General features: G+C 38.9%; 7 protein-coding genes across 13 annotated transcripts; 4 read left to right on the top strand and 3 right to left on the bottom strand.

Moving 5' to 3' along the window:
* Positions 1 to 3,773: 3,773 nt before the first annotated feature.
* LOC133993516 (serine/threonine-protein kinase PAK 3) lies at positions 3,774 to 43,178 on the bottom strand. The gene is made up of 18 exons (XM_062432506.1): positions 43,063 to 43,178; positions 42,154 to 42,212; positions 41,935 to 42,027; positions 17,516 to 17,709; positions 17,287 to 17,387; positions 15,240 to 15,393; positions 15,095 to 15,132; positions 12,005 to 12,067; positions 10,510 to 10,665; positions 10,256 to 10,430; positions 9,359 to 9,422; positions 7,969 to 8,017; positions 7,733 to 7,845; positions 5,520 to 5,637; positions 5,220 to 5,319; positions 4,804 to 5,000; positions 4,590 to 4,727; positions 3,774 to 4,059 (listed from the first exon to the last, which is right to left on the bottom strand). Exons 4-18 carry the CDS (start codon positions 17,685 to 17,687, stop codon positions 3,970 to 3,972), a joined length of 1,728 nt encoding a protein of 575 aa, XP_062288490.1. The 5' UTR covers positions 17,688 to 17,709; positions 41,935 to 42,027; positions 42,154 to 42,212; positions 43,063 to 43,178; the 3' UTR covers positions 3,774 to 3,969.
* Positions 43,179 to 43,242: 64 nt separating this feature from the next.
* mepcea (methylphosphate capping enzyme a) lies at positions 43,243 to 52,704 on the top strand. 7 transcript variants are annotated; one of them, XM_062432504.1, is made up of 5 exons: positions 43,408 to 43,472; positions 44,195 to 46,053; positions 48,086 to 48,304; positions 48,447 to 48,570; positions 48,667 to 52,704. In XM_062432504.1, the coding sequence occupies exons 2-5, from the start codon at positions 44,242 to 44,244 to the stop codon at positions 48,699 to 48,701; spliced, it is 2,190 nt and encodes a 729-aa protein (XP_062288488.1). In that variant the 5' UTR covers positions 43,408 to 43,472; positions 44,195 to 44,241; the 3' UTR covers positions 48,702 to 52,704. The 7 variants fall into 7 exon arrangements, with proteins under 7 accessions (XP_062288484.1, XP_062288487.1, XP_062288488.1 ...); XM_062432499.1 differs by lacking the exons at positions 43,408 to 43,472; positions 48,667 to 52,704 and adding exons at positions 43,645 to 43,747; positions 43,971 to 44,096 and having other exon boundaries at positions 48,447 to 48,644; XM_062432500.1 differs by lacking the exons at positions 43,408 to 43,472; positions 48,667 to 52,704 and adding an exon at positions 43,243 to 43,356 and having other exon boundaries at positions 48,447 to 48,644.
* Positions 52,705 to 58,436: 5,732 nt separating this feature from the next.
* Positions 58,437 to 62,790, top strand: spag7 (sperm associated antigen 7). Its single transcript, XM_062433129.1, has 7 exons — positions 58,437 to 58,561; positions 59,911 to 59,978; positions 60,088 to 60,176; positions 60,275 to 60,359; positions 60,477 to 60,566; positions 61,332 to 61,488; positions 61,589 to 62,790. Exons 1-7 carry the CDS (start codon positions 58,477 to 58,479, stop codon positions 61,702 to 61,704), a joined length of 690 nt encoding a protein of 229 aa, XP_062289113.1. The 5' UTR covers positions 58,437 to 58,476; the 3' UTR covers positions 61,705 to 62,790.
* A 367-nt stretch (positions 62,791 to 63,157) lies between these two features.
* chrdl2 (chordin-like 2) lies at positions 63,158 to 68,287 on the top strand. Its single transcript, XM_062433449.1, has 11 exons — positions 63,158 to 63,246; positions 63,685 to 63,797; positions 63,944 to 64,037; positions 64,147 to 64,292; positions 65,738 to 65,831; positions 66,223 to 66,284; positions 66,423 to 66,591; positions 66,714 to 66,902; positions 67,002 to 67,175; positions 67,673 to 67,765; positions 67,924 to 68,287. The coding sequence occupies exons 1-11, from the start codon at positions 63,180 to 63,182 to the stop codon at positions 68,055 to 68,057; spliced, it is 1,335 nt and encodes a 444-aa protein (XP_062289433.1). The 5' UTR covers positions 63,158 to 63,179; the 3' UTR covers positions 68,058 to 68,287.
* An 8,212-nt stretch (positions 68,288 to 76,499) lies between these two features.
* xrra1 (X-ray radiation resistance associated 1) lies at positions 76,500 to 83,052 on the bottom strand. Its single transcript, XM_062433652.1, has 17 exons — positions 82,652 to 83,052; positions 81,513 to 81,661; positions 81,355 to 81,426; positions 81,189 to 81,261; positions 80,981 to 81,078; positions 80,618 to 80,766; positions 79,457 to 79,561; positions 79,218 to 79,336; positions 79,050 to 79,102; positions 78,812 to 78,901; positions 78,264 to 78,357; positions 78,059 to 78,177; positions 77,601 to 77,777; positions 77,297 to 77,456; positions 77,060 to 77,175; positions 76,850 to 76,955; positions 76,500 to 76,766 (listed from the first exon to the last, which is right to left on the bottom strand). Exons 1-17 carry the CDS (start codon positions 82,740 to 82,742, stop codon positions 76,591 to 76,593), a joined length of 1,947 nt encoding a protein of 648 aa, XP_062289636.1. The 5' UTR covers positions 82,743 to 83,052; the 3' UTR covers positions 76,500 to 76,590.
* A 391-nt stretch (positions 83,053 to 83,443) lies between these two features.
* neu3.1 (sialidase 3 (membrane sialidase), tandem duplicate 1) lies at positions 83,444 to 86,268 on the top strand. The gene is made up of 3 exons (XM_062432928.1): positions 83,444 to 83,580; positions 83,749 to 83,988; positions 84,106 to 86,268. Exons 2-3 carry the CDS (start codon positions 83,764 to 83,766, stop codon positions 85,111 to 85,113), a joined length of 1,233 nt encoding a protein of 410 aa, XP_062288912.1. The 5' UTR covers positions 83,444 to 83,580; positions 83,749 to 83,763; the 3' UTR covers positions 85,114 to 86,268.
* A 5,259-nt stretch (positions 86,269 to 91,527) lies between these two features.
* Positions 91,528 to 105,616, bottom strand: LOC133993915 (voltage-gated potassium channel subunit beta-2-like). The gene is made up of 14 exons (XM_062433048.1): positions 105,303 to 105,616; positions 96,501 to 96,544; positions 96,366 to 96,403; positions 96,028 to 96,107; positions 95,750 to 95,794; positions 95,080 to 95,124; positions 94,936 to 94,979; positions 93,266 to 93,352; positions 93,043 to 93,128; positions 92,824 to 92,944; positions 92,623 to 92,717; positions 92,346 to 92,466; positions 91,787 to 91,875; positions 91,528 to 91,617 (listed from the first exon to the last, which is right to left on the bottom strand). Exons 1-14 carry the CDS (start codon positions 105,614 to 105,616, stop codon positions 91,528 to 91,530), a joined length of 1,299 nt encoding a protein of 432 aa, XP_062289032.1.
* Between the last annotated feature and the right edge of the window lie 10,840 nt (positions 105,617 to 116,456).

Genomic DNA, 116,456 nt, shown 5'->3' on the forward strand with positions numbered 1-116,456 from the left:
GTGGCTAGAAATGTTTACTATCATTGTACTATCCATGTTTGTAGCTACACCAAGTATGATGACTTATTTGCAAAGATGAGAGATGAATAGGGCACTGTTTTGGACAGTCTGAATGTCAATTGTTTGTTAGTTATTTTTATCCAAATGTACGATATTTTGAATGATCTTTTTTACTTTTTAAATCATTTTTGTATAACTTAAACAGTATTTTTATAGTTACATTTTACAAGTTTCTTGCTAAGATTACATTCCTTTGTTTAGCTGTTACACTATAGATACTGTGAGTGATATGGCAATTATTTGTCATTCAAATCTTACCATACATTCATTATAACTATGACCTATATTATCACCTCTATGCAGAAATCTGTACTTCATGAATGACACACATGTATTTCTTTAATGCATCCTCTTTATAACGTCATGTGTTATTCTCGTGATCATCAAGAAAATGCAAAACCCTGAATGATTATTCAACTGTAAAATCACGGTAGCACTACAAGCATTGCCACGACTCTGGTTTTCTTCCTCTTTTTATTTCAGTCCAGTTCCCAAACTGCAATATTTTGTCTTTTTTTTTTTTTTTTTACACTCAAGACACAGCCATGCACAATTCAAAGTTCAAAAGGTCTATTGCTTCAACCACAATTAAAAATAGTGTATCCAAAACCTCATTTCCCCGTCGCTCATTTGTCCTTTTTCAAAGATGGGGAAAAGCCTGCTGAGGTATGCCAGATGGATCAGCAGTTTTACAAAGCTAGACAATAATAAGAGTAATAATAATAATAATGATAATAATTTAAAAAGTAACATTTTTTGTCTTTGTTCCATTCTCTTGATACACATTAATAGAGGAATTTTCACACCACGTGTACAGGTTTACACATTCAGAAGATAGGAATGTACAGGAGCAACCACAGAAAAGGGGCATGTCAGCGGTGTCTCTTGTCCCAAAATTCACCTTTGTGCTCATAGTTCAGACCTGTACATGGGGCAGAGGCCCAAACGTCCAAAGGCCGGCGAATTTTTGCACGAAGCTTCCTGACAGGCCACCTACACCTACCGCACACATACATACATGAACTAACACTCAGCAGTGGTACTCAGGACAGACTGTGTGGGCCCGCACACAGAGTGCTGCATTCATCGGCTCTCTGTCCATATGAAGGAGTGTCCAATAAAGCCCAAACAGGAGAGTTGGATCCAGGAGTGCAGAGACAGCGGTGTGTGTTTGTTTTTCTCTTTTTCAATTTCCAGGGTGCAAAACACTTATTGATACATACCGTAGAGCAACCTGAATATTGTCATTTTAAGTTACATAATTCTGAAAAAGAAGGGGGGGTTTCCCATCATATTTACATACATACATACATATCCTAACAATCTTAACCTATTTGAAGATGAGATACAGTGTATAGTGTGTTTTACATGCATGAAATCGGTTGCATCCTCCTGTCTAACGTCACTCCTTCATCTTCTGTACATCCGCTGTACAATGGAGGTACAATATGACTAAGCAGCTACCCTGCACCTCAAAGTCAAGGTGGACAACATGAGTGAGGCATCTTCTAGCGCAGACTGAGGTAGCCCCCTAACATACACAAACATACACACTCTCACACACACACAGACACACACACACTCACACACACACACACACACACACACAGAGGGATGCTACGTGGGAAATACCTGACGAAGCTACCAAATACCTAGACACAGTGGTTCATAGATAACTTCTGTACAGGAGTGAGTTTTAACGCTAACCAGGTATGGAAGGAATGTTAGTGAACAATGTGAGCCTCTACTATAGTTTCTGTTTCGGTGCTCATTAGGACAAGGTACAATCATAAAATGGCACTCACTATATTGTTCAGGGATAACACTCCCTCTGTAATCTGCCACACGTTCCCAAAACTCCAAAATGAAAACTGAAACATACAGATCATATGAAAAAAATTCACATAAGACACAATTAGAAGACAAAAGGACACTGAAGCAAGAATGAGCAGCATCTCAAAGACAGGAAGGCGAGCAGGGGGAAGGGCGGGAGGAGACAGTTGGTGGTAGTGCCTCGTTTGACATGAATGTTTTGTATAATCTGTATTTCTACCTGGAAAGGTAAAGCAAGATTTCTTGGTACTGACACAAAAAATGAACAGTCACAGTCAAATAATGTATTCTTCAATATAAGCTAAAATAGTGGCTCAAAATCCCCTTTTTTTGGGTCAACAGGAATCTTGGTATTTCCTGCTTAAGGTCTAAGGACATATGGTTGTTTGGGGCACTGGATTTCCAAATCACTATAGGTAAATAATTACATGACCTTCTGTTTGCTAGTATGAAAGCTGATTGACAAGAGGTCATTAAAACATATGAATTCTTTAGATTCAAGATTAGTTGCTTTCAACTGTGTTCCAGCACCTTAATCAATCGAAACACACAGTACCAATCAAACCTTTGACACACTTTACCATTCACTTGAATGAGAACATGTGTCCAAACTTTTGATTTGCACCATATATACTGTATATTTAATTGAAAACATTTATATTCCTATGGAATTATCAATAAAACATATAAGTCTTAAAAAAATGGGCTTGACATTAATTAACAGAGCTGTTGAATGTTGCTGAAAGAAAAAAAAATCCAAACATATTGAATATGTATGCATCATCCAATGTGAGATGCTTGTACACAATGACACAATGAATAAACACTTGCATTTGTGATGGAGCTGACTATGAATGTGCACTATTTCGATCCAAAAATTTCTCTCACATGGAATATGGGGTTTTTGGTGCCAAATGTTTATATACAATTTTGGGATTTAATTATTTATATAATATATTTTAAATTTGCAAGTGTGATCTGCAATTGATTTAAATTAGAGACTTAGATGCTGTATTACAATTCTGCCAAAATAAATGCAGGTAACATCATGGCATAAGACTGATAACCTGAAAGAAGTTGACTCACATGAAAAATGAGAGGAGAAGGATATCTTTTCACTGAAATGATGCGGATGAATGAAGGATGTTTAAAGCTGGCTTAGATCATGTGAAATGATTCCTTTTTCCCCTGCAGCTGCGCCCCTACACACATTCACACGTTCACACGCTCACATTCACACGTTCACACGCTCACATACACACGCTCTCTCTCACACACAAACACACACACACACACACACACACACACACACACACACACACACACACACACACACACACACACACACACACACACACACACACACACACACACACACACACACACACACACACACAAAAGGACGTCACCACAGAGCCATAGTCATGCAGGCAAAGTTTGGGTCCTAGAGGCTCAGAGTCACTCTCTCACATCAGCTGGTCACTGCAGGTGCAGATGTGGCCTGATGGTGCTCCACGGAGGGACGAGAGGAAAGAAAACCAAGCCTAAAGCCGGGCAGGGAAGGAATCATGGGCTCTTTAGTTTTGTCCGTTTCTCTTCTTTATTCCTTAAGTTCCTTCTTGAAAAAGAGCACAGTTTCTTTTCGATTTTTTAACCCTACTTTTTTGGTTTGGGAGCAATTGCCCCACCAAACAAGACATATGACACAAAGAGATGTGCAGAGTTCGCACACACACACACACACACACACACACACACACACACACACACACACACACACACACACACACACACACACACAGCCACACACTCACACACACATGTGATGGACTGCTCTACATGTACAGAGTGCTGCAGAAGTAAACGAGGAGGCAAGGTCTGGGCTGAAGGCTGCAAGGCCAGATGTCCGTCCTACATATGAGGCCTGGGGGTCTTTTGTCCTTGTGCTGTCACTGCAAGTCACATAAGCCCCCCCAACTTGTGCTGTCACTGTAATGTCACCCACCCCCCCAACATACCCAATCCCCTGCCAGCATGAACACACAATACAGGCAGGGCTTTAGTCTTGGGTACACCCTAGCGACTGCTGTTCTTTATGGCTTCCTTCGCAGCTACAATCAGAGGCGTCAGGCTGGATAGAGGCTTCGCCAGCTTGAGGAAAGAATGCTGCAGAGGACAAAAACAATTAAACAAAAAAAAAAAATTAGATATGGAGCCAAAGAGAGCTGCAGGTTTAGAATAATTAAAAGTTTTCATTTAGTGATGGCGTGCTGGCATCTGCAGAACATGAAGTATCCAATATCATATAGCAAGAAGCCAGGTTAATATTATTCAACAATGTTTGCGCATTTACACACTTTTAAATTCTAAACATTAACAAAAATTGCATTAACTAAGATTACGTATTTCTACAAGACGGAAGAAAGATCCAGAAGAAGAAGAAGGCCACAGAATTGAAAATAAAAATATTACAGCTATGAGTGTGTTTTTTTCCCTTCTTCCTTTAATATCTGTCTGCAAATACAGGTGTAGCAGGTGTCCATTTCTTCACTACATTTAGTTTAAAGTCACAATACTGCCAGGTTGATGCAACCTTGTGGTTGTAACATATTTCTACATGTAGATGTATAATATATTAAATGTTGCAAAGTATGTATATGAATGTATGTTTATGGAGGACTGAAACTCAGTACTACCTGAAGCAGCTCCTTGGCAGAGCCTCTGCGGTCCACATCCATCTCCAGACAGCGGTTGAGGAAGTCTCTGAACACAGATGACAGTCTCTCTGGGTTCTGTAGCTCTGGAGTCCCGTTGGTAGCTATCAAGTACAGTGCCTGGAAACATGGAAACACGGTCAAACAGACTGTCAAACAAGGACAACTTGTGCTGTGGTTGTACTTTGTGTCTTACCCTGAGTGGATTCTCATTCAGGTAGGGCGGTTCTCCCTCCACCATTTCTATCGCCATGATTCCCAGAGACCAGATGTCCACTTTTGGGCCATAAGCCTTCCGAGTCACCACCTCTGGTGCCATCCAGTAGGGTGTTCCCACCATTGTGCTGCGCTTGTTTTGCTCTGGAGTGATCTGGGCACAGAAGCCAAAGTCGGCTACAGAGGGAGACGGAGGGAGAGAGGTGCAGCGGTGTGTTATGGATCTTTTGTTTGCATTCTGCTCCATCACTTAAAACATACATTTTAATTTTCATTTAGACCATATTTCATTCAATTGATCTTTCATTTATCACATTACCATGTCTCTTAATCTGACTCTCTTTTTACCTAACTGTATCAAACTAGAGTTAAAGGAAAATTTCATGATGGACTTACTGAGCTTGACAGATCCATCCATACCCAAGAGGATGTTGTCACTTTTTATATCTCTATGGATCACCTGGTTGGAGTGTAGGAAGTCCAGAGCTTGAAGACACTAAACAGAAAACCCATAAAAATAAATCCCATTGAATCCACACGTACATAGGGAAGTCTGCAAATTTAGACAGTTATTTTCTCTTAGATTGGTAAAGTATTCAAACGGGTTTCCATTTGCCAACCTAAATATAAGGGTCACTTTGACATGGCTACAGAAGGAGTGGGTGGTATTACTTATGTCTAAACTTGGCTTCTTACCTCTCTGCAGACTGCAGCAATCTGGCCCTCATCCATGCAGGTCTCAGTCACTACATCTGTCAACGAGCCACCGGCTAAATACTCCATCACCACCCATAACTCATCTCCAACCAAGTAACTAAAAAAAAAAAAGGGAAGAAAGAAAAAAAAAAAATCAATAATCGAGGCATGTTGGTTGACACTTGAACATATGCAGACATGAAAACTCATGAAAAGTGTTTAATGACGCAGAGTCAATTGTGACACATAGTAGGTGGCCGTGCATGATACGGCCAAATGTGAAAAATAGCAGAAAGACAGTTGAAATGAAATCAGAGCTGAGTGGAACAGATGCTAAACATTTAATAGGCGCAGCATTTCACACTTGTTTGATTTTTTTCATTTTATGAAAGTGAATAATTGTTGTGTAGTTAAATTCTTCTCTATGTTTACAACAGCAGGTGGCAGTAATGCACCTTATAAAAAAATGCTGACCACCATTCAAAAGGAACATGAAGAAGAATAAGGAGCTGAAGAAGAAGAAAAAGGCTGCTTTTCATTCTTCTCGCTTCCCTCCTGGCGAGGATTAAATTCATGGTTAGGACGTCCTCACTAACTCAAGCGTCATTTTGAGGACACAACATCTATTCATGATGCACAGCACCTCAACTGTCAAGTACATGGAAGTCATTGGGGGTGCAAAAACTGCCATGAAAGGTTAAGACCGACTCTATTGGCCAGGATGGTTTAAAGATTTCAAGGCATGTGTAAATTGTTCTTCCTGCAAGACCCTGGGGAGACAGCTATGTTCACCTTTGCAGCCATCAGTTGCATCTCGGCCTTTTGAACAGGTGGCACTTGATATTCTTGGCCCTCTTCCGGAGACCCCGGGAAAGAACGAGTGTATTCTGGCTGCTGGCTACTGTTCAAAGTGACAGACTCTTTTCCACTACCTAATCAGGAAAGGACACACCATTGCTAAAGTTTTGACTGAGGATTATGTGTCGATTTGGGGCAACACGCAGTATCCACTCCGACCAAGGCCGCAACTTTGAGTGAACTCTATTTAAAGAATTATGTAGGCTTCTGAATATTCATAAATCTTGAAATCCCCTTACCACCCTGAGTCAGATGGGCTGATTCAGCATTTCAATCTACCCGTTTGTCCATGCTGTCTCTTTTTGTGGAGGATAATCAGTTGATTAGTAGACACTCGAAGACAACCAGGCGTCATTTTCCTCAGTTGACAATTATGTGTCTGGGCTGAGGGACACATTTTCTACTGTGATAATGTCAACGGGTACAGGCCCGGGCCTCAGAACAACAGAAAAATATGCTGTGATTTTAGGGCTAATTTCTTAAATTATTTTGACGGAGATCTAGACTGGGTTCAGAATAAGGCCAGGAAGCGTGGGGTGTGTCCTAAAGTGTAGAGGCGTTATAAAGGTCCCTTTAGAGTGATGGACAGGGTGACAAATGTGCTTTATAGGCTAGTGCCAGTGGAGGGGGTCTAACAGAGACTTAAACACTTCACTTTTTCTTTGGCAGTGTCACAAAATCTAGTGTTGACATCCAGAGGAAGTGAACAGATGAATCATTCAACTCAATCCAGCCGACATCAGCGCCCTTGGGTCCACCGTGGTCATCCCTGCCAGGATGCCCTTCTAGAAGTGAAGACACCACCAGCAAGTCAGACTGACTGGAATCCTGCCTCAGCGGATGCTAGAGGATCACAGAGGGCCCTGTCGGGAGACCCATCAGCCTTTAAATCTGAATTTGGGTTGGAGCATCTTGCTCGGCATTCTTTTGGGAGTGAGGGTTTCATTCACAGTTATCCAGGACTGCCAGCAATGAAGACAGACAGAGTACGGGTTAGCTGTTCCTGTTTTAAGAGAGGAGGTCTGCTGCCTCCTGTACAAAGGCAGGACCAGGACTGTACTTCCTACTGTCATATTTTCTTGAATGAGCTGAGATGTGCTCGAAATGGAAAGAAGAAAAAGGCTTTTGGCTTATGAAGAAAAAAGTCATTATAAGAGTGTTTTTATGATTGATTTGTGATTCAGTAATCTTTTTTTATGAATAAATATGAAAAGCTGCTGTTGGTGCTGACATTGTTGCTCTACAGGTAGTGTTCCTGATTTGCTTTAATATAATAACAGCCCGACTGTTTACTGTCCCATCAGAACAGTAACAGTAAACAGGTTTTGACCTCCATGTTTTTTGTGAAAACTGACCTGTCCAGGTAGTTCACTATATTTGTATTTTTGTTTTCCCTCATCACCAAGATCTCGTTGATGATCAGTTCTTTCTTGGGCTGCTGCTGCAGGTTCATCTGCTTTATGGCCACCTGAGGGAACAGACAAGGAATGTATGATTCAGAATAAAAGTGAGTAATGGTGGCTAAAAAAAGGAAAAGGAAACAGTGTATAGTATGTGAATGTTGTATAGTCTGTATTACAATCTGACTAACCTCTTGGCCAGTTGCTATGTCGATGGCGGTATACACAGTGCCAGACGCTCTGGTGAAACACAAGATCAAAATCACATCAGTGATACACAAAGTGCTTTTAAAAAATGCCTGAAGTCAGAAAAATTCACAGTTCAACAGCTCTTTTTTTAACCTAAATGATCATATGATTACTATTTTGTATATACAGCATAAAGTAGATCTGAGAAGATTTGAGTAATTTATTGAAACGTTTCAAGAAACTTACCACTAATACTTGAATAAAATTATGTTCATTATGTTCATTTTGTGCAACAAGACCAGAATTACTCAGACAGCCAGACAAGCACAGTTTAAAAAGGATTATCCATCCATTATTTTTTGCATTAATCTGCTGAAGAATAAATGTAAGTTACATTTGCTGATATGATGACAATCGTCAATAATTCAGCATCAGATATTAGTTAACATTCACATATTAGAACTTCATATATTTTTTACAATGAAAATGTAACTCTGCTGGGATATGAGGACATGGTTATATTGAGTGGATGACTTAATGTGTTTGATTTGCACAAAATAGTTTATACCTGTGATTAAAATATGTGTTTATTTAGGTAAAATGAAGTTGTAATGGTATCATGAACTATTAAATTACAACATTACCACAAGTTTACACTTGATGCCAGAGGCTTCAACACCCAAATCATTACACTGTATGTGCTCATTCTACCACATAACCTTAACTGATATTGATTAACTTTGGCAATGATACAAAGTATGTATACTGAATCCACAAAACATTTATGGTTTCTAAAGGAATGTCATGGAGAAATTCTGTCCTTCTTTGGAGGTGTAACTCATGATACTAAAAACCTTTAGATTTGCTTCTAGTTTTTCCCCCTTTCTCTCTTTCTCTTGCTGTCAGCTACACCTGTGTACTGTCAGAGGCTATGAATAATGAACCACACTTCCTGGTACTAATAAGTTAAAGATAACCCTGCAGAGAGTACATAGACTGTTATCTGCTGTTAAATATAGGAGCTTCCTGATCAAATATGGAAATAGTGAGTAAGTCAGAAGCGATAACAAGCACACAGTTTTTATCTGCTCAGATGAGTTGTGAACTGGAGAGAGTGACTAAAAAGCGGCTGCCTTACAAAACAAAAAGACAAGCAGGGAGGGAGAGGGAGAGAGAGAGATGAGCTAATCTGGCCCTCGGCCATTTCAGGATACAGTTCTCATTTCCTTTCGACTTATTTTTCTCCCAGTCCTTCAGCCTAACCCTGCCTCTGCTTCCATCTCACTAAAGTGGTCACTACAGCTCCATCTCTACTGGCGAGACTGACTGCTCCTGAAATTGCTCTATTTCAATAACTGTGACGACTGGTTCATGATCACGGCACAGACTTACCCTTGTCCTATTTTCTCGAAGCGTGTGTACTTCTTTTTGGGATCCCCCACGCTCACAATACTCCCTGAGTCAGAGAGAAAACAGATATTTAACTATTGAGTGTGTGTGGATGCACACAGTGATGATGGCATTCTGAAGACATCACTGGAGAGCTTTTTCAGTCTTCGTCTATTTCAGTCTTCTAATCCAGAGATGCCCTGCTTCATAGTACAGGCATCTCTGCTTCACATTGCATCCTGGTAATTTGGGCTGAAGGTCTGTAATGTTACATTGCAGTGAAAGGAGCGGTCCAGGACAAGCCACAATCAATAAATGATGTACTGTGCATCTGTGCGTCCAAATTTTATCACATTAGTGCTCTTTGTTCTTTTGCATCATTCTTCTTAAAACACAATTGGTGAACTAATATGGAAAACAGCCACTGCAAACCAGATATTCAAACTGTCATCTGAACAACCACAAACACACACACACACACACACACACACACACACACACACACAAGCACACACATCCACAAATTGACAAACTTACAAAGACACACATCAGGGCATTAGCTATCATTGAGGACACTGAGGTCATGTCGTCAATACTGTTTTCTCCACCAACACATTACACAAGGATGTTTTTAGGCTGATTCCTATCACTTTTAGACTCCGAATCTTTCAATTTGATGAAATTATTAAAATAAAATTGATTTGTTGAATTATTTCCCTGCAAGTGACGTGTGGATAAAACCTTGAAACAATATTTGGAACACTATTGGAGATAACATTTAGTTGTACAGATAAATAAAATTGAAAAAAATCAGAAGATTATATGCACTGTCAGCATTTCAATAATTATGGGTGCCGACTTGATAGACATAAAATCAAGTTTTGCGCTATGGACACATACTGAGTCTCTCCAGAATCTCCTCATCTGTCATTTTGGACTTCTTCCTCTGCCGGTCAGTGTGGCGATACATTGTGTTGGATGTGTTCTCCGGCTGGACCTGTGACTCTGGTGGTGTCACCACCTCTTTTACAGGAGTGGGAGGCTTTGGTGGGTCCATGACCGAGCGTGTATAGATCTGCAAGAGGATAGCAGTCAAAGATATGCAGATGGGAACTGCAGCAGAATGAGTTCTTTAGTCATGCCATAAAACTCACAGATTTGGTGTGCTCAGGCCGAGGTGCAATGACCGGGGGCAGTTCATCGTCATCGTCCTCCTCTTCCTCCTCCTCCTCCTCTTCCTCTTCCTCCTCATCCTCCTCCTCTGACACAGGTGGAGCGATTGGGGGCTCTGACGATGATGTTTTGGCACCCTGTAAGGTAAATATGAAAATAAGTCTGGGTAGATGTGCCATGTAGCAGCATGGAATGGAAAGAGTGGGTGCAGATCCTCAAAATGTTCTACAAATTAAACAAAAATATTATTTTCAGCCTGCAAACATCAAATTAGCAATGTACACAATTTGAGTTTTGGCAAGTTAGTGCTATAGAGATAGGGAATCAAATGTTTAATCCACTGTCACAGATACAGATTACTGGAGAGTAAAAATGCACCATCTTATTAAACACGTAATTCCAAAAGTGGTTACAAAAATGTGCACATATGTTCAATGTAAACAAAATACAGTTCATCTGTTGTGATACTGTGCAAAAAAGAGGTTAAATTGTCAGGAGCAGTTTTGTTAATTGCAGAGGAAAGCATTATGAGTCAAGTGAGAGCTAAAGAGACAAGTGTTAAAAGAAAGAGTGAGGTGCCATTCAGTGAAGTTCATCTGAGGGATTTTGAGTTGAGGGGTCATGTCAGGTGTGCCATGAACCACTGGTGAGAATGAATTTTTAAGTGAGAACAAACTGTTCTATATTAAACTGTGCTATAGGAGAAAACATGCTGCAACATTGCAGTAATGTGCAATATGGTGATGAACTGTAGATATCCCCTCGATATGCAAAGATACCTTTTACAAGTGTGATTAATATGCTGCAGACATATTTGTTATGTCTAATACTTGGCCTTTATTTCCCCCATTAAAAACTATGCTTGCCTTGGATCATCTTCCTCTTATGGAATGGAAACATTTCGTCCATTTCCAGCCTTGTCATGCATAAATGAAGCAGTGCAGCTTAGCTCTAGTGATTAAAGGGAAAAGGTCTGGCTGAAGAAAGTCCCAGTCCTTCATTCAGACATACAGGGCCCCTGACCTGCTCCAAGATGGGCCTGGCCAAGACTGCAGTGCAGAAATGAGTGTCTGGCTATCTGTAAGCAAAGCCATGTGTTTTTGTTTTACAGAGCCATGCGGTAATGTCTACAATGGTGATGATGTTACAGGCACATTATTGGCAATGTGGATCAAATTGTAAGGAATATGAGCTCATACATGCAGTTTGACAGTCATCACAACCCTCTGTGGCATGCGCCCCTGTCCTGCCATGTCAGAGACGGTCTAATCCTTGTGGAAGATAATAAATACATCTGTAACATCAGATCAGACCCCCCGTGAAATTTCAATACAGAGAATGATGATGCCGCGAAAATCAAGTATTTGTATGCATTTTGCATTAGCCATTTGGCATGATCAAAAACTCAAATAGTTGAATTTAGCGTGAAAGCCAATGCAGAGATACATTATGTGGAAAGTAATATGGAGGAGTTACCTTGTCAAATAATGCGCTGCAGGTTCTAAGGCTGACAGGAGGCCCAGATGACAGCAGTCGGTTCTAAATGTGAAGGTTGAAAATGGGAGGATTTACTCAAAACAAACCCATACAATGTTTAAGAGTAACTGGACTTCAGGGGGAGGGGGGAGGGCAGGGGTACGCTACTGAGGGATGGACATGAGGTCCGTAAATTGTCCCCTGAACACACAGCATGAAGAGACTAATCATGCTGCCTTCATAACCATTACATCATCACATGGCAAGCAAGGCCTTTTTTTTTTTGGTTTATGTATTTTAGTGATAATTTGGATATTTGCTGGCTCTACTAATGATCATAATAGATTCATGTTACATTATACTATAAAACCTTTCAAATGACCATGTTATGAATAAACGTTACAGCTTGCATGTCTTTTCTTGAGTTGTAGCTTAGATATGTCCTTGAAACTGTTGTCAACTTTTGTGCATCAAGCCATTGCAATGAATTGTGAATGTAGGAATTAAACTGATGCAACAAATACACAAACCTGATTGTTTTAGAACTAAAAGTATCAGAGCCTTGAGGCTTTTAGACCTGAGTGAACTAACATCAATTGAATTAAACATCAAACAGAGGTTCTACTGTATATAGACATCAATGATAATCCTCAGATTATTACATTTATATACATACTAGATATTTCATACAATTATTCCACTGTTTTCCTTACTAACCAAGTATGACAGGATGTCATGTATTGTGTGAGTACACCAGACCTGTATGAAATAAACATCAGGTGTCTTCAAATCCACCACAATTAATAATAAATCTACCACATTAAAGCAGAATTGTAAAACACCCTGTCATCCATGCACCAACCATGATGGATCCTGTAACAGCACACAAAAGATGAAATGTCAAGCTCTGCTGATAATCAAATAAGCTGTTAATGCTGTGACTGTAACGGCCGAGCTGGGTGACAAATGACTCCTGTGGTATAACTCAGGAATTCCCAGGACCTCCTACAGAGAGCTGATATCAAATGAGATGTTACTTATCTTAGGTGTCTTATCTAGTGACTTAATGGGGAAACTCACATTACAACAGGATGGAAAAACTAACACCACATTATCTACCACTTAAAGCAGAGGGACCAAAGCTGTAACACAACAGGTCCCAAGACATCGTCCTTGTCTTTTAATGTGATGTTTTAACAACATCTAAACATAGAAACAAAATGCAATATTCATGATAAAAAAGAAATCTATTGAAGATTTTTTTAACTGTTTCGTCTTCATTCTGTTTATGGTAAAAAAAACAATCTGGAAAGTATTTCCTGCTGAAAAAAAAACATGTGAATCTATAATCTTGACATTCAGCACAGGAAGAAAAGCATTTCTTACCAAGAATTTAAAATAATTGGGTTTTTAATTGGGATGCAACACAGTGTCTGTAGTGCTAATATCAACAGTAATAAATGCACACTGACTTGAGGTCAAGGTACAAGGCTATGTACATGATTGCTTGACCTAAAATGTGAACCACTGGCACAAATGGATCCTTAAAGACGGAAATTAATGACCAAAGATCTCAAAATAATGGCCAGTGGATAATCATCTCTTTTTCATCTTACTTATGGGAAAATGGCTTAAAAGAGTTGTATTTCTTAATCCTTGATGACAAGGCAAGATAACAGCAGCATTGACATGGACTGTAGCAGGTGACAAAGCATAGACGAGGAAGTTTAAGAAAATGATATCACCAATTCTCAAATATTTACCTGCATTGCAGGGCAGTAGAAGTTGGTGTTCAAAATAATCTAGCAGAGAGAGCCGGGAAGCTAATGGTGGGTTACTGCCTCTCAGAAATTAGACAGTTTTCATTTATAGACTAATTTTTGGCACATTCCCTGCAGTTTTCCTTTTCTTGACAGTGCACCCCAATCTGTGGCACTGTAGCTAATAGCTGTGTCACCTTTGCAGGCCTTGGACCATTGTGACAGTTCAAGTGAGATGCTTTCAAATACCCTCACTGAACATGAACAACCTTTTAGCCTAACAGCCACACCCGCTTGCCCTTCACTGGGCAAAGAGCTCTTTCAAGTAACAGCCCTGCATGAAGAGATCCCAGTGTAGTTTGCCTGGGGGCAGTGAATCCCACTGAACAGACTTGAGATTCCACTTCTTCACCCGGCTGAGCTTGTACAGGCCAAGGCATTCAAAGCATAGATTACTCTGGTCAAAGCCAGGAATGAGGTCAGCACAGCAGGAGCCCTCCTAGATGCAGTTGAGCCTCCAGTGAAGCTTGTCAATGGGTATTTCAAAATCTGGTTTAGTAGATTGGGAACATAAACAATGAGCAGCAGTGACTCTCAGCAGTAACAGTTTCTATGCAAACTGATTGGCGTATATGCAGAAATCAGGGCATGATTATGCCGCATAGTGAGGACAGTGAATCTCTAGAGGGGAACACACACATTTTGCCCATTAGAGGGAAAGGTCTGTGTGAAACGAACATGCCTGAAAGAGACTCAGTCTATCCCAGAAAGTCCCCGGCAGAGCAAGTGGGAGTAAAGTGAGAAAGATTTACTGTGGTGTAGTCAGAGAGGCGTAATTGCTATCAGGTTCAAGTTGATGAAAAACGCCACATAATGTTGCTTACCTGTTCAGTTATTACACAGCTACATAAATCATGAAGAAATATATTTCACTCCATATATTAGTTGGGGTTGAGAGATTTTCCCCAGCGGTGAAATATAACAGATATAGTGCATGGCTAAGGACCAGAGGTTGGGTTGATTTGTAATTGTAAAGTTCTTTACGATAATTACCAGTCAAGGGAGGTCAAGATATACGGTGCAGCAATAAAATTCTTAATAAAACAGACAGAGGTGCCACCTTTAACAAAAAGGCGCATGTTTAATTAACAGCATCATAATTCATTTAAAATTGAGCATGAAATTGTAGTTAACAGTAAATTATTAACTGATATTGATTTTGTAAGATCATCATTTTATAATGTCGTCTTAAGTACTATTTATTCTAAATAATGATAATTAGAAAATAACCAACACTAACCAAAGTAAGTTTAAATATAAAGTAACTCACCAGAGTGTTTGCTGCTATGTACCCATGTGCCGACTTGTCTGAAACAGGAGGACAGATTCTTATATAGACAGCATATTGGAAGGTTTTTGTACAGATGTATTTGCCTTTTGTGTTTCATTTTATCACTATTATTTGTGTTACTTACCTCCTGAGGTGAAGCTCATGTATTTCTGGTTGTTGACGGTCTCTTTGGAGTCGTAGAACTTTAAGACGTCCAACACAGCTTGCGGGTTCTTCTTCTGTTCCAGCTTTGTGATGTTTGAGGTCTGTAGGAGCCGCGCCCACTGCTCTGGTATACCCTGCACAGACAGACAGAGGTCATATGTTAAAAGTTTTGAAGTGAAATGTAAGATTTCAGCTACAATATTCAATTTTTACCTTGAGGTGAAAGAGCAGGTTGTCAGCAGTCCTTCAATTATAGCTAGAAACTTTTGTGTTGTAACATCCAGGGTTTTTTATGTGAAACATGTTGTTTGCTCTGAAAACAATGATCTTATCAAGCAGAAATAAAGTCTGACTTCCAGAGCTGTGGTGTGTGGTGAGATCTAAACTTGTACAACAGGCTATTAGGATGGTTTCATGAATTTGCTAATGTTATCAGTTTTTGTAGAACCAGAAAATCATGGTGGAGCCGAGGTCACATATGAGCTTTAGAGGTGCCTTCAGACAGAGCAGGCTAGCTGTTTTACACTGTGCCCAGTCTTTATGTTAAGCTTAGTTAATCAGCAGCTTGTTGTAGCTTTATATTCAACAGACGGATACAGATAGTATTTCTTGTCTCATGTAACTCTTGACAAGTAAGCAAATAAGTGTATTGATCTGTTTTCTCTCTTATTAACTTTTATTTTAAGACAAGACCACATTTTTAGGCTGTGTCTTGCATGTTTGAATGCCTTTTGAAGGACACTGACTCTATTATGGAGACTAAATGTCCTTCGACAATGGGTTTCATTCATGACATCTTTGTAAACTTGTGCATATTTTTGCAATTAAAGCAATACTCTGAACTGTTTAAAAAATAGACCACTGTTCTGCAGCAGAAGCAGTGGTGTTAGGGCCACAAAAAAAGATGATACTTGGAGGGGCATCAAGAAGCAAATCAACAGTAACATACTGTCTCTTTTCAGAAAACCAAGAAAGAGGTTAAATCAAAGTGGTTTAAAACAGCATTAATGCGGCTCTATGTGTCACACAGGCACACAGCTTGTCAAACAAACAGGAAACTATTTGTTACTGACCAAATGGATTATTGTGCATTTAAATACACCAGAATACATATTCCTGATTGTAAAAAAAAAACGATCTTACTGTTCTGCAAATTAATAAACCAAATGACTAAACAAAGAGGGAGAAGTCCAGATTTTTGTGCTAGATTAGAATTTATATTGTGTTTACCTTGTTATTATGGTTCTTATATTATGTTACTTTGGTCATTTTCATTTACAGAATAAAATTCATGCTATGTGAATAACTGTTAATATGTTTTCATTGTTTATTAGATGATGTCAATGATTTTTCAAATCACAGAGGATCTCTTTTAGGGTAGCCGATATACAAATTCCCCTATAACCCCTATTACCAGAGTTGAAAAACATCTCTGTTAAAACAAAGTTTACAAAAACTGAACAGTATATGCTTTAAAAGCTTTGGTTTGGGGCATATTTCAAGATGCATGGATATCAAGAATAAAAGTCTACAGTGTTTCCTCCTCATATACAATATATTTTTAGAAAAACTGCTGATTTTGGTTTGATAAACTATAAAATAAAGACTGTTTAGATCTTTTCTATAAACGATTGACAAAAATATCAAATTCAGGGTAAAGAGCATTAAACATAGAAAATAAAAAAGGAAATCATGTTTTATGGTATTGTATCTGCCGGTTTGAGGCTTAAGTAAGAATAAAATATCTACTGCAAACTGAAACTGTGGCTAAAATGTAATTTACTGAGGAACACTAAAGGATTCCAGTGCCGGTTTCCACTGATAACGGAGATAGAGTGATTGTCATTCAAGTCACTCGTATTACCAACTTTATGTGGAGGAAAATATATTATTAGTTGACTCTATCACCTCAGGGAATTGTGATTTTGAAAAGCATGTCTGGGACTTGCTCTCAGATGGGAAGGGAGTTTTTGCAGCACATCAGTCCCTGTTTATATACCTGATTGTTTGGTGAAAGAGATACTCACTGTGAATTCTCCTGTTACAGCATCAAAGCCAACATGAATGGTGTGTTCAAAGTCTGAGGGTAGGGATATCTCAGGACGTTCCTTCTCCTTCTTCTTGTTTGCTAAAAGAGTCAAACAAAAAGAGATTACAGGCTTATTTCTAATGTTTTTATACACACAAAACTAGGAAATTACAAGTGAGTCAATGTGGGGTTGAGCATAAAGGTGGTATGTGGAGAGGGACACTCACTCTTGTCTCCCCCGGGGAAGATGGAGCGCAGGCGGACCTTCTTGTTTTTCTCTTCTGGAGCCATTGGAAGCGGTTTAGAGGCGTGATTCAGTGATGAAGAGTCTCGGGAACTACTGTTCATTCTCAAGGGAGGGGCTGGTGGTTTCTCTTCAATATCGACACTATCAGACATCTTTAGTAGCACTCACAATGTCCTGGGAGAGAGAAAAAGAGAGAAGAGTTCAATGTAGGTAAATAGCACTAGAGACTTTGACTGAAGCTTGACCCATTAATCATAACAACCTTTAATTTGGATTTGTACTTAGCCCTTTTAAAATAGTCACAAGAGTTTTTACTTGTGACTCCAAAAGTCTGTTTGCTCATATTAATTCATTTTGAACACAGACTACTGCTAAAGGTGGGCTCTAATCAGGCCAGTGAAAATACCATATGAAGACTTGATAGTTGCATATCAGATTTAACACTTAAGGGAGTTACAGTTTCAAAGTATTCTGAGCTTTGGCCTATTTCATTGTAACAGGAGGAATTCTGTTGTCTGCAGATCTGGAAACTTCTAATGAAATAGATCTTTGCAGTCATATGTTACTGACACTTTCCACAGTAGATTAAGATATTATTTAGATTTAGAAGAATATGAAACCCCTGAAATTGTCGTTGTAATAAAAAAAAGAATATTAATTAAAAGTGTTGAAAAAGGCTAAATGTTGAATTTGGTACCGAGGTGGGGTTTGATGTTCAATGGGTCTGTTCAGCTGTGAAAGAGGAGTTGACTCTAAAAGAAGCTGGCAAGAGGAAACACTGCCATCACTTATCCCCTCATCTTCCATATACCCATCCCACTACCATGTTAGACTCCTTCACTGCCTCAACCCTGAGGCCAAGCCCATCATGTCATGTGTAGCCCAACCGTCCCAGAAAGTGGGCCATCAAGGCCACCCCCTTAGTAGAGACCTACATTAGCAAACAAAGACCACTCCTCGGCTCTTACACAGCGTGCACTGCCTCTGACAAATCACACATGTGCCTTCACAGTGGCCTTTTACAATTTTACATAACCATCGCCTGCACAAGACAAGATCTGGTCGGTTACACCCTTATTCGTTGTTAACTTCCCAAAAGAACTGGTTTTGAGAGAAGGAATTAGATTAGCAGAAAGATGTAACATGATATGAAGCCATGATTTAATCACATATTCCTTCAGTAACAGCATTATTACACAAGACCTCTGTTCTTCCCCTTTAGCTGCCTCAAATTTTATAAATGATATTTGTCTTCATGTGAAACATATTTTTCACTAATGTGTCATTTCCTCCTGAGCTTGTTAAGACAGGACAACAGAGCCCAATATTTAAACATCTCTCAGATTGTGTTTACTGTCTGTATAACACTGCAGTGACTCTTATGTAGTTATTGATGTATGTCTAATAAAAAACGAAAACAATTAGAAAACCCAATCAGAAAACAATACAATTATTAACTGATGATCCTCAACAGATATTAAAGCAATTCAACTTAGAATCCTTCATTTCCTTTTGGGGAATTACAGGTTTATTTGCACTTTTCACTTGATTAAGTCTGAACGGTGTCTCATCTTGTTTAACCGTTTTTCTTCCCTTGGATGACATTACCAATATCCATTAATGGGTAATTAGGTTGATTCTAATGTTTTATTCATTAAAAAAACAGACTACAAAATATTTGAGAATCCTTAATCTGTGGAAAACGTCTTGAAGATCAAACGTTGGTCTAAGATAAAAGACTACCAAAATAATCTTGATGTTTCCTAATGAGTCGGACAGTGTTTTTGTTCCTCTCTGCTGGTGATGTGATGAATTAATATAATTGTGTTTCACTTTTCAAAATGAAGATAATATTGGAGCTGTAAGCAGTAAGGTGGGTTTATTGTCATCTTGGTGACAATGTCATGGATACAAGTGTAAGGGTGGCAACCACAAAGAAGTGCAAGAACAAATGGAAAAACACTGATTTCATCATCTGTATCCATAAGAAACTACTGTTTTACCCCTTTCCAAGACAGATGTATGAAAAAGGTCACTGATTCTTGACAGATTGTTTAATTATAGTAACAATAGTTGATCCAGCTTAGCTGAAGAGAAACCACTACTTCTTTATGACCAGACAGCTACAGAGAAACACTTTGATCATGATCTGAATGTATTAGTACATTTTTAAGATTATTTTCTCTTTACAGCAACTGATGTTTTCCAGGATCTTATGAAACATATGGGTGGCAGGGGTGACTTTGCTGGGAGTTTTTAGATAGTCCAGACAAGAGGAGCAAACAGGTTCTCTTAGGTTGGAGGGTAGGTGTGTCACCAACAGCAAAACTGGGCTGTTTACAAAAGAATGTCACAATGTTGACATGCTTAAGCAACAGGGTTGCTTAAGCAGTGTTTCTGACAACATGGCTGTCATCATACCTGCGAGGAAAAAAACATCAGGAAGTTGTCACTGCAATAAGGAAGACATAGTGAGATTTTATAAAAGTGACACCTGACACTATGAGCCAGAATTACATTAAAAGGTTATTGTGACTATTTGGCAATATGGCTAAGAAGTGTACCACTAGCAGGAAACAAGAAATACAGCATGTTGAACTGACACTTAAAGGAGAATTTGAGCTTTCAGTTTCCACCATGCTGACAAAGAATTGCTTCAATAATACATTGTGAGGTTTTATTTAAAATGCAGTCAAACTAGCCTATCATAGCTTAAAAACAATGTAAACATCTATAGGAAAAGAGAAAAAAGATGCATATAAGAGGTTCTGTCCTGTTGAGACTAATGCAGCTGTGACTGATGCCTCTACTAAGCCATAAAGATAGTCTTGTAAACACATTTTTATGTCATACAGCTTTTATAGCCATGCACAGAGAATATGTCGACATGACAACAGTCACTGGGATCAGATCAATCAGGTCACTATCTGGTCAACAAATACAGAGGAAAAAAAATCAATGGATGCAACACCAAATAATAATGAGGCGACATGAAGCTTTGAATCCTTCAAACATAAAAATTATACTTGGTTCATCACAGTTGAACCGCTATACTCCTTATCTTTATTGATATTCATATTCTCCTTGGAAGCATGCACTAAAAACACACTTACAGAAAACAGTCATGGTACTGCACATGCTCATAAATGATAATTTAAGTAAACAACTACCACTGGCAAGCAGTGAATAATATAAAGTTCTGTGGTCATCTCTGTATCAAATAGCAGACTGTGAGCACAGCAAGAATCTCTGCAACCAGATGAAGGATGCATCAGGAAACCGAAAGAATCTAAATGACTGTGGTCGTCTCTGCTGTGTGGCTATCTGGCTAATCACTGACTGCTGGCTGCTGCAGCTCTGCTGGCCAGTCAGACGGCTAAAGATGGCAGGTTCATAGAGGCCCAGACATTACAGATTCTTCATTCACATAAAACACTGACCTATTTGCTGTGCATACTGACAGGCAGGCAAGCAGTCAGTGAACGCACTGTCCCTGAAACAAGCAGCTCCTATTGCTTAAACACATAGACTAGTCTCTTAATGTTATAAATCAACTCTACGCATGCCTTTTGCCTGATACTGAGGATAGCCTTCTATGAAGACGAAATATATCACGAAATAAGATCATCTAGTTGAAATGTAAAATAGTAAAATCTGCAGATGTTTATGTTGAGTTATCTTTAGTAAATTATTTGGTTACTTAAGATGTTTGGCCCTCCCTTCTTTATTACGCTCATGAACGAGTCGGGCATGACAGATGTAAAATCCACAATATGCTAATTTGTCAAAATTACACCCAAACCTCCCTTTGCTTGCCTTGCTTTGATAGGATGTGACGTTTTGACAGCGATATATAAGAATGTACAAGTGTCTAAAAAAAACCCCACACAGACACACCAGCTCAACTCAGACATTACTGGGGATGTTTTCACATTTCTCCTCCATGAAATATTAATCTATCCATGAAGAGCAGGCATTTTCTCCTCTCTTTCAAACATTAATGCTGAATTTGAATGGCTAACACAGGAAGAGCCTCTAATCTTGAGCCCATGGTGGCCCAGTAATGGCCCCCGCAGTGGGGGGAGGGCTCCATAAGCCTGGCTCTTCATGCCACTGATTAGGACACGCTCTCTGTTTGACTTGGCTTTAGCTTTGGCTGTGCTTCTTTGAAGGATGCTGATTACTTGGATGGGATGGACAGCTAGAGGACATTCAAAGGATGAGGAGGAAGGGGGGATATTCCAGTGTCGCAGTTACTATTGTTATCTCTGTTCTCTTGTTGTTGCCCAAACAGTACCTGTACTGGTCAATGTAGAGTCAACTGAAAAGTTAGCCTATTCTACTGTTAGTAGGAACAAAAATAGAGGTGAACAATTCATCAAAAACTAGATTTAGAGCTTCTTTGTACAGTATTTTTCACTGTTTCACAAAAGATAAATTCATTTGATAAATTTGTATTTTTTGATGTAAGATGAAATGTTATTTGACTAAACTGACACCTGACAATTGTAATATTAATATGTAAATATTCCGTGGGACTTTCCAGATAATTAATCACTTCTGGGCTTTAAATGTTGTCAGCTCTTCTTGCGAGCATCGTAAGTTTTAGTGTAGGATATTTCCCTGTTAACAAGCACTGAGATTAAATGCAAACACTGTCAGTATTTCCAGATGACTTTGACAAATGTATAATTAACAGAGATGTGAAGTTATATAGTATGATATATAACTTCTGCCCAAGCAAAAATAAAAATGTTACACACGTGGTTCCCAAAAACAACAAACAAATACAGCAGTCTTATAATAAATGAATGACTGTGACTTTGTTCCTGGACTATAAACATTTCTGATATATTAGTTTTTGTCTGATGTAGCTCCACCTCCTTGTAATAGTCCCCCTCCAGCAGTAACTCTGCTTTGCATACAGCTGCTAACATTTGGTTCATGAAAGGGACAAGTCACAGTTACATTGTCAGTTTGCTTATAACAGGTGGCAGGTGAGACAGAGATGTGTAACTGTATTTAACATAAGAACAGAGCCCAGACTAAATCATGGCGAGTTCACTGTGAGTACAAAAGTTCCAGTTATACATCACACATGTTGAGATACTGATGCTGATTTTCTGTTATGTTATTTTAATGGTGCCTGAACAAGAGCTTCATCACATTTACTTGACACATTCAAAAATATTAAGGTAGTTGCCATGTGTGTTCCTTATCATTGTGTAAATTGTGTCACAGTAGTAAAACAGAATTGAACAAAAATTTTATAAAGTTTCTTACAACTTCTATTTTTAGTTGATACACGAGCCTCGGGGAAAGCCATGGAAATGATGAACATTAGCATTTTTTAATCGTGTTTGTATAAAAGGCTTATGGAGCTGACATGCCAACTAGGGCTTAATTACAAATTATCAAAGGCAAATGTAAATGGATACAATAGCTGTTCTTCCACTTTAAACATCCACTGACATTACATCCCTCAGAGATTGGAAAAAGTGTTCATTCAGATATATTTTTCCTATAAAGATTTTTTTCTTTCTGACAAAGACAGAACCTGGTAAGAAGAAACACAGAGCCGCGCCTGAATTTATGACGTTTTATGATCCCGTCCCACAAACAGCACATTGCATAAACATCTCTAATCAGTAACCAGTGATCTATTATTAGCCACCAGCCAAATGTTTGTGTCTGATCTTGTTTCTCTTGATCATGGCTTTTTTTCCTTTGGATTGTCTAGAAATGGCTGGTTAGCCCAGTGTTATTTAGCTTACACTTCTTTTTTACTTGACGATGACTTCTTTTTTACTTTTGACTTCTTTTTTACCCTGTGCTATTCCATACAAATGACACGAGGAATTACACAACAATGAAACTAGGTCAAACAGCAAAGCGTAATTGTTCTTTAGTAAATATAAAGATTAAAGATAAACCCAACACATTCCTCAGGTTAAGAAGTGTGAGTTGAGTTGTTGTTTTTCCAGTGATCCATGTTTAGATTACACATTTGTTTCTCATTCAATCCTCATTTAATTGAAGTTATATGACTGTAATTCACCTTTTTCTTTACTCACATCATAGGATTCAGTGGTCTTACCATAACATGTTACCATTTGACTTATTTACTATTAACCATTGTTAACTCTCTGCTCAAAGGTTGTGGGAAAATGTTCCTCATATTCAAAACAAAGCTTTAAAAAAAGTTAGCCTACACTCCAGACACATTTATTTACCACAGACTATTCATCATGACTTTCATTTTACCAGTCATCATCCTTTCCCAAATTCCCCTGCTGGGGAGGCTTGAGAGCTCACACTGTCATATAATATTTAGTTCTGGTGAAACCTCTTCAGTGTTGCTCTCTCATATCCACACGTGTATGCACAAATAGACACACACACTTTGGCCACGTGTCTTAAACTTTAGTTCTCTCATTTTCAATAGATTTATGTATCAACGTCTCAAAAAAACTGGTTTGGCACGTGTTTCTGAGGAGGTTTAATCAGCTGTGTTCACTTTGTTTTGTTTAAATTTTTTTTTTTTTTTTTTTTTGGGGGGGGGGGGGGGGGGGACATGTCAGTGGCAAAAGGAAACAATGTTCCATTAAAGAAAGAAAAGAAGAAAAGAAAAGTACTTTAATGTGAAGCCGCTTATTCTGTCAGGTGCAGGAGAAATTTCAAATTTCTATCAAAAATGAGCTTAAAGTATGGCAGCTCATTCTGTCAAATGGACAAAAGCAATAGAAAACTTAAAATTAGCTGCATTTTTTAAGCTCATTTATATGACTGGTTGTCTGTTTTAGGAAAGTATGCAGCTCCTCACAAAAGGGTCCAATCTTATTTAAAGCACATTTATATGACAAGTAGTTTATTCTGATGGGCATTTCCTACCTTACAGAGTCAATTTATGATACTAATAGTACATTCTGATAGCTTGTCTATTCTCCTTGGTAAGAACTAGCTGGAGCACCTCACTTGACAAAATAAGTTGCATTTTCCAAGCACTTGGAAATAAGATATTGAAGCAAATTTGCAACTCGTAAGCTGGTACTCAATATTTCGATTTTCAAAAATCATGATTATAATTTCGCAGGATCCCAGGACCAAAATGAAGACACAAGATGGATGCAAAAGTTTATGTTTCCTGTTAGTAGGCTTGGTTGATTGGTTTATGTCACCAACCCAATGGTTTGAATACATTTTTTGTCATATCACCTTTGAGAGTTGGTAATGAAGGAAACTTTGAATATTTACATACACACAATTTTGCCTTTCCAAATAACTTTCAAAGTTTTGCCCCATGTTGATACTTGGTGGCTGCAATGCATGATTACATTAATAAAATGCATACACCATATGTAAGAAGCCATATGATATGGCAATTTTCAAGATGCCAAACAAAAGATGCCAATAGTTTCCCTATGGGTGATTGAACTGTCTTTCATACTGACAGATTCTCCACCAAGCCTCTACTGTGATGTTACCTTGAGCTTGAAAAAGCACAGGGACACATCACCGAGTAGACAGGCCTACTAAATTTGATTTAATAAAACAAGTCAACTACAACTAACAGGTTACTTTACTCTTACACCTACTCACACACTCTTTAACTGCACTACATTCTGGCTTTTACTTCTAATGAGTTGGTTTGAGTTTGTGCCTAGCAAAGATACAGGCACCACATACAGGTAAGGCCACTCATTTTGTACTGTCTGCTTTAAGGTACCATAGTGTTTTTTACATTAGTGTGGCATGGGTGGGCGTATTAGGGTGCCAGCTGGAGGCAAAGAGGGGAGTGAGTTCCCTCCTGCCATGCCAGCTGGTGCACCTGCTCTGACAAGTTGAAAGGGTTAAAACAACATGGGAGGAGTGAAAACAGTAGGTAGATATGCATATATTGACATTTGCTGTAATATATTCTGTAATGTATAATTTTCTTGTATCCAAGGTCAGTAAATATATCGTTTTTGAGATTATGTTGAATCTTTCATATTAAGTGAAAAACTGTGTGTCTCCAATATGTCTATATGGAAAACCTTATTCAAAGCCATTTAGGTGGAACTGTCGCATGTTTTACAATCATACTACATATAATAAAATCTGCTACTGTTTCTTTATTACAACCGGCCACACATCCAAATTTGATCATCTCTCCTCTGCTATACATACAGCTGCATCATGATTTTGTCAAACACTACCATGACCAATATTTGAGTCAACAAGTACACAGAGACAGTCCGTTGCCACACTAAGAAGGTGCACCTCCATGCAGCTGAGACAAGCGTGTGACAACACTGCTCTGGATAATCTTCCTTTTCACCTGGATTTACAAAACTTGAATCATGTGGTCATGACCAAAGCTTCTCTACATTTCTCAATTTTTCTAAATTTAACCGTAAAACTTTGTCTGGGGTTTTTCCAGTTCAGCTTTGTTTTTGTTTTTTTTGTTGTTGTTTTTTTGGCAAACTGATCTATCATTTTTGCCATTCTTTTATGTCACTGGTAAATCTTAATAAAGCACAAGGAATGAGTTTGTAATAATCAGAGCAGCTCTCCTGATAGAAGAACAGACAAAACAGTCACCTTCTGATTTGTATCCGTGGTCAGCCGTTGTCTTTTCATTGTCTCTCTCTCTCTTTCTGTCCAACTTTTTTAGATTCTGCATCCTGTTCCAACTTCATATTCAAGTTCAAAACCCCCTCTATAACTCTCTGCAAACTCTTGACCCAGTGAAACTTGCTAATCTCTTAAACCCTCCAAAACCTCTTCTTCCTCTGCAAAGTTTCATCCTTTTATTCTCTACAGTCTCTATCCATCTGGATTGTCGTCATCCATTGCATCACCTTACTGTAAAGACTTTAACACCTTTTACTTTCAGGAATCTTGAACCCTCCTGAGGCAACACTTCTGACTGCCTTGCAGTCATATTTGCAATTTGTGTTTGATACATTAGAAACAGTGCAAGTCAAACAAGCACTATCTCCGAGGTTCGCATAAACAGATAAGTGTACAGGAAGACATAAACACACATAGACGAAGTAGCAACAGACATCAAGTAGGGAGATTAGGAGGCAGCTGTGTCAATGTGTCAGTGTGTGAGTGTTTCCTCTCTCTCTCTCTCTCTCTCTCTCTCTCTGTCTCTCTCTCTCTCTCTCTCTTGCTGTCTCTCTCCATCCATCTCTCTCACTTACTCCCCCTCCCCTCTCTGAGACAAAATGGCCAGATGGCTTCCAATCCTACATGCTAATCCACAACACACAGACTGTAGCTCTGATACACACCTACCACCAGACTACTGCTCTGCTCTAGACAGCAGCAAACACACACACACACACACACACACACACACCCACACACACACACACACACACACACACCCACACACCCACACACACACACACACACACACACACACACACACACACACACACACACACACACACACACACACACACACACACAGAGAGAGAGAGAAACACCTAAGTTTGCACAGCCATCTTTGTTAGGACACTGCATTGACTTCCATTCATTGTGGACAGACTAACCTAATCCCTAACCTTAACCCAACCTCAATTCACACCTTACACCTTACACCCTAACCAGGATCACATAAGGTCCGGGCCTTGCTCCTCATGAAGGCTACTGGTCCCAACAAGGTCAGTGTTTATACCAGGAAAGGTCCTAGTGTGTTTGTTTTTTTTTTTTTAAAAAGCAAAAAAAAAAGCATGCATTTCCCACACAAGACTGCTACACATTCATTAACTGTCAACAAGATACCTTAAGGCTAACTATACCAAACAACAAGCTGTCCAGCAGCATAACTCACCCAGACCTCAACAGATGGAGGCCTACTTGTATGTTTTGTGTGTCCTACTATCATATTTCAGGCAGCACAGTTAGCAGGCTACAGGCCAAGATGAGGTTCTGTGTCTACTGCTTTTGTTAGCCGAGGTGAGGTAAGAGAGGCGTTGTGTGTTGGGTTACACCGGCCAATGGAAAACATGGGCAAGCCCTGAACTGCACACTAACACACATGACAATAAACAGTCTATGACTATGTTAAATAAAGGTACTTGTCAGTTAATGCTTACATGTGGTAACAGATTAGACACTGGTCTAAGAGAATACACTTTTAGTTTCGTTTTTGGTTACACAAGTCAATTAAACAAAGGAAAACCAAACAGCTACTACCAAAATGATCCACAAGGCTGAGAGATAAGAAGGTCCAGTTGGTTTCCTCAATAAAACCGTTTCAATTACTGCACAGAATCCCTTCCTGATAAATCATGCTAGAGTAAAATCATTCATTATTAGAGCAAAATGTCACATGTCTTTGGTGAAGCAGTAACAGCATTTATTTATAGCGCATTTAAAATAATACTGTAAATAATCTAAATGTGGACTTACAAAATTATTTTCTCTCCCCCTTGTCAATGTTTCCATGTCATTCTATCTGATGCAGGGTGTTCAGTGAAATTATATACTAGCTTTGGTTATGCTAGTCTATCACAACAGTCAGCTATAAAAATACAGACCAAGCCACAATAAGCTCACCTGTATGATTCATGTTTACACTATATACAGTATGCTGGAAGGTGCAGTTTTTTAAAAGAGAATGCAAATGTTCAGCATATCAGACCAGTCACATTACCTGCCACCATTTGACTGGCAACAGCCAGCGTCGGTTCTTTCTTTGCACTTATAAAATTTTCGTGAGGTGCATGTAACCTACACAGAGACAACAACCTACACAGGATGAATACTGATATCAACTGATAGTAAAGCAGCCCTGCACAGACCCATATAGACAAACATAAAGCAGAGGTATTAATTGTCAATTTGACTGCAACATATCTGTGTAGATTAAGGTGATGAATATATAATACTTGTGGTATGTGAGCAAAGAGTCTAATAAACCAGAGTGGAGAATTATCAAGCCGTAGTTTTACAGATCAGTAGGATGTAGAAATACCAAATGCTTCTACTCTCAATGTACAGTATATCACAGCAGCTCTATCTTCTGATTGTGACACTGAATTAGATCACTAGGTTGGGGTCTTATCTACCAATACCAGTCCTGTGTAGTGAGTGCTGTAATGTACCATCACAAACTATTTAAGGCAGGGACAAAATTTCCAGTTAGATTCAGGTACAAACAATCATCAAAATATGGCCAGTAGTGTTGGTAGTTTGGGGCAGTTCATGTCTAAGCCACCACATACTTCCATTCAAAAATGTAGCAAAAGACACAGACACCCCGGATGAAAAAAAAGAATGGAGTACATTCATGGTGTTGGATGTCTGGACAGATAGATTAGTGGTGAATGGAATAGCATGTACCGCATCTGTATCAATAGAACAGGCCAATGTTGCAGGGAGTAGCACCTTCTGTATCCCATCCCCCAATTCCTTCTACAATCATCTCTCCCTCCCTCGATCACAGAGCTGACTCCCTAATATCCCTTTTTCACGCGACAGCCAGACAACAGGTCTCCCATCAGGCCCTGCTTCTCATGAACCTGGAGGATGACTGCGCTTCCTGGGGAGAGGAAATCTCTCACTCGCTTTACGTCGGCTCTGTTACCACAATCTAAATGAGTAGAGGTGACAAGGAGATGTGCATTCATCTCGTACTGTGGCCAATCCTTCCATCCTCCTACACTGATGCCTGTGGAAGAATCCAAGGCAGAATAGCTCAGCTTTCACAGGACCGGGCCCCCACCCCCACTCTGGTCCCCAATGAAGTCAGGTGACCAGATGTTGTATATCTCCCTGTCACTACAGCCGCCATGAAACTGCTGTACACATCCATGTTAAAGCCAGGAGACAGCGCCACATCTCTGTGCTGTGTGTGTCTGTGGTCATTGAAAGACAAACATGGAATTTAAAGCCATTTCTTAATAAAACCCTCCCTAAAAACGCCATAAGTGAGGCAGTGCAGAGATAACAAAAGAGCATCCAGCAGCATACTAACCATCCATCACCCCCCCCCCCCATCCATAGCATATACAGCTCAGATCCATCCGTCAGCCTCGGGACTACAGACCCAAAATAGCATTGGTCCTTTTTATGTTCCAGTGTTGCCACTGCAGCTGCTGCATTTCTCCAGGACTTACACACACTCACACACACACACACACACACACACACACACACACACACACACACACACACACACACACACACACACACACACACACACACACACACACACACACACACACACACACACACACACACACACACACACACACACACACACACAAGGCTCGTGCAAATGCCACCATTGATTCTAACACCTCCCCATCAATAAAGATGCTATTTGTAAGGCACAAGGGAGTGCATAGAGAGATGATGGGATGCAGAGGGGGTGTATATGATCATACAAAACATGTCCACCCCATCTGATGCAGGCATCCATTTCTATCTCGCCCTCACAGTCAGACTGCTGATAAAACAGCTGCCTCCTTAGCAGAGCAGAATGCAGAGTGGAAGAAGGAAAAAAAGGCTACAAAGCACCCCTACATACACAGCCTCCCCCTCCTCCTCCTCTCCTCTCCTCCCTCCTCTGCCTTCCCCCTCCACATCCCCTATTGCATACACAGAGAGGGAATTACCTGAAATATGTCTTCACATTCTCTTGCTCAGTGTTTCGCCTTTGAGCTTGGAGCTCTGGTAGATTCATCGTCAACCGTACGGTCCTAATGACAGTTTAAAGGCAGGATTGCCATTCTCTTGTCAGACCAGTTCCTGACCCTAAAAGCAAGCTTGTTCGGCAGGCTGGATGCTTCACTGGCTGTTCACTGTTCCCTAGCCCATGATGTCATCCACCCTGCTTTGCCCATTGGCTGAGAGGCTGAATATTAATGCAGGCAGCAGGTCTGGGGGAGGAGACAGCCAACGGACAGACTGAGTTAGTTTTCTGTTTGACGGACCAAACCTGCTGAGTGAGAAGCCCAGGAAGGAGGGATCTTACATCCAGCACAAATTATTTTCTTTTGCCAACTTGTAAGGTTGTGGTCTGTGTGTTAACCTCTTAATGCCACACGGAAGCTGCTAAAAGTTGAGACATAAATTGTAAATTCAACAAAATGTATACATTTGAACTGACAAAGCCTCTATGCTACCTTATTGTTAAAGTTACAGCATCAAAATTTGTAGACCACATGAAATCATACATACATATATATGTATGTGTATGTGTATATATATATATATATATATATATATATATATATATATATATATATATATATATATATATGTGTATGTGTATGTGTATATATATATATATATATATATATATATATATATATATATATATATATGTGTATGTGTATGTGTATATATATATATGTATGTGTATGTGTATATATATATATATATATATATATATATATATATATATATATATATATATATATATTATATGTATGTGTATGTGTATATATATAATAATCAAGTATTCATACTAAAAGTATATTAAAACATAATAATCATTTGCCATATCCTATTCTATTTCCACTAGACATTATCATTGATCATTCGTACAAAAAGCTACATAAGCTGAAATGAGATTCTAACATTGTACACAAATTTATCAGATACATCATCCAAACTTTCACATTTATCTATGGTACATACACTAGTCTTCTTTTTGTGTAGAAAGACAGAAGCTTTCTTTAAAAATGATCTTAGTCCCCACACAATAAATAGAATCATTTTTTGTCACTGTAATAGGTGAAATATTGATTTCAAAGAAGATACCTCATTGCAAAAAGGGTATTTATTTTTTATTTTTTTACATGAATTAAAGGCACAATGTGCAATGTTCTGCACATTTCTGGCAAAACCATGTGCTGCTGAAGTGATGATGCTAAATTAAAGACAAAAATAGGTCATTGTGCTGTATTTTTACCCAAATATCTTTTGTCTGCTGATGACAAACACTGTAAGTTAAATGTCTGACAGAATATCAGATTTGTTTCGACTCCAGCTTCCATGACAGGAGATTTTTTTCCCCCTGCAAATTTAGAAAAGATTCCAAAATATAACCAGAATATCTCCTGAGTTTTAAGATCAACATAATAAAAAACGGCAACATAATATTTTTTTTAAAGTATGCAGGCGGAGACAACAACCAAAATATTCACTGCGTTTGCCCTAATTTGCCTATGATGTCATCTTTTTCCTCTATCTCACCTGTGATTGGCTGACTGGCACAGCATCTGCTCAGTCTCATGGCTAGTGCTTCTAGCCCAAGGTGGAGGCCTATCTGAGGCTCTGTGAATCATGGCTGGTTGTCCTGACAACCCCTGTAATGTCGATTCCTGGTTGGAGAGTAATATGGCTGTTCAGTGACGGTGTACACTCAAATGGAGAACCTGATGATTAATGAAAGACAATGCCCCTTGAAATCATTTACAACCTTTGATTTCTTAAATACATTTTGTGAGCAACTAAGCATATAGAATACAACATATTTTCATAAAAGTGGGAGATTTTCATTTTTTCAGAGAGCCATCACAGTTGATATGGGTATTTTAGTATTTAAGAAATCTGGAATAATCCAATGCACATCTTTCTCAAGAGTTTTTCCTCCGCTTTGCAGGAAGGTAATTGTTACAATAGACAGACCTGATTAAACCCTGCCAGCACGGACAAGAAAGAGAAATGCAAATATGAATTTAGTTCAGCAGGGCCATGCAAACATTTGAAAGTGGTGACGATGGTTTGTGCCGACACCTGACAGCAGGCACTAAGGATCAGTGTACACTTACACTGAGTAAGTGAGGCACACTTTACACATCTGAGTGTCAAAATGTCTCTGGATCTGAGACATCACAACTAGCATGAGAAAGTCTTTAAAATGTGACAAAAGTCTTTTGTCCTTTTTTCCAAAAGATGTAATGAACATTTATCAACAATACTATGGTGTAATAGAATTAATTTTGACTGTAAAACTTGCTTTTCATTTTTTATTACATGTAGTTTTGTTTTATATTTACTTAAATTTGCAGCGAGACTTTTTACGTTTTTTTTGTTTTTTTTGTTTTTTTTACAGTGCAGGTCTTTTATGTTATCAGTGCAATCCTCCTATTAGTTTCAGAACTGTAACCACTAAGTCAATAACTGCCCATACTTCCATCACTTTCTGGACATGTGACTGTAATTATGAATAGTCAGGGTCATAGAGGGGCTGCCCCAGCAATCATTTGCTTGATGGAGAGGAAATACCCCAGACAGGTCAGCTGTCCTTCACATGTCCAACACATAAAACACAATCTCAAGTCTGCACCAATTGCAGAGTCCCCATTAAACAAACCCACTGCTCTTTGTATTGAAGAAAAAACAGTGTAGACACAGAAACTCTGCAAACTCCACAGAGATTAACTCACCCCTGAGGTGACAGTGCTTACCACAACAGAAACCAGGACGGATCAATTCATGTCTTTTGTATTCTCAAATATTATTCAAAGGTTTTTGTTCCTTGCAACCACATGCTTTGTGCTTTTGACCAATTATGCCATCCACTAAAGAGAGAATCTCATGGTATAATGAGTTTTCTTTCACAGCTGTTATTTCACTGACTGTAACCCATCTACTACTATCTTGCAGACTTCATGTCAGTCCCCCTCAACCAGTCAACAGGGTCAACCCCCTAATACATATGTAGCCTACAGTAGAAACTGGACACACCATCCAACAAAGAAATAACACACACTCACTTCCCAACGTGGCTGCATTGACGTAGACTCAAAATCACGCTTTTTTAACCTTTCATTTTGTGGATTCAAGTAGATTTAACAAGTGAAATGAACAAAGGATTATACATTTCACCTGGATTAACATGCTTACTCTCTTCTGTGAGAAGAGCAGGTGATTTGTACTCTGAAAGACACAGACGGGGATGGCAACAATGATTAGAAATGTCACAGACTTTCTACCACAGCCAGTGTTCATCCTTTCACAACCATGTGTGCCATTGTCGCGTTCTTTAGAAACACACTGAACATTTATTTGCTTCCTCATTGTAAGTCACAACATCGAAGAATACATACATTTTTTATTTAAAGATCATCACCACAGACAGTAAATATCTTCAATTTATCCACAGTACGACCGTCTGATTTCATCTTGTGTCTAAAACGATTACAGTTCCACTGACATTCATGTGACTAAAGCAATATCTTCTCTGTTCCCCATGTTGCACTGTATCTGCTGAATATGCGCTATTTACCTAAAAACTTAGCCGAGGAATACTCAAGTAAGATCATTTCCTCAAGCTTGGTGGTGCACACTCATATCAGGAGCTGACAGGACAACCTGCAGCTGCAGTAAGGAGGAGCATGATTTACTAGTATCCATAGGCTGCTGCCAGTGATCAGGTTTATATAATGAATCCTATAAATATCCTCAGAGGCAGAGCACATCTCTGTGGTGACATTTTGTAATTAGCCCTGTCTGGAATTTACTAGTGTTGTGGGCAAAGTCTTGAAAATTGCTTTCAATATATATAATCTACATGCCTGCATAACATATTCATATCCTGATTTATAATCTAATTAGTAGCATAATCAGGGAGGCTCCTAAAGACAGTATTGTAATCGTATACATCTGAGTTTACAGCTTGTCCTTTAACTTGAAGCATATGTTCCAGCTTTATTCACTTTTCTGTTGAATATACCATATGTCAGATTATTACTGAATTTTCTTCTAGCACCATCGGCAGGTCAGACTGACAATTATTTTTCAGTGTCTCAACAACAGTTTGATGGATTTTCATGAAATTTGGCACAGTTATCCGTGATGCCAAGAAGATGAATCCTGCCGACTCTGGTGATCCCGACTTTTCATCTATTTATTTAACACAAAATTTGGTACAACAATTTGTGGTTCTCAGAGGCTGTATACTTTTAGACGTGTTCATCTATTTTGTAGTATAATAGATTCAAAAAATGTGTGCATTTTTAAGCAGTATTGCTTCACGTTTTTACTACTACAGAGTCCCATTGATTTACCATCTCTGTAAGGCAAGCAATAAATTCTATCCAAAGGTCATACAACATTTGTTTGGAATAAGACTGTTGAATTTCATCACTGCTGATATGTAGCAGCGTTTCCTGATGATACTTCTTCATTAGTCCAAGAGGAATGTAACATTCTGCAAAATGGAAGGAAGAAATTTGAGATGAAAGGTTCTTTGGTCTAGAATCAAATAATCGCAGCACTAGCCAATCACTACTGTATAAACCATATCAAATTATGGTTTCGATTATCATATTATGGTAGAGCTCACTCTCCCTTAGGAGCAGAGGTAGAGGAAATTATGATATATGAGAAGAGATGAAGTGTGCAGGTGAATCCCACTGAACTAACTTCTCTTTCCGCTGTTGGCATCAGATCTCTTATCTCTCACCTGAACCAGAGCCATTCAAGCAGAGGTTGCAATTATGTGTAATTGCTGTTTGGATTGATAAAGTATTATCACAATGTATTGCATAAATGCTCCACCAACAAAAGGTAGAGCAATATACAGTATTTGTGTAAGGGCTCTGATCACTGTGGGTAAACAGAATGAACAGGGCTGGTGTTGACAGTGTATTAAATGCTCTTCATTTTACTACATCAGATTAACTTTGGTAAACCCTTCCCTGTTAAGTTGGCACGTCAAAGATAAAGGGTCACGCTGATCCATGCTACAGCTACATTCACAAACAGGAAACTATTTTTGTGTGTTGGTGCAGCAGAAATTACCCCCAAAGGACTTTAATTGAGGTTAGTAGGACTTTATCCTGCTGATTGTGGGTAACCTATTGACAGGTTACCAATGGTTTTACAAGAGCTCATTAAGTCTATTCCCCATTTTTCGACAGTAAAAAATGTGTGTAAACACTGACAGTTGAGTACAGTAATTACAGATTATAGCATGGTTTAATGTTGTGCACTTAACCCCTTGGCTGTTTTGCCAAGATTTTAAATGTAGGCTATGTTTGAACTTATTCAAAGAGGATGCTAAGGCTCTAATGCTAAGGGATGCTAAGGGAGCATTTCATCTGACTATGTTTTAGACTATGAATGCTAGTTTGTGCCATAAAGCACAACTCTTTTATCCCTACACCGTTATATGTGTTTACCCACAACAGGGCTGATGTGTTTGTGCATTTGCAGGGGGGTCTTATTGACATTTTGCAGTATGATGAGTTTAATGTGAACGGAGTAGTTCCCCTCTATATATACTACATGATTACTTTGTTTTTGTTGCCAACTTCTAAAGTGATGTCCAATCTCATCCTGCTGTTGAACATTTGGCTTGAATTTTGACCATTACACTACAACTTTTACCATTTAACATAACCTCTGGATTGTAACACAGTCTGGTAAATCCGTTCTTAAGAGGGATTTGGGGATTTTCATTATGACATTTGTGTGACAGTGGATTCTACAGTATACAAATCCATTTTACACTTAAATTATTTTAGACTTTAAAATACTCCAGACTATTTGGTGTTGGCAATACGCATTTAAAACAGCAACTATGTCAGCCATTAGCAGTACTACTACCTATTCCATGCTGATTATGTTTTTAATCATTTTAAATGGTAGCATGTAACACTCAAGGCAGTTAACTAGATGTTGTGACCAAAAAGTACATCAACATAAAATGACCTGCCTAAAGGTCACCATACCATCTTATGAATTACTTATCGGCCTTAAATTATGCAGAGCTGTTTATCCAGTTGATCAACATCAGACAAGCCAGTAAGCATAAAGTAAAGGTTTATGAATTATAGCCTAAAATCATTCAACTGAACAACTTGTTAGTACAGATTAACAATGGAGGTTTATCATTCAGTGTACAAGTGGCAAATCACACAAATTGAAACACTCGGCAAGGGCATTGGCTCTGATGCTGTTGAGAAGATGCTCGCTCAGAGGCGCACCTTTGAATGTAAAACAGGAGTGGGGAGGCAAATGAGTAGCCTCTAGGGATTATAGAGAGGGGTTTAGTATGAGCGCTTATAAAGGTCAGTTATTATTCAGTTGTTATACAAGTATTATCAAAAGGCTGCCAGTGGTCAGCGGCAATAGCAGCATTAACACAAAATGTAGGGCAATTCAACATTTTTGGATAAAAAATATTTTATTTTTAGTACAGTGCACGCTCCATGTATTAGGGTATTTTCTTACCCTGATTATGCTAAATTAGGTTACCATATAGTTTTCTTTACATCTATTAACCTTGTCACCATGTTAATATGCAACAGTGTTGCTTGCACAAACACACATTTCACACACTGCCTTCTCTTATAGATATTCACAAACCCAAAGTATCCATATTCACTGCACCTTTGCTGACATTTCTGAGCTGAATATACCCCGCTGTCCTCTTTAACTCTGCTCACTTGCCTGTCCTCAATCAAAGCCTTGTGTCAATATTAATCAGTGCATGGCGGCCTCACACAGGATCACCTATCAGCTATCTGAGGCCAACACAACACAAAAGTCCTATCCATGACAACAGTGGTCTGAACAAGCCCCTCCCACTGACAGCTGGCTTATTGTGTGCTGTGCCTCTGAAGCGGCCTTGTTTCTCTTTGCTTGGACAGTTCAATAACTAATCTCAATGCAGCCAGCAGCATGTAGCTTTGAAAATGAGGAGGGCAGGCCCAATGGAGAGTCATAATCTGTTGTCAGTGTTGTGTCGGGTAACTGGTAGGATACCTTTCCAGGTCAGATGAGGACTCATAGATGAGTCGCAAACCATGTACACACCTGTGCTGCACATGACCAAATAAAAAATATAGTTCAATACAGAGTTTAAGCAGACTGATATTTCCTATTTGCTGTGCAGCTAGTATCTTATTCCCTTGAGTGCCCATGTGCTCAAGACAAATTTTCATGAATTTTTAATGAGTAAGCACCCAAAAATGTCCTTGTGGGCTATTGTGACATCTAATCAGGACACCTTTCTTTTCTGTTATTCAAATTAAAAAACTGTTGTGTTTTATTTAGCCAACAGTGTGCTCTGTACAGCTCTTAGGGAGCACATTTGTAACCTTATCAATCTATCGTTGATTTAATCAATACCTTTTTTTTCGTTTTTTGCAGAATAACTTGGTTTGTAATCAAATTAATTCCATCAAAAGGTTATCGTGGCATATTTGCAATTATTCCTCCCATGATTGTAAATGACATTTTGATCTGTCATTTTATCATCCCCGACAATAATGAAACCAAGAAAAGGGCAGGTATAGTTCTTTCTCCACCATTCAGCTCATTCATCCATTGCATCTCACACACCCAATTTTGATTAAGCTCAGTGGGAAAGATGGGATAAGCTCCAGGAGGGCAGGATGTAATAAAAATCATTAAGTTGATAATGAGTATAAACAGAAATTCAAAGTTAAATTCAAGTAAAAAGTGACAGTAGGGTTAGGGTTATTTTAATAGATTATATTTTAATTATTACTGTCTAATACTGCCATTTGTTTGTCCACCACACATTATTACTATATTTACTTAATTTATTTACTTTCAGAGCAACACAGATCAGTTCACAGATAATCTGAAGTATGTCAAGATATCTCTGATAAACTCATGAGTTGACCTGTCGCATCACCCCTCAGCCAACGGTCACTTAGAATGACATCACATGTAAAATCTGACCCGGACTCCCAGCAGAAGAAAACAGCGAATCACCCTGATGTTGCTGCACAGAGGGCACGCGAGCGGCCCCCCTCCTCTGTCACATGCAGGCTAATGAACAGCAGGCTCGTGCTCTTGATGCAGGAGCCTTTTGGGCCACACGAACCATGTGTACTCACCACTTTCTGCTTGGACACACATAAACAATGGGGCACGTCTGGAGTGCTTGGGGCCCAAACCCTGAGGAAGGGCAGATGGTGCCCGGGATCGAGGACCGCACCCCCATTAACATGAGAAAAGAGAGGGACAGAGGCGGGGGAACAGGTACCCTCTCTCCTATTTTCTTCCTCTATAGAGATTAGAGAGGGGGTGACTCATTTACCCAACAGAGTCTGTGGCGCTCATTTGGCACCCAATTAGAAGCACACTGTCAGCTTAAAGGCAGAGAATATCAAGTATGAGGATCCCGTTTGAAAAAGTGCTATCTACAGTTGCATAAAAAATGCACAATTATTCTTATCCATATTTAAGAGTTCGAGTTCATCACTTATTTAAGAAACTTCATTTTGCATGTGCTGTATTAGCTTCCAAGAGCAACTGACTCAAGATAATCTTTTTAGTACATCATGGGTGAAAACTAAATATTTGAGACATGTATTTTCCAGTGTGTGTTTCCTGTGTGTTTAGAGTCTTTAGAGGTGTCAGCAGTATTAAATAAGCGGTCATATGATGGCTCTTTTTTAATTAATTATATTCCTAAGCTTAAATGCCAGCAGGTGGTTAAATCAGTGAAATGTTATGATGCTAAATCTGCATCATAAATCTCACATTTTATGTTTCTAACAGAAATCTGCAGCTGGCAAGGATTTTTTATGAGCAAAAGATGGAGTTTAAGCCGCTAGATTATTTATGAATTATTGTTTGGGAATAAATATTGCTGTTAAAATAGTTTATTGTTAATTGTTTCTAAATGTAGTAAAGCTATTTTCAATTTTCATTTTTTTGTCTCTCAGCTTACAGTGATCATTTTTGTGTCCAAAAGTGCCCAAAATTATTCCTTAGACATTTTTTAATTATAATAATTTGTTTGCAGAAACATTGCAAAGGATTTTTGAGTATACTCAACTAATGGGCAGTGAAGTTATAGTTGATTACTCTCCCAAAAGTAAAGCTGTTATTTGGACTTGCCTGGCTGAGTTGATATATTGCTTTGGTTGATTTTGATAACTATCCTGAACCACCATGTGTTTTTGCACCCTGTTATTATCATCATTATCGCACCATACTTTTAACACCTTCTTGTAAACTAAATTAAGACACTGCAATACACTACAGTATTGGGGAGCAGCATCAAGGTTACAAGTGAGTGTGGTGCCCACATCACATGCGTTTTTTTAACAGCTCTTCTTCAAAATGACTGGTAACATTAAAAATTCCAAGACTGTATTGGTCATGTGTTTTTAGGACTGATGTACAGTGCATTCAGGAAGTATTTAGACCCTTTGAAATTGTATTGTTATAGAATAGGAGGAAAATGTTTTAAACCTTATTGAATACTTATTATACTCTCTGTACTTATTATACTTTCCATATGCTTGTGTTATGTAGCACACAGAACAGGAGGAAATGTGTGTGAAGGGACTTCGTAGAGTTGTTGAAAATGACGGAGCGGTCCACTCAAGTCCAACAACAAGAAGCATTGCCCTTTTTATTGAGGAACAAAAGCAAATGTTTACTAATTTTTCTTATTAATCTCTTGTATTCAGAAATAAACAAACGTAATGGGCAAGCAGAACTACAACATTAAAGGTTTAAATTTGCGGCACTACAACAATGAAATCATTATTACCAATCTAACACATTACACATAGGAGGAGGTAGGGGGGATGTTCTACAGCCAACTGTTGTACAGTTCGCATTCTGTCTCCCTCTAGTGGCTCGCATTCTGTCTCCCTCTAGTGGCTTCTTGAAGGACAGCTGGACTCTCCAGTAAATCCAGATGCCCTTCTGCTCCTGAGCACCTTAAGCATAATATCTCTTTTCATAATTACTGTGTGGCTGTTACAGCCCTAGTCACTGACTGAAGTGCATTGAGAAAATCTTTAAACTTCAAACAGAAAATCTCAAAACGTTATTGCTTTTTATACTTTTTTAAAATATTCTTTTTACAAATGTTGTAAGTGGAAAAGCTGTGACAGGCATGGCACTAACAGGTCATTTATAATCTAAGCTTTTATGTGATAGATAAATTGTTCAAGCTGTATGCACAGCATGTTCAGGAGAGCAGTCAGTTTGCACGCTTGCTATGGATGGAATACGTTTTTATTTTATTTTATTTAGTGAGGCAGTCCCACTGGGAGTAAGATCTCTTTTCCAAGAGAGACCTGAGAAAAAGCAACATTCAGAATCATAAAAAAGCCATCAGATACTAAAGTTTTAAAATCTTCAAGAGAAATGTAAGACTCAAGTTTGAGGGCAGTTTGAGATACATATGGACACAAGAACAAGGAGCAGGCTAATGTCCCTCCATGCTCTCTTTCCTTATGCTAAGCTCCACTTTGAAAAATGTGGGAAACAGTGCAGGAAGTGCAGGGCTTCTCTTAGGGAAAATTAGGCAATTGTAATGTTTGAATTAGAGTGTATGGGCCACATGTTTGCAGTGAGGCATTTAGGAGACTTTCAAACCTTGCAAATCAGATGTGTTCTTTGTGAATCAAATACTCTAAACCATTAGTATATTAAAACATTTATTTTCTTCAAATCAGTATCTTCTATTTTGAGCTGTATCCATTTGAGAAGCAAACATTGTATTGTTACAAAACTAAACTGGTTGATCCAAATGAAATGATGCACACTCTCATCTATTGTACCATGCTTTATTCCCCAAATGTTATTGGCTATTTTGCATTCATCACTGTGCATCACCATGATGTCATTCTTCAATCATTTATTCCCTTATCAGGATTGTTTTCGCCTTGATGAAGCAAATGTGTTTAAATTTTAACTTGTATTGAAGCTAACACTGGTCTGCACCAGGTTGTGTGTGCATTGTGACGCAACTGAAATGCAACTATAAAACTTCACACCTTAGTTATTATTTGCAGACCTTCAACAATTGTCCTCCTAGTAAAACTTTATCTGACACTGAGCTACTGCACTGACTGACAAAATAGTCAGAAAAATGTCCCTTTAATATTTTAGGCATCTTTATAGATCATACCACTGATTACCTGAAAGACTTATTCTGATATATTAACTTAGATAGAAATGAGCTGAACATAAAGCTGATTGTTAGCGTGAGACCAATTAAACAAAGTACGACCTCTTCATGCAATATAATGGAAAATGTCATAACACAAAGGAACTTTCCCCACCACGTAGTTTGCATGGACTCCGGAGACAGTGATGCTTATCAATGTAATTTTTTTGTTTGAGATGTAATTTTGTTTTACTGTATGATCATAAAACAGCATTTATGGTATTTTACAAGGCAGCAACAGATGACTGATGAGTCAAAGTGCGGTAAAAACAAGGCTGTAAGTCATAGAGACTTTATGTGGTTTCAGCAGCACTGACAAGTTTGCTATCCTAAACCATGAGCATGTGTCTTTAACCTTTACCAAATCTTGTCAGCTGAGATGCCACCCTGTTACCTCAGCAAAATATCATTTTGGTTCATATCCAGACTGCTACTTTCAGGTTTACTCACAACACTGATTAGGGAAACAATGATGAGGTGAACAATCTTACCTTGAAAATTGTGGCCTTGGAGTTGACTGTGCTGGTGTCATCAGCACCAAAGCACCAAAAACTGATCCGTGGATTGTAGCCATGGCTGCGAGGCTGTGGTGAATAAAATAATAGAATGTCTGAGTTTAAAAGTAACACAGCAATTTCCAAAATATTCAAATTCAGAGCACCATCAATTAAGTTTGTTATATTCTAGCAATGTTTTGCTAACAATCTTACCGTGAGCTTGATGCTGAATTCACATTTCACAAACCATGTTACTTAAATCTCTCCTAGACCTGCGCAGAGAGAAGACAAACAAAAGACACATTTTGGAACTATGTCGCCTTAATATCAAAACTGCAAAAAAACACCAAAAAAAATTGGCTGAAATGATTAGTTGATTAATCAATCGACATACAATTAATCATTAGATATGAAACTGCTTAATCAGGCAGGTGATTTATGCAAAAACATTCACTAATCTGTTGATTATTTTCTTGAATAACTTATTTGTTTTGGGTCTTTAAAATGTTGATTATTGTTTCCAAAAGTCCAAGAAGTTTGCTATACTTCAAATCAAAATAGATGGTGATTAATTATCAACTAATCAGCTAATCAAGCATTGTAAGTTTTGGACTGTTCTACAGACAAAACAGATTATTTGACATTAATTTGTGCTCTGAGAATGAGGGTATTTTTCAGTCCCATCTTAAATTTGAAAATTGAACAACAGATTCATCAAGAAGGAAACTCTTCCCCTCTTTAGTGACAATAAAGACGTTAAATGTCATATAGGCTATAGTATATCAAAATAGGCCTATTCATCTTAAAGTTGTTGTTTTTTTTTTTAAACAAACCAACAACAACAAAAAGGATTTACAGTTCAGATGAAGATATTACTTAAAAAAACAGGCATTCATACTTATTACAGCTCTTGGATTTCATGAATCAATGATTATGAACCAATGTACTGTAGGGCCTCCTTTGTTAAACCAATAAATTTAAATCTTAACCTGTAAATTTCCTTTCACGAATATAAAACATAGCCAATGAAATGTAACATCTAGCTAGTAATTCAGTGTAGAGTTATCTTCTACTATTCCAAACATCACACATTTCCAAAATGATTTCTAGACTAATTTTCACCAACAAGCACTTCCAGCCTCAGAGTGAAGCAGCTGAGGATCAGAGACTCATGATAAAGACGGAGCTCTCTTCTCCGCTCTGCCCACTCCACTCAGATCTCCGCCCCAGTCATCTTGGGCTGCAGCTCGGAGCCCGGATGCGCCGCCATGCCGACTCTATCAGCAAATGGAATAATTTATTCACCAACCTGCCTGACACTGGGCGACTAGGAGTTGACTGAACAAGTCGTCGGGGGCAGTTTGGAGGACAGAGGGGCCTTTATCGCGGGCAGACTAGCGCGGACGCTGCGTGTAGGTGTGTGTTTGTATTGATGCACGGACACTTCTGTGTGCTAGCCACGCTAACGTTAGCTCGAGTCGGGAGTAGTGCTGGGTAGTGACAGTCCGGCCGGAGGCGGGGAGAGCTGGGAGGTGAGACTGTTATTTGGATGGTGACTACACTGTTGACTGTACACGAATAGAGGGCCATCTGGTAGATAGTATCACTTTCATAAATGTGACTCACGGTTCACAGAGGGGCTCAGGCAGAAGCATATCGAGGTTGGTAGTTGAACGCTGTGTTTTTTTTGTGGCCGGAGTGACGCTGAACGTTTACTCGACGTTTCTTCTGGCCCGCCAGAGAGAAGCTAGGAGCTAGCCTGCTAACTAGATAACTGTCCCAACACAGGGACTCACAAACTTTTCAGGTCAGTAACCTCCTGAGTAGATACGCCTCAGATGTAAAATCCTTACTTTGATAATGATTTAGTGTCAGAGACCCTGCATGTACAGTGGAGACTTTTGTTATTGGTGTAAGAGTATGTCAGGATAAGACACTGGAAAGTAAATGGTTATCTTTGTACATCCTCTTCTGCAAATGTGAAGTGATTGCACCAAATTAACCTCAAACTGACCCTCATTTTTTTTAAGGTGCAGGTCCATGGACTTAAGTTTGAGATTCCCAGAGTATGACCTAGTACTGTAGAAGCTTTGGCCAACATATTAAAGCTGGTATGAGTGAAAATACTTTGCAGCAATTGGGAAGCCTCATTTAAAGTAATATTGTTCATCATGCTTGAAATTCTTTACACTATCCAGTTGATTGTCTTTTTTTTTTTTTTTTCATTTTAACACATGTTTTGTGTGACTTTCAGATCCAGAAACATTTCCATGTTTGTATCAGCTCGGGAATCCAACCAAGATGTCTGTTGATGAAGATACAGTTAAAACTGGTAGTCCGCAGGCCAGCTCAGCTTCAACTCTGCAGCTTTCTGAATGTACTGGAAGTTACAGCAATATATCTGTGATGATGGAGGGTACAGCAGCCACCCCAGACTTAGCAGCTGCTTGTCCTGTCCTGGGAACGACGGCTTCACAGAAACACACCAGCACAACTGACACTCTCACGCAGTCAGAGAACGCTGGACAGAGCGCCGGAGCGAATGAGGATAACATCAATCGCAGGAACAACTTTCATCATTCCAAACAGCAGCAGCAAACAAAGGTTACAAAACGCCGCAACACATCAAACTCTAGTTTCAAGCATCCCACATTTGGCAAGAGGAGACGAAGGGCCAACTCAGAGAGTGACTCCGTCCTGCCCACCAACTTCCTCTTGGGTGGAAACATTTTTGACCCGCTGAATCTCAACAGTCTGCTGGACGAGGAGGTCAACAGGGCACTGAATGCAGAGACGCCCAAATCCTCCCCACTGCCAGCCAAAAGTCGAGACCCCGTGGAGATCCTCATCCCCAGAGACATCACGGATCCGCTGAACCTGAACAGCGGGATAGCAGACAGCAGTTTTCTGGTGTCCCCATACAAGAGTGGTGGGAGGAAGAGACACCGCAACAGACACCATGGGGGAGGGGGGGGGGGAGGTGGTGGGATTTCAACCACGCAGATCAACCTCTCAGAATCAGGAAAAAGTGAGGTTAAAACCGGCGCGTCCACGCCACTTCCAGGTATGTTTGCGTCACGCTCTGCACTAGATGTCTCCAAAGAGTCCGACAATTTCTCCAGTGTCACCGGGGATTCCCATGAGCACTCAGCCGACAACTCAGCCAGCTGCAAGGAGGAGTTGTCATCTGTATCGATGGAGGATTCCTCTCTCTCCATATCAGGGGGAACAAACCAGCACACAAGCAGACGCAAGCGAAGGCGCAACTCTGGCAAAATGGACACTCCTGTGACTCATTCTACCCCCATAGGAAAGTCAGGATTTGGAGAGAGGAGTTGTGGTACTACAGGGGCACCAAGGAATTCTCAGTCCTTCCACACACCAAGGACTGGTCCCAAATCTGGGTCAGGAGGTCGTCAGCACCAGCAGATGTACGACCAGGCAAAAGACCAACAGAAAAAGAAGTTCCAGTATGGAAACTATAACAAGTATTATGGCTATCGCAACCCAGGAGCAAGTGAGGACCCACGGATACGTGTGTTTCGCCCTGAATGGTTTGAAGGTAAAGATGTACTCGATTTGGGGTGTAACTCAGGCCATCTAACACTATATATTGCCAAAATGCTAAGACCTGCCCGCATATTGGGTCTTGATATTGACAGTGGCTTGGTACATGCAGCCCGTAAGAACATCAGGCATTATCTGTCTGAGCTGCAGACCCAAGAGGCCAGGCGTGCAACGCAGGAGAAAAAGAGCACTGAACAGGAGGAGGAGAGGAATGGAAATGCGAGTCACACAGGCAGTGAAAAGAAGCACAATGACACTGAGAGCAGGGATGAAAATGGGAAACCAGTGAAAGGAGAATGTGGCCCTGCACAGGCTGTAAATGACAATGACTCCTGTCACACACATGAGACAGGGACCCAGAGGCTGGACAGCAAAGCAGAGGAAATGGAGCAGGAAGATGGTGATTCACCACCCACTGATCGCTCTGTGAGCTGCACTTTTCCTGTGTCCCTACGGATCTCCAGGGGGCCCATCGCTGCACCTCCACTAACAGAAACACCCAGCACAAGGCCTGGGGAGTTCCCCTCAAATGTGTCCTTTGTCAAGGTAAGGCAGCATCCTGTGTGAGCATTTGGTGGCAATAGTATGAGATTTCCAGATGAAGGGCAGGACATATTTATTATTTCACAATTAGGTGTCATGTGATCATTAATACTACAGTAAAAGCATGACGTAAATAAACGTATCCACTGTCAAACATTTTAAAACACACCCCAAAAGATGAAGGGAAATGCTGCGTGTTAGGGCAAAAACTATTTAGGACTGACTGACTTCGCAGGAAGACTTGATATAATTGAGTGCATCCACTTCCTCTCCCTGAAACATGATGATGAATAATAATGTTTTTGCTTTCTAAACTGGGTATAGCACTGTCAGCGCACAGTCAGTGCCATTATCCCATGTAGGGTGTGCCATTCATGCTGTTGATCTGGCCAAAAAACGTATTGTATCAACTTTGCCCTGAAAATATGGAATAGTAGTTTTGACCTACATGCAAAACTAAAATTATAAATGAGTGGAAATTGACATTAAAATTGAGCATTGATTAATTAGGATGCTTTAGATTTCAGATAAACAGTCTAAGTTGTAGTTGTACACTTTCAAAGGTGGATGGAACTGGACTGGATGGATGGTCACTTACTTGAACTATGAGTATGGAGAGAATAATTACCATTTATTTGTCCACAACAAGTCTTTGTGTCTGTCACACACCATGGTGTGGGTGTTTGCAACCAGAGGCTCACTCTTCTCTGAAGCTGCCAGTGGTGAAGTGAAAGATGGAAGCAGCAAAGAGGAACCAGTCTGTCTTTTCATTAGATTGATTCTGTGACGCGGATGGAAGCATTACAAATGGCATCGTCCTATAACGTGTTACCCTTGGCTGAGAATTTGACAAAACTTTTCTGTGTTCAGTATAAACTTTTCTCATGAAGGGTTTTATTATTCTAGTTTCTATTGAAGTTTCTTCACTTCACGGGCCTTGTGCCTAATGGGCTTTGTGTAGGCGGCTACATGAATTGGTTAGATGCATAAATGGTCATGTTTCTTGAAGGAAATCAATAACTCCTCCCCTGCTATGAGCATTAAAGATAATGGCAGTCTAGTACAGCGCTTATCCTGTAAATCAGTGAAAAGCCTCAAGACGAGTACCTGAGTCCTCTCAGCTTGCACAGTGCAAAATTAATTTTAGACAGAAATGTCAGGGTTTTTTTTAACTCCGTATTGCTAAATATATAATGATAGACAAAATATACAATAACCATTTTATGCTGTTGCATTCATTCCCTCTGTTAGGGCTGCCCGTAAATAAATGCCTATCACGAGTTCCCAATGACAGCCTCAGTGTCTGAACAACAGGGATTCAATTACAAAGGTCCAAAGCAGACAAAATCTCCAATTTGAAAACTGTGACTTTGGCATTTTTAGTTGTTAAATGGCTTGAAATGATAAATGGATTAATATTTTTTTAAGGCAATCTACTAATTGATTATCAACAACCCTTTTTGCAAACACAAGCACTCATATTAATCTTGCAGCATTTGTAAGTCAAATGGCTTCACAGAGCAGCAGTAACATTTTGTGGCTATTTCTCCTGAGTTTGTTTGTATGTTGCTGCAGATGATCATTTGTTTAATCTTTATAAGAAAAGTCCAAAGAGTCAGAATCAATAAAAATGTTTTTTTTTGTACATTTTTCAAAAATGTACACTTAAAGGATGTATTTTTAAATCTTACTGGGAGCCTCTCAGTGTGGTAGACTTGTTTTAATGCGTCTTCTTTCCAGCACCTGAACAGAAGCCTCTTTTTACTGTTTACCAGCAGTGTGGTTTCCCCTTCTGACTTGAAACCTGAAGCCTGATGTGAAAGTGAAAATATGAACTCTAGATCAATGGGTCGACCTTTACATTTTGTATTTAAGACGTTTTCATGATCATCAAATGACACTCTTGGATTATCGCCCTTGGTCATCCCTCTAATGAGGAAAAAGTCTCAACTTTCTTACAGCCACAGACCTGATTTGCACAAATAATGTGTCCTGTTAATGCCATGTGTCTCACTGCACCTCTTCTCTCCATTAGGCCAATTATGTACTGGAGAACGATAATCTTCTTTTGACTCAGCGGCCAGAGTACGATGTGATCTTGTGCCTGAGCGTCTCCAAATGGGTTCACCTGAACTGGGGGGACAGTGGCCTCAAACGGCTCTTCAAGAGAGTCTACAGACATCTCCGTCCTGGAGGCAAGTTCATCCTGGAGCCGCAGCCCTGGGAGTCGTACGTGAGGAGGAAGAAGCTGACTGTAAGGAAATTAGACGACAGGCCTGTCCTGATACAAATAATCACTTTTTATAACAAAGCTAGTTTTGGTACATTCTGTTATTTTAAAACGTGGTTTGTTTGGCTGAAATCTTAAGAAAGACTTGTTTTCTCTCACTTGACAGGATAATATTAGCAGGAATTATCACAGCATCTGTCTGAAACCTGACCAGTTTTCATCGTACCTTACAAATGAGGTGGGCTTCACCAGTTTTGAGCACCTTGGGGCCCCCAAGTGTTCAATAAGAGGTAATTCATTCATTTGTCAAAACAAATTCATGCTTTACATGTCATTCACCATTTTATCTTGATGCCATGTTCAATTTTTCTTTTCCATCACGACAGGTTTTCAGAGGCCAATCTACTTATTTCACAAATGACCGCTTCTGCCTTGGAGATCATTGAATGTGAGTAGCCTAAACCGCAACCATACATACAAACCAGCCAGCAGCCCCGGACTGTAAGGAATCATCTGAACAGTTACTCCAGCTTTTCAGATGCTACAGAGGAAATTCATAAAGGAGAATAGGACCAAAAGTGGGATTAATTTCGTAAAGATGAGCTCGGTCAAGAAGAAGCACCTATCAGAATCATTTGTCACTACAAGTATATTGAAAAAGTATGGAGTGAACTCCGATAAGACTCTTCAGTGTATGACCTGGAGCCAAACATCATACTTTGGCTCCAGACTGCAGAAGAGGTGCTCAGCTGATCATTTCTTTGGACTGTCCCAGTGCTAATGATGCCCCAGTTTGATGCACGGCCATAACATGTGTTTGAATATCTCTGTCCATATATCTTTACTTTTATAACTGTGTTCTGTGCCACCATATCACCATACATCATACATATTAGGGTTGGTTGATCGGGCAGAATTTTCCAGTGCGCCAACACATCTGCAGAAGTGCAGTATACCACTGGATTATAAAGCAATTGAACAGATCATATACAGACATGATGTGTCTTGATAAGTCACACTGGAGGGCAGGTGGTTTATTCTATGCTGTGGAGATAACCTGCGCTGTAAATATTGCTGGTTACTAATGGCTTTGAAATCCTGCCCTTGGAGGTTAAAAAATTTGCAGCCACAAATCCGGTAAAGGTAGATGCATAATTGCACACAGACTTTGGGGATTTTTAAATTGGCTAAATAAGATCCACCAGCCTTAAATTCATTGTACCACTAATAGCTGAGGTTTTTTCCCCATCTCCCAACCCTAATATATAGTTTGTTTTGTCATAATTTTGCAAAATAGGCCTTAAAGCTGAATAAACTTGAACCTGTTACAGAGCTCCTAAAATGTCTAACATTTTGCAATGAGTATAACAAAGTTCCTAAATTACACAAACCAATGATCCATGATGACGAAAGTGTTCTTGGAACAACAAACATCCAGCGAAATACTGAATGTTAAACCCTACTGTAAGTGTACAGCTGAGATGTTTTCAAGATGCTTTTTTTGTGACACCCTTAACGATGCAGTTATCAGATATTGGATTTATTATTTTAATATGGACAACAGACTCACTACCATTTGGAGGAAAACTTATTATGCCAACTCAAACCTGAAAAGTGCAAGTTGGAAAATCAGATCAAATCAGTCTAAATTTTGAAAAAAACATTTTAGGCTGTTTTAAGTGTTTCTAGAAATCTTGAGGCCTGTGTAATTTACTTTGGGTTTGAACAGCAAATCACTTCATTGGTTCTTTAAGCCCTTTTCATGCTCTGTGCTAATGGTAGGGGGCACATTTGAGCTATGTTGACACTCAGCTTTTGGCACAGCTCAAGATAATTCAGCACACAGACTATGAGGACTATTTTGCAAGGTGAATCTTTAGCATGCAGTGATTTTTTTTATTTTTTTATATGACAGTTAAGCCATAGCTCTACCTTTTATACTGTATGTTGTTTACAGTGTCCTCTTTGAGGTTCTGATGGACAATATAATTGAGTGTAGAATTTAAGTTGCAAAGGACCTATAATTAATGATATGACTCAAGTTACGACAGCCTCTTTAATACGGTGTCTGACACATGCATCAGTACTGGATTCAAACAACATCATAAGTACTTTTCTAGCACATGACTCAACTTTGGTAATACATTATTCTTAAAAAGACTGAAATATAACAATATGACTTTTTTATACCAAATTTAGATCGTAATATGCTGTTTATATTGAAGCACTCCCAAAATATGTTATGGGTCTTTTGCTCTTGAATTTGATGAATATGCCATCATCATCTTTGTCTTTTACCCATTGAGGACACAAACAGTTATGAGTTACAGGTAGTCATTCTTTTGTGATTGTATCTTTATTGGTGTGCACTGCTCATCTACAACCCTTCATCCTGAGCGACTGGTGCACAAAATCATTTTTTTAGGTGACAGCATTTGGCATACAAGGGTAGGAGATGATGGAATAGATGGATGATGTATGTTTCTATTTTTTGTAACTGATCAATGTAAATAATTTGCAAATTTTGTTTTACTGTTGTCAATATTAAGTTCATAACTGCTTTTGTCATTTTCTAGTTGATTTTTTGTTTTTGTTTTTTGTCTTTTGTTTTCAGATGTTTGCTGCCAATTTGTGAGTCACAGGAGTTTTTGTCCTAAAATGGACTGCTAATCCAACTCCGTAACAACAAATGAATATGTACATTGCAATGTTCTGATGTGTTTGCTTTGTTCTCTCCTGGCAGGCACACGGGTTGTTAGATTAGCTCTTTATTTTTTTTATAAACAGTTTGAAAGGAGTGTTGGTGTCAATGCACTGTCAAATGACTTTATTTGACGTGCTTTAGACATTTTCAAATTCTTCAAAATAGAAAAAAAAATTAAATACTTTTTCCATCAAACTTTTTATAGCAAGTCGTGGAACACTGATTAACCCACAAAATGAAGCTTCAGGTTACATTTTGAATTGAAAGTGAATTGGCCTCAGCCTCAGTTCGTCCATCAGACAGATGGCACCAAATCACACCTTTCTCCTAAGCTAAGACAATCGGATTCTCAGGCTTAGATCAGGCCACTGCTGTAATTCCAAGGGCATTTTTCCTTTTTGCATTATTAAGTAAAGTTTGCAGGTCGCATAATGAGCATTTTATTTGAGAAGCAAAATTGTTTAATGTGCGCTGTAGTGTTTTGCCACCAATGTTACAGAAGACTGATTTTAACCTAACAGGCCTGACTTGTACGTCCAGGTATCCAAGCTAAAGCATGTCTTTGCTGGAGATGTGAAATTATATGTTGTCATATATAGTGTTGTATAAAATCTTTGTACTCTCCTTGAGGTTTTGCACAAAGTTGTGCACAGTTGATGTTGTGATTTTTCATTTTTCATGAAATTGAAATGCACAAAAGTTAGGGTATAAACCACCGCTTTTCGATATGGTTGTATACCAGTGGGGAATATTACCATTGCTGTTACATAACTTATGATGCTCATTTCAGGATAAAATAGAGAACAATACACTTCTGTGCAATATTTGCCTTTTTTAAATTGTAATTCTGTCCTTATAGTCAAGATAAAAAACGTTACTGTAAGTCACTGGAGTCAAGTGTAAGGTAGACTGAAATTCAGAAAATTGTTTTGAATGTTAAAGGTTTGCATCCATGGTATGAGTAGATACATTGCAGTTAAAACACTGGAAAGCAGTGATTGCATTTACAAAATTTTGTTCATTTTTATGTATTTATATTTACTTATTTCTATTTCAAGACCAGTCCTGTCCTAGGAAGAGGTTCATTGATAACAATATTTGGTTTACTGAGAGAGAGCACTAAAACCACAGGTGAATTTTTTTAGAAGCAGTATTGGTGCAATTTTAATGGCAACTATTCTACTCATACATTGGAAACATGTGGCTACAGCTTCAGTATAGGATCTGAGCAGCATCAGCTATGAAATATTGGTAAAACATTTGTCAGAGACACAATGAAGCCCTGACAAAATAATGGTCGTACTTACTTTTGCGCAGCCACCTCTCATCAGTGTGACATTTTCTAATAGTACATCAAATTGTTCTATGACTGTAATGCAATGTCTTAAACTGGATGTCTTATACAAAAATGTGAATCTTTTTGTAGCACAACAAATGCATAAACTCAAGGAGCGTGTACATTTTAACGGCACTATAATTCACCTCTCTGTGTTGAATTTGCACTGATATGACTTGAGGGAATTCAACTAGTTTAGTACATTTTTGCAGTTAAAGTTGATGTTTTACATGTACCTTAACGAACTAGAAATCAGTTTTCTGGAAAAACTGTTGGAATAAAATACCCCCTCTGTCAGGGAAGCTTTTAATTTTTATGCCTCTGAACAACAAAATATATCTGAATGTTTCTCTGTGTTTAACATTTTAATTGATTAAAAGTGGTTCCAGATATAGTGGTTCCGTATTTGCTTTTATAGCACCTTGTAAGGTTACTCAACTTAAATGTGTTTTGGGTAAGAGGGATTAATAGGTACAGACATTTACACTATGGACTAGCATTTTGCTAACTTTCACATGCTCTGTATTTGATACTGTAGCTGCTCTGACAGGCAACAAGAAGTGTTGTGTTCCTCACAGGATCTGTAGAGACATTGATAACCTACCCTGAATGCTGTGAATAGTTTAATAGATTTAGGAATTTTCTATGAGAGAGAGGTAGTAAAAGTCATTTTAAGGATTTTAATGAGGTGAGTGACTGAACAAATTATTATTCAAAAGCACTGTAGGTGGGTTGAGGGAATCTTAGAAATGCATTAATTTCCCATGAGTGCACACAATCTTTATTCATATACAGAAGTACCTCATGTATTCAGACCCTTTGCTGTTATGCCTTGAATTGACCAAAAAGACATACAGTGTCATCCCTCTTCAAATTGACTTTCCACTGATTTTTTTTCAGTGGACATGATTTACAAATGTATGATAGATTTCATAGGTCAAAGTGCATGTCAGAACTTAAATCAACCATGAAGCGGAAACAATCTCCGACAATTGTAGTGACCGATAGACCAGTGAAATGGTTTTAAAACTGATTTCCTTATACCTTAAAGTGACAAAAGGCCCCTGCACTCAGAGATCTGTGCACGCAGTTCAACTTCCTGGAAGGATAACAGTCTCTACAATTCTCCATCAATCAGGCTTTTATGGTTGTAAAAGGTTTATGACTCTGCCCAGAGCTTCGGTAATGGCACTTGATGAACCCTGTGAGAACAAGGAAACTTGAGGAAAGATATTATTGGGTTTAATTACACAAACATTGGTAGTCTGGCTTGAATGTGAAACACTGCTTCAAATGAGAGCCAGGTATTTCCCCTGACATGGATAGTACAATCCAAATGGTGATGCAGAGTGGTAGCAGCACCATGAGAGATGCTTGTCCAAAAGTCTTGGAGACTGATCAAGACCTGGGGAATGATAGATGAGTGGCTCAGTCACGGTCCAGATGTTTTTTTCCTAAATGAGGTATTGGAAGTTATTAAAGTTAGGAAGTTATTTTTTTGGTCTGGTTGTTTACACACTGCCATCTAGTGAGGTGAATGGAGGCCATTTTATTATGTTCATGTACTGTAAATAACACGGGCCTCAGAGATTATTATTCATTTTTCAAAAAGCATATTCAAGTTTACTTAACAGCAAATACACTTTTGCATTGTTACGGTTTTAGTTATTGCAGGTCATTTGTTATTTCTCTGTAATTGAATTGTTTCTAATCAAAGTCAGCTTTGTATTTTATATTAAGTCTTTCAAACTCAACAAACTGAAAAAAGCCCTCCTAACCAGACCACAAAGTATATTAATTGGCCTCTTCCTGGGTCTGAAATGTTAGAGAATTATTTTTAATTTATTGTGTTGCATTTAAAAAATGTTCTTCAACTTATAAAAATAACTTCTGGCATCTTGAAACCCTGATGTCTCTGCAGTGTGCAGGTGTACAGCTGTTACAGTTCAAACATGCATCCATCCTGGAATTACCTTCTGTTTTAAGCTGTTGCTGTCAGCTTTGTGAAGACAGACAGCCTCATGTAAACAGGTTTGTGGGGGTCTACCCCTTTGTGGTTTGGTCACGCTGCTCTGTCAGAATAGTACATAGATTCAACCCAGATGACAATGCAGGGCACAATACAGTGGCTCGTGTTTACAAATAGCATCCATTCTCTAACCCTAACCCTAACACCTACATGCCCGGGCCATCCATCAACCATCTTCAGAACCTCACTTAGATAACTCTGATACAACAGTCACTAACCAAATAGATGACAAAGTGTTTGAATCATATAGTTTATTTCCAGATGTGATGTTTGGTCATTTAGTATGACAGACATTGTTTAGGCCAGTTATGGTGTTGAGTTCATTCAGCCTCCTAATAAATAAATACAATTTTAAAAAAATCAAACCCAGCCAAAGTTCATAGACATAGACAAGTTCAAAGACATTTGACCTTTCCATCACAGATAGGCAGACCAAATGACAATGAATTTGCTTTGCAATCGTGACTGGTGGATTGTGATGTCCGTCTGTTCCAGACAATGTTATCCAGACAGACAGAATGGTGAGATAACATAAACACAGACAAGAGACATAACACTTCATTCACAAAAGCTCTATTCCATCACAGCTATTTGGGTCAGTCACTTGGCCGTTATTGTCCCCTGTCTGATGGAACTCAGACTGCTTTCCATGCTGTTATTTCCCCAAGTTCAAGCCAAGAGGATAATGGGCTGCACATAGTCCTTTCTATGTTGTATAGATGTTAGGTTAAATTACTTTGCATTATATTTGGAACAATATAATTTAAGCTTATTAATGATGAATATTCTAAAAACAGCAACAAACCAAACATCAATACTTTTATTTCCTTGCTTTTATTGGCAACACTGCATTTCACAAAGTATAACTGACTGTTCACAAAGGCTTAAATATGAATCTTTATTAAATGTGAGATACAGGATCAGTCATACAAAGTTTCAGGGATGAGCAACATGATTAGCTATACACTTGATAGCTGTAAATGAGCTGAGTCTAACTAGATTAAGTCCACTGCAAAAGAGCTCATTGTCAGACCCCCACAGCATGTTAGAACTCCAAGAGGGCTTAATTGAAAGCAAAGCTCTCAAATTGGTTTATCCAGTAGAATGCAACCTCAGGATCTCTGCTCCTTGTGCTGAAGATGTCAGCCTTCATAATGTGACATCTTGCAGGCATCAGCGGATGACTGGCAGGTGCTAAGACCGTGCCGCACAACACCTGAAAATGAGCACAGTTCAGTAAAAGGAAATTACCTTTAGAATACATGCTTTTTCTCCTCAAGCACACATTGCATTGTCTTTGTAATAAAACTATCAATATTACAGTTATGCATAGTTCTACTTTATGAGCTTTACAGACTTACCTGTATCTTCGAGGACAACCATGATGACCAACAATGTACTCCTGAGCATAGCAGAACCGTCTGCAGAGTCCTCTATACCCACAAGTCCAGTACTGCATATCTGGATCATTGCCTGTAGGTAATTATAAAAGAATCACAAACATGCTACCATACCCCTGCTCAATTTTGACTTAATTTGACCTTTCATGAACAGTAATCACAAGAAATACAATTCAAATTACGTTAAGGTCAGGAAAACTGTCAATCTGTGATCTCATAATATGTTTTTCTTCTACGCAAGCCACACAAACCGACCAAGAATGAACACAATGTAGTTTGAGCATCTTCCATATCATGATTTGCTTGATTTCATCTCACACAGTAAGAAAATGGGTGGATCCATTGCTTACCCTCCCCAACTGCAAACATCAGGAGAAGCGCAAGGAGAACCAAGCTCAGTCCCTTCATGTTTTGGTACCAATAAGCTTTCAGACACTGCTGTTGACAGGCTGATGCTGCATTTATACAGCATTTCAACCACGGGGGAGGAGTCCGTCGTGCTCTGTCCAAATCACAATAACAAAGTATCGCTGAATGATGGGAGTCTGAGGGCTGAAGGTCAGGACTATCAGCTTACTCAGCTTAGTCAACAGCTGTAGCTTCTTGAGAATTAGAGATTGATTTTAGGCAAAGTAAAAGACCAAAGACCTGTTAAGTCATTTTCTTCCCTCTTTGTGCAAAAAAAGACTATTATTCAACAGACCCCCGTGATTTAAAGATATTGAAAATACTCTGTACTGTTCACCAACACAAAAATCTAAATGAGAAAGGGACAGTACTGTAGTATTGTACTTACATACACCCCTATGGCTGGACAGAGGAGTAATAATGGACCACAAGGGACTCCCTGAAAAGAACAAGCCCTCCAAAAGTTAAAAATTACAGGTGTTGTACTAACTTATCTGTTTGTTTTAGACACAGTACAATTCTGCCTGCCCTGCTGTGTTTTCAGGGCTGCCCTCTGTTCGTCCACTGCTCTACCCACATCGGAATATGGCAGTAGTTCATGTGTTATTGCTGATGCTGTGAAACTACAATCAAACTGCACAAAACATACTGCTCCAGTGACGCAGGGGGAATTGTTAACAAAACAATAACAAAACAAGGCATGAACACATAGACATGTACTTGTACAGCATGCCCCCTAGTGATTATGTAAAGATGTTTGGTTGCTTGTTTATTCTGTTTATTCTGTCTGTCTGCCTGTCTCTCTACCACACACAGACATGCGCAGATCAAACTGCCTTAAAGAAACAATCCGTATACCAATCTGTGATTAATCAGTGCACAGAATGTTTTGCCAATCATCTTTTTTTAGCACCAAAATCAAAAAGGAGCTGCCCATGAAAAGCAGTTTTGCAATTGTTGACACATCAGGATAAAGCACAAGGCAGTTACCACCATGCCAACGTAAAAAAAACTTTTTTAAAAAATGCAGCAACATGTGTCTCCCACAAAATACATAACTGATGGGATATTGTTGTTGTTTTCTGTTTAAAAAAATGTTAAAGTCATTACTACAGAGAGGGAGAAAATATATTTTTTTCTTGACAATAAATATTCATGGTTTTATGCTGAACATCCATCCACAATAATACAAAAAGCCTTTCCTGTTATCCAAGACCCCAAACTTTAAATTCCTTCATAGGAACCCTTCTTTGCTCTCAGAAAGTGATGAATGACAACTTGCTGCAAAATGTTCCCTTAAGAGGTGCAAGAATTACTCTGTCCAGGGTGCTCACCAAAATAAATAAATGTGGATCAAATCTTTAGGCTCTCTTTTCCCCATGGCATACTTTAATACAATAAACCATTCTGGATGATAAACATGACCGTGGTTTACATATGGAGTCACATTACATGATTTGTGAACATTTAATTTTTTTCCAATATTACACAGGCCATTTGGGATGTGTACTGTGCAGAATTGAAAGCCTTATGCACTGAGACACTTGTGTAAAAGCAATGACTTTCATTTGAATTCATATTGTCAAATCAGGGAAACGTTTTGTATAGTTTAAGCAGATGGCATGGATTATATGTGGAGAGTGGCACCTTTAAAATAAGATAAGATAGGGTTAGGGTTATAAAATACTATATACAGTAAACAATCTCTGTGTAAATAAATCTGCAAGATATAAATGTGCAATATGCAGGAGTTTCTTAGATTGTATACATGTGTGCAATGTACCTGGGATTAACATAGTAAGGACAGCATCAGTCTTTTTTAGTGGGGGTGGGAGGTGCTGGGAGCTGTGGTGTTGTACAGTCTGATGGCTTTTATCTGTTGATTTATTCCAGATTATGGCCAAATGCTATACATTTTTGTCTGGATTCGACATTAATCTCAAAGATCTAAATATTTTATTTTATCTGATTAATGGACTTGAAAAGCTAAATTATAACTTATACAATATAGCCTATGCAATAACTAAACATATTGATATATAGACTACATAACACAAATATAAAAGATAAATAGAATAAATAAAAATAGAATTGAGACTTGATATATAACTATAATATAATGTTATTTGTTGAAATAACCAAAATAATAATAATAATAATAATGGCGTAATACCAATTTCAGGAACAGAAGATGGCAGTATATATTTTAAACGCCGTTTTACAATACTAAAGAAGAAGACACTGGTGGCCATCTGAGCATGCGTAGTCCACCCAGCAGCCAACAACAACACCGTCTTGTCTCTGCTCTATCATTTCAAGATGGCGGACCTCTTAGGTTCAATTTTAAGCTCGATGGAGAAACCTCCGACAGTCGGCGACCAGGAAAGCCGACGAAAGGCTCGAGGTACATGAAGTAATGACCTAGATAACGACTCATTGTGTAGTTCGAAACTATCGAAATGGATGTGCTATTAGAATGAGACTAATTAAGATATTAAATGGACGAGCAAACAGAGGGCATTTCTGGTGCTGCTGTAATATCAGGCAGCTGCTGCTACTGTAACACAACCCTGCTGTAATCACTGAGTTAGTTAACAAAGCACTGGTGTATTTGCTGCAGTCTGCTGCTGAAAGAAACCTGCTTTTAGCATCCATACTGCCCTGCGTGTACATGTGTGCATGTGTTGTAAGCAACTAAAAATCCCCATTTTTGATCAGCGTTGGCTAGCTACCTTTTCTCTCACCTAACGCTTTATCTTTGGTATTTGCACAGGCTGAGGGCATTTCAGTGCGTTAAAGTTGATATAGGCCAATTAAAAAGTATAATAAAAAGTCAATAATGTAAATAAGATGAGTGCATCGTTCCTAGCTGTGTAGCTACTATTGATAGATGCTTAACCTCAATTGCGTTCATGAGGTACTGAAAGTTTTCTTTGAGACTTTCACAGTTACAAGTACATTACAAATCCAAGTTCCTGCAACTAACTATTTTTATCAATTTATTGTTTAGACTATGAAAATAGTGAAAAGGGGACATTTACAGTTTCTTAGAGGCATGGGTGATGTCTAATTTGACTAATAGTCCAAAATGCTGAGATATACAACTTACCGACATATATGAAAAGGAAAAACAGAAAATTTGTATCATTTGAGAAGCCAGAACTGTCAAATATTAATATGAAATAATTAAGTAATCATAAAAAAAGAATGTAGTTTAATTTTTGTTCATTTAATCACTGTAGCTCTAAAAACTGTAATAGCCTATCATTACCATATGTTTGCACACACACATAGGAAACTGAAAGTACTTTATAACATTTTAAATATTTACTTTTCAGTTGGAACTCTGAAGTCTTCAAAATTGTTAAATCTGTTGCAATGCAGAGAAGAGTATTGCTACAAATAATCAAAGAGTGCTTCAAATAATCCACTTTTCAGCTGTTATAACCACAAGATGGTTTTGATAAAAAAGTGACCACAACCATTTCATTAACTCTTATGATGATGCCTGGTAATAAAACATCAGAGGCTGTTTGTGTTTGGACACATGCTACAAATAATAACCCAGAATGATCTGGAAATGTGGTTTGGGGATTACTGGAAGTCTGTGTCTTGATTAGCTTTATTTTTACTTTGGTCCTTTAAAAAAAACAAGTAGATCCCTTGTTTCTGTAAGACTACATGATCTGTGTTTACAATGGAAACTTGAAACACTATCAGACATAAACACATTTTAATTTCTGTTCTTTTAAGAGCAAGCAGCCAGACTCAAGAAGATGGAAGAAAATGAGAAAAGAAAGAAAGCAGAGTTCAGAAAAAAGGTGAGAGAACAAGTGACATATTTAACACAAACTGACTTCAGTTGTGGCACTTTCGTCGGTGTAATACACATGCAAAATATCGCTGTGGCTTCCTTTATCATTTGTTTAGATGGAGAAAGAGGTGTCAGATTTCATCCAAGACAGTTCACAACAGAAGAGAAAATATAACCCTATGGGGAAGATCGAGAGGAGTATATTGTAAGTCGTCATTGTTCTATCAAAGAATTAAAATAAACTTAAGATATTTGTGTCACATGCTCACAAATATTTACATCTTATTTATTCCTTTCTTACAGGCATGATGTTGCAGAAGTAGCTGGTCTGACTTCTTTTTCTTTCGGGGAGGATGAAGAGAGCCGTTACGTAATGCTTTTCAAGAAGGTCTGAAACTTTGGTTTTAATCCAACATTAGATATAGACATACAGTCTCTTTAACTTAACTTATGCAAACATCAATGAGGGTCAGTGTTGATTATTTTTCACTTGGCGCTGGTACAGGAGTTTGCTCCATCAGATGAGGAACTGGAAGCTTATCGCAAAGGAGAGGAGTGGGATCCTCAAGTGGCAGAGCAACGTCGCAGACTAAAAGTAAGGCTGGATGCTCATTTGTAGTTCAACTGAGGTGTGTTTAGGTGACAGCAGTGCATAACAATATTGAATGACAATAAAATCTGATATTGGCAGGGTACTTTTCATTTCTGGGTCGATTTTGTTGTGTTTTTCATATTCCTGTTGCAAAATAGCTGGATGTAGACAAAGGAACATAACTAGATATTTCTGGTGCTAATACATTGAAGTCAGACCACAGCAGAAACATTTTAGCTATCCAAATAAAAATCAATAACAGTTAAAAATAAACTTTAATGAATCACTGAAAGGGAAAGCCGATCCCTGTAGAGCTCTCATCTTGTACTGACTCTCTACATCCATGCAGGGAGAAAAATGATCATTTCCTCATAGACTGTCATCTTAATGGAGTAGTAATAAATGCAGTCAAAAAATATGTTGCGTGTTTGTTAATATGCCTCATTTTTGGATTGCCTTGACCAGAAAAGGTCTTAATTGGCAAATCATTGTGTTGCTTTTCCATGTAGTTTACATGTCTGATCTACAGTTGACTGCTACTTTCAAGTCACAGTATCTTCTCAGGAGGGATGTTTAAAAGTAGTTAAATTCTGGAGTAGAGGCAGGTGAGGCGGGTTGAGAAGAAGCAGGTGTGTCTAAACATAATTTAACATTTTGTACTGCCAACTAATTACTAGAATGAGTTTCCCTCAGCAACTTCATTGTATCTAACAGTATAAGAGGTGGTTGTTTAAATATCTCTGACTTTCTCTGTCCTCGTCACTGTAGGAAATGGCTGCACTGGAAGAAGCAGCATCTAGTCAGACAAAGAAGTCGGAAACGTGTCCCAACTCCAATTACAGAGACAAGTACAGTCACTTGATTGGCACCTCAGCTGCAAAAGACGCAGCACATACACTAGAGGCCAACAGCGCTTACGGCTGTGGTGAGTATCTGGTGATGTTGCTGCCTCCTCACATCATTCACACCACTGCTTTCCTCGTCCCAGTTTATTTACTGATTAGGTTGGTCATTTTCTCTCCCAGTTCCGGTGGCCAACAAAAGAGACACCCGCTCCATAGAAGAAGCCATGAATGAAATCAGAGCGAAGAAACGGCAGAAGCGGGAGGACGACACGGGGGCACCGAGCAGCAGTTCTTGAATCTGCTGCTCTCTGTCTACTGGTGTGTGTGTATGTGAGTGTGTGTGTCTGTGTGTGTCTGGACACCTTACTGTGTCCATATACACAGTTTAAATGATCCTATAATGCAATATTCTGTACTTCAGACATTTAAAAGTATAACTTATATGACAAGCGGTGAATCTAGTATGTATGCCACTCTCTGATCCAGACTGTGCTGGAATCTTGAAATGTTGTTAATGAGGATGCTCAGGTGTGTCTAATCCAGGAAGTGGATCACTATATATGTCTTCTTTAACATTTTCCCGTGACGTTCTGTCAGTTATCAAGCCTCTCACACATGATTGGACCATAGACAGTATGAGAAACTTGTTTTGATAAAACAGTGTGTCGAGGTGTTACTTAAAAACACCCAATATCTTCATACGTATATTTTTAAAGATTTCTTTTGGGCAGTGATATAAATATTTGATGGAAATTTGCATTCACAGTTCTAAGTGACATTTTAATCATTAAGAATATTGACAATTTTAGCTTTAACCAGGCAGCACGACGTTTTGATAGCAATGTTTTAGGGGCGAGGCATGTCTGAAAAGTCCCATTGACAGTGTTCCTAACAGCCAGAGCAGTTTTAAAAGGGAAACAGGAATGCCGTCTATTGACCATCTTTTGATGTGGTTTATTGAGTTGTTTTTTCCTTCTAGTCTCAGCCTGTTTCAAATCTTTGGTAGAGTAGGGATCATGTCAGTTCTTCCATCTCAAGGATAATGTCTTTTTAGGAAATACCATCGTGTGAATATTAAGAATTTGTGATTAAGTCAGAGTTTTTTTTTTCTTTGTTTCTGTACATCTGCACTGACTGTGAATTAATCTGTTACTCCGAAATAATGTTTTGTCAGAAAAGCCGAGTGATGGCTTGCAATAGATGTCACAGCAGGGAGAGGAAGTACCAGACTCCATGTCAGGATATGGATGACTAAGTTTTATTCCAAGTCTTTTGTTTGTCATATTTTTTCAAGCAAGGGTTTCTTGGCATCATGATGTCGTTTTTTTTAACATGGTTGCACTGTTTTATTCCCAATGTGTATTAATAAATGGAGAACAGTATTAAGTGTTTGTATGTTTGGAGTTTTTATTTCTGAATAGCATAGGTTTTACATTTTAGCAGAGGATTATAGAGTATAATAGTGTCACTATATATCTACATACTTTACATAAAGTCATTCCTACATATTTGTGTTTCACAGTTGTCTGAAACTAACCTCATGAGGGAAACATGAAACTTTGTTACGGTATTACTGTATTTGGTCAGTCCATGTCATCCCACTAGTGTTAATATGACATGACGTCTCATTTCCTGTAGGAGGCGCCATCGATTAACCGAGGAAAAAAAGTTTAGATTTTTTTTTCATCCTTGTTTCACACTGTCCTGCAGTTTCTGTCCTGCAGAAACATATTTATTGCGCGTTGAGGACTCAGTCACGCACATGTAAAAAATGAAGTCCACGTTTTTGTTCTTTTTCATCATTTGGTTTGCAGATGCGGAGCTGAAACCCCGGAAAGGTAAGACAGAGACCCTGCTGATGCTTATTCTGTCCTGATCAGACGTGTGGGGGCTAGAAATAAGGAAAAGCATAAAACAAGATAAGGAAAGTTTTCTCGGACACAGAAAGAAAAATGTACTTAAGATGATCATCTTGTGTTGCTGTTAACATGCCCTTGGTGTTATGTGGCAAGGCATATTTGCCTCATAGTGTCACAGAAATCACCAGAAGTTAAATCATGACTTCTTATTTGTCTTTATATGGGCTGGAGTGAGATCAGTAGCATTTGCAGTTTCCCCTGTTTTCTTTGAGTCTATATTTCATGGAGCCCAACGTCGTTTAAACAAGTCCCTCTAACATTAGTTGACATTTTTTTAAAAGTCTGTTTTTTGCCGTTCACTTTATCTGCGCCATATGCGTTTCTCAATGGCTCATCCTTCCCATTTTTGACACCCAGGGTCCGGGGTGGTGTGTACTTTCAAAGACAAGACGTACAGCCCAGGAGACAGCTGGCATCCCTATCTGGAGCCTTTCGGATTTATGTTCTGCATGCGCTGTGTCTGCACAGAGGTACCTTTATAACAAACTGGATCATGCATTTTAAAGGAGCATTCCACTAAAAATTGCTCCAGTGTCTTGCAGAGCACTTGAGTTGCTGGCTTTGTGGGTTGGGATTTTAAAGGTGGCTCGTAAACTCTAACACTGCTCTCTCTTAGACAGGCCATGTGAAATGTAACACAATCAAGTGTCCCTCTCTGCCGTGTGAAAACCCAGTGGCTGAGCCTCAGCAGTGCTGCCCGAGATGCACAGGTAGACTGTCCTCTGAACACCTCACCAGCTCTCAGAGAACAGTTCTTGTTGGTTGGTGACTTTAAAGCCTCCTCTTCTCTCCTGTCCTGTTGTATTGTGCCCTCCTCAGATGAGCCCAGAGTCCCCGCAGGGCTGAGAGCTTCTGTGAAATCCTGCAGATATAATGGAAGTATTTATCAGCCGGGGGAAACCTTCACTAAGCACGACCTCTTCCCATCCAAGCAAAGCAATCAGTGTGCAATGTGCACATGCTCTGTAAGTTGCATGTAATTATGTGTATTTGATTAGGTGAAATAATATAAAAGCTGTCTGCATACAGTGTAGAACAATCTGTAACTCAAGTTTTGAGCCAACATGTACTGAAATTATGTCTGTTTATATTCCACTTTGTAGAATAACGTTACCACATGCTTTATAGACTATACAAATAAATGAGAATGCAAAGGATTGGAAAATCAGAAAGCAGAATATAACAGAATAACACAGCAGAATTTAAAGATGTATCCTGATCTTAAAATACATGATACTGAATATTTATGAAATCCAGTCAATTCTCCCTTTCCACTTAAACAACATGTTTAAGCAGTACTACCACAGCTTGAATAGGGTGTAAAAATCTATGGAAATTCAGCACATACTGTACTGCAATGACATTATATTTTAAAGTATACAATTATTTAGGACACTAAGTCTCAAACACCATCTGAAGGATGCTCATACGTCAAATGTCTACGAGTTACTGTGGTCCAGTGATTTTGAGATGCCATTGCTAGTAGCTAATGTACTGTTAGTGTATATGCATGAAGAGTATATATGCAGTGACATTGGAACTATATTGTTAATGTATTATATCGCTAGTGTCTGTTGGCCAGGCTTGGTTGCAATGAGAATGGATGGAAGCTTTAATTTAGGAAACAAAGAAAGCAGATATCAAAGAAGAAAATGGAAGTGAGAGCCAAAGTTTAAATCATCCTGGAGTTGTCTTTTAAAGACGTGAGAAGTAAATTTCATGATCTGCTGAATGGTGTTTGTACACAGATGTTTTTTAGGCTGCCAATTAGATGACACACAACAATAAACATGACTAAATGATTCCTTCCTACAGCAAGTGGTTACAAATGGTCTTTCTCCCTCAACATTTCTTCCAAGTATCTCAGAGTAACTTACTCAACCTGCCCTTGTGTCATCGTCACTGTTAAATCACTGCAGTGTCTGTTAAAGAATGTAATGCTTTGCTTTTTCTGTGACATAGACTTCCTTTATAGGGCAGGAAATAGCAGGGTTATCATCATTTATTGCAGTTTTTAAAATGGATTACTCATCTTTTCCAAGAGATCTCATGTAATATGTTGAGCTGCTTTGGTTCAGGTACTGGAGAGGATCCGATCTGTTATTCATACAGTTAGTGGTTTGAGCACCCTTGAGCAAAACCTGAACGCCAAATTGCTTCTCATAAGCAGGTCAGCACCGAGCATAGCAGCTGACTCGCCACCAGGAAAGAAAATGTAAATTTTCTTTTTCTAGAAGCCTAATGAATAGAATGTCTCATTATGTTTTTGCAGATTAATTTCAGGAGCATTAGATCTCAGTGGACTCTGTGAATATTATTATGTTATTCCAGGTGATATAAATGTGAATCCATATAAATAACATACAGGTCTTTAGAGCACATCTCTGTGCTTTCTTTATTTTAATCTCAGAATGGAGACATCTTCTGTGCGCTGAAAACATGCCAGCCAATCACCTGCTCCTCACCAGTTTCTGTTCCAGATACCTGCTGTTTGGTGTGTAAAGGTAGTCAAACGTCTTCAACCTGGAATGATGATTTTTATTTGAACTTGAAATATGACTGATTAATGATTGTATTAAAACATTTTCTTTTGTTATATGAATTACACATAAAATACACATTTTTACAAAGTGTATTCCCTTGTAATGAAATATCAGACAGTATCTTTATGTGTATGTATTTTAACACATTAAAAACATTATCAAATGTTCTTAGTGTTCAATTACAATCCGAAAACTCATCACAGTATGATCAAATAAACACAGTACAATTTGACTAAAAGTCAGTATATAATAATATTTAATTACTAGCCAACCCTAATGTAAATGCACTTAGATTGTCATGTTTTCCATGTTTAAGTCGGCCTCATACTTGGTTTTGGTCTTTTTCTTTCAGATAACAGCACCAGTGGCTCCGCATCAACCGAAGACGGAAACCTGCAACTGAACCGAGGCGTTGTATGTTCTTACATATGTTGGATGTTTCTTTCATTTCAAATTTTAATGAATAATTTAAGGGTATGTTCTTACTAAGTATATTTAATAGCGCAAGAGATGAAAGATAATTGTCTTTTATTACGTCTGTATTTTAAAAAGAGGCATTCAGTCGACCAGTGTCCTGGAGAGCAGAACAGGGCGCAGTCTGACCGTGCCACTCGACCCAGGGCCAGGACATCCCTCAGAGGCCTGAGCCTCAGTAAACTTAACCTCAAAGGGGCTTCAGAGACCACTGTTAAGATTTTGTTGCAGAGGAAACACCAAAGAGGTGAGATGTTGTCAAAGCAAAAAGATCCTTTATAGGTATTTGATTTTATAGACATGTTCCTCACAACTTTACGATCGTTTCCATATGCAGCAAAACACTCAGATGTTTTCCATTTCTCTCAGTGTGTTTATACAATGGCAAGACGTATTCTCATGGAGACATGTGGCACCCAGTTTTGGGGAAGGTCCTGGAATGCATCTTGTGCACTTGCACTGATGGCCTCCAGGACTGCAAACGCATCACGTGTCCCAGCCAATACCCATGCCAACATCCCATGAAATCGACAGGAAAGTGCTGCAAGACTTGTCCAGGTAGTCAAACATGGCTCATAATATAATGTTTATATTGTATATGATTTTTGACCGGCTTTAAACATCATCCGTACAACTTTATCTGTTTCTTTTCTGTAGAGAGTAAAGCTGAAAGTAACCAGACCCAGTGTTATCTCGGATACAAAAATAACCTCTTGGTGTATAAAGTTGATTCATCTTTGAAAGTTGACTCACCCAACACAGTTCGGATCATCGTTGTTGAAAGACAAAGTACTGCTGAGATTGAAGTACTAGTATGGAAGTCTGTAGAAGGTAAATATTGGTTGGAAATCTATCAAAGGAATAATTTGTCATTTTGATAATAAAATATTTATTCTCTTTCTTAGAATTATATTAGAAGATTGAACCCAGTCTTATACAGCATGTCGCTTAAATATGCAGCTACAGCCAGCAGCCATTTAGCGTAGCTTAGCATAAAGACTGGAAACATCTGGCCAAGAATTAACAGTCTAGTATTTAATCCCCCATAAAACTAGAACTTTTACACTTCAATTTTAGTATAGATTAAACGAATGAAATATAATGTGTCATTTAGTGAGCTTAAGAGGTGCAGATTGTGTTGTTTTTGTTACTTTGCTGTTTCCCCATGTTTCTAATCTCCATGCTAAACTAAGCTGAATCTTTTCATCAACCTTTCATCAAGGAAACAACTATTTGTGTTTTCCCAAATGTTCTATAACAACTCCTTTAAAACATATATACTGCTGCATCAGTGTATGACTCTGATCAGTTTATTTTTATTTATGCAGGTGTTTTACAGTTAATGGAAATCAGTGACGTTCAGAGGAAAGATATTATGGATCATCCAGAGAATTACACACTACTTACAACACTCGATGAAGGTTAGTTCTGTCAGTGTTTGGGAAGAATTCATGTTTTTTTTAAAAAAATTTTAGTATCATTTGTTGAAATCCTCCTAACTTATTTTAATATGATTATGTAGATTTTGGTGACAGATTCATTTCACCTGATGTTAATTCAAGTTTTGCGCAATTTGCAGACACGTGGAGAAGGTTTAAAGAGGAGGGAGAAAATCTGAATAAAGCACCTCAGGCCATAATTTGTGAAGAAGGCATTCGCGAGATGATGACTTTCCTAAATCCCAAGCAGACTGAAGGCCTGTGTTCACCCTAGTAGTCACTCTTTTTACCAGTATTCCCAATAACTATACATTGTTGATATACATACTTTATTCATACATTTTTCACTGTGATGTCCTGCGTCATTCCTGTAATACAAGAGGAATCTCATTTATAACATTGTCGTTTCTTGATTTATGCATTATTTTCCATCATGTTTTTGATTATCACGTATTTTTATTTGTAAATTATTAGGTTACAAAACACATAACCTGCCCGATAGTTCAGCCTCCTCCATTATCCGATCTGGAGGATTTAGGTATGAGCTCTTAACAAAAAACAACACAAGGGAAAGGTGAACGTGAAGTAAAGAGATCAGAGCTCAGAGCTGGAGACATCCTCAGTATCCTGTTCTAAATCTGGAGGTTTAGACTTTGTTGACACAGTGACGTTAATATGAGCTTCTATTGAATGACTGAGGGAATTTTGGGATCAGTATTTCTTAAATGAACCCTTTGCTTTAACTGTTATGAGAATCATTTGTATTTTAGAAGATGTTGGGCAAGGGGCCGCGTTCTGTTCAGAATGTAAAGGCTTTGAAAAAAATAAGTATATTATATGATCATCAGTATATTTATTGTAAATACAAATTGAGGTTTTGTCACCTAATTTAAAGTGTATTGGTTCTTGTATGATTTTCTGTGTATATACGTACATTTGACTGTCTTGAATGTTGTTTTTTAGTTTTGCATGAATTAGCAAGAGGCTGTAGCTATTTTATACATCCACAGGATCATAGCCTAATGACATTTTACAGTTCCACATATCAGAACTATCTGTATGTTAATGAGGTCGTAGTTGATGTAGCTGAGTGCACTCTGTACCTCTGCTCACAATTTTAACCCATAAAGTTTTCACTGTGTTTTTACACCACTAAACACTTTTGTCTGATTTGTTGTAACTAAAGCTAAGCTGTAATGCAAAAGTCAACTTTAGTAATAGTGTGAATATGTGATTGTGACCGGCGTAAGATGTGGACAGGTTTGCGGCTCAGAGCTCATAGTTGTATTTGAATGCATTGTTTGACAACAATTTGCTGATTCATCTATGGTCTGCATGCCGGCCACAGCAGAGCGAGCCTAACACCGTCGCCTGAAGGCTTCTATTGAATACAACTCCGGAAGGCCGGATAAACTGCGTTCCCGCTCGAAATGAAATGTTATCAGAGGCTTGGAAATCAGAAGCAGAAAAAACTCTACTCACCCTCCTAACATTTCCCTAAAAATCACCTTTTATTAGTTATTGTACCTTGATGAGACCAAGGTGCTGATGACTGGTTGCCTCAGTGTCACACCTGTGCAATCATTCTGCAAAATTAAAGGGGCAATACGTGGGATTTTTCTGCCCGATAGCACCTCGTTATTCCGCTTTTCTGTCAATCTCTGCTCTGATTAACTTAATAATAGCTGTTTTATTGTGCCACAGTTGTTCATTGCAAAAGACGCCAAAAACTTCTTTCTGTTCTGTGCCATAAAGCAACTCCCTTTAAGCTGGAAAGCAGTGACACGTTTTCTTAAAAATTCACACAAAAAATGGCACACATTGTAAATTGTCCTAATGGTTGAATGATAAATGCCATACAATATAAATATACAACGTATTTTTATGTATGCATTTATTGTTCTTTATTAATGTTTTTTAAATTACCCTTAAAGCCAGTGGAAATTCAGTTCTAAGAAAACTTCTCTACACGTAACATTTAAGATGATTCTCTCATTATAATTTATAGTTTTGTTTTCTTTCTTTTTCATTTTTTAAACACTCTGGGTGCACTTTTTCACCATGGAATACGTGTCAACAGCACTAAGTTTGGAAAATGCAGCCAACTAGCCTGCCAATAAAATGTATTAACTGCAAAAATGAACTACCAATGAGAATGGAATACATTTACTATGGCTATATTTTTTTCTCTGCATCTGTGTTTCTGCTATGATGTAAACTTAAACCCTACAAATCACTACCACCTATCTCTACTCCAGTGTTTGGAGTTTCTCTAGGGTTGTGCTGTTAGATCTAATTGTAGGCAAAAAAACTGAAGACATCAGTATTTCCAAAACACAGAACAAAGGAAGAAGATAATACAAAATAATTACATAGGAACCACCAAAACAAATCCAAACTTGGAAGTAACGCTCCTAAAGACATTGTCGCTTGGTCATGGAAATAATGAGTTCCCTAGCCTCCATGTACGCAGGTATGATGATCTGTGGGAGCAGCAGCAGCAGCACTCTATTGCTTACGAGCACTGTGTGCAGTCTGTCCGCAGGCCTGTTTGATCAACAGGTGTCAAATTATCACTGCGGTTCCCATGACTCTGTCAGTGTGCAACTGCAGATTTGCTAGACTGAGTGGGCCCTTCAGAATAATATTGCTTCCCCTTCTCTGTGAACTCCCGACGTGCTCGCTCTGTCCCCTCCCCTTCCACAATGACTCATTGTGTTCCTTTCACACATTGTGCCAGACAGCTCTGTCTGTCTCTCACTAAAGGCATGAAACAATATTTTCAAACAGGCGCACTTCCCTTGTGTGCCTTCATTACTTGCACAAAAAGGCTGTCATATTTTTGTGTAAGCTGTTGGACCTGACAGTTTACAACAGTCTCTCCCTTTAGTTGTCCAAAGAGGCTGTTCCAGTCAGAAGGGTGAGAAAGGGGCGTTCTACTTTACAGCTGCCAACTTAAATTAGTAATTAACATTTTCACGTTGTCATTTTCCCATGCTGGTTTAAAAAGTGTTATTTTCAGTGCAATGCCTCACTTGTTTGTATTAAAAATGCAAAGAAATCATGCAAACTGGGAAGTTTTAAACATGCAATATTTGGTGCTGCATGTTTAGACATGTGTGTCTGTCATATCATATGTGTCATTTTTTGGTTGAAAATCCCATCAGCACATATTTTGTGGATGATCGTCTCATGGGCCAATTCAGCTATGCATGCTTAGTCTTGGCTCTGGCAATTGTAACAGCTGGGGGCAGTCAGTAGGTATAAATCATGCAGTCGGTCGGCTCTCTGTGTATGTGTACTCCACCCTGTTGCCCACGTAGCCCAGATTCAGTGAGAAGTGAAGAAAATGTGAGACTCGGGGTCACGACTCGGCCCGGGATTGGAGGCACTACCATTATTATGATATTAACAAATCTCTTCCCAAAACCCCCGGGTTTTGTTTGATATGTCACTTCCTTTGCGGGGCAGTCGGAGAACATCAATTCATGCATGTCACAGAGAAGACGAAGACTTTGTGTAGCTTTGCAAATATCACGCGGTCTCGCAAAGGAAAGCAGTTGAGTTTAATTTATTTTCAAAGATCAAATGAAACATTTCCTCTCCTGCTGCAGCAAGTATAGCTCCTCGCAGATGCGCGCAGTGTTTGTGAGGAACTGAAGCATTGCAAACCAATCAGGCAGCCTTTTGATTCAAAGGGAGCCAAATTGTGTTAAGTTAATTAAGTCTGATAGATGTGTTTGCTTTCATAGCTGATTAAGGTGCTCAGCAGAAACCCTGAGTTTATACTTCATCAAAATACTTCCGAAATCTATCAAGGGCTCTGTTTTTTACACCCTTACCCTCTCATTAATTAAGTTGGCCCTGATCATTTTAGCTGATGATTGGAGTCTGGCCAAGAAACTACGGACAATACCGGGATACATGTCATGAACACTTTGGTCTTCATCCTCTTATCCTGAGCAGCTCAGCTTAAAGGTCAACATTTTAAACACATGCTTGTAATGAATGTAAACGATTAAAGGCAGACCACAGTAAGATCTTTTGTTTCAAAGAATAAAGAAAACAACAACAACTTTACGGTTATGATCTGTAATTCATAATGGCCTCTATTCAGATGTCAGCCAGAAGCCTTCCCAGGATTACAGGATAAGTGTGTTACAGTTCAATCGTCCATCAAAAGAAATAATGAATAGGTCCAGTCTGCAGTGAACTCATTTGGCACTTGAGTAATGAGGAGTGTTGATGAGGTATTCAGGCCTATTTGGTCTGAGCCAAATCTGGTGTCTGAGTCTCCACAGGGTTATTCTCAAAGCTTAACTGTTGGCCCTCAATTTGAGAATCAAACAAATCTTACCCAAACATTTCTCAGGCTTGATTGCCGCGATGACTGCTCCAGATGTGAAACTGTGCTGCGATCAAATATACGGAAAGAAACACATATAGATATCTAAACAAAGATCGGTCTTGCCTAAGACACAGACCATCGATGCCTTTCTACGCCAATGTCTTTTGTTATTTTTGCTGTTGGACAGAGTATCCTGCTCTCCTGCCAGATTCTGTTATATCACCAAGAGCAAGGATAAAAATGTGTTTTCAGTTAATAACTCACCTCATCAGTTTTTCATGGTAAGAACAAAAGCGGTTACTGAGGAAAAGCATAACTGAGTCTTTTTGACTGTTTGTTTATTCAGTGCTGATGTAAATGTGCAGTGGAGTCCAATAAAAAAAATAAAAAAGTTTCTCTCAGTTTCACTGTACAATGTAAAGTAAAACTAATTTTATTATAATGAAACGTCTGGAATGAATTTACATATTTATAGGGAATAAATTGCAGACATGTGTGGATTGTGTAATTGTCTTCAGTCTAGAAGTATTTTGTCACATTAGTAGACCATTTTCACTTCTTCAGCATGCATGCCTCCATGAGGTCAGCAAGTGTAAATCACCAATATTAGTGGGCCAGATTACTCGTCTAGCAGAGCGCCTGTGGTGATGTTTGAAAAGTCCAAATGTCACATTCCAAGAAAACAGCAACAGACTGATCAGATAAGAGATGCAAATCAACTTGGAGGCCGATCAAAGTAACATAAAAAAGCTATCTTAAAGGGGCACTACGCAGAATTCACACATCAGATTTCAGTTTACTTGTTATGAAGAGTAGGTGCTAACTGTGAAAACAGTTTTCTGTGGGTCTGGCGGGAGCTTTCCAAAGTCTGAAAAAGATTCGCCTGGTGATGCCATGGTGATGTCATCAGTACTATATGGACTCGGGTTTACAGAGTACATATTTATAACAGTAAGCCTGTTTTACCATCTGGGGGCATGGAGTTTGAAACAGTGTGGGCATTTACCAGAAAGTGACAGTTGCAAAGACAATGCAAAAGACATTATTAAGGTGCATTGTGGGAAAGGTAAAATACAGTGATTGTTCAGCTTCAAAGATATCGACTAAAAATGAGGATATCTCGGACTATGTGCTGGTTTGACTTAGACTATTTAAAAAAAAATGTGTCTCTTGTGAGTCACCCAACTTTATGGAAGTGTAATACACAATTGCATACAATACAGCTTCAGAATTTCTTAAATTAAAGTGATCTATGACACACAAATAATTAAACTTTTAAATTATTAAGCCTCTTGTCCTTTGCTATTATTTGCAGGAAGTTATTTTTGTCAAAGAGTCAAGAGCTAAATAGTGTAAGTGAAAACATAGCTACATGTTTATGAGTTTTCTTTATTTACTCTAATGTGGAATTATCAACAGTGCTGCTTGCTGACCAGCTAATATTACCCCTGAGTTTAAAGCCCTTTTGCTAACATTTCAACTTCAATATTGCAGTTACAGTTGTAGAAAGTCACAGATAGGGGGGCGGTTTAATTATAAATATATCAGCCAAAGCAGATAATTACTGCTAACAACTTGGTTTGCTGTAAACATTAACATCTGCCACAGCTATTACTGCTATGATAAATTAATTTGCTTGGGTAAAAAATGCCTGAAGAAGGTGGAAGCAGATCTCGGAGCATTTCTGGTAATCTTGTAAGTTCACACATAAAGCAACAATATTTCCACACAGTATTTGGTGCAAACTGTGGTGAAATATGAATAAATAGGCTTGTGTAATAATTAAAGTCATTTTTTATAGACTTCTCCTTGCTGGTCACGTTCAGTGGCAGCCTTGCAGCTGAAATTTCATCCCTTGACAGATTCAGGCATTAACTACTTTGATGAGTGTGTGATGATCGATTGATCAGACTCAGAAAGGTATTTTCCCCTCTTACTTTTGTCCTGATGCTATGAGCCAAATTCTCTCAGGATTGTAGAGAGTGGTGATGATGTATGCGTGCAACCAGGATGTATTTGGTGCTTACCCAACCCTTGATTGATTGATTTTTGCATATTAGTGCATGCAAAAATAGACTGGAAAGTATACATTTGGGAAGGATAGGCACCACAGGTTTATGTTAGAGGGGAAATACACAAGCAAACAAAGGAAGAATGTGTGTATCACAACAAAGTTTGTGTTATTCTGAAGCGTTTTGTGGACATGAACATGTATGTAGAAAAAGATTGTTTCTGATAAGTTTACCTAAGAGGTTTATGAGTCTGCGGTGAGGTCAGTGACTTCTTGGAATAAAACAGCCGTTGTTGTGACTGATCATTGACCAGAACTGTGGAAAAATAACACGTATAACAACCTCTTGCACAACAGTACATGTCCGTTTTGTTCTCAGATCAAAGAATTCCAACATGAAAAAACTGCGCTCAGGCAACATAGATGCTTGACATAGTAATCATTATCACTTCAAAATTACTCTGCAACAACTTTCTGGTCAGGCAAAAAATAAATTTATGCCAGGACTCTCTGGCTGAAGAACAAACCGCATCATGTCGCTGACTGCAACAACAAATCCTCATAAGGCCTTTACTTCAGTTATACTGGAGGCTAGATAGTGCAATAAAAGTGTTGTGGACAAAATAAAACTGAAGGGATTCTGGTCTCCAGGTCCAGGTTTGCTTTATTGAAAGCCTGGCCATTTCTTTAAAATTGGTTTGTCAGTGTTTAAGTTATAAATCAATAATTTGATATTGGATTTGAATATCTCTCTGGTACTTTTCAGTAGAATTTCATCTTACAAATCTATAGATCATAAATTAAGAAATTGATCCGCAACAATATTTGAAAAATATTAAAAATGTATACATTTTTAAATACTGTAAACAATACTGTAATGTATATTATTTACCATAAATACACACAGAAGCTGGGAAATATTAACACATGGTCTCAATGAATATAATAATGTGGAATCCCATGAAATACCCTCTGAATTATGATTTATTCCACCTGGGCTGAATGTGCATTCCACATCTGCTAGCTGCTCCGAAATAATTGAAATCATATGAAGACCGTGACAGAAAAGGGGAATGAACGACGAAAACAAAACATGACATTTCTAAAAAAGCTTCCATTGTAAGACAGTAGGAATGTCGCATATGATAATTTATGGTGTAATAAGAGTTCATCAGTACTTTCAGTCACCTGCAATTTTGCAGTGTGAAAGCTCCTGTCGGCTTTAGTCTGCTACTCAGTGGATAAATGTCCCCCTGGTTAAAAAAATATACATGTATATATTTATGTTATGCCATGTTGACTGGCTCACGGTTGTGCAATATTTCCAAATAATCACTTCATCACTGCTCTAAATTAGCACTCATGGCAACAAAGCTTCAGACTGATTCTCGTACTAAATATATTCCAAAGGTATCCACAAGCAAAGTTCCCATTTAAAGAGTAATTGCCCCAAAATATGAACAAACAAAACTTACATTTTGATGGAAAGGAAGCATTGCTTAACAGGTGATCTCACATTCAGCAGGGTGAAGGCCTCCAGGATGAACACAGGAACTCACATACTCCGCAACAGTTACTGCAGCCAGCTGTCTTGATTTGAAATTAAACACATTATTTCCATGCTTAGACAATCTCTGGCTTGCTTACAGAAACAGGTTCAACCAGAGGAAACACTGACAGAAAAAAACCCCCAATGATTATTTTTTGACGTATACAATACAAATGTATAGAAAGAGTTTATCCTGACAGCTGAACTCTGTTGGCAAACAGTTTATATGTGCATCCTGGATTGAATCTGGTCATAGCAGTGGTGGTTGCAGCTGCTCGAAACACTCTGTGCTTGTCACACTATTAATTAGATGGAAACACTGACATGTCAGTGAATGCCACAGATGCAAACAAGGCTGGAACAGTAACGAGGCAAAGTGGGCCTGGACTTGGTTCATCTGTTGGCAGTTTGTGGTAATTTGATGAATTGAACATTTGTTTGTAATACTTTATATACAAGAATATGAACTGAAATAACAAAAGCCTTAAGGTGACACCTAATCTTGATGCTTATATAGCACATATTCCTAAATGAGTTTGTGATAACATTAACATAAACACATTATTAATGATCAACTAATACATACACAACGCACAAAAAGAGGCAGAAATGGGGGCCTAGAGGGAACCACAGCTCATTTTTTGTGGTTTTGGGCCCCCTGGCGGATTAATCCAGCCCTCATCACACTGACAGCTTTGTCTAAGTTCCAAATAAAGTTTCCCCTTACACGCAGTTTCATGTCGGCCATAAGGAAACGATCTGAGTTGGCTGTTCAGTAAAACAAACAACAATATGCAAGATTCACCAACCGCACCTTTGTTTTTATTTCTGACATACTGTATGTTTGGTTTTCTTTTGGATACTCAGACTAACTGTACGTCATCATGGACACTTTCATATTAATTCTGCACAGGTTCAGCGCTGCGTTGCTCAGTGTTTCTATCAGACTCAATTCTGGCTACTTGTTCCATTGTTCTCTCATGGACCATCTTGTACTTTGTCTTCATATCCTTCAGCAGCAGAAGACCTTCCTTTTGTTCTTGCTTGTTAACGCTTGTGCCGTGTATGACAATGTCTGCAAAGAAAACAAAGTATAAGATGTGAAATGTCATGAAAAGTATAGATTGCTGATATTTATTCTATGTGAAATGAGCATACTTAAGGAGGCTTCTTTTATCGTTTTGCTCCCTTTGATTTCCTTGATCATTTCATCGACCCTTTCAGTTGGCTGCTTTATTGTTCTCTGTGCTGGAAGTTCCTTAACCTGTATGCAGAAAAGTTATTATTTTAAAGTCATAACATTCAGGCGACAAACGTCTTGTTTGCAGTTGTGAGTGTGAAGGAATTTTGTGCAGCACAATATCAAACCCTTTTCTCTCTCTCTCTGTACGGTGTCTGGATGCTATCAAGTTTTGGTTTTGAGTCTCTGTAAACATTAAGATTCTTCAGTGTGTGTTCCAGCATTCGAACAGCTGTCTGAATTCCTGTTGAAGGGGGAAAAAAACATGAAACATGAATATTCCCCTTCACTATGGGGGCGAACGTTTTAGGGCTCAAAGAAACTCTACAGAAATAAATATCTGCAGGTGAAACTACAGTCCTCACCGATGGTTTCCACCACATCAGGATTTGGTTTTGCATCCATCAACATTTTGCAGCATCTGAATTTCTCAGAAATAGCATCATTCTCGTTTCTCTTCTCGCTCTCGGCAGTTTCTTCCTCATCCGATTGAAGTTCACACTCATATTCAGGAATGTCTGATGCCTGACAATGAAACAACAGTAAAAAATTATTCAAAGAACATGCCTAGGCACTAATCCACCATGTATTTTTGAAAAGAATTTATATCTCCTAAACGAGAAGAGTCTTGAATCCTTGAAATGTGAGAATCAGAAAAACTGTCCATACCTGAGTCACAAAGAAGTGCTCTGTATTTTCTCTGAGGGTTTCTTCTCCGTTATTCTTGCCTTCAGATCCTGGTGTTGTCACCTCACCTTCCTCAGCCTGAGTTTGATTAGGACATGGTGCATCCCTCATCAACGCCCTCTTTGACACCTTAAGGATCCTTTCCTTCACCTGCAATACCTAGATGTCAAAAAAGATTTGCTTTATTTGTTTATCAAGATAATTATCGATTTGTGTTATTATGAAAGCTGTGTAAACCCCATGTTAACCCATGTTTCTCTAATGCTACAACTCTTTAATCTTTTTTTTTTTTTTATTGTTACTTTTACACAATTTTTGTAGTAGTAGTGTAGTCAAACAAGTTTTTATGTCAGGGATTCTACATGAGAGCAGCCACTGTATGTTTTGGTGAAATCTGGAGGTTAGATTATCAACACTGAACAATGCAGAACACATCAAACCTTCCACTTTGGATCAGTAGACACTTTCAGAGGGAGCTTAACAACTTCTGATGTCTTTTTACGCTTTATTGTTATCCCCCGTCTCTCTTTGAGGTAATGGGTTAGTAAAGGAGGGTCTCCTGTGCGGAAAGAAAATCGTAAAGGCGATTTGAGCCTTAGAAGTCATCTTCAAAAAAATGATGATGAGAAAAAAGAAGAGGTTTACCGCTTCTCTTTGTGGTTAGAGGGTTGCAGTGAATATCAATTTCTCGAAGCATCGGGAAAAGAACCACAGCCAACAGCGCTTCTTCCTTTGCAATCTGATGACAAGACACTGATGAGACATGTCATTTATCAAAAAGGATCATTTATTTTTTAGTTGAAGGAGAGTAATTAGGGGAACACAGCATCAATTAAAAAAAGGTAATGCCTGCAAACCACAAAAGTTTAATAATGACAATGTTTTCGGTCCTACTTGGATCTTCATTTGGTCAGAATCTTTAAAAAATTGAAATCACATCCATATTCATGAAAACCAAAAGGCAAGCTCTATGATAGCAGGTGTGGTTAAGCATCCAAACCGCTCCGGTGGATAAACATTTTAATATTTAATAAAGTACTAGAAAAGAGCAGTAATACATAAGCCGTACTTCAAAATAACATACATAATATATGTCAGATTTGAACCATATTAATAATTCACTAGTGGAGGGTCAAGTAAAGTTGTACTTTTAGCAGTGATTATTAAAATTATTATTAAAATAGTCAACACACCTTGTTGTCAGCTAAATTGAGGGACTGAAGCTCTGGTAGTGGCAAACTGGATCCTTTGCAGTACTCTTCAAAGTTTTCCTTTTGAGAGATCTAAGGTGAGTGAGGACAAGTTTAAGAACTTTATTCATCCTCAGTGGGATAATTAAATAGTGTGTGCAGCAGAGCATATATAATGTAGATTAAACACAGTAATGAAACATAAAAAAAAAAAGAGAGAGACTACAGTCCACCTAATTACCTGAACGGCTCTCTTGAAATTCTCATCATGGTTCGGGTTTGGTTCAGGGTGGGCTGGATTGACAGGAAGAAATAGACTATATCAGCATTTCTCTGAGGATGAACTCTGACATGCAGGTCCATTGTAAAGATATGCAAAAATGACATCAAGTACATGTTGAGCATTTACCAAGTCCCTCTTCTTCTGCTTGCTCTTCAATAGAAGCCTGTGCAGGGTCTGAACAGCCCGTTAAGTGCAGATATGGTACTTCAGAGATGCAGTTCCCCTGTAGATTTAAGTGTTTTAGCCTGTAATTGACAATAAAGAATTCTTTATGAGTATTTTCAGAGTTTGTTGTGCAATGTAAAATACAGATCTGGCTTAAGTTTAAGATACTATAAATAGAAAACTTGAAACCATGTCATGACCTCTTAAGGTTTGCAAGACTGTTCAAGACCCCAGAAGACAACTTGTTATCATCAAGCATCAGGACTTCAAGAGAATTGAACTGTGTGACTTCTTCTTTAGTCGGCCTATACAAAAAAAATAAAAAAAAACAGTACAATTTACCAGCATTAAAAATACATAAATACACACAGAATGAATGCAATAATTGTAAAGTTATGGTAACACCATTTTAGCTGTAGAGCAGGTGTATTGAACGTCACACGTTATCTCACCAGATGCATCAGTGTGAATTTTGAACATTTGTGCACCCTCTTTTGGTCAGTTTGAAAACTTTAAATTGCAACTTCAGCTGGTGGCCTTTTTGTGCAAGTAAGTAGTCAGACAACTTGTATTGAATTTATAACCAACTCACTGATTTAGTATACTGATAAACATGATTAATACATGAGGACATGGCCTTCCAAATGATGACTGACATACCTAGTTTGACATATCATTATGAAACATGTTTATGAATGTGTTTGGATCATTGTTGGTTAATAAAGTTTGGAAATGTGACTCTTCATTTATATTTATGAACTATATCCATAAAGACTTGGCAATATTTTTGCAAGAAAGATATTGTATTATAGGCACAGCCAACTTAAGAAGACACTGCCTTACTCTAGTAAAAGAATAATTTTTCATGTGCTGTATCATAGTTGTCTTTAATTCTTGCAGCTTGTCTATGATTCATTTCAATGTTTTTATTTCTTTTAATTCTTTTTTTTTTTTTTATGGAAAGAAGGCTTTTCCCCGCTCCCTCACTCACTAAAGGCAGTGCTTGACAGAAGTGACCTGTGTGTGAAGTTGGAACAAACAAGCAGAGCTAGGTTCAATACTTCAATCAATTATCTACTTGTGTTCTAGCCATTTTTTTTCTAAACGAGCAAATAGTTTTAAAAGATAAGTGGATAAATTTAGTTGATTTTAGCACCAATTTACATTAAAGTAGATGGACAAAATGCTGAAACTATTAGCAGATAAGAGCAAATTTATGCACTTTTATGCTGAGCGTGTGAGTTGACCAGATAAAATGTGCCTTCTCAAATGAAGCATTTTTTCATTAGCAGTAATACTACAAATAAAATGAAAGCTCTGCACTTAGACACTCATACATTGCTCCTTCATGGAAAACTAACTGTTGAGTGGAGTCTTGGTTTAAAGAACCAAGATTAGGTGGAAGATGGTGAAGCTGATTTCCAGTCAGATGCAGGATTTTTAGACACGGAAGCCACCCGATGGAAAAAATGTCATCAGCCGACAGCCTGTTGTAGGACAAATCCATTGCCTGTGAGGATTGAAATAAACTATTTTGATACACATAATAAACACACTGAGGAGACAAAAGAGGAAAGGAAGAAGAAGAAGAAGGGTTATAGCTCCACGATGAAAGAAAGTGGAGGAGAAAGGAACAAAGAGGGAGCAGTTGGAAAACTAAACAAGTCAAATTAAGTTGTTTATTATTTCCGTGTCATTAAGTCTGTCAAAGTCGGTTATCTTACCTCAAGATTAGGGAAGGCAGCAGCATCAAAAGTCATGTTGCAGAGCCCATTTAAAGACAGATTGAGTTCTCTTAAAGACACAAAACTGCTGAAAGGCCCTAAAGAGAAAAACAAGACATTTCTGAAACCTTTGATACACAAAACTTTCCTCAAAGTAAATTTGATATAAATAAATGTAAAGTAAATGTGTATATCTAAGTGTAATCACCTAAGGAGAGGAAGTTGATAGATGCGTCGATGCAAGCGACATTATCAAACACCTTGAAATCTTCTGGCTTCACCTGTATGCAGTCAGGAAGAAAAAAAAATCTATAATCGTTTCCACTGAAAAGCTAACAAATTATTTTGATGAAAATGTTAAAAGTGATTCTTACAGAGTTCAGATTCTGCTCACTGATGTCTACTGAACACAGTTCGGAAGGCTTATCAACACAATGTAATCGAAGCTACAAAAGAAAGTTTAAAGTTGTAATTGCTTTGCTATCTTTTGTCCAATAGGCAATTATCATATAAGTAGATTTCAGTGGCTTACCAGGAAAGGCCCGTCTAATGTATTACCATGAGGAGTATCAACCACCCTGCTGCCCTCACATTCTTTATAATGCTCTTTTAATCTTCTGTGCACATTCATGTATTTATGGTCCTCTGCATTTCTGTAAGCCACAAGCCAATGACCAGCACCTGCAAGGTAAGCCGAAAGGAATACAATCATGTCAGCAGGTATTCGTTGCAGCTTTAAAAATGTATACAACCAATAAGATCATTAAAAATCCAATTACCAGCAGAGTTAAGAATGCATGTCATCAGATAAATCAGATCAAATAAAAATCCAGAAATAAAAGAAAATAAATGTACTGTTACCGTACTGTTGACAAATGTGTCCGACATCTAACATAGAAACTGTGTTTGAAAATTAGACCCTCCACTCATGTTGTTGAATGTTGAAATGGCCATGATGCCTGTTTGTGTAGTATCCCTGTTCATACATTAATAATCTTATCATTTATTCATTACTGCCTGACTGAGTATATATGATAAATATTCATTCCACTACATGGAAACATACTGGCAAAGAGGCTATTTATCACACAAAGTCTATAGGCACATAACATACAAATCATTACAAGTATCATTATCCTGTCTCCTCAAAAAGCCTCTAAATCAAACCATTTCCTTGCAGCAGATTAAATGATTGGTCAGTATTTACAAAATTAATCTTTGATGTCAATCCTGACGCCTTTGATGATCACTTTAACAATTAACACTTGCTGCTTCTCAAATGTGATTCTCTTTGTTTCTTGTCATTGTACTTAAATATATTTTTGACCAGACAAAATAAAAATAAAATACAATTGGACCTGGATATCATGGGCATTTTTCATTAGTGTGATCAGTTGGCTTGACCAAAGAATGTTTAATTTGTTGTGTATGTTTAATAACAATAAGAACCAGCCATTTCCAGATGTGCAGCCATCTCCAGATGTTTCAACCGTTTGGCAAAATATTATGATATAAAATAATGTTTATTTTTAGATTATTTATTTTATTAGCCTACATGAATAATATTCTGTATGTTTTGTTAGTGCCCTTGTCGCTGATCATTTCGAGTATGTTGGCTAGTTATTATCTTGTATCCACATCAGACTTACTAAAGGGCTTAACTTTACTCACCTTCTTTCCCTCCACGGAGAAATGTCCGGGCTGGGAAACATTTGGTGGCATCTCTCTGTCGAACATCAAATTTATAGGATGCAGCAGTCATCCTGTTTGCATGTATAATCCACGTATCTCAGAGAAAAGGAAAACGTTTTATGCAGGTATTACCTACACGTATAACAAGCAGAGCGGGAAACACTACTCTCTCTGCTATACATTAGATGAGCTACACTGTGGTGCCCTGTCGCCTAGCAACAGCATGAACAGACGAAGGCGCTACCTCCCGTCCAGCAGGGGGCGGTAACGTTACGGGTTAGCGTTACTAGTTTAAGGATTCAATTCAATAATAAGATAATTACCCGCCTAGCCACCGTAGATTATTTGAACACACCAAAAAACTATTATTATGAAGATGCGGCAGTTGTTTTTACCAAAATATAAGCATTTAATTACTCACCAAGACGAATTTTCGTACAATTCGTGTTCGTTTAAACCCTTTAGCTACCTAGCTTCTAATCAGAAGCAACAACATTGCGCATGCGTGACACTGGAGGACGGAATCGCCGCAGCGGGTTGTTTTTGTAACGGCGTCTTTATTAACTGACCGTTAATAAAGACGTTTATTTATTAAGCTACCTTGTTTGTTATTTAGGTACAGTGCTAGCTCCGTAAATGAGAAAATACATGGCTAAACATGAATATTTCTTTAGCTCAATCTGATGTAGCGAGTTAACGCCGGACGTTTGGCTTGTTCAGCAGTCGGCTGAACGAACGCGGAAGTGAGCGTAAGATGCCTCTTTCATCGGTGCCGTCTTCTTTTCAGATGAACCCGTAGCACCAGTGTCGTGAACATCAGAGGTCCCTGGTTTGGTGTGGAAATTACACGGTAAAATGCCGTTCACGCAGAGATCAAGGGTGACAAATGTGAAGAGTGATAAGTGAAGGTAAGGGTTTTGTTATGCACGCAGAGTTTGCCACATTGCAGTCATATGAGGAGCTGTTGGAGTGTGAACTCTTCCTGGTACTCTGTGCTTCAAAGATTGTTGTAACCTCTACTGTAAAGAACAAGCTAAGACTTGTCGTCATACATCTGGAACATTTTCTATTCACAGGAACTCTGATGCACCATGGGAAACACGCCATCAAAAAGTGTCAGTGGAGATGAACCGGTCAAAACAACTTTATTTGAAAGGGAGCCAAGTGGGATAATATACAGAATTCCTGCTCTTCTTTACCTGAGGCAGAGTCACACCTTCCTCGCCTTTGCAGAGAAAAGATCCTCGCCCTGTGACCATGATGCAAAAGTTCTTGTTATGAGAAGAGGAACATTGAGGGATGACGGACATGTTCAGGTTATTATTCACACCCCGATACTAGCAGATTAGCCTTTGCATTAGTACTGAAGATTATCAATGTTATCCATGCTCATGCTGGTTTTTAATTGTTGTCCTTTGTCAATTATTTTCCAGTGGTCGTCCAGTCAGGAGCTGTCAACAGCATGTCTACCAAACCACCGCACCATGAATCCTTGCCCTGTGTATGAAAAAAACACTAAAACATTGTTTTTATTTTTCATCTGCATCTTGGGAAACACCACTGAGTTCAGGCAGATCTTCACAGGCAAGAACAAGGCACGTCTTTGCTATGTTAGCAGCAGTGATGATGGCCAGACCTGGAGCCAAGCGACAGACTTAACAGAGAGTGTGATAGGTGACACTATCCACAAGTGGGCCACTTTCGCTGTGGGTCCAGGCCATGGTGTCCAGCTAGAGAACGGAAGATTGATCATACCAGCCTATGCCTATTATGTCCCTTACAGATGCTGTTCCTTCCCTATTCCTTTTACAGTCTACCCACGGGCTCTGTCAGTATTTAGTGAGGACTTTGGTCAGACATGGCGTATAGGTAAGATGCTTCGAAAGAAGTCATGTGAATGTGAGATGGCGGAGATCATAGATCACGAGGGCAAGAGCCACCTTTACTGCAATGCTCGTAACTCCAGAGGCCACAGGTGTGAGGCTCTGAGTGAAAACAGCGGCGTCTACTTTGACAAGCCCCATGTGGCTCCAGAGCTCGTCGAGCAACCACCTTCCGGCTGCCAGGGCAGCGTGATTGGATTTCCCGCTCCTGAATTTGTCCCGAATGATGACGCTGAGAGCAAAGCATGTGGCACATCCCTCTTGTCTCCAGACACACAAACCTGGCTCCTCTTCATGCACCCAACTAACAAGTCTAGTAGAAGGGACATGGGTGTGTATTTGAACCGCTCCCCCCTGCACTCTTCTGGATGGGACAGGCCCAGGATTGTCCACAGCGGACCCAGTGGTTACTCAGACCTGGCTTACAACGGGGACAAGGATCAGTTTTCGTGCCTGCTGGAGTGTGGGAAAGAGAGTGAACTTGAGCAGATTGCGTTCATGTCGTTTAGCCTCAATGATGTCATGCAGACGGGCAAGAAAGACAAGAAGATGCGCTGAATTGTGGTTGTTTTATTTCTGTATTTAAAGCTCGAACATTCTCCTGCAACCTAAAAATCCAAGCAAACGTCGCTAAATATGCTGTGCAGTAACATCTGTCTGTGTTTACTGTTGTTCTACAGTCCGGAGATGATGATGCATGCATTAATCGTGTGTTTTGTTGTCTCCTTGTTTACATGGTTAAAAAAGTAATTCAAGTCTTAATAGTATTATTATGCAACCAGCTGTATAAGGAAGGAAACTTTTTAATTGGGTTTGTGGATGATTTAAGCATGCTGGACTGTCATTTTTAAAACAGGCTTTGTGTGTTGCATGTTTGACAAGTACTTCATGCCGATTTCTGCATCTTATGGAACTGTCATTTCTGAGCAGTGCAGAGAGTTTGCCTACCTCTTTTTATTTTCATATGACGATCATTGTAAAAGTAGAGCGTAGAGTTTCCTCCATGCTCAGACTTTCCTTTGCATTTACTGTACTCTGGTTCACATATGCCTTCTACTCCACTGTTGAAACTTAAGCTGTGCCACACAGCCTGCCAGGGCACAACCTGCTCTATGGTCTCAGATTCAGCCAAAGCCGGCGACAAAACCGGACAGAAAAGTTAAAGGTTTGATATTTATTTGCCATATCCAGCTAATCAATGAAGAGACCAATGGAACTGTATCAGATTTATGAGTTTTTGAAAGAGTTGAAAGAGAATTCCTGTACTTTCTTCAGGCTAATTCTGTCAAAAGCACTTGGGCTACTTTGTACTGGACACTGGACATTTTTATATTACATTCATTTTCAGAAGCAATATTTCATTTGGTTATATTATTTATGTATTTATTTATTTTCCAGCACTACAATCATTTTGTGAGCAGACTTTTTTCCCCCTGAAGTACAGTATTATGACCAGGTTTTGATTGGCTGGCTGATGGGTTTTAACTGAAAGCATGTGACAGCAGATGAAGACATACTATTTATAAAGCCACTAGGAATTTGCACACACAAAACCTTGTGCTGAGTGATTTTAACTCCCTCTTTGCCTAATGTTGTGAGGCAAATTGCCTCCAGGTGGCTCGACACTAGTTTCATTGTGTTTTTGTTGACTGTTGTGGAAAGTGACAAAACCTGCATGAAACATGTATTTTAGTAGAAAATAAAAGTAACCTGTAATCACCCGGCTCTCATTTTCTTCCATTTTTTGTAGCCTTTTTTTTATTGGGTTACAGCTGAATGTTGAATTTAAGAGGACAAGTGAAACAATAATCGTCTGTCAAATGAGGATAAAAGACTAGATAAGGCACGGGTATAGTTTTAAAAGCAGCTATGAAAAACACATCAGCTGTAGGGAGTGTTTCAGTCCCCTGGCAGCCTAAGAGGCTTAGGGCTGCAGCATGCTAAAATGATGTGAAGGACTTTTGTTGTAAAGTGATCTGTGGGGAGCTGAATGTGATTCAGCAGATGTGCAGCCAGCAGGGATGAATTAAGGACAAGGAAGAACGTTTTAGTTGATGATGGAATGAGGATGTTCAGTCTTTGTGAAGTTTTGCACATGATACTGTTAAAGGAGTGACAGTTTTTTGTTAAACTGCAACTAAATGATAACTAAATAAACCCTGGCATGACTTGTATGCCATCTGTGAACATGAAAACGGATAGAAATATTACAATGAAACATACAGTTGCAAAGTACAGATCAAGGGATGTTACTGGTAAGAATGCACTCAGCAGGGCCACTGCAACAATGCTGCATCCTCAAGTTCAAACAATAAGGCAGACACTATTCTATGTCATGTACTTTCAATAAATCCCATGAAAAGACTAAAACTAATCATGTGTTTACTCAAATCTGATGTAAATCTGATGTAGATGTGAGGACATTGATCTTTCAAAATGTTACAAATACATTTTTTTCTAAAGCAAAGTAATTTTCTAAGACAGCTGAGCACTGTACTTTTTAGCAAACGTTACTTAAACGTAAGTAAATAGTTCATTTGTTGAGGGCTATTTTCAGATGAGGATTAATACATATTTGGTGCTGTAGTGAATATTTACTGGAGTAGGATGCTGTTTGACTCAGTAAAAACAACGCTTGTGTTCTTGAGAAAGAAGGAACATGTTACTTCTTTCTCAAGAAGTAACAGTGTTAGTGCAACAGTGTGGCCCCATAGTTTTTGAACAACAGCGACGTTTTCTGTCACAGATGAGTCAGTCATATCTGGATTTGTCTACACAGGCAATGTTTGTTAGTAGGGTCAATTCACTGGTTCGTTGATATTGGTCTTTTGATTGGATTTATTTTACAATAAGAAAAATATAGAACAACACCAGCCATATCCTTTAAGTCCACTTAAAAAGGAGAAGTGAAGAAACACAGGAACACAAATTACACAAGATAAAACCATAAAGTGGCACCTTCTTCGAAAACAGATTGACTTAAAAATCAATCAGACAATGAATGAAGACATTTCTGACCTGCACATTTTAATTATGCCCTGTGACCCCAGGTATACAGAAACAGGACACTTGGGACTTCAGTAGTAGGCCTGATCAGGAATAGAATCACAAAAGCAACAACTGAGCAAGTTACTGAGTGTACATTATAAGATATGAAGGCTTGTAAATCTCAAATGTGTTTATGTACCGACTCTGTTGCTGTTTTTCATCACCTTGTCCAACCTTCGTCTTCACAGGGAGGATGAATCATGTGGTGAATCACCTGTTTTTTTCTCTCTCTCTACAGTGTTTGTGGTGAGACATCAACATTTTTTCAACGCATATGATCATCTTTATCAGAGGGTGGCTTGCTGTAACACACTCACACATATGTTTCGTCTATCACTCTGATGACATTCAGGGAGTCTGCAAAGAGGCAGGCTATCAGTGTTAGTACGACAGATGTTTATGCTAAGGATGTGTGGTGTCCCAGCAGGAATGACTCTTTTAGCAGCAGAGGACATTGTTCTTGTTCCATCCATTTAAACAACCCTGAGGCCCAAAGGTAAAGAGATGACAGACATTAGGGAGGATTTAAGGATGATAGTTCTTTTTTATAATTTTGTTAAGCAGAAAAAAATCGTATGGCAGCTCATACCTAATTTTGAAATTGAAACTTATTTGCAAATCGAAGTTTTAAGTGTTTTTTCACCCACCTTAACTGTTAAGTTCTCATCGTAAAGCACCCATATTGTTAAAATGATCAAATAATAATTTAGAAGAAATAATTCTTACAGCTTAATTACCCAAAGCCAATAAAAATATTTACTAAGTTTGAACCTATATTGCACATATAACAAGAGAATCTGACAGACCAAAGCTGTTTGTTACAAATGTCACATTACCAAGCTATGAGAAAACTAAAAGATTGATCATAGTATGAAAAACTCAGGAATAGAAGGAAGAGCTTATTCTGCATGAGCACAGACAGTTCTGAGTATAAGATTTCCTTTTTCATCTCTGAAAAAACTTGTGTGGTATCTGTTATTGCAGAAGTAACAGAAAACCACAAATTGGAGCTTCACTTGATGCAGAAATTGAGCAACCAAACCTCATGAGGGTTAAAGGTTTTAATTTAAATGTTTCTGCAGAAGAAAAACGGTTGATATGCTTTGGAGGCAAAGTGTGGGCGTTATCTACTGGTGTCTATGTTTGTTGGCTTATGGCTCCGTTATGAACACTGACTAGTTGTAAAAGCATGTCTGCCAAGCAATAAAACAATATCGCTGTAGTTCAAAGAGCAGCTGCTGCTTGTTTTACTGTCTATCTGCATAAAATGCTGAATGAACAGAGAGTTTTGTGTACATAAAGTTATTTGTTAATAGGTAAATGTGTCCATCATGTGGTCATGAAGTGTACATGAAGATGATAAAATTGGGACCACATGGTATATGAGAATCGAAATTGAGATTATACTCCAAGAGCCCACATATTGCCCACGTCAGAATATTTTTTGGGATAAACTGTTCATATGCAGCTCATAAATTAAATTCCCTGTACATATACACAAATAAACAGTTTATTCTAAATGTGAACATGGAGGGTTAACTTATGTTGTCCTGAAGAGCCTGCTAAAGCAGTATTGTGTAAATACACATCAATACAACAGTTATGATTAGCCTATTCCAGCTACTATGTCCAGGTTATGAGTAGTAAAACAAAATCCTATCTGCCAGATGAGCGCATTTTGACTTTGCAGATGACAGTTACCAGGATGGTGTGTACGCATGAAGTGTCTTTGCCTGAATCCCAATTTAAATGTTTGTACAACAGCTCTGCAGATTTTTTTTTTTTACAAAACACAAAAAGAAACTACCTTTAAAACACGTTCTGTGCTTATTCCTTTAGGTAACATAGATTGAGCAACAGACATGTTACATTCAGTATGAGTTGTCTCTTCTCTCTTTTGGTTTCTCTTTGTTGCAAGACAGTAAAATAGAAGTTATGCAGGCAAAGTTACATTTTCATGGTTTGATTGAAGTTTCTATGTACATTGGAAGCTACACTCAGTTGGACTGTACATCGACAGAGTCACAGAGGGGAGCGGCGTTTCAGTTGCTCCTTCAGGAATTCTTTCATCAAACTTAAAGGTAACCTTTATCTCGTTATCTCACTGCCAGACAGTTAAGCCTATTTACAATGTAACTGTGCCAACTAAAACGGCTTCATTTATCAAAATACTCCCCGCCCTGGAGAGTGGTGGTATTTTCATGGGAAATCACAAAAGGAACAAATCCCCCTCACGTTACAACGAATTGAGATCAATGCAAAACTAAAGGGAAAAGGCATGAAATGCACAGTATAAAATGAGTTGTGCATGTGTGCAAGAATCAAGGGAACAAGAGAAAAAGAGAGAGAGAGGGAGAGAGAGAGAGAGAGAGAGAGAGAGAGAGACTCCCAGAGAAATGAGCAGGGAAGCTATATTTTTACGCTTCCACCAAAAAAAGAAAAAAAAACAAGTTACATTTGCTAAATCTTACCCCTAAGTGACCTGTGGCAAGAGTTATATCATATTTGATCAATTCGATAATTGTTAATGTCCTATCATTTGAAAACTACTTGTTCACCACAGTGTTTCCAAATCATTGTGTCAGACGCTCAGTGACCTCTCCACATAGTCCAACTGTCTCAAACCTTTAAGAACCAATGATGTTCTTCACAAGAACGGCATCGTTGAAGGCGACGTCAACATCTTTTGATGCAGTTGAGGACAACACAAAGATTATACGTCAGATGGACACCATGTCTGCGGACTGAGTCATTAAAGCAAGAGTGCCCGCCAGCCCGGATCCTAGATCAAACTGCCAGACCATTTAGAGTAAAAAAAAATGGCTTACAAGGGCACTGCAAATCTACATAAGCCATAAAAGCCATGCCACATTTACACCCTGTTAGGGTTTTTCTCTCTTAAAGGGACATGCGCACAGTTTTACAAACAGAGGAGGCAAAAAGACTGCTGAGAAAGCAGCAGGGTTGGGAAATTTACCTGCAAAGTTTTAATATCTGCTCACTCCAATTTAGAATAGTAACAACTGAGACAATGCCATACAATACTGTAATTCAAAGACAATTCTTCAGCTACTTTTGTTATTTATGATCCATTTGATGGAATTTGGAGCAAGTAATTTGTACCAAAAGTCAATTCAGGATGTGTAAAATTGCGTTAATGTAATTTTTCTTTAAATCATATTTCTAAGTAATAAACCAATTTGCCTGTTCTTAAAAAGCATGTGATCTGAGCTTTTTTCTTTAAAGTAATACCAGATTGGATTAAGTTTTTCCTTTTTTTAACAGTCAGATCGCTGTAACGACACTACAAGTAATCCATTATTCCCAACCCTGTAAAACAAGTGAGCGTGGCAGACCAGTCACATGCACACTATGGGAAATGTTAGTCTACACACTAACCTTTGGCTCTCTGGCTGCTGGGTACTAAACATCATACAGAATAACAGGCAGCTGCAAGGGGAGGAGACTCAGATGTCCAATGAAAGTACCGTTCACGCATTAAAGTTGCATTTGAGCACAGAGGTGTTTTTTTTTTCACTTTAGAACATTTGATTAACAAGAGTCAAATCTGCTTTGACAACAGTTAAATATTTTTCAGCCTCTCTTGGTCTCTATGCATTGTAGAGACCTGTCGCTCTGACCTTTGACCTCTGTAGAAATAATTCGTCTGTGAACAATCAGCAGTGAACATTATATGACCTGTTTTTGTTTTCTTTTTTTTTAACAATTGAGAGATTTTCTTCTTTTTTTTCATACATGATACAATGTACTGCGCAAAATGGATATGCGCACATACTGGAAGCATAATGTTGCTGAGAACATGCAAGTTGTTGAGTATACAGCAGAGCAAAAAGCGATGTTTCCCAATGTCTGTCTTCTTCGTCTCTCTTCTTGAAACATCATCTGTCACTCAGATTTGCATCTTCAAGCGCGGGACTCTTTCTTCGAATGTGGCTTATTTCCCAGCAGGGCATCAATCTCAATGATGGCTTGAGGGGTCATTTGGGTTAAAATCTACAAGAAAGAAGGATAGCAAACAGTTTAAAATGTGATCTGTTGGTCTTTGTCAGTTTTGCCACTTTGTATTTGCACACAAAGAAATACATCTATTAGTTTGAACGACTTGTGGCTCAGTATGTCAGTCAAAATGATAGATGGGGGAAAGAAAAAACACATATCTTACCCGGAGGGCACCCAGGTTCTCAAGTAGCTGGTCTGTATTAGAAACACCCAGAAGTACTGAGCTGACTCCCTCACTGCGCAGACACCAGGCTATAATATAAAGAATGAGAGAAAACACATACAACTCTGATATCAGTGATAACCAAAGGAAAGTGGCTAAATTTGATTTTTTTTGTTTTGTTTTTGCAGGAATCAGACAATATGCTGCTTATGTTCAAATTACACATACATGCTAAAAATATTTGAGCAGGAGCTGAGATAGATGCCTATCATGACAGTGATCCCACAGCAGCACACTTTGTCATAGACAAGCAAGGATACATGATGGGAAAAAACATGCCTTCTAAACAATACTATTGATTAAACACAAAGATGGAAAAAGTGACGTAAATTAACTAACAATGTCATTGATCAGGACTAAAGTGCCAACAGGCAGACAGACGCATAGGAAACCTGAAATCATGTAAAGTAGAGGATATTAAATCGGGGTCTGCTGCCTAACTTTCTATCTACATTATCAAACAATAAGTGTTCTGTACAGGCATGTGGTTAGGTCGTACCTATGGCTAACTGTGCAGCAGTGCAGCCCAGTCTGTCAGCCAGTAGATGGAGCTCCTTGATTTTAGCGAGCTGCCTGCGGCCCTCCTCGCTGTTCACTCGCTCCTTCAGCCACTGGTATCCCTTTTTTACCAGGAGCAAGATGGAGAAAAGCATTGATACAATTACTTCTTTTACTGATTTCACACTGCAATAGCCAGCTGATCAGGTGGAGAATTACACTGAGGCTGATTTGCAGTGAGAGAAATCCCAGAGGAGGGCCAGTCAAATCAAACTGACCTTCATTGCTGCTCTGGAGCACTCTGGTACACCATCGCTGTACTTCCCTGTGATTAATCCGCAAGCAAGTGGAGACCAGGTCATTGCTCCAACGCCTGAAAGAGCATAAATGGAGGATTGTCATTCAGTATTTAATGGAATAAAGTTGATTAAATGAACTTAAATAAGATATATAGAGCTGTAAGACTGTGGTAGTCTGACCTATCTTGTGGTAGAGCTCAGGAAGCTGCACCTCGACTTTGTCCCTCTGGAAATAGTGATACTCTGCCTGCTCACACACAGGTGGTATCAGGTTGAACTGGCGTGCCACTGAGTATGCCTCCTGGTGCCAAAGAGACAGAAAAAACAGCGTGGTTAACAAAAGTGAGACTATTAAATTTGTCAAGCATGAGCATTTCTGAATAGGAGATCAGCATTCACCATGATTTCCATGGCACTCCAGCGTGAGGTTCCCCAGTACATGGCCATGCCCTGGTTTATTACAAATGTCATGGCCCGTACAATCTCTGCAAATCACAGCATATAACATATGCACATATGTTTTACATTATCCACGCTTGACCACAATAATGATTAGTACAGTATATGATCTGTGACATGCGTGAGAATATCTGGAGAATCATTTCAAACGTTAGTCACTGACCTTCCATCGGACTGTTGACGTCATTTCTGTTGGCAAAAACAATGTCCACATAATCTAGCTGAAGTCTTGATAAGGATCCTCTTAAACCTGTCATCAACAATGGCCAATTATTAGACATCACCATCATCATCAGTTTATTCATTCAAGAGTCAACACTATGTTAGCGACTCTGTGAGGCTGTACTGTGCGTCAACACATCTAATTACGTTCAGCTGAAGCTGATAGGAATGTCATTCGTTTTGGAGGAAGTTGAAGATGAAATAAAAAGGCCATATTTCATAGCAGTCCATCTAGCATTTGTTGAGGTATTTCACTCAAAACCATAGCAGAGGAAAAGTCAAAAAATCAAAGTCATTATGATTTGTTAACTATGATTTCAAACTGCATGGAGCCACACTATTAGCATGGCAACAAAGATGAATGAAAATCAAGTCAGCATAATGGGAATACATGGGGGAAAAGAACAACTGATAAACATTTTAACCATACAGATGCCCCCCTAAAAAATATTCAATAAATTATATATATATTACAATCATAATACAAACATAACATACCGTATATACAGTATACGGTATGTTATGGAGGGTAACAATGTATTATTTTAGAAAGGATACTGTTTTTAAAAGTGGTATGCTCTCTTTTCTACTCAAGTGTTCTGGGTCAACAGCTTTGCACCAATTTTCCAACCATGGGTACATTAGCAATTCAATTCTAGTGGTTAAAGTCAAGAACGAAGTGAAGTATGAAGTCCAAATATGAACACTGTCCATGCATGCTGTACAAAGCCTGCAAGATGCAAGTTTAGTCCTTACACCATAGCCTCAAATCAAAAGCCTCATGTCAATGTTGGTCAAAAAGCACATTCAGCTCCTTGGTAAATGGTCACCCTGAGGCCTTGTCACTTATAAACAAACAATGTAGATGAGCATACAAGGCCAAAAGCCTCTTAGCTTTCTTTAGGATCATATTTGGGAGAGCGAACTGCTTAAGTGGCTGGAAAAACATTAGCCCTGAGATAAAATTTGCACTGAACATCTTGCTGACATCCATTGAAACACTCATTTTCATCCTGTATTTCCATTTTCATCCTCATCTTCTATAAAATCTCATGCACCTCATCTCTACCAGAAAATAGTGTCACAGCCATAAACTACTGCAGAGGAATATGCTTGATCTTTCTTTAGCCGTTATGAAACATAGCAATTTATTTGATTTCAAGGCACATTGATGTGTTAAATGTGACACAGAACACAACGTTTCTTTAACTGAACGAGGCACACAGCACTCAGTCTCCAAGATTAAGTCATCAAATGATTCATCGCAACTAACAGCCTGTTTAGAGTTTGAACTAATGCACTCAGAGAAACATTTCATACACAGCAAAATAACCCCAAAATCCAATATAACAGACTTTTGAATTATGTTTCTTACCGATCATTTGACCTGTTTCCTATAGACCAGAATCATTTTTCTCTAAACACACACTCTCAGTGACTGTTATATGAATTTAGTAATAAAACTCAACTCTGAAATTTCTTGATTTTAAAGCAGTGTTTCACTTTCTGATCATATTTAACCTGTAGGATTACATGCATTGAGACAAGAACCATCTTAAATCATCTTATTTTTGGTTATGATTCTTTACAAATGAATTCCTGGTACTCTACCTTCAATAATGTGCTTTCTGGAGAGTCCTCTCTCTGTCTCTGCTCTGTAAAGTAATGAAAATACACATTATTGCTATCCTTTTACAGGGAAACAAAGACTTTTGAGGAAAGGACTGAGCACATAGTCTTTTATGTTTTACTTACTGGCCTCCCCAATAGATCTTTGTTGTGATTACAAAACTTGAACGCCTGGCAAGAACAAAAAGAGTGTTAGGAGCACAGTCTTATTAGAGAATCAGTTTATATACTTATAGTAGAAGTTTTTTTACATTTCTAATTTCTACATGTAATACTATACACAATGCTTTTTTTCTTGGATTAGGTTATGTATATTTTCTCTGATTTTCATCATTCTTGCTTATAATCAGTGGTACATCAAAAATATATGTGGACCAGTATTGTATTTATTTCAAGATCCACACATTTTATTGTATTTACACACATACCAAAAGACAGAAAACACTATCTCAATTTAAAGTTTGACTTTATGAACTGACCCAGATTAAAAATATCCAGACAACTTCCCACACCAATGTGTATTTTGCAGTGGTGCAAGTCAGCTACCAAGCTTATAAATTGGGAGTTTATTTTCACAAGGTTGCATTTTTGTCCTTTTATAGTCTTTCAGAGGCTAAAGCTCTACATTTGTTTAGAAATATGAATTCCCCTTGAGATAATTTAATGGTGCGCCTGTTCCAACAATAATAAAAACATGTGGAAATGCAGCACTTTCAAAAAAAATATTCCTGATGTAACAGAGTTAGAGAGCTTTTCATATGCATGTGAGTCAGTTTGGATAAATGAGTAATATCACCTCCATCCTTTCTTCTTGATAATGTTCCCTAGAGTGATTTCCGCTCTGTGGAGAAACACATGATTAATTGTGATAGGTCGATGTTTACTTCACATCAGTGCACAGCAAAATTAAATCATGCAACAAACACGTCATATGTTAAAGACACCTGAAAACAGGAAGAAGAATTAGTTGTTCATGCGGCTCAACAGAATGTTTTATCAGAGGATGTGAAGCAGATATTCTGATTTAAAAAAGTCAAAGTTTGATTTGGTGCTCGGAGTGAAGTGAAGTCTGACCTTCCAGAGGCATACACCTCCGCTGTGTCAAACAGGTTCACTCCGTTCTCATAAGCTATGGTCATCAGGTTTTCAGCCATCTGGGGGAGCACAAAAATTGAGATTGACACAATGGACATATTCCAATTACTCTATGCAGGGAGGATTATACAGTGAAGATACAGACAACATCTCACCAAGCCAGTACAGTTTCAAGGCAACAGGTCTGAAGGATTTTATAAAAAGATCTGTAACTAAAAACACTGCTCACAGTACCATCGTTTTCCACAAAAGCAATATGAGTAAAGGTGCTCAGGAGTTGACTTTTCATACAAACTGAAAGATGACAGAGCTCTCACCTCATCAGGAATCTGTGATCCAAAAGTCACCCAGGTGCCTGAACGAGAGGAGAGAAAGAGATGTTTGTTTGTTTGTTTTTTAGAGGGGTTGAAAATTAATGAGATGAATGTTTTCCTGCCTTCAAACTTACTCACCTAACCCGAGGCAGGAAACACGTAGGCCTGACTTCCCGAGGTTCCTGTGAACAAAGACAGAAAAAATAAACTGTTGAAAAAGACTACATGACATTTATATACATACAGTACCTACAAATATATATATACTATATACATATGCAAATAAACATGCAATTATATGAAATCTGCATATATACATATATATATATGCAGATTTTACATACAAAACATATAACCAGCTTTTAAGATATGGTGCATAGTTATATATTACACTACCCAACAGCTTATGAAGTTGTTAAAATTGCTCTATCCATGCAGCAGCACAAATAGTCTAATAACACAATATACTGTGTATAAACATAGTATCCAACTCTATACTTGAATACATTTTCCTGTTAAAACTGTACTTAGTTTTGAAGTATTTTAACATTGTGGTAGTTCAGTTAGTTTAGATAGTTTGGTTTGGTTTTATTGTGTCATAAAACAATATACACACTAGTAAACATAAAACACAGACTCAATCTTGGATGAACTGAACATGGACATGACTTGAAAATTCAAATGAATGAGAATAAAAGAAATAGCCTGTAACACAAATGGATGCATGAGACAGGACACTAAATGTTAATATAACCTATTTCCACAGTGTTCCTGGATCTGCTTCCACCACCGCTGCGACTTGGTGGAAGTCTTTTTCTGCCTGTGGTTAAATGACTGCCTGCGTCTAATTAATTCTGAACAATTGACCTTTTATCCTTCATATGTTAACAGTTCACTGTATTACACTGGGTCAGTGAAATAGCTGGAGGCAACAGAGCTCAGCACGGATAGAGTCCGAGCGAAAAGCTCAGGTCTGCACAGTAAATGGCCCAAAATGTTCCATAAGCTACAGAGGAGTCCATTACCCAACATGCCACAACTGATTATCCAGACAGCTGAATTTTGAAGGGCAAGCTGCGAGAAGCAGAGAGCTGCATTTCTGACCAAAGGGGCATGTACAGCTGAAAACGATGTGGCTTCGTGCTCACTCTCCTCCTCCATGCATGCTCTCCTCCATTCTAATTAGCCGGGGAGCCAGCTGGAGAGGCAACAGAACTGCAGTGCAACTAGCTCGTCTTTTCATCTCCAGTGCCTCTCCCCTCTCTGCCTGTCCGCCCGCCTGCATCCGCCACAAATAACCAAATGCAGAAAGACAGACTGTCAGAGCATTTACACTCAGCCCAATGAGTCCTGCTTTTATTTTCTCTGGTCTATTTTTAATGCCTGACCCTAAGCTATTTTTAGATTCCTGCATATGTAAGCATTTGCGTCCCGCTGTGTGTGGGTTTGCTGTGTGTGTGTTGGGGGGGTGTCAGTGTTCATGTAGGTGCTGCATGTGGGTGGGAAACGCATATTGTTTGTGTCATTACTTTCAACTCTGTCAAAATAGCACACAGGTGGAGGGCTGCGTGTACTATAAAGAGGGAAAAAGGTGTTAGTGGGGTTTGATGCAGTTGATTCCTTGTATGGTAATCTGGCTCTCAACCACCGTTTGAAAACCAATGACAGCCCTGCCTGCTCTGAGACAATCACACACTGACAGTCACTTTGAACACTGAAAGGAAATATAAATGAGGCACATGGGAGAAAACACACTTCAGACACTTTTTCTGGAAGCTGTTTTTCCAAATCAGTTATTTAAATATTGTGTTGTTTTGTGACATCCATCAAATAATGCCCCTTTACCCCACATTCAGTTAAAGGAAGTGAAAAAACAATCTTTGTCTAACCATATTTGACAAGGTTGGACTGATAACACCATCCTAAAAATATTACAGCTAGTTAATACAGCTGTACTCGGCTTCACATTTGTAACAAAGTGCTTGAAATTCATAAAAAAATAGCAGCATTTAAGTCTCAGCGTCACCTGGCAGACCTGCACGCTGAGTGCATTTAAATTACATGGTTGACATTTCTATCTGTCTCAAAGGGCAAGTGGGATGATAAAAGAAGCAGTGTGGCTTTTTTATCAGCTACATTTCTTTAACTTTTAGGGAACTTTAGGAAAAATGATTGACATCTTTATCATTATGTATGAAAAACCTGCTATTTAGCATGATGCTAGCCTGCACTGCTAATGAAAATCAATGTTTTATCATACGTTCAAGAAGCCTATCCAACTGAATTTAATTACTCAACAGACCACCTTATTTCCATAGTTTTCTTTTCAAATCATACAGTGGTGAAAAAGCAACTGTGTTTGTGTGACAAATGCAAAAATGCCACCACAAAACATGAGTCAACATTAGGAGACTGTCAAGCATTTAGTATCAACCACAACCGCAAGACAAATGCTTCTGTTTCTGTTTCAGCATGCTTATACCCATGATGCTTTTAGAGGATGGGAAAATAAGTGCAACCAAAGCTGACAGACTAACATCTACTGTACGCTTAACACGTTTAAGTGCATCATGACAAGAGCAAATGAGAAAACCGACACACATTAGTGGGAAAATTTCATGACTGTCGTGCCACATGCAGTAAAAATACAGAAAACAATACAATGTTGTTTCTGGGCAATGGAGGATGTCATTGTTTCTCTGTGTGACAACTGGCCGCCCCCTCCCTGCTCTCAACTCCACCGGTCTCTGCAGTGCTGCAGTCTGCTAAATTACTATCAGTGAGTCTGGAGAGACACATGCTTGCTCTTTCCTCTCACTATCTGCTTCATGACAGTGTCTCCCACTCTCTCTCTCTGTCTCTCTCTCTCTCTCTCTCTCTCTCTCTCTCTCTCTCTCTCTCTCTCTCTCCCTCTCTCTTCCTCACACACACACACACGTATGCATGTAAGCAGACATGGCTCGGCCTATATTACGTCTGATGTGGATTTGGTTATGTGAAAACAGATGAGAGCTACACAGCGCACGCATCAGAAGCTGGTCGATGCTTTCACGTGAATATTCACGCTTGATGGGAATTACACTGGAACGCAGGCACAGATCTACATATGGTCACACATGAATGCACTGTGAGCCAGGGCACACAGAAACACAGATGCTTCTCTGTAGCCCTTTATAAGCAGGCCTTTCCTGTGTTTTCTTGTCTGTTTATTTCTCTTGCCATAAATCACCTACTCCAAACAAGGTGATTATAAGGACTGGGTTGTTCCATACATTATTAATGGGGGAGAGAAAGGAGGCGCTCAGGTGCTCCGTCATGGTGTAGTCAGCATTTTAACCTGTGCTGACATTTACAGTTCGTTCTCACCCGAGACAGAAGGAAGACACCATATACAGATGGTTAGCTGCAAATGATGGATTTTTTTCCTCCTGCAGTTGTCATAAAACGCCACACACATGCTGAGCAGGCTCTTCTCCAGAGGGAAGCATACCTAGATATTAATAACACTCACGTCAATGTGTGTGTGCGTGTGCTTATACATGCATTTTCTGAGCACGTACTGTGGGAATATGGTGGACTTTCTGCTCTCTTTTAATAACGCTGTATTCACAGATTCTGGGCTTTAAAGGGACAGTTCACCCAAATCATAAAGAACATACAGTATTTTCTCACTTACTTCTACAGTAGTTGTATTCAGCCGTGCACAGATTTCTGCCTCAGTACAATTGAGGTGAATTACAGCATTGACAATTATATATTAACTGCTAATACTTTATTAGTGGTCGTGACTCTCCTATTAGCTGAAATTGAATGTAATGAAGTGGCACGGCCGAGAGATCACACCAGCTGATATTTAAATTGTGAAACACTTTATAATTCTGTCAGTTGTTCCAAACTATGCAAAGTTTGGTGGATTGCCATAAGAATATATGTAGGACTGCCTGTCTTTGGTAATGCAGTGTAGATGAGATGAAACAATACTAAAATGTCTCTGTAGTTTGAATTTTGACTCATCCTGATGCGTTCAAAAGGAGTTTAATAATGAGATTCAGTGTTTGAAAAGGTCACTGTGCTGTGCTGCCGACCTGTTTCATGTCTGTTGAGTGAGGGATGAAGCTGAATATCAGAATGATATGTCAGTTTCCCCGTCCGCTGCATCATAAAAACAGACTTTGACAGTTCAGTGAATTTAAAATGATGAAATGCAGTTGCTAAGTTGTTTTTGAGGATAAAAGGGCATCCCCAAGTTTGCCTAGTTTCTCAAGTTTCTGGGCCGTAAAACATCTCAACTAAACAGAAACTATTTTTACAGTGTATGTCAATGATACAGACAGCTGGGTAATATTATGAGACTATCAGGAATAGGTTTGAATATTTTTTCAATTATCAAATCATTCAGTGAAACAATACAACCTCTGACATTTGGCCTATTTTGTAATAAATCTGTCACAGCTGCAAAAATAATTTTAATTAAACATATATCTAATAGCAGAGTAGACAAATTAAGAGCTGTTATAAATTTAAAATATTTTGGAAATGTTAAGTGTAAAATGTGAAACCTTATATATATTTAGATGATCTATTTTATGACTTTTCGAGCCTTTTTCAGGACCTTTTCACACTGCCTTTCATTAGGCTGCATTTTGCTCTTATGTAATGACATGCAATGACTTTGTCTCTGCTGTGAGACAATATCAGACATTGACCAAGCAGCTTATTCAAAGGAAGTGACGTTGATTTTCTGGTTCTGATTATGATGCTCACAGTTTCAAACAAGCCTGCCGATTGCTGCTGCTGCCGCCATACACAAACAAATATTGACACATGTAAACTTCGTCAAACAACACTGACCCAGCAGTCACTTCACATTTTTGAGAAGATTAAGTAATCTGCTTTATGTTCTTTCCTATGTGCACGTTTTCTAAGTCTCTTAAAGAGAGCTCAAACATGCAGCTGCACAAACAATTGTTTCAAGTATTGTTCAATTCCGTTATTTGTGAAGTTTAATTACAACATTCTGCATATTTTTGCAGTTAAGATACCCAAAACATTTCATAGTTTGGATAAATCTTGGTTGCGAGCCACAAGTGAAGGTAAAGTGTGATAGTCAACTGGAAAATCAACAAAAATCCACCGAGAGGAGAGTTTAAGGTCAAGGTTGTTGCAGCATGCTCTCCTGTTCTCCTCCCTGCTGCACAAACCACTTGAGCCAAGTAATTATTATCAATCATGATAACAATACGACCAAATTACTTAATTATCAACTAATTATCATTCATGATTACTCAACAGGACTTTATATTTACGATCAAGCTTTATAAAAAAACAACTAATAAGATGAACAACTCTGCTTTCTAATAGTTTTATTTTGGAGGCAACTCTAAACCCACATGACTTAAATAAGTAAATACTGAAGACTGAAGCTGTGAGGTCATTGTGCCCTCAGATTGTACAAAAGGTTAAGATTACAACTTGACTGTAAAAAGGGGATTACTGTGAGAGCAATAAGACTGGCTCAGTGTCTCATAGTTCTAAATGACCACAGTATATCAATACAGCTTGACAGGGTTGTTCATCAGCACCAAACGACTCAATCATTACTTCATCGGCTGCTGAGAGTTCAGGCTTTCAAAACCCAGCGTTCAAGTGTTCTCCATTATAGAACAGCAACTCTCAGCATCAATTAATGTCACCACACTTCAAATGCAAATAAGCCTGGTTCTCCAGCCACACATGAATATTCAGTATTATTATGACAGTATTTTACATTATGGTATATCTGTCGCCTGTGATTTCTATTTTTATCTGCTTTAACTGCTTAATTGACTCATCTTTTGAAAACGTAACTTCAGGTTAGACATCAGTATGAGCACAGCAAGTCCTAAATGTTTAGGGGTAGAGATTGAGATATTATATTATTATTTAAGAACATCATTGCAACTCATGGTCCAACTGATTCCTGGGCTTTCAGTCATAGAAAAAGCCAATAAGTGGACCTTAGGTTCAAAGGTTGTCAAAAAGCAAAGCTGTAGACATGGTGTCCAAACCTGTGAAAAATCTTTGCAGCTCAGTTTTACAGTTTTACGTTTGTTAGCTTTGTTCAGTCAATCTAAGACCATTGAACTGTTCAAGGAATAGTTGGATGTTTTAAGAAATACAATCATCTTTCTTACCACAAGTCAGATGAGAAGATTGATACTACTCATACATACTCGTGTGTAAAATAAATATGAAAAAAAGTGGATATTTTAAATTCACAGTACTGGCAAGAAATTGTATAAGCATGTTTATCAAAATGTCAGACTACTCCTTTAACCATTTGTGGATACTTTAAATTGACAGTACAGGCAAAAAATGGTATAAGCATGTTTATCAAAATGTCAGACTATTCCTTTAACCATTTGTGGATACTTTAAATTCACAGTACAGGCAAAAAATGTTATAAGCATGTTTATCAAAATGTCAGACTATTCCTTTAACCATTAGTGGAAACTTTAAATTCACAGTACAGAACAAAAATGTTACAAAAGTTCAGTTAGTCTCCCTGCAGAGTGTCGTTCATGTGTCGTCATCCCTGAACTCCATCCTGTCTCACCTGCTGTCCTTTACACTGTCTTAAGGCTTGATTATTACAATTTTTCATTAACAATGTTTGACACTTAAATGTTTCACTCTCTTCACTGTGTCATACTGTAGAATGTTTTATGTAAAAGGGCTTTCTCACTCACATGAAACTTCAAAATGGTGTTCAGATGAAGTAGCAGCCATGCTCCTTTCCTCACTTGTGCATTAAGACTGTTGCATCCTGCCACCTGCCACTGGCATGGTTACCATAGAAACGGTCAAGTTTCAAAAGATTTAAACATTTATAAAATATCTTAAAATATCCAACAGTCATATAAACACTGTTTTTGTTAATTTGGGTGTAAGCTTATCTAGGTTTGAGACCATCAATAATGGAACTGTATGTAATGTAATGTAAGTTGGTTGATTGGTTAAGATACAACATGTTAAAGATTGAAAAATGATGTTTAAATGTTGATTAATGTTGAAAAGATTAAGTTGTTTTTTAAGAGAGATAAATATCTGTTAATATAGCCATAATATCCCTGACATTAAGTGATATAAACTCTTATTCTATGTTAATGTATTAAAGTTTAATGCACTTTTTAACCATTATCTTTCCAATACCTTTGTCATAATCTTAAAACCTACACACATGCATGCCCAAACACCTTTTCAACTTTACAAACAATTGAAAGAGAATATTTTCACAACAATTAGTCAGAAATTGCACAACTTAGATCAAAGAAAGAGAGTTGGGACAGGGGATGCCGGCAGAGGCTCATGGGAGTGATAACTAGCAGCAGGTGCCATCGTCATTGAACTGCTCGTGAGTGATGAATACTCAGGTTAATGAGATAGCATGGGGGATTAGAAAACATGCGCAAATAGTGATAACATTAGTTGCCATCTGGAAAGAGCAATACAGATCTCATCTGTATCACTTGTACTTTGGCTCTATGGTGGTTTCAACACACCAACTAATTCATACAATATGCAGTGAGTTTTAAGAGCAAATGATTCCTTTTTCCTCCTGACCTCAGTCTGGTTATGACAACTGTGTAAAATGGAGAATGTGCGATCACTGTGTTGCCACAAACAGACACTGCGGCCGGGTGGTGTGGCTTCGAGCGGACTGTGTTGCAGAAGGGACTGATAAGCGACAGCAATGCTGCCTGATTGGGAAGTAAGATGGACAAAAACTAAAGGCAATGCCTGGGGTGTTGCCACTGGCAACTGGAGCTGGCCATATGCTGTATAGACTTATTGTGCTGCTGCACTCCTTATTAGTGACACTTTTCCAGAAACGGCAGAGCAGCTACAATAATCCAATCCAAGAAGTACATATATGCAATCATTCTCTGCGAAAGAGAACGAGAAAACAGAAAACAAACAGTATTTCATCCTGTGCCTCATTCCCTTTTTAAACATCCTATTAAATGAAAACTAAATTGACTCAAGAGAATGGCAGCAATTCAATCAACCTGATTAACAGGAAAACAGGCGATTAAAACGCTCCTCCTAGTTATTGAATTCTACAGTCTAAATGAAGGAAACACATATGGTATGTGGCATTCTCTGATAGATAATGAATGGAATGAGTGTTTTTATACATATTTATTTCCACTTCTCAGTGAGTGGAATGTGTCCTTGCCAAGCTGAAGCTCTAATCCATCAAGGTGAACTGAATCTGATTTGGTGACAAATAATATAAATAATAGAAAGAAAAAAAACACAGACCTGGTATGTGCATCAGTGGTTGTCTGTATTTAACATACTGTCCTGCAACACTATTTTATGGAAATGAAATGCATTTCAAAACCTCCAGGAAAATCTGGGTGTTCTGGGGTGAATTTAGAAGAGCTGTTATTGGAGACAGGCTTTTCATTCATCTGTGTTGAAGAGAAAAGGGCTGGGGTGAAATCTCCATAAAATATCCAAGCTTATGGCAAATGTTCCTATATGCATACTGTCTGTTATACTGTGATAACATTATGGCTGTCTGGTATGGATTAAATAAGCTTTTTCACATCCATGTGCGTAAGCGTTTTTAAGGGTAAATGTCATGTTTTTTTATAATGTCAAAGCTCTCACTGAGGCGCTTTTCATCTTTGCTAATGGACATGTAGGCAGCCTGCACGATATATGGCAGGCTGTATGTTGGTGACAGTTCAAGCTCACCTTAAATTCACCTCACATCTCGACAAAGAGATTGACAGAAATAAAACTAAAGAAAGCTTTTGGCTTCATGATGATAGGAGGCTCGTCATGATAATCTAGCACCTGTAAAATAATCTGGAGGTCCATAATCAAAACTAACACCCTCCACCCCTGAAGCTCCAGCTCCTCCTCTCCTCACCTGGGGCCCATACTCACCTGTACTTCATACTGGTGTGGCGCCCAATGGCCTCCTTCATGTGGGCATGGCCATGTGGAACCGGACGGGGCCCGGACCCTTCCCTGGTCTTGACCGAGCCTTGAGACATGTAGTTGCCATTGCTCCCTTGTCCACTACCTCCTCCACCTCCTCCTCCACTACCACCTCCTCCACTACCACCACCTCCTCCTCCACATCCTCCCCCTGACCCTCCACTGCTTCCTCCAGGAGGTGGAGCGTTGCGAAGGCCACCGAGCCTGTCTTCACTGCGACTCTTGAGGTTGTGCTCAGTGCAGGCGAAAGACACCTGCATCCTGACCCTGGATGTGTCCGCTGTCTCTTATTTTGGGTGAATGGGTTAAAATCTTCTTTCCCCCCCCCCCCAGGAGCTCACACAAACAATAATGTCTGAAAATGTGTTGGTGCTGCTTTTTAAACTGTTGTGCTGCTGTGTTAAAGCAGTGACGCCCATACAAAAGGGCTCAGACAGGGCAGGTCAGAGATTTTTGGCTGAGAGTTGGAGGGAACAGGCAAGAGTCCAGCCTCTAACATGACACACACTGAGTGACCGTCTGCTCCGTCTCCTGTCTGGTGATGCAAACCTGGCAAAATGCTCTTTGAGTGTTCACACTCACAAGATGCATCAAGGCTGCCCTCCAAAAATCATCAGGAAGCTTGTAAGCTCACAGCAGTCCTCAGACAGATTTGGGGATGGGATCCTCAGTGATGTAGATTCCTCTCTTGAGAGTGTCAGCCGCTCGGCCTTTCCCCCTCATACATACATGCACAGGCTCGTATAGCTTATGTTGGGTGGTGAAGCACTTCCCAGCTTGCTGTCTTCTCTTCAGCTGATGATAGTTGTGTCTGTGTTGAGCCGAGGAGCTCCAGAGTGTGCCGCAGCAATGACACAATCACAGCTACAGGCATCCTCTCACCTCGCGTCGAAATAAGGCATTTCCCCCCCTTTTGTCGCAAGGTGGGTCAGAGAAAAAAAAACTGTCTTGATTGCTCGATTTTACATTTCCGAGTCCGCGCAGGGTAAACACACTTGATATGATGCGAATTCACACAGTCAAACCCCACCGATGCATCATCGCCCAGCAGCCTCACGCAGCATCAAATTGATGCAAGAGGAAAAAGAGAGAGAGAGAGATGGAGAGGGGAGAAAAAAGAAAATTCAAGAGCAAATATCGAGCCGGTTTTTATTACCTTCACTGTGTGGAGTCGTGCACACACCGGCAGCAACAGCAACATCTGTGCAGGTCTCTTATTATTCGACAAAAAAAACGCCGGCATACTGGCCCCAAAATCAGCTGCAGCAGACATTTCAAACAGGCGATGCCACCTCTCTGCTCTCATCCAGCATCATTTTATAGGTCACTTCAATATCCGACTTTTTTCTTTTCTTTTCCCTTCTTCTTCTCCTGCTTCTCCTTCTTCTTCCCTTTTTTTTCCAGAGGCTCCAAAAATTGTTCACGACTCACACAAGCAGTGTGGGGGTTTGCAAGATGCTCTCTCTCTCTCTCTCTCTCTCTCTCTCTCTCTCTCTCTCTCTCTCTCTCTCTCTCTCTCTCTCTCTCTCTCTCTCTCTCTCTCTCTCTCGGGTGTGATCTCTACATTTTTCATTACACTGTGTACACATTTCATCACATCGTCACATTATGTCAGTGAAGCTTACACACAATATTGAGCTGAGAGAAAATGAAAAAAACAGCACACACAAACGATATTACATTAAATATATTATATGCACTCACATTTTCACTTCACAGCCGATGCAAGCTCCTCATTTTTCAAGATGTGGCTCTCCATTCTCCATTTCTATTCACAGGCATCAGTCTTTCTACCACACCCATGTTTGCATATGCATAACAGGCCTTTTTCAGCCTGATATGCTGTATATCGATATAACTATCCACCAAAATTATACAGAAACAGTGTCATCATCATGTCTGAGTCACATCACATCATAGCATGACTTATCATATCTCATTACATCATATTCAAATAAAACTGTTGTGTCATTCGGTGGCCAGGCAATGATAATAGTTCTTTTGAGTCTGTGTTTACAATCTAAACTATGCTGCCATATCCTTAGAGAAGACTGTCAATCTACAAAGCTCTCAGTCAGGGCTATGTAATGTCTGCTTCACCCAGCAGGACAATCTGCACAGCAGTCAGCTGCCAGCAGAGTGTAACTCGGAGTATACGCTGGCAATCAGCTCCTTTTACAGAGCCATTCAGTAAGAGCTGAGACGAAGAAAGTTTCCAGCCGTAAAGGCAGAAAGAAAATGTGAATGCCACCGACTGTGACATTTTAAAATATAAGGGGGTTTAATGATCTCCTACACAGACAAGCAGGGTGGGTGAAAATGGGATCCCTCAATGTGTCAAGTCAAGTGTGCACCTCACATCAACAGCCACTTTTCCAAGAATCATCTCATTTTGTATTCCAGACCTGGAAAATACACTTTTAACTGAATCTTAATCTACATATGGAGGCTTCACCATCACTCCAAATACTGTTATTCATCATCAGTTTAAACAGCAACAGCACTAACAGTGACTCAGCCTGCTCAACAGTTCAGAAACTATTGCACTAATTGATGGTGGTGCTTCCCTTCACTGTCACAGAGCACCAGCTGCTCCATCTTGAAGTTCTATGACAACACACAACAGAAATGATTGAATCTTTGAACACGTTTCTGCAAATATAGCTGTATAAAGTTGAGGAAATAGATGACCACTTCTTTTATGCTTCACTGTGGAGGTGCATTATACAACATATTGTATAATGAGAATGTCGTTGGAAGGATATATCCATCAGCACCAAAGCTCATTATAAGACATGTCTCTCAGTGATCCTCTATAAACCGTCAAGCCTCCATCCTAAATAAAACGCTCAAGCTGATTTATAAAATGTTTCTTTCTTACAGTGCGGTAAATCTCTGCAGTCACTGAGGTTTTTTTGTAGATCCATTCATTTATCATAGGTGGATTCCTGTCTGCTTTCTATTTGATAACTAATTTAATGTCTTTATTTAAAAACAGTTTGCACTAACACAAATGTGTGCCATGCATAAATGTTGTCTAGTGAGACAATCAGCACAGATGGAGCAAATAAACACATCTCCCACAGTGGCACACTGCTGTTGGCAGGCTTCTTCTGCTAGCTGTGGCGATGCTAACAGCTGGTTTTGGCTTCCTTGGACTAAATAAGAAGAATGCAAGAATAAAGAATGCTGAGAGTTGTTTGTGGTGTGCCTCTGCATGAAATGTGCATGTAGTTTAGTAAAGCTGAGGGCATTTATCCTCCTTGAAACTGTAACTTTGAAATACTCCCTCAGACTTATTGTTTTTCTTGTGGCTTTGGATGATCTTAAAATGATCAAACAAGAGGAGAGTTACTGAAGGCTTTTCCTAGAGTTGCTTTGACTCAATCGATCACCATCTGACAAACTGTATGTTTAAATACTTCTGAGTTTATACATATGTATAAGATTATACATTCTTGCCTTCATAATCTGTTTGTCAAAAATTCAAGTATCTGTGTCACTTTCCCAAATTTGCTCTGCACTCAGGATGTGGAAATGGTTGCCTCCTGCAAAACCAGCAAAATAGAGAGAAAGCTGAGGTAGATGCTGTGTTGACTACAAATAATCACTTTCAATCGTGAAACAGTCTGATGCATTATTATGCAAATTAACCAAGGCCAGAATATCACACATAGAGGCTTCATAAACTATTAAAAAGAGTGAGTTCCAGTGTGCTGTCAGAGGTGGAAGAATCAACTAAGCTGAATAATTGTCAAATGTGTGCTACTGCTAAATGCTACAAGTAGAGAACCATCAGATCTAGATTTGAGAGTAAATGAGACATATTTTTCTGAAACTGCAGGTGTCACTTGTTCATACATATGATGTTCTTTAAGCAGAAGATTTTCTTGTGCTCTGGTTATGAGTCATTATGCCACAGGGCCGACTTGTCCTTCCATCAAGGTGACACTGCCACCTAGAGGCAACATTACTGGAGCCTTAGTGACTGTGTGACTTTGGGGTACAGTGCAGCAAGTAAAAAACGCCATGCCGTGTCATGAGAACTCTGTTATCTGTACTGCAACATGAATTACACTCACAAATAAGCCACTACTTATCTAACATGCACATAACAAAACGGACAACAAGATGCTGCAGGCCTCTATCTTCTATGATGATGCTGGTATGTCTAAATGTTAGATGTAAAACAAGAAACAGAGAATTTGAGTGAAAAAAAAACCTCCCACAGCAGCCCTTTCATCCCAAAATAGCTCATTTGAACTCTTTCAACTGAGAGGCGTAAGCAGTGTGACAACCAACTGTCCCCTGCTGTCACATCATGCATCATTAACCCTGAACCTGTGCCCCACTGGTGTTGACCCTGTCAAGCGGTGTGTTGGAGGTTGAAATTAGTTGATGTAGCGGTCCCCTGTAAGCCACTATATCTGGCATTAACATTACTGATGCTGAACCTCCAGATGTTTCTGCAGTCCAGCCGCATTTATTCATCACCGCTCTGCTTCGAAATCTCATCAAACGCTTGATATTTGTTTCTAGGTCACTGGTGAGAAAAAAACTGCAAATATGTTTCTTTTTTTTTCTGCCTGTGAATGATATCTCCACTCACTGCCTCCAATTGCAGCCCTCCTCAAACACTCAACTGCATTCATGCATTAGTAATATATATGAAAAGTATTAATCACAATATTTAAATGGATCATCCACAGATGGCTGAGTGTTCAGAGTGATCTGCCAGTTTCTCTCTGATATGTTAAGTTTGTCCTGTGTCTACTCAAAGGCAGCTAAAAATAAAACTCCTTGTTAAATGTCATTTGAACTCAATGTGCATGTTGAGACATTGTAAGTTGAAATAATGAGTACAAATGTAAGTGAATGGGTTAATTTGAAGGTGTGATGCCACTATTCAGTTGCCGCTGACTGCTGCTTTTACTCTCAAAAATCAAGTTGCTTCACGATTTCATATCATATATTTGCTGTACTTGCAGTTTATATAACATTGGAGAGCAAACCTCTCCACACATCTCTGCCTCCTTCCCACTCACCTGTACATCATTGCAGAGCGCTCAGCATCGCAGTCGGCCAGGGAGAGGCCACATTCTCTCAGGTATAGCTCCAGTCGTCGGCGCTCCACCAGCCTGTGTGCCGCCTCCAGGATCTGTGAAGCCAGGGCCTCTGACTCAGTCCTCTGGTCTGGGGTCTTGCTGCTCCGGGCTCCAGATTTGGCCACAATACTCCCAGAGGAGGATGATGCCTTGGGCTTCTTACTGAAGCCATAGAGGTCTTCCACAGAGTATTTCCCCCCTTTCCCTCCTCCACTTCCACCACGGCTTGCAAACATTGTTACCCGGAGTCAAATGCTGCAGCAGATGAAAATCCGTCTTCCCTTCAGCTCAGTTTTACCTGCTACATCTACTTTAGGCAAAAGCAGCTCCTGACTTAGAAACAAAACAACAAGGCAGAGCTATTTTGATAGAGATTTATGAAGATTAGAAACATCCGGCCCCAGGATGTCAGGCATCAAACTGCTGGAAAGAAGAACTTGAAGCACTTGTAAAATATCAAAAAGTCCTGAATGCTCCTTTGTGGAGTCTGAAACCAAAATAAAACAAAGCCAGTCCTAATATGTCAGAAGCAACACCCAGTCACAAACAATGACTCCTGCTGATGTGTGGTGCTTCTTTGAGTCAAAATGTAGAGGAAAAGCAATCAGCATTTTTTTTCTCTCTTTATCTCTTAAAGGAGGGAAAGTGAGGGATTTGTGATGAAGCCCCACCAGCTTACATTTGTTCAGATTAAGAGAGCACCCGGATGCAGCATCTCTACTCCCGTGGCTGCCTTATAATCTGAAACAGTGGAGGCTGTGAGAGTTCAGCTCTTTGACCTTTACTTCAGGCACAGAGTGGTGGCAAATCTCTCAACAAACATGGACAATTGATCAGTTAAACTGCAGGAGCAATAACTAACACTCGCTGCCTTCCAGCTCCTGTTGGCTCACACAAAGAGAGGGCGGCATCCTCCCAAAGCCTGGCGCAGGCTTCAGGCCAGCGGTGAGTATTATTATTGTCTGGGTCTGGGTTAATGTGCAAGCCAAACCCCCAGTGCCTGATTTTCACACAAACCATAAAGAAGCACAGAAAGTGTGAACCTCTTCTCACTTGGGCTCAAGTGCAACCACTAAGGACATCCTCTGAGTGCATATCCCTCTACTAGACTAACATGAAAGAATATGAAAGAAATGAAAATACAAATAGAGTGACATAAATAATATGGAAACAGTAGGTTGCAGTTTAAAACCTGATGATGCTGATGGAGAGGATTACTTCTTCTCAGCACTATATGCAAAGAAATCCACCTTGTAATCCCATAGATGCATATGTAGATGTTAAGTCTCAGCTTAAAGATCCATACCGGAAAGAAAAATGAATTTGTATCTTACGTAGATATAATAAATACCATCCACTTATCCATCGGATTATTCACTCTCTCCTGCTATGACACAACTGCAAAGTATTGGTCTGATTTCTCAAAGATAGATATCATTGTCATTTCAGAAGATAAAATCTGATGAGCCCCTGTTATTAGTTAGTAAAAATGCTTCCTTGATTAGGTGAGATGCTGATCGGTAGGTTAAAGGTTGCATGCATATGATTTAAAGGAACTATCAATGACTTCATGCATGAATGAAAGTGCATCTGCACACTAAAGTCAAGCTCATTGACTGTCTGATGATCCATTCATGCATCTGCTCATCTGTCTCTGCTCCATCATCTTCCAGTTATCATGGCAGCCATGCAGGCGCTTTTTTCCCAAAATGCAGCTTCCTGTTTTTTGCAGCAGTGGCTTTCAGAAACAGAGATCATCTGGGATTAAGCTGCAATAATCGCCCTTGCGATTGACCACAGCCACACGGGCAGCCCGGGGTCAGTCTTGATCTTCTCTGTGTAAATTACAACCCTCAGTGTTCCCAGGCCAGAAAGAGTGGACGGCAGCCACCGCCGATTCTAGGTAGTGGGATTATTGTGATGCATGGATGGAGTAAACACTCAAATAAGAAGTGTAGTTTGGATTTATGTGAGTGATCTTGATCTCTGCATTGTGTAACAATCTGATATCAGGGTTAGAACAGAGGAGTTTGTTTTTAGACATCTGTTGTATAACTGTGCAAAGATCTTAGTTTTGGTCTGTGTGACAAAATAGTAACTCAGAGATATAGAGCATAAAAAACTATGATGCAGTCAAGCTATTTTTTCCACAGTGCACACACTGTACAGAGATGAGAGGGGCCCGAGCTCAATTGTTTAGTGAGAAGTGGGTGTACTGCAGATGGAGGCATTTCTCCTCACATGTGTTGCAGAAAAACAGGAATCATGTGACTGTTTTTCAGGATCCTTGCCAGGCTCCAGCGTCGCTCACACACTAGCAACTTAATGTTGTGATGAAGGTTGTCAGATTCATTTTACTGTGAGTGTGGGAGTGGAGGGGCAGGGACGGTCTTTAAAAGTCACTAAGAACACATGATAGCCTGAATGCCCATCTGTTTCTCGCTCTCACTGGTAGAAAGATGGAAACAAAATCCAAAATGTTACTTGAGGCATTATGGAGTTATTTGCTTATTTTCTCTAAAATGTTTTCTTTTATTACAAAGGATAAATGTTTGTTGCTTCTCTGTAATCATTGTTTGTTTGTTTAAAGTCTCTGTAACCCAAAAACTTTTTCTTCTTGTTACTACAGTTGAAGGTTTGAGCTTCACTGTGTAAAATGATGCTCAGGGTTTCACTAGCATTGAACCTCTTCTCCAAGGAGCAAACATTAAAGAATAATATTGTTATAATAATATGTACAACTGCAGATTATAGTTATACATACACATGAGCTTCAAACAGCTTTCATTATTACAAGTAGGGCTGCAACAATTAGTTGATTAATCGATTAGTTGATCATCAGAAAATGTTTCTGCAACCATTATGATAATCAACTAATTGTTTCTGTAATTTTTCAAACAAAGTGTCACATATTTGATCTTCCAGCTTCTTAAATCTCAAGATTCGTTGTCTTTTCTTTTTCGCACATTACAGTTACATACATATCGTACATTGAAGACATCCCTGAGAAGTCTGAATGCCATTTTTAAAACATTAAAACATTTCGCAGACTTAATCAACAATTCGTGAAAATAATCTGCATATTAATCGTATAATAATTGTAAATTGCAGTCATAATAAAGAGGGTGTCTGTGCTTGTAAACAAGAGATAATCGCCACATGCTTGTTAAATGTCGAGCATGTAAAACACAGCTGAGTGTGTTTGACTGAAGGATATTTGCGTATGGATTCATCTTTGCTGCAGCATGACAGAGCCCTATATCCTCCTCTCAGACCTCCACCTGAGGTCGACCAAGCGAAACATGACTCTGCTTTTCCCCCAGGGTGCCACACCCTCACATCACCGCTAGAGGGAGACAGAGCAGCGCGGCTGAAACATACAGCATCTCCAGATGTTCAGTACAAGTTACCGTGAGGGGATCTTAAAATGGGTACATTTCATGACACGGTTACGATGCTTTTGTGTGATTGACAACACAACGCTTATCAGTAATAATTTAGCATTAGATTATACATGATTGATTACGGATTATAACATCCATTATTAGAGATGCTCAGTGAGCGCAGACATAAGGGTCGGTTGTTTATTTGACGTGACTTGAAAATGCTGCAGTTGAGAAGTTCACACACACACACACACACACACACACACACACGCACACACACACACACACACACGCACACACATGCACGCGCGCACACACACACCTGACCTCCTGATCATTCGCACATGATGATCTCTGCTCTCTATGTGTCTCCGTCCGATTTCGTCAATCCAGACATGTCACAGGCTGTCCACCGTGCTGTAGTTTTGTAGAGCACTACTGTGCACACACTGACACTGAGGCAAATACAAAATAATCGTGCACTAAAACGCATTTGTGCAGACGTGACATTGCAGGGTTAATGACGTTTTTTGGTGGTGTGAAGTTGGACTGATGTCTCGGATCAAAAATTCGACTCCACACAGACACTCGGCCTTCATGCATTTCTGTTTTAGGTGTATTTCGTATTTCAACCTTAACCTAACTTTATTTTTGTGAAACACCGACAACCCTGTACTCGTGAGTCGATATTATCATGAAGGGAAGCAATTATTATTTGATCTCAGTATTATAAAAAACAGAGATTAGACTTTCTGCACACTAGAGGGAGCTCATAACACAGTATATAATATCCATGCTTCTTTTTTTTGTTCTTTTTTTCCTGCAAATTCTTCTATTCTGGGTATGTTGTTTATTTGAATTAGGGTGGTGGTCATTTCTGTTGCATATGAACTGTGTTAAATTGAGGAGTGTGCCCACTTACTTTCTTTCTGTAATCTGATTACATTCAATACATGCACACATTTACTCTCTCTCTCTCTCTCTCTCTCTCTCTCTCTCTCTCTCTCTCTCTCTCTCTCTCTCTCTCTCTCTCTCTCTTTCATGCACACACACTATATACTTCTTGTTATATTGCGCCCAGATGCTGGTAAATTATAACCATATGCTCCTTCCTCAAATTTCTAAGTGGACTCTGCATATGGTGAACAAAGATGCAGAGACGTCGAGAGAAACCTCCACACACACACACACACACACACACACCCTGTAGACTGTCACAATGTGAGCCCAAAACACACAGTTTGTTCATGGGGTCAGTGATAAACGTGAGCGGTCATGTTTTTACAGTATAATCAACACTTCTGATGGACTGTCGTTTATCCAAAGTAGGCTGAAACAGTGGGTGTAGGTTTGGGGGCCACAGGGGAACAAAAGGGGGGGTGCGCTTAATCTGTTGGCCTGCTGTGCAGAGAGCTGCATTCATACAACCCAAAAACTGACTGAATGAGGTTCAGACTACATGTAAGAAAAAAATCTGTTCTCAGAGCAGGAGCTTGTGTGTGTGTGTGTGTGTGTGTGTGTGTGTGTGTGTGTGTGTGTGTGTGTGTGTGTGTGTGTGTGTGTGTGTGTGTGTGACTGTTTAATCGAATGACCAGTGTTTATTCATTCCTTTGCTTGGTATACTTGGAGGAAAATAGTTCATTTAGGTGATTTGCTGCTGCACTGTCATTTAAATGTAGAAAAAGAAAAGGCGAAATCCAGTTAGAGTAAACAACTTAGACCACAGTACGAATATGAGGCCCAGACTTTGCTGTAATCATGAAAAATAGAAAAAGCAGACAGGGCTGAGGTCTTTACTGCTGCAAAGAAAACTGAGTTTAGATATTCCAAACTGATGCTGTACTCCAAACTGTGACCAATGATGCTAAAACCAAACAATATGTGGAATTGAGTATACAAATTCAGTGCTTCTTAGTTTTTAAAGCCGTAACATTCAAGAGATTCACATTTTTCTCCTAATCGTTAAGATTTACAGTTGTGGGGCTCAGAGGTGAGAAGACTGATTTAGGACATGAAGGTGAAGCATGTGTGAGAGGTTAAGCACAACACTGAGAAGTAAACTCATCAATCTGAACTCAAGGAGGTGAGTTCAAACAGAATATCAATCACACTGATCAGAAACATCTTTAACATGAGTTTTCACACACACACATAACCCTGTCTACACACAGAGACTCACTGCTTCTGCTTCTTCAGACTTTTAGAGCAATTTGATAGTTTCCCCTATTTTTAATTCCCCCCCTAGCGTAGTGGTCCTTCAAGCAGAGCATGTGGATTGAGTTTCAGAATATGGGGCGATTCGCATGGAGAGGATAAGAAGCAGGGAAGGTCACACTTCTTTCATTTCCTTACAGAAGGCAACGAGCACATCTTAGCGCAGTGGAAAACAAAAGGGCGCCACGGGGGAGACGGATGGCTGCTGTGTGTGCACTGAAAGCTGAGACAGAGCAGAAACCTGCAAACACCTTTCGGGGGGGGGGGGCACTCGCTCATCCTGAACGTGTTAATGCTCATATTCGCATTCTTCATCTCACAAACAACTCCATCGAACATGTGATCTGGTCTTTGAAGTCTGGTGAAGGAGAAGCAGATACCACAATGTGATTAAT

Source organism: Scomber scombrus, chromosome 14, assembly GCF_963691925.1.
Source record: "Scomber scombrus chromosome 14, fScoSco1.1, whole genome shotgun sequence".
Taxonomy (NCBI): Eukaryota; Metazoa; Chordata; class Actinopteri; order Scombriformes; family Scombridae; genus Scomber; species Scomber scombrus.

Excerpts from the sequence above, each read along its gene's own strand:
- LOC133993915 (XM_062433048.1), bottom strand. The coding sequence starts at position 105,616 with ATGCAGGTGTCTTTCGCCTGCACTGAGCACAACCTCAAGAGTCGCAGT. Across the intron at positions 94,980-95,079 it reads AAGATCTATTGGGGAGGCCA|AGCAGAGACAGAGAGAGGAC; the intron begins GTAAGTAAAACA and ends ATTACTTTACAG. Across the intron at positions 92,945-93,042 it reads GGAGTGCCATGGAAATCATG|GAGGCATACTCAGTGGCACG; the intron begins GTGAATGCTGAT and ends CTTTGGCACCAG.
- LOC133993516 (XM_062432506.1), bottom strand. The coding sequence starts at position 17,687 with ATGTCTGATAGTGTCGATATTGAAGAGAAACCACCAGCCCCTCCCTTG. Across the intron at positions 5,638-7,732 it reads ATAGTGAACTACCTGGACAG|TTACTTGGTTGGAGATGAGT; the intron begins GTCAGTTTTCAC and ends TTTTTTTTTTAG. Across the intron at positions 4,728-4,803 it reads TGAATGAGAATCCACTCAGG|GCACTGTACTTGATAGCTAC; the intron begins GTAAGACACAAA and ends CCATGTTTCCAG.
- mepcea (XM_062432500.1), top strand. The coding sequence starts at position 44,242 with ATGTCTGTTGATGAAGATACAGTTAAAACTGGTAGTCCGCAGGCCAGC. Across the intron at positions 46,054-48,085 it reads CAAATGTGTCCTTTGTCAAG|GCCAATTATGTACTGGAGAA; the intron begins GTAAGGCAGCAT and ends TCTCTCCATTAG. Across the intron at positions 48,305-48,446 it reads TGAGGAGGAAGAAGCTGACT|GATAATATTAGCAGGAATTA; the intron begins GTAAGGAAATTA and ends CTCACTTGACAG.
- xrra1 (XM_062433652.1), bottom strand. The coding sequence starts at position 82,742 with ATGACTGCTGCATCCTATAAATTTGATGTTCGACAGAGAGATGCCACC. Across the intron at positions 81,079-81,188 it reads TATCAACTTCCTCTCCTTAG|GGCCTTTCAGCAGTTTTGTG; the intron begins GTGATTACACTT and ends TTTTCTCTTTAG. Across the intron at positions 79,337-79,456 it reads AGTCTTGCAAACCTTAAGAG|GCTAAAACACTTAAATCTAC; the intron begins GTCATGACATGG and ends TGTCAATTACAG.
- spag7 (XM_062433129.1), top strand. The coding sequence starts at position 58,477 with ATGGCGGACCTCTTAGGTTCAATTTTAAGCTCGATGGAGAAACCTCCG. Across the intron at positions 58,562-59,910 it reads AAGCCGACGAAAGGCTCGAG|AGCAAGCAGCCAGACTCAAG; the intron begins GTACATGAAGTA and ends TGTTCTTTTAAG. Across the intron at positions 59,979-60,087 it reads AAGCAGAGTTCAGAAAAAAG|ATGGAGAAAGAGGTGTCAGA; the intron begins GTGAGAGAACAA and ends TCATTTGTTTAG.
- neu3.1 (XM_062432928.1), top strand. The coding sequence starts at position 83,764 with ATGGGAAACACGCCATCAAAAAGTGTCAGTGGAGATGAACCGGTCAAA. Across the intron at positions 83,989-84,105 it reads GGGATGACGGACATGTTCAG|TGGTCGTCCAGTCAGGAGCT; the intron begins GTTATTATTCAC and ends ATTATTTTCCAG.
- chrdl2 (XM_062433449.1), top strand. The coding sequence starts at position 63,180 with ATGAAGTCCACGTTTTTGTTCTTTTTCATCATTTGGTTTGCAGATGCG. Across the intron at positions 64,038-64,146 it reads GTGCTGCCCGAGATGCACAG|ATGAGCCCAGAGTCCCCGCA; the intron begins GTAGACTGTCCT and ends TGCCCTCCTCAG. Across the intron at positions 66,903-67,001 it reads GTGCTGCAAGACTTGTCCAG|AGAGTAAAGCTGAAAGTAAC; the intron begins GTAGTCAAACAT and ends TCTTTTCTGTAG.